Below are 144,179 nucleotides of genomic sequence, written 5' to 3'. Positions count from 1 at the left end.
GATTGATGATTGGTCTCCTAACTCCAGGCTTGACTTTCCTGAACTAAGAGGGACACTAACCAAGTTCTCACCTCTGGGAAGAAGTTCCAGAAGACCCAGATAGGAAAGCTGAGGTATCTGGAGAGCCCCACACCTGGGCCTGAGGCTTGGATGGCCAGGGAGGCCTATATATGCAGACTTGTCTTGCCTCCCGCTGTGGAAAGCCTGGGCAGGGTCATGGCTCCAGCCCATGTTCCAAATTTCTCTCATGACCATACCCCTGCTTGCCAGCCTGAAACCACTGTTGCCCTGGAATTACCTCCCTGGCTTCCTTCTTCACAAGCCTCATCTTTGGCTCACAGAACCCAGCCCTCTCCCTTCACCTGCTCTGTTTTTGATTTGCTCCCCTGATCGCAGGGAAGACACACGCCCATCTGCCCCAAGCAGGGGGACCCTGAGGGCAAAAGGATGGGCCTGGGATGGGCGAGGCGAGGAGCAGTATCTCTGATAAGAGATGTGGTGATGTTATTCACAAATAGCTCTAGACTCCTGGCAAAGTCCTTGGAACTCACCCAAGTTCTTCATGAGAGGGGGTGTTAAATTTCATTTTGGAAACCTAGTAAGAGTTGTATGTAGCATCAGTGAGAGAACAAGAACTCCCATCCAAGGTGAGTGCCAAGGGCAGTAAACATTGAATGGACACAGGCTGTCCAGCCAAGTCACATTCATCTCTCCTTCTCCCACCTCTTAAAAAGTGGTTGGAGTGGGTGCTCTTGGGCTCAGGGAATTCTTCCCAGCTGTGCTGCTTTGCCCCCAGATGGATCCTCTGTCTCTCCTGAGCTCTTTCACATAGATGGCTAGATTGGATGGTACCAGCTTTGCATTTCCATCTGTCCTCTGAACGCTGCCCTCCTCAAATCGGCAACCAGAATTGGCAAAGTCCGTCTCTTGCCTTTGGGTGGATGCTAACCCCTGCCCTGTGCTGGCACCTGGTACCTCGAGGCCCCTTGGGGGAGGGGGGGAGATTCCGGGTGATGGCTGTGCAACCTTGGTGCCTGGCGTTTCAACTCTGGCTTCTGGGGTCTTGGGTTGTGGGTAGGAAGCTGCAGAGTGGAGCCACCCTGTGGCAGAGAGGAGCACAACAACAGGGAGACTACCCAGGGATGATCCGTGGAAGGGAAGGAACATCTGGGGACCCTGCTGGTCCAAGGAGTTGGCATTCTCTCCCACAAACTGATGGCGCCTGGGGAGACTTAGCTAAAGTCACCACGTGGCTTTCCACTAGGACAGCTTCCAAGACTGGAATTGGGCTCTAGTGGGGCTTGAGGGGTGGGCCACCCACATTGTGCATTCGAGTCTGCATTCAGTGGTCCCTGATCCAATTTTGCATAACAGTAACACGTTCTTTTTCCACGAATGTTCTGTTTTGTTCTACAGATCCTACAGGAGATAGCATGATGATGAAACCTCTGTGCTTCCCACTGCTGCCACAAAAAGACCAGATTAAAATTTTATGACACTTTTGTTTTTGTTTTTTATGTATGGTGTCTGTGAAAATATCTATTACGCAAATCAAGTAGTCTGCTTCCCATTGCCAAGCATCTCTGGCACAGGAGCTGTAAGAAGAAGTGTAATGAACATAAAACAGTTTTTAGAATCCCTAATTTAGTGGCGGTATATGAAGCTGGCAAGCCCCTCTCTGCCAAAGCCGCCAAACACTGCCTGGGTTGGGCACATCCTTCCTCAGCTCACGATGCTGCGGAGGATGGGCGGAGGCGTCTCTCCTTGGCCTTCATCCCCAGGCAGCCCCCACCTTTCTGACACTCCCATTCCTGCCCTTGGGCACTGCCTTGCCCTGCTTGCTGCCCTCCTGGGATTGGTGGGCTACTCAGTCGTCACTGGCCTCCTTACTTAATCCAATGCCCACAGATGGCGTTCTAGTCCTCTCGGGAGAAAAGCATCTTACTCTTCTCTTGTGGTCACTGTCATCTCCCTGACGCCTCTCCTCCTTTAGCACGTTTCTTCTTTTAGCTGGGAAGAGAGTCTTTTCTGACCTTCCATCTGGAGGCCTTTCTCCTCAGTAAATCCACTCTTCCCCGCCCCTCCCCCCCGCCCCACCTCAGCCTCTGCTCTCAGGTCCTTCCCAGGATGCCATTCATAATGCCACTGACGTATCTGGGCTGCCTGGGACGTTTCTGTTGACATTGCCTTACCATATGGATTTGAGCTAAGCCTGTCCATGAAGGTGTGAACTTCTTTTATTTTTGTTTACAAGGATTTTAAAGGGCAGGAAGGAAAAAAAAAAAAGAATACTGAGAGAAAGAAAAGGGAACTAGCATTTATTGAGCCCTGAAAGAGCTTGAGATCGATTCCAAACACACGCCAATTTATTCTTCCTTTCAATGGTCTTGAAAGGTGTTATTTATCCCATTTTACAGAGGAGGACTTGGAAAGTAAATAACTTGCACAAAGTACCAGAGCTAGTAAACAGAGAAGCCAGTTGCTAATTTGCTTTTCGTTTAGTGTAAAAATTAATGAAAATTTTCTGACTGATTCAGTCCTTTAAAAAAAAGACTTCTACAAAAAATCATAAGAGCATATTATGAAAATCTATTTACCAACAAATTGGACAACCTGGAAGAAATGGATTAACTCCTAGAAACATATAAACTACCCAAAACTGAAACAGGGAGAAGTAGAAAATTTTTAGAGACCAATAACCAGCAAAGAAATTGAGTCAGTAGTCAAAAAACTCCCAAAAGCCAAAAATCCAGGACCAGATGGATTTTCAGGCAAATTCTACCAAATACTTAAAGAAAAATTAATACTTACTCTTCTTAAACTATTCTAAAAAAGAGAAAAGGAAGGAAAACTTCAAAATTCATTCTCTAAGGCCAGCATTACCCTGATACCAAAGCCAGATAAAGACTCCACTAAAAAGGAGAACTACAGGCCAATATCCCTGATGAACAAAAATTCTCAAGAAAATATTTGCAAACCGAATTCAACAATATATTTTAAAAAATCATTCAACATGATCAAGTGGGATTTATTCCTGGTTTGCAAGGGTGGTTCAATATTTGCACATCAATCAATGTCATACATCACGAAAATAAGAGAAAGGATGAGAACCACATGACCATTTCAATAGATGAAGAAAAAGCATTTGACAAAGTACAACATCGATTCATGATAAAAACCCTCAACAAAGTAGGTTTAGAGGGAACACACCTCAACATATAAAGGCCACTTATGAAAAACTCACAGCTAACATCATCCTTTATGGGGAAATACTGAGAGCTTTTCCCCTAAGGTCAGGAACAAGACCAGGATGTCCACTCTCACCACTTTTATTCAGTGCTGGAAGTCCTAACCACAGCAATCAGACAATAAAAAGAAATAAAAGGAATCCATATCAGTAAGGAAGAAGAAAAATTTTGCTATTTGCAGACAAAATGCTATTCTACGTAGAAAACCCAAAAGACCACCAAAAAACTAAAACTGATAAACGAGTTCAGTAAAGTCACAGGATATAGGGGGCCTGGGTGGCTCAGTTGGTTAAGCGGCCAACTCTTGGTTTTAGCTCAGGTCATGATCACATGCTCTTGAGATCAGGCCCTGTGTCCAGTTCCACACTCAGCAGGAAGTCTGCTTGAAGATTCTCTCCCTCTGACCCTCCCCCCCAAACACACACTCTCTCTCCTTCTCTTTCTCTCTCTCTCTCTCAAATAAACAAATCTTTAAAAAAAAAAAAAAGTCACAGGATACAAAATCAATGTACAGAAATCTCTTGCATTTCTATCCAATAATGAAGCAGCAGGAAGAGAAATTAAGAAAATAATGCCATTTACAATTGCACCAAAAATAAAAAGATACCTAGGAAAAAACCTAACCAAAAGAGCCTGTACTCTGAAAACTATACAACACTGATTAAAGAAATTGAAGACAACACAAAGAAATGGAAAGGCATTCCATGCTCATGGATTGGAAGAACAAATATTGTTAAAATGTCTATACTACCCAAAGCAATCCACACATTTAATTCAACCGCTATCAAAATACCACCAGCATTTTTCACAGAACTAGACAGAACAATCTTAAAACTTGTATGGAACCACAAAAGACCCCAAATAGTCAAAGCAATCTTGAAAAAGAAAAGCAAAGCTGCAGGCATCACAATTCTGGGCTTCAAGTATATTACAAAGCTATCATCATCAAGACAGTATGATACTGGCATAAAAATAAACACATAGATCAATAGAACAGAATAGAAAAATCCAGAAATAAACCCACAATTATATGGTCAATTAATCAACAAGGCAGGAAAGGATATCCAATGGGAAAAAGACAGTCTCTTCAACAAATGGTGTTGGGAAAACTGGACGGCTACATGCAAAAGAATGAAACTGGACCACTTTCTTACACCATATACAAAAATCAATTCAAAATGGATTTAAGACCTAAATGTGAGACAGGAAACCATAAAAATCCTAGAAGAGAGCACAGGCAGTAATTTCTTTGACATCAGCTGTAGCAACTTCTTTCTAGATATGTCTCTTGAGGCAAGGGAAACAAAAGCAAAAATGAACTGTTGGGACTTCATCAAAATAAAAAGCTTCTGCACAGCAAAGGAAACATTCAACAAAAGGAGAGGGCAACCTACAGAATGGGAGAAAATATTTGCAAATGATACATCTGATAAAGGGTTAGTGTCCAACATCTATAAAGAACTTATAAAACTCAACACCCAAAAAACAAATAATCCAGTTAAGAAATGGGCAGAAGACACGAATAGAAATTTTTCCAAAGAAAACTTCCAGATGGCCAAGAGACACATGAAAAAATGCTCACCATCACTTATCATCAGGGAAATGCAAATCAAAACCACAATGAGATATCACCTCACACCTGTCAGAATAGCTAATATAACACAAGAAACAACAAGTGCTGGTGAGTATGTGGAGAAGAAGGAATCCTCTTGCACTGTCGGTGGGAATGCAAACTGGTGCAACCACTGTGGAAAACGTATGGACGTCCCTCAAAAAGTTAAAAATAGAACTACCTTATGACTCAGCAATTGTACTACTAGGTATTTACCCAAAGAATACAAAAACACTAATTCAAAGGGATACATGCACCCTGATGTTTACAGCAGCATTACCTACAATATCCAATTTATGGAAGCAGCCCAAGTGCCCATTGATTGATGGATGGATAAAGAAGATGTGAGATATATATAATGGAATATTATTCAGCCATAAAAAGAATGAAATTTTGCCATTTGAAACAACATGGATGGAGCTAGAGAGTATAATGCTTAGTGAGATAAGTCAGTCAGAGAAAGACAAATACCATATGCTTGCACTCATATGTGGAATTTAAGAAACAACAAAGGGAAAAAAATAAGAGAGAAAGAAAGCAAGAAACAGACTCTTAATCATAGAGAACAAATTGATGGTTCTCAGAGGGGATGGGAGTGAGGGGAGGGGTTAAGTAGGTGATAGGGATTAAGGAGGGCACTTGTCATAATGAGCACAAGGTGATGTATGAAAGTGTTGAATACTGTATTGTACACCTGAAACTAATATAACACTGTGAGTTAATTAACTGGATTTAAAATAAAAGCTTTTTTAAAAAGTCTTCATGATATGTACCATCAGATGAGCTGTGTGACCTGGAGCAAATTAGCAAACCTCTCTGGGCTACCGTTTGAACATCTATAAAATTGGGAGGCTGTTCTAGAGGGATCTGAGCTTCTTCTTCTTCTTTTTTTTTTTTTAAGATTTTACTTATTTATTTGACAGAGATAGAGACAGCCAGCGAGAGAGGGAACACAAGCAGGGGGAGTGGGAGAGGAAGAAGCAGGCTCATAGAGGAGGAGCCTGATGTGGGGCTCGATCCCATAACGCGGGGATCACGCCCTGAGCCGAAGGCATACGCCCAACCGCTGTGCCACCCAGGGGCCCCGGGATCTGAGCTTCTGACCCAGGCTTTAATTTTCCTTGTTCTCAAAGAAGGTCTTCCTCTTGCCCAGCCCAAATCTCTCAAGAACCTAAATTATACTAACAGGAAATAAATTAGTACTCATGGAGTATTAATCAGGAGTACTTCAGGAATTTCCATCCTTTTTCCTGTCAGGCAGCAGTTGTACAGCCATGCTCCAGCTCTCCTAAACCAGGATCTCTGAGTGGGCAGGAGGATGAGAAAACACAGCGCTAAAGGGTTTCTACCTCACCACTCCCCCTCCCTCCCACTCCAGCTGCTGCAGTTGCCGTGCCTGGACCCTGCCATCTCTCCCCGTGCAGTTGCATGTTCCCCCACAGCTGGCTGCCAGCACCCCGGGAAGGGCCAGGGAAGGGCCAGTACCGGCCCTGCTTTATCCCTCAGCAGGCTCGGCCAAAACAAACAGGCCGGACTTGCATGGCCTCCCCTGCAAACCCTGGGAGAGCACTGCCCATGTGCGGGAAACAAGATAATATTTATGAGAAACAATAAAATCGACAGCAGCATGTGCACCTTGAAATTCTAGGAGCCATGAACTGGAAGGGCACTTCCTGACGCCCCGTGCAATCTGTACTTCCCTGGCCTAGGTCAGGGAAAGATCACGTACGAGGGCACACACAAACACACACACACATATACACATGCATGTACACACACATATGCACACACACATACACATGTATATTGACTGTCTCCTTGGCACTTGCTAAGCTCTCACACGAAGCATCCACAGCCCTAGGAAACTGTACTTATGAACTCTAATTCCTCTGGAGCTTGCCAGTATTCCAGGGTCAAGTGCAGACTTTTAAATAGCTGTAAACTAGATTCTGACCTCAGAGCACAGACTGGACAGAGAAGGGCCCAGAGATGCTGGGGAAGCTGAGCTGAGGAGGGAAGCCAAAGTCTGCTCCTCACTATCCGTGTCCTCCTCAACTCCCCAGCCTCCCCAATCCACCCGCCAACACACACACACCAGAAGAGTGTTCAGTTCCAGAGCGAGCCGTCAGGTAAAAGAGACAGACACTGTGTGAAGCTTTGTGTGTGTGCATGTAGCTGTGCCCAGTACTTGATCTGGGGATGACCACAAGAGGCAGTGTGAGAATTTAAGTCAAGTTTTCTTTGGCACCCGCCTGCATCGTACAGCTTATCCTCTTTGTTCCCATCCCAACCCTCGTCGGGCATCCTTCCAAGTAGCTCTGTGCAGTTCAACTGAATTTATAGGACACTCCTCCGCTCAGCACTGTGCTGAGAAACACAAAGTCATTCTGGTACCAGGTCTGCTGCAAGGCTTGTGACCTTGGGCTTCTCAAGTGACTGTGTTCTTGCTCCACTTTGGAGAAACTGGAACGATGCAAGAAAGATGATGAGGAACTCAGGCCCAAATGGAAAGCCTAGCCTCCCCATCAAAAGACTGGCAAATGAACCCATATTTGTATGTTTTAAGTTAAAATAAGATGTTTAAGGCTGGAGTATTTCATTGTCTTATTTGCTCTAACCCATTTTTTCAAGTAATTGATCAATAATAGTCCCAACTGAATTTGATGAAAGCTTCTGTGTGTAAGGGACTAGGGAGACACTGTACTGGGGTCAAAGGGAGGATGTCCTAGAGGGGCGGGTGGGACTTCAGCCAGGCACACTGACCCCTGTGAGATCCATCCATACTCGTGTGTAGCTATTGTTCATTTTCACCGCTGTATAGTAGTATGCTGAATGAACATAATGAAACTTACATGTTCACTTAATGTTGGTGGGTATTTGGGTTGGTTATTCTGAATGTGTGGCATGAAACATTCTTGTATAATGTCTCCAGGTATAGAGACATCAATGTGGATATGACACAGATATGGGGAAAGAGAGAAGGAGAGAGAGAGGGAGACTGACCGACTCTAGCGTATATACCTGGGTGTAGAATTGCTGGGTTTTCGGATGTGCTTGCTTTGCCCCTTACCAGGAAATGCCCAATTGTTTTGCTATACTAGGACCAATTTATACTCACCCTGATAAGATATGAATTCTGGTTGTTCCACATTCTTTCCAGCATTTGTTATTGTTGGACTTTGTAACTTTTGCCTATCTGGTGGATATGAATCAGGTAGATTTGATTTGCATTTTGTAAATCGAAGGTTGAGCATCTTTTCACCTGCTCATTGCCCATTTGTGAATGCCTGTTTATGCCTTTTGTCTCTTTTACTATTGAGGTGTTTCTCTTTCTTCTTGATCTATTTGTGTCCTTCATTTATTCTAGACACTAATCCTCTGCTAGTTAACATATGTTGCAAATATTTTTTCCCAGACTATGGCTTGCCTTCTCACTCTTGTTAAGGTGAATTCTGATGAACAGAAGTTTAAAATTTTTAATGTAGAAATTTGCATTAAAATTTCCTGTATGGTTTCTGCCTATTGTGGCTTATATGAGATACTCTTTCTTATTCTGAGTTCATAAACTTACCCCGTAGTTTCCTCTAAAAGATTTTTTAGATTGTGCCTCCTACATTTAAATTTTTATTCTATCAGAAATTCATCCTTGGGGTGCCTGGGTGGCTCAGTCGGTTAAGCGTCCATCTTTGGCTCCAGTCGTGTTCTCAAGGTCCTGGGAACGCAGGCAATCAGGCTCCCTGCTCAGCGGGGAGTCTGCTTCTTCCTCTCCTTCTGCTCCTCCCCCACCTCGTGCACACACATGCACATTCTTTCTCTCTCTCAAATAAATAATCTTACAAAATTCATCTTTGTTTGTAGTCCATTTTCTTTTTTTTCCCCCATATTAATGGACACCAATTTTTCAGTACCATTTACGGAAGGGACCACCATCACCCTTGCCTATCTGTCGTATCTTCTCTGTCACATTTGTATATGCATGCGGGTCTGTTTCTAGAGTCTTTCTTCTGTTCTACTGGTATATTTTTATATCCTTGCACCAATCACACAGTTCTAATTTCTATCACTTAATAATAAGTCTTGATCTCTGGTAGGGTATCTTTGCTTTCTTAGAAATGTCTTATCTATTCTTTGCTCTTGTCTCTTCCCTCTAGAAAATTTTCAGTGGTTTGTCAAGTTCCAGAAAGAACCCTAGTAGGCAGTGTCATGGATAAATGGAAGGAGCAGGGAGGAATGTCTGCATGCAGAGCACTGAGGGCCACTTGGGGTAGAGCAGGGTCTAAACCACACAAGCTGGTGCCAGTGATCACACCGTACCTGAAATCCAGGGGCCAATGCCTCCAGGGCCCCAAGCCAGACCACCTCGTATGGGGAAACTCGCCAATGTCAAAAAATGATGTGAGGCTGTCCGTACTTAGTTTTTTTTTCTTTAAGATTTTATTTCTTTATTTGAGAGAGAAAGCATGAGCAAGGGGAAAGGGCAGAGGGAGAGGGAGAAGCAGACTCCCCGTTGAGCTGGAAGCTCAGATCCCAGGACCTTGAGATCATGACCTGAGCCGAAGGCAGATGCTTAACCAGCTGAGCCACCCAGGCGACCTTGTCCCTACTTGTTTTTATCAGTCCAGTGGCCCAGGGACATTGTATACACAGTAAATCTCTCTTGTAAATCTCCTTTGAGGGTTTTTTTTAAGGAACTGGAATTATTTATTATGAAAAAACAAAACAAAACAAAACTAGGAGTGACTCAGGTGTTGAGTACTATTCCAGGCTAAGGAGATAAGGGAAAGTGGAAAAAGAGGCCAGAATTGGGAACTCAGAATCACAGGGATCAATTAGTGCCACAAAGAAATAAACCTAGTTGCAACCATAGCCCTGGCCCGTTTTCTCCCAAAGAGGATGTAGATGGATGGTTCCAGTACAAATCTGTATCAATTACTGGGTTGACTGGTTGGTTTTTAAAGTAACACTTACTGAGTATTTACCATGCGCCTGGCTCTCTTCTAGGCCATTTATCAGGTGTTAGCTGACTTAAATCCTCCCCCCTGCCCTGACCCAAATCAACTCAGAGTAAGTAGCTAACCGATGATCGATCAGTTGGCACATTCCTACAAAGAACAGACCCCTGAGGGAAGCTGAAGGGTTCCCTGCGTGTTCAGAATTTTGAGAACCACTCCTCAAACTGATTTTTTGAACATTTCCTAGTGGATCTTGTTTACTGGACCTAACTGGGAAAATGCAAAGCCGGGAGTCAGGTTATGCAGTTTAAAAAACAAAAAGGAACAGGATCATGGTGAGGCAGATGGAAGGACAGGATGAGCAGGAAGAGGGTATTCTAGAACACACTGCTTAGAGTAGCCATTATACCCTCCACAGAGGCTGTGTGAACAAGACTTGGCCCCCTGCGTGAGCTCAGAAAAGTCCACAGCATCAGACGCCAAGAATTGGCATCAAGGGTTTTCCAACAAGAAGGCAGTGCCTCAAATCCTTTGTGGAGCAAGAAAGGTTATAAATAGATCTATAAATTTTTTTTTAACTAGAAGGCAACAGGCTTAGCACAGCTATTCTTCCCTTTTGGTTCTCCTCCCTGCACCGCTTTGCCTATTAAATCCCTGCTACCAGGCAGAGCCACCTGCCTCCTAGCCAATCCGCTGCAGCAGCCTCAGGAGAGCCAGGATGGAAACTGGCTTCTATTTCCACTTCAGGTTGTGACCTTGCTTGTGGAAAAGAGTAAATCTTCCTATCTTATCTCCAGCTAATTGGGCAGGAGGTAGAGGAGACAAGAATTTATTGTACAATTTGCCACCTGCTGACTAGAACTGTAATGTATCCATTGTAGAGGCAGGCTCCGATTTTAGTGACAGTCTAATGAGAGAGAGGATGTGGGCTGGGTTTCTGGAACATGGAGTGCAGACCTGCTCACAGAGCTTTTAACTACCACATCAGAAGACTGGTATTTTACTGGCCAAGTTATATGTGGCTTGTACTGTGTGTGTGTGTGTGTGTGTGTGTGTGTGTGTGTGTGTGTGTGTAAGAGAGAGAGAGAGAGGAGGGGAGAGGGAGAGAGACAGAGACAGAGACATTGATTTCATCTATCCTAACAGATCCGAAGGCATATGAGCATGCAGGGACTTAGAAATTATTTAGCCTAGTGCGTCTCAAACTTTATGGTACATCAGAATCATCTGGAGGCTGGGATGCCTGGGTGGCTCACCCATTAAGCGTCTGCCTTCGGCTCAGGTCATGATCCCGGGGTCCTGGGATCGAGCCCCGCGTCGAGCTCCCTGCTCAGCGGGAAGCCTGCTTCTCCTTCTCCCACTCCCCCTGCTTGTGTTCCCTCTCTCGCTGTCTCTGTCAAATAAATAAATAAATCTTTAAAAAAAAATCATCTGGAGGCTTGCTAAAGCTCAGATTGCTAGGTTCCCCTGGCAGAGTTTCTGACTCAATCGTTCCGGGGTGGGGCCTGAGAATTTGCATTTCGTATAAGCTACTAGGTGATGCTCATGCCGCCAGTCAGAGGACTAGGCTCTAAGAATCTGATTTAACCCCATCTCCTGATGTCACAGACGAGGAAACTGAAGCCCAATAGTTACTGAAAATAAATGTCCAAGGCCCCACAACTGGTTATTGACTAGAACCAGCCCAGAACAGACTCCTGACTCCCAATCTGGTGCTTTCCCCACCTCGTCAAGCTGGTACATGGCCAGAGTGTCAGGGAGGTGATGTTCTAATAATAAGCATGTTCTCCTTTATGGTTGAGGATGACCAGTCTCCTCGTTGCTTCCTTTCCTCTGCCTTCCCCAGCCCAACCTCCCTGGCCCTGCTGGCTCAGCACATAAATAACCACTTACCCTATCATTCCCACAGCCAGGTGCCCATCCTACAGCCATGGTGCCTATTTTACTCCCCTTGTATCTTTGCTGGTCAATATGCCACAGATCTGAGGCCTCTGTGGCAGCCACTGGTCATGCATATTGGCTCTGAGTTATAGCTCTTCCTATATCCTCCATGCTCACCAGAGCTTTGACTGTGGTGTCCAATATGTAACCCCCTTTATCCTGCTTAGTGCTTAAGTCCCCTTCTGAGGCTGGAGCTCCACTCTGACTGACCATCCAATGGTGGGGGACTATGCGTCCATTGATCCCCTTCCTGGACTGGAGTGTTGGCCTATACCCAAACCTGGTTGCTGGAGATTCTTCAGATCTCCTCCATGGTATCTGCCCCTCCAGAGGTCTTCTGAATACTGACTGCCTCTTCAATTCCCTGAGGCTGTGCTCTGTCTGCCAAATTGGAAATCCCAGGCTTGAGTTGGTATGAAATCAAAGCTGAGATTTTCATGGCCTTGGGATGCTTGCCTACCTATCACTGGCATTCCCAGGGCCAGCTTCGGCACTGAGTTAGTTCCCCAGCCCCATCTCACCCAAGCCACATTTCTTCATCTGTCCTATGAGATTCAGCACAAAGATGTCCTAAAGAGGGAAAGTGCTTCAAGTGGCTTTCCCTCAGCATGGGGAAGGGATACAGTGACCCATCCACCATAGTACCTTGAAGCCTCTTTTCATTTGGAAGTGATGCTCCAAAGGCATTGTCTGTAAGGAGACAAGACTTGGCTAAATGATTCTGCATAAAAAATTGGTAGCTACTGGAGGAGAGGGAGCAAATACAAAAGAAGACGCTGGAGAAGGCTGGTGTAGATTGAGTGACCCAGCAGAAAGCTAGAACCTAGGGGAAAGTAGCCAATTAGAGGTTCTCTATGTGGAGTGGCCAGAGGACTTCTGCTATTCAACTCTAATTTGCTGTGGGTCAGTAAGACCTCCTCTTTGCTCCAAATGTTGATACGGCTATGCAGCCTTTGTGGGGATGACCCAGGGAGAGTGGGAAAATAATATCCAGAAGTGTGGCCTGCTCCACCCACTTCTGCTGAGACTCCTGTGTCGATGGCAGCATTCCATCTTGATTCCAGGTTGAAATCTGCTGGTTCCAGGTGGCCAACACCAGAGGGGTGAGCAGAGACTAAAAGCAGGGCTGGAAGAAGCAGGGATGAGTCCTAGACACCGAAACAACTGCCAGGTGGACAACTCAGGCAGGAATGTGAAATATACCCCGTTGCCAAACATACTGGAGGCTTCAAAGGCAACTCTTGGGTGGGGTTGCTGGGTTATTCTGGGATTCGCTGCCACTACACTCTAACCATTTGGGAGAACTAGCTTGATTTGAGACATACTAGATTCTGTTAAATTTGGATCCAATTAACTTGGAATATGTGCTCCCATGGTCAGGGATGTGGGGGGAATTCTCTTTTTCTTGTCTATGAAGAAACAAATCAGAAGTAGAGAAAAAAATGGTAAGAAGGATGTTTAGCCTTTGTAAAGGAACAATTTAGTCTTGCATTCTAACAAAATATTTATTGCTCTAGGAAAAAATAATTAGCAATGAATGCATTGATAGCTTGTAGGGGTTTATGGTTTCAGAGAAAAAAAAAATTTAAACCCTCAATCCTTTTCCTACAGTTTGGTTTGAGGATAGTTCCAAAGCTCTTTCTAACCACTCCCTCCCCTGTAGAGTTTACCCCTTCCTTTCTCTCAGACTTTACATGGTGAAGAGATGCCAGGTTGTCCTTTTTAAAGGCTCCCCAAAGCATCCAGGAATGGACAAATTTTCTTTCTCCTCTGCAAATAAGTGTCAATCATCAGGGCTGGAGTGGATGGTCAGGATATGGCAGTGGGAACAGAAGAGGTGGAAAGGGAAAGGCTCTTGCTGAAAACATTCCTTTTCCTTTATTTGTTCTTGGTCCAAGAGCTGCTGGAAAGTGTCTCTCAGAGCACACCTTGGTCCTTTTCCTGAGTCAGCCGAACTTGGAAGTGGCTAGAGCGCCTAATTGTGCCTCTGTGGGATCCAAATTCTGGAAGGAGACAGAGAGGTCTGGAGGCCTCAGACTGGAGAGCCTGATGGATTAAATCCAAGCCTCGAGCAGTCCCAAAAAGCTGTCAGGGTGCCTGGGCAGTGTGGAGCCGATCTGGACAATGCATTCCAGATGGTTTGCCTTCCTTCCTTGGGTTTGGGGCCAGTTGGAGCTGCCGGGCGGTCTCCCAAGGTAGACCCCCTGGGAGCTCAGGGCAACTGTCCAGCTGGGAGGGACCAGGCTCAGGATGACTGTGGCAGGCTCACAATTAGAGGGAAGGGCCCCTCTTTTGTGTGGAGCATCTGGATATCATTTTTCAGGCCATTAAAAACACTAACTCTACTCTGCTAAATGCAGCCAATTCACGAAATAAGAAGGAAGGAAGGAAGGAAGGAAGGAAGGAAGGAAGAAAGAAAGAAAGAAAGAAAGAAAGAAAGAAAGAAAGAAAGAAAAGGAAAGGAAGAACGGACTTGGAGGACAATTCCAGGCCAAGCAGTTGCCCCAAAATGGATCCAAATAATTTGGGGCTATATGATGTGGTGAAGCTCAGAGAAGGGGTTCCAAAACTCTGTAATAGCCATCTAACAACCACCCTCACTCCACTTCCCAACTTCACCAGCTCACAAGCAATGACACCACCACTGCAAAGACTCAAGGGCAATGCCAGGGCTTTGCAGGATATTTTACCTTTCGGGTTTGTTTTTTATTTTAGCTTGTGCAAAAATATAGGCAGATGCAGAAGATTTTCTTGCATGTACAAGGCTTTCAGACTGGGGTACAGAAAATTAGCGTGAGACAAAGAGAAGGGAAGGAATTGGAAAGGGAGAGCACATGAGAATGGAAAGAAGGAGCAGACTCTGCCAGCCACCTGAGAATTCTCAGAAATTCCCAGACTCCGCGGTCTGGGAATCAGCTGTGGCCATGATTGCAAGTTTTACTGTGAAGAGGAGGCCTCTTTGCCCGTGGTCCTGTTGCAGCCACGTGGTTGGACAGCAACCTGAGGTCAAGGGCCAATGCAAAGGCCCTGGGGAGGAGACAGGAGGTGAGGCACATGCTTCTGCCCCATGAGTATGCAAGACTGGATGGGAGAGAACCAGGCCCTGCTCTGGGGAAATCCTGGCTAACGGCAGAGCAGGTCCCAGAGCTAGGGAGCTTCTGGCTTACTAGACAAGAATTATCACAGAGCAGCACGCAGTAAACAATTCCAAGGGAAGGAGTCCATAAATATTGAGGGGACACAGTGAAGGAGTGAGCACGTATTGCATAGTGCACTGGGTGTTGTACGCAAGTAATGAATCATGGAACTTTACATCAAAAACTAGGGATGTACTGTATGGTGACTAACATAATATAATAAAAAATATTATTATGAAAAAAAAAGGAGTGAGCAGAACAGGTTGGGGTTACTCTACTTCTTGAGGAAAGATGCTTAAAGAGAATACCCTTCAACTGTACTCGAATAAAAAAATTTAAAGACAAAAGAAAGCAAACCCTTTCCAGTGCCATAGTCACACACAGAGGAAGCCCAGGTGCAGATCTCCAGCCATTCCAATGTCCACTCTGCTGCTTTTGGAACTGTGCTTTAGTGAAACTATTTTGGACACACTTCCAGAAGGTGGGTATCAGAGAATGAAAATCTTACACACCCAATGAATCTCCCAAAGCCGCCTTGTTTGAGGAGTGGAAACATCTTCTACATGTATGTCCCAACTCTGTGAACTACCTATGATGGTAAAGATAGGTTTCCTAAAATTTTTAGCAGAGTCCAAGTTGGGAGAGACTAATGACATTCAGTGCATCAATGTCTATTGTAAATATATGTCATGAATAATCAGAAACACAAATCTAGACGCTGCAGACTTGCAGCGACACACCCCTACCCGGCATATCCACATGTTCCTAATGGCTCACTCTTGCCATGTCCTCAGGACTCAGGCGAGAGGATGGTTAACCCCATGAATCAGAGACCTCATCTGACCCTGGTCCTCCTGGATGGCTCAGCATGCAAATCGAAAACCTTGAGGCTCAGACCCTCGCCTGTCTTGACAGGGCTTTTCTGGGCTGCCAAGCAAGTCCCCGATGTATGCCAAGGTGTAATTAGTTAATGCCGATCTTGCTCACGGCAGCTCTGCTGTGAAATGCCAGTCTTGTTCATAGCTCGCCACCGGGCTCTGTGCTTGTCTTCCTGGAGTCGTACCTCAGGTCTAACCTTCGTCTTCCTTTACGGTACTAGGACGCTGACAGACTCTCAAATGCCATAAACAGTACTTTTCTGACACCCATCCACCTCATGGTAGTGGAGACATGTCACATGCACCAGCCAATCCTTCTGAAATAATATTGGTGTAAGGGCAGGCACACAAAGAAATGACAGGCATTTTTATCTCCAGATTCAAATGGAAGTGTTTCGGTATCATTTCCCAGACCAGGAGATTTACATGGTGGAGAACTTCCCCAGACTGAATGTGTCTTGCTCATTTGAATTTGAAGAGGAACTTTCTCAAAGGATCCAGACAAGTGTTGCTCTAATTCTCTACATGGGGCGATGTTAGTTTTTCTTGTCTTGTCCCTATCTGGTGATTGGTGACATTGCTCTTTGGCACACATACGTTCTTTTCCCCTATGCTTGCACCTCTCCTCTGGGACCCCTGCTTCCCTGTGGCATGGCTCCAGCTGAATGAGGGAGCCTAGCATTCTCCCAATCAGAGACACCTGATACTGGCCCCAAATCAGCTTGCCTAGAGAACAGACTATATAGGTGCAGTGCATCTCAGCACAGCCCCGGACTCATGCTCCCCAGGCCTCACTTCCCTTCCTGGAACTGCCCATGAGCGCTCCTTGAGATGGCGGCTCCAGTGTTTGCTTAGGAAGAAGATGCCTGTGGAAATACACCATGATGAAAACTGGAGCCCTTGAGGCTCTGCTTCATAGGGGTTTGGTCTAGATTTTCTAGGATAACTCACCGCACTGGGGGAAATGAGCTCATCTGGTCACTGACCTGACAGATGGCAATGACTCTGGTCAAGGGAGCCAAGGAAAACTCCCCAGAAGACAGCCACTCCTTTGCGGCTTTGGTGGCAGTGCCACATGGAGGGTCTGTCCGCCAGTAACCTTCTCATATCCACAGAGTGTAAACATCAAAAAAAGCCCCACTCCCTGGGATCTGCATAGGGGATGTCTCCATGGGCGTCTTGACCTGCTGTGAGTCAAGAATCTGTTAAACCAAATCCCATTTGAGAAATGGGTGGCTGTTCTTAGAGTCTGACCTGGTAGAGAATCCATCCTGGAACCTCAGAGCTAAGGAAAGCGCGCTGAAAACAGCAAAACTCATCCGAGAAGCTGTGATGGAGGCACACCCATCCTGGCCTGGTGGCTGCCTGCCAAAGTAGACTGGCTCCAGGTGAGTCACTGGCAAAGAGCACTTCTTCCTGTTCTGCATCAGCAACCTGTGCATGGGTCATGAGCGGCTGGAGCAAGGTCATGGTGTAGAATTGGAAGGACACCAGGAGGCTTTTGCAATCTGATGATATTCCTGGGCTCAATGAATTCTTCCATCCAGTCTCCTACTTCCAGGAGGTTTGCTCCCCTGGCTTCTCTCCAGGTGCCACGATGGGCCTCTCGTTTGATGCCGAGCAGCTATCTCCACACTGCCTCTGTCCACGCCTCTGTCCAGGAGCCTTTGCTGTATGTATTGCTAGCTGACCCAAATGATCACAGTCTGAGCTCCCCCTCCCCCCACTCACACAGTTTCTTTCACTTGCAAATAAGCAGTGAGATTATCCTGAAAAGTACTCTAGCAAGAAAGTACACATATTTGTTGTTACCAGGAGTATCTAAATTTACCTTATCTGTAACAATTCATGTTAAGGGGAAAAGTAGTTTTCCTTTTCCAAGAGTTTTCTTTCCGATTTTTCATTTCACCCTGGTAACCCTTAGGACCACGTAGGGACTAGCCTAATTACCTCCATTTGATAGCTGAGGACAACACAGCCCCAAAGTGATTCGTTTGAAGGACTCTAGAAAACTGGTGACAAAGCTGACGTCTGCTCTCCTGCCTTTCATTCTGGGGTTTTTTTCTACCAACCTTCCTTAATTTATTTATTCAGTGTAGCAACTAAAATGAAAAAGCTCCTAGCACATGCCATGGAAGAAACAGGTTTCTAGTCTTCTCTCCCACGGCCCACCCACACAAACCATCTGTCTAGCCACACCAAAACAGCGTCGTGCTTTCTGCCTCGGCACCTTTGCTCCTGCCCTGTCACTTGCTTGAACGGCCCTCCCCCAATTCTGTGTTTAGTGAAACGTAAGCATCCTTTCAGTCCAAGCTCAACTGTCCTCTATTCTATATTGTCCTCCTGATTATTGCAGCAGGAAATAATTGCTCTTGCTGGGGATGCTGTTAATTTTAAAAAATGCAACTTCGAGGCTATCATATACTGCTTTGGATTATAATTTTTTGCAAGTGAATTTTATCTCCCCAAGTAAACTATGGGCCCAGAAGAGGCAGAAACTGTGTTCCCCACAGTGTCTTGCGTATAATAGCAGCTCAGTATTTACTGAATGAGTAAGCGAGACATGGGGAGGTTAAATGGCTTCTCCAAGGTTTCACAGTATTGGGACTTGAATTCAGAACTCCAGAATCTGGTCCTCATGTTCTTTCTACCACGTCACGCTGAAAGCAACACAGTTGTCACCGTGATGAGTTATTCTACAGGTCAAAAATGGTTGAAAACCAGCTATTGATACAATTCAATCTAGCACAAAGCATACTGAGCTGCTCAGAAATCACAGAATAGTTTAAGTGGTTGGGCTTGAAAAACTGAACTTCCTGTGCTATTTCTAGCATGAAATGAGTAGCCCTCTCCCGAAGATGCCTCCTCCTTTCATGAACTTGAATTCATTCTCACCTGCAGTCAATGTGAGAATAAAGTAAGGTGGTCCTTAAGGAGCACCCATGGACCACAGGAAGCAGAGGGTGAGAGGGTGACCCAGCATTGTCATCTTTCTGTCATCCATGTGCCATTCTCCATCAGCATTGACTAAGCACACTCTGTCTGCCCACGCTGTGCTGGATGACATGGGTACAGAAATAACACAAACTCTCTACCCTCATAGGATGCCAACCTAGTAACCGTCTATGGCTACTGTAAATAATTTAAGTAAAAATCTTAAATTTACTAGACAATGTTTCTCACTCTTCCTTTTGTTTTATCTGAAGAGTTGAATTAAGGGTAGAATTCCAGGCATCATTCTGTAAATGACATGTAAACTCAATCTGTATGCCAAAATGTAATGAAATAGAGACAATTATGCTTACTCAGAACATCTCAGGAAGCTGCTTGGGGTGGGAGATTTCCAAGGCACTGCTGAGGCTCCCAAGGGGGCTTCTCAAAGAACAACAGAAGTTCACTCACCTGCCATCAAAGAGGATTGGGGTGGAGTTAATGGCGGAGCTCTTCTGTTGAGTACAGGGTACAAGTTTGGGTCAGAACTAAATTATTCAAGCCAATAGAAAAGAGACTAATCCTATCCTCTTTCACCTGTGGTTGTCAGGCTGCCTTCAAGTAAACATGACGCACATCTGTAAAGAATCTGGGTTTGAAGTAATACCGGATTGGCCCACTAAGGCAGCTATCTGCCTCAGTCTAGTCTTGTTTATCTGTGTCATTTTACTTATCCGGGGGAATGGACCACTCCTTGGACAGTAGCAGAAACCACAATGGAACCCGGTCTTTCATCCTATGCATTAACATCCCATTGCTAATAGCAATTCATACCATTTGTTTATTTATTAATGACAATTATCTGCATTGCTCAAATGACTTCCACATCCAAATTAAATATTAGGATATTAGATAAACAAGATCAGTTCAGTTTTCTGAAGGCCATACATCTTTGAAGTACAAAAGAGATTCAGCAAGTCAAGCAAAGACCAACAGCCTACTTTGTATCAGGCACTGTGCTAGGTACTGGATGTCCCTGTTGGTAAGGCCAAGCATCGTTCACTCAGAAGACTACTCTGATAGACGAGATGAGAGATGTTTTTGTGGAAAGATAAAACTGATCTTCAGGACATTATCTTTACAAAATTAGAGACATATCGTAAATAGCTCTACCTCCCTTTAAAGAACTCACGATGAGTTGTTTCTCCGTGCAGTTGCCTAAATTCCTATTGCATTCATTTTGTTCATGTCTGTATCACTTATTGGTATGACCGATTTATAACTCAAAGGGTAAAGTACAATTTCCTCTTACATGTTCTAAAATTACATCTTTCAAAGTTCAAGGGCTCCTTCTCCCCCTAGTTTTAGTGTTGGATAATCTGGTGAATCATTCTTGATTACACAGTATATGAACTTCATATTTTCATAAAATTTAATCATGTTCCCATTCAGTCTTCTTTCCAAAGTGCTTTACCCCAGGCAGTAGGTCGCTAGTCCTCAAGTCATTTCTGAGGCCTTTCTGGAACTTTTCTAGTTCTTCGTATTTGTATTGATGTGGATGGTTTCCAGGAGTAGGCAATAAGCAGGTGAGGTGTAGGCTACTGTGGTTCTATATATATCCAGGTTGATGCCTACATAATTCTTTAATAATAAACAAGCCAGTATCTCACACAACCATTTGTCATCAATCCATGTTTCCTATCCAGATATTGCCTCGCTGTCTGAACTTCCTTACTGCAAAAACAAATAAACAAAACCACCCTACTGCAGCAAACACCTGTCTAGAATGTTCCTTTAAAACTCCTTGTCTGCTGCTGCATTCTCTTCTCTGATTTTGGTTTTCTACCTACACTTAAGTACTCATCTGTGTACTCAAAGCAAACAAACAAGCAAGACAAAACAAAAACCAACATATCCCTCCTGCCCTCCTGCAAAATAGCAAACAACAAACCCTCTCTTTATTCCCCATGCATCTCCATATTCTCTTTAACATATTTCTACTCCCTCACTAAACTTCATTTTCTCTTCTGTTCTGTTGTGGTTCTTTCTCACCTTTTTTTCACAGCATATATGTTAAAAACACAACAAAGAGAAAAGACTTCTCATTCTCCGGCTAATGTGTAGCCAGTGCAGTGAGGACAAAATAGGTCTCTCAAGCCAAATAAATTTTAGCAATTAACAGTGTCTTCTGCGCATGGAACTTAAAAATATAGCTTTTGACATTTAATACTTCACAAATGTCAGTTGTGAAAGTTGCATTTAGGTAATTAACTGCTTTAAAACTAGACTCTACAATGTTGGGTATGATTTAGCATGGCGCCTTGCGTGTAGGAAATGTATGATAAATAATTGATGAGGCTTTACTCTAATAACTACATGAGAAATATTGCACTATCTTGCAGGTTATACTTCTTAATGCAGTGGTCTGGTGGAAGTTTAGTTAACGCTGTGAATGTTTTTGATGGATGAATGGAAATCATGTGGTGGACTGATGAGAAATAGATAGACTGTATGGGTTTCAAGTTTTTAGGAGGTAATATTCCCTTTGGGACCATCTAGATAGCCTGTGGTCTAGTATTCTGTAGAATGAATACAAATATGACAGCAGCATACATTTAAAAAAATTAATTAGTTCTGGAAACTAATGTTTTTAAGTGTTTCTTTAGTGGATCTTCAAAAAAGGCAGCATTGTACCCATGCACTCAGGAAAAGCTTTAATAAAAAAGCAGATGAAAATCAGTAGTACAGGTGCTCCAGGGTTTCTTCAATCTTTCACTGAACTCTTGTCAACTCTAAATACTTTCTGTCTAGTTTAGAGAACCATAACTGGCCTTGAAAATCACCAGAGAAAGCCTCTACTGGGTTTTCATCTTGAGTTTTCTAGTGACAGGTTCAATGCCAGTTGGGCTGCATGGAGATATAGGTGGGATCTTTGCCCTTACATGATCAGGCCACTAAGCAGGTGGTCTCATATTTCACTAAATTGGGAGTGAACACAAAATTCACAGGCACAAATGTTGACTCAAGCACAAGGAAGAAGATTGCCAAGTCTAATATTCTAAAATATGGAATTAGTCAATGGCTAGGAACTCATCCACACATCAGTCTGGAAAGATAAGTCAAATGCAGAATGTTTTCTTTTTCTACCTTAAATATCTGCACTAGCTGACTAGACAGTACCATGCCAGCTGCTAATTTTAGAGGCCTTGGACTCATTTTTACAGTATAGACATAAACTAAATATGAGGTCCAAAAAAGCTAGTTTTTTTAGAACATAACTAAAAGTCCCTGTCAGAAGCTGCCTGTTGTTAATGAGAAGACTGTTGGAATAGAAGAATATAATAAAAACCAACTGTCCTTCCCAGCTGACTTAATTTTTGAAGAGTCCTGAAAAAACACAGACATGTGACCTGTGGCTTGAGAGAAGCCCAAATGAATTCCTCCAACATATTTATATTCAGCTTGACCCTGCAAAGATCTTCATTTTCCACTCTGAGGATGCTACGGCATATGAACCCCCCTCCTGACTGGGCCTCTGAAGGGCAGTACGTCCTCCAGGGGCACTGATCAACTCAGAGCAGTCCATACAGGTTCTGTAAATTTACAGAATTTAAGATCCCTCCAGCTCTTATTTACAAAGCTCTTTGATACCTATTTGCAGACATATGGTTCAGAATGAAGATGCTTAGGATGTATAGCCTCCCAGAATGTTCATTGTTTTCTTTTTTGCTGCTTAGAAATAGGAAGCTTATTAATTTTTTTAAAGATTTTATTTATTTAATTAATTATTTGAGAGAGAGAAAGAGAGAGCACAAGCAGGGGGAGCAGCAGAAGGAGGGGGAGTAGCAGACCCCCACTGAGCAGGGAGCCTGATGTGGGGCTTGATCCCAGGACCCTAGGGTCATGACCTGAGCCGAAGGCAGATGCTTAACCAACTGAGCCACCCGGGGGCCCTGGAAGCTTATCAATTTAAAGCAAATGTTCACAGAACGTACATCATCCTTCAAGTAATTTGGTAATACCTACCAAATTTTAGAGTGGGGTGAGAATTTGGGGAAGATTAAACAGGTAGCAGCATAGCTTTGAATGTCCCCAGGTCCCTTCACAAAAACAGAATAACTAGACAGCAAAAACAAAACCCTTTGAAAATATTCATAGGAAAGCTAGGTGACAAAGTATCCCCATGAATTTCAAAACATAAGCAGAAGGGGATAGTCACAAGACCTGCAAATTATCAGCACCTATGTAAGAAGAAGCAAAGGGAAGGCACTGTGTATCCAGAAGCTCTGAGAGCAGGGAAGCTCAAGAATAACCAACAGGTATCACTGGAAAACATGGTAGGTCAATCTGATAAAAACCGCTAAATCTAGAATTTTGTGCTTCATAGTGGGTGACTGCATGGAGCTCGCAGTAAGAAGGACTGAAGGGGTTGAAGTTGTGTCAACCCTATGAACCCTTTAGACTGACCAGCCAGGGCATCTTTCCAAGAGGGCCCGTACTGAGGAGGAACTTGTGGGAGCAGAACCACATTGAGCTGGATTAGGACAAGAGAGACAAAGGAAGAGAAATTTCAGATAAAAATGGGGAGAAGAACACAGCCAGCCACCTTCTTTTTGAACACTTCACAAAAACTAGAAGGACCTCCATGAAGTCAGTTTTCCTGATTCTCAGTCATGCCTTTAACAAAACCATGCCTCTTTCTAAAAGTTCAGGAAATCTAATTTTACATAGAAATGAACAACAGAAAAGGATGAGGTTCAAATTTCATAAAAACATTATTAGAAAAAATAAATGAAGGGGCAAAATGATATTCCTACAGACAATAAAATCACTTCAGAAAGGCAAGTTCTTAAACAGGATCCAAACAGTAACCTACCATTTCAAAATGAAGTTAAAGACATTGGGAAAGTTATATAGGAAGGGATAACATAAATCAAAATTAGGAAAAAAATCAGAAGTGAGGAAACAGAACTCAGAAGAGAATTAGAAATAAAAGAAAAATTTATTTCAGAAGTAAAAATGAGTTCAATCCTCTCTCCCATTTACAATTGCACCAAAAGCCATAAGATACCTAGGAATAAACTTAGCCAAAGAGGTAAAAGATCTATACTCTGAAAACTATAAAACACTTGTGAAAGAAATTGAAGAGGACACAAAGTAATGGAAAAACATTCCATGCTCATGGAAGAACAAATATTGTTAAAATATCTGTACTACCCAAAGCAATCCACACATTTAATTCAACCCCTATCAAAAAAACACCAGTACTTTTCACAGAACTAGAACAAACAATCCTAAAATCGGTGTGGAACCACAAGAGACACCAAATAGCCAAAGCAATCTTGAAAAAGAAAAGAAAAGCTGGAGGCATCATGATTTCAGACTTCAAGTATTATTATAAAGCCATAGTCATCAAGACGGGATGGTACTGGCACAAAAACAGACACATAGATCAATGGAACAGAAGAGAAAATCCAGAGATGGACGCACAACTATATGGTCAACTAATCTTTGACAAAACAGGAAAGAATATCCAATGGAAAAAAGACAGTCTCTTCAACAAACGCTGTTGGGAAAACTGGACAGCAACATGCAGAAGAATGAAACTGGACCACTTTCTTACACCATACACAAAAATAAATTCAAAATGGATGAAAGACTTAAATGTAAGACAGGAAACCATCAAAATTCTAGAGGAGAACACAGGCAGCAACCTCTTTGACATTGGCCATAGAAACTTCTTACTAGACAAGTCTCTGGAGGCAAGGGAAACAAAAGCAAAAGTGAACTATTGGGACTTAATCAAGATAAAAAACACAGTGAAGGAAACAATCAACAAAATGAAAAGGCAACCTATGGAATGGGAGAAGACATTTGCAAATGACATATCTGATAAAGGGGTAGTATCCAAAATCAATAAAGAACTTAGGAAACTCAACACCCAAAAAACCAAATAATCCAGTTAAGAAATGGGCAGAAGATATGAATAGGCATTTTTCCAAAGAAGACATATAGATGACTAACATACATGAAAAGATGTTCAACGTCACTCATCATCAGCGAAATACAAATCAAAACTACAATGAAGATACCACCTCACACCTGTCGGAATGGCTAAAATTAACAATACAAGAAACAAGAAATGCTGGTAAGGATGCAGAGAAAGGGGAACCCTCTTACACTGTTGGTGGGAATGCAAACTGGTGCAGCCACTCTGGGAAACAGTATGGAGGTTCCTCAGAAAGTTAAAAATAGAACTACCTTACAACCCAGCAATTGCACTACTAGGTATTTATCCAAAAAATACTGATTGGAAGGGGCACATGTACCCCAATGTTTACAACAGCATTATCAACAATTGCTGAATTATGGAAAGAAACCAAATGTTCATTGACTGATGAGTGGATAAAGAACTGGTGTGTATATATATATATATATATATATATATATATAGTGGAATATTTCTCAGCCATCAAAAATAATGAAATCTTGCCGTTTGCAAAGACATAGATGGAGCTAGAATATATAATGCTTAGCAAAAAAGGTCAGAAAAAGACAAATACCATATGATGTCACTTACATGTGGAATTTAGGAAACAAAACAGATGAATATAGGTGAAAGGAAAAAAAAAGAGTGAGGCAAACCATAAGAGACTCTTAACTACAGAGAACAAACTGAGGGTTGCTGGAGGGGAAGTGGGTAGGGGATCAGCTAGATGGGTGATGGGCATTAAGGATGGCACTTATGATGAGCACTGGGTGTTATATGTAAGTGATGAATCACTAAATTCTATTCTGGAAACTAATATTACACTATATGTTAACTAACTAGAATTTAAATAAAAACTTGAAATTAAAAAAAAGAAGTAAAAATGAAATTACAATGAACACAATAGCAAATAAATACAACAAATATTACCTTAAAATGAGTTTAAGCTAAAAATGAGGGGAAAATCTTTAAAATCCGTATGAAATGAAGAAAGAAAGAAAAAGGTTCAAGAGAAAGTGACCAATATTGACAGTAGGCAAAGAAGACCCAACATACAATAATGGGAGTCTCTGCAGAAGAGACCCAAAGAACAAATATTTCTTTTGAAATATTCAAGAAACTTGCCTGAAATGAAAAAAGAAAAAAAATATGTAGACCTACATATAGAAAAGGTATACAGTGTACGTGAGCATATTGATTCAGAATGATGAACCAAGACATATTCTAATAAAGTTACTGAATTTTAAAGAGAAAAAGCTCTTTGGACATATAGTTTTTCAAAGACAATGACTTACAAGGGAAAAAAATTAGGTTAAAATCAGATGTTCCAACAATACTATGTCCAAAGAAAATGGAGTAATATATTTAAGATTCAAAATTAAATGTGAGCTGATGATTTTATATCTAGAAAAACTGACTTTCAGGTACAAAGGACATAAAGTGTTATGGCCATGTAAGAACCCAGGAGATCTTGCTCCTGTGAACACTTCCTGTGTATCTACTAGAAAACAAGCCCCAGACTGACTGGAGATGCATCAATACCAAGAGTAGTAGTGAGTGTTAAATACATAGCTACTTGAAGAATCACTATTAAGTGAGGGGTAAAGGGGAGTGAGTATTGTATGCAATGACTATATACTCTGACAAGGTAGATATACAATAGAGGCAAAAGCGAAGAGCGAATGAAAAAATGTAACTTTGGGGACTCCTGGCTGGCTCAGCCAGTGGAGCAGCTCTTGATCTCAGGGTCCAGAGTTTAAGCCCCACGTTGGGAGTAGAGCTTACTTAAAATAAATAAATAAATAAACAAACAAACAAACAAACAAACAAACAAAAAGACTGGCATATTTTTTTAATGTAACTTTTAGCAATCATATTGGTGTTGGTAGTACTAGTACTATTGTTCTGAGCCTCTTATATTCATAAAAACCTATGGTACTAAATTCAAATTGGAATTATCTAAATGAGCTCATGAAGTATTTTATCTTTAAAAACATACAGCTATTTGGGTGCGTAGGTGGCTCAGTAGGTTGAGTGTCTTGACTCTTAATTTTGGCTCAGGCCATTATCTCAGGATTGTGGGATCAAGCCCCACGTTGGGCTCTGCACTGAGCAGGGAGTCTGCTTGAGAGTCTCTCTCCCTCTGCACCTCCCCCAACTCTGAAATAAATAAATCTTAAACAACAACAACTAAGAACCATACAGCTATTTCCTAGCTCTGTCCACTGAAAAATCTTAGAAACTGGGACCAACACAGTAATGATGAACACAATTTGTGCCTAGACCATGCTTTTGAAAAACCATTTCCTGCTTTAAAAACAAAAACAAAAAACAAAAAACCAGGGCTTGTTGGAGAAACTGCAGATTCCAAATCTGGAGCAATAAACATACAGAATGAGGCTAGAGTATCTTATCATATCAGACAGCAAGGAAGCTATCAAAGACCACTAGGGCCATGTCAAAAGGATTCAGGTACCAATGGAAGAGGCTCTCACTGGCCAAAGATGGAAAAAATTGAGCTGCAGTAAAGATAATGATTGCAATGACTTGAAACCCATAAGATGAGCTGAATATATGTATGAATACATGAATTCATGACAACTAAAATAAAGTCACCTTTGTAGGGTAATGGTAGAGAACATTCACTATCTTGGAAACTGGTAAGTAAAGGGAAAGAACTAAGCATTTACTTTGCTTTTCCTATCTGAATTGTACCACTAGGTTTAAGCAAATAATAGAAGAGAGGAAATGTCTTCCATAAATACTCCAACTAATGAGGGGAAAAGAACATAATTAGAATATTCTGTAGCCCACAATAAATGAATGGATCTAAGCACTGAACATCAGTAACTGCTAAAGTCACAAAGAGAGACAACTAGCCATTATATAGCTCCTGATGTACCACTCGTCATCTTGCCAAAGGAATCAAACCTGAGTCTCATCAAGCCTCCAAATCCAGCCATCAGTTTGCAGGAAATTGGAGGACAGGGGAACATGCTAAACTCCATCAAGAGTACATAGTTGGCAACATTCAGACTGTAGGAAACTCCACTGGTCAAATGCTTTGTTCAATACAGAAATTGTATGGAAAAGAAAAGTTTGGAGGGGAAAACTGTAAATTTAAAGAGGTATAAAAGACAGATCAGGATTTTTTTTTTAAGTAGGCAAAACTAAAGTATCGTGTTTATGGATGCCACTTGGTAGTAAAGCCATAAAAAAAAAAAATAGAAGAAAGTGATTTCTATAGAAGTCAGTACTAAGATTAGTTTCAGAGAAAAAGGCAGTTGTGATCACAGACCACTTGGAGGGCTCCTGACTGGGTGACAGTCTGTTTCTTGACCTGGGTGATGGTTAAAAGGGTACTTGTCTTATAACAATCCATTAAGCTCTGTAACTGGTTTGGTTTTCTGTATTTGTGTTTTCTTTTATAATAAAAAGAGGCTTTTTTAAAATCTCTAAAATCTTTTAAAAATATTTTAAATGCACATATCCTTTGGCTTAGCAATTCCACTGTTAGGAGTTTGTCTTTAAGATAAACTCACCAAACTATGCAAAGATATATGTATAGATGTGTCCATTGCAGCGCTGATTCTAGTAGGTAAAAAGTTTGGGTGGTGGTGGAAATGAGTATCTATTAGGTAGGGACTCATTGAATAAATTATGGCACATCTCTACAGTGGAATATTATGCAGCCAAGAAAAAAATTAAAATAGGTCTATATAGGCTCCCAGACATATCACTAAGTGAAAAAAAGGCAAGGTGTAGAATGATCATGATGATCTCATATTTATATGCACACACATACACACAGTGTATATGTGTTGAAAATACTTGTAATAACATTTAAGAAATAGTTAAACTCCTTACCTTTGAAGTTGAGGTGGGGCTAGGGATGGAATCAAAGGGTAAGAATTTGTCATTTTATATGCTTTTATATATTTTTAAAGTATGTGCATATTTTATTTTCATGATTTTTTTAAAACCTAGTTTAAGTTTTTTTAATATTGGTACTTTATAGTCATCTCAAATAATGAGTGATAGGTCACAAGTAAGATGTGTTAATGGAGAAAATGCCACATCCTCCCTTTATGAGAAAATGGAGTGGGCCTTTCTTTCAGTAGACTCTCTGAATTGTGAACAAAGATGGTCACTGACTGGGGCTGCTTTTGGAAATCCAAAGTGATAAAAATCTCTTCTTTCTACTCTTGAGTACAAATGCAAGTATTTCTGATGCTCAGTTTCTAAAGAAGTAAAGTCAAGTGCCTGACATATCATAACAGATCCGCAGTAAATATAGTTGAAGCCGTTCATTCAGCAACTATTTGTTGAAAACTATATGGTAAGCCCTATGATATGCGCTGGAGATACAATAGAGAACAAGACAGATAAAATCCCTGCCCTCATAGAGCTTACATCCCAATGTAAATGAATATTTCCTTCACTTATTCAAATAGTTTGCCTATTGGCTAAGATGATTTGGGCTACTCATTGCCATATAGATGATATAAACAAATAAAGCCACTCACTGATGAATAAAAGAGACCATGGACATATAGATTTCTGGAGCACTTTTCTCCAAAGAATGTATTTTTGGTCTTATTTCCACACTATAAAATGACAGCCTCTTATTTCCACGCTATAAAATTAAGGGAAGAATAAAATAAGTTGAAGTGGTTGACAGCTCTTAAGCTGGCTCCCAATGATACTGCTTCCTGGTATTCCTCTCCCCTTGAGTGTGAGCTGGGCTTAGTGACTTGATTCTAATAAATAAGATACTCCAAAAGTCAGTTCTGAGACTAGATTACAAAAGACTGACTACCATCTTCCTTGCACATTCTCTTGGCGTTCTCTCGCACACTGGCTGTGAGAGAAGCCAGCTGCATTGGGAGCCATAGAGAGGGTCACGTAGCACAGGGCACTAAACTGAGAGTCTCTGGCCAACACACAGTGAGGAACTGATGTCCTCGACTAACAGCGCTGAGTGAGCTGGGAGATGGATCCTCAGCCCCTCTGGCAGAGACCTTGATTGCAGTCTTGTAAGAGACAGAGGCCCTTAGCAGGAGAACCCAGCTAAGCTACTCCTGGATTCCTGACAGAAAGAAACTGCGAGATAACAATTGTCGTTCTGAGCTCTAAGTTTTGGGATATTTGTTACACAGCAATAAGTAACTAATACAGTTGACTAAACCCCATCTCCCTTTGGAAGTAGACCACATAAAGCCAAGACATTTGCCTTTGAGAACACTGTCTGTCACACAGGGTGGACAGAGGAAAGCCATGATAGTTTTTAGTAAATGCACTTCTCTGTGCTGCTTTGCTTTGTTTCAACTCTTCTCCGGTGAGCTGACCTTGTCTCTGAAGGCTCTTAGCTCAAAATAGGCTTTTTTTACACATCAATTTTGTCACCTTTTCTGGAAATGAATTTTTTCAATATCATATTTTATTTGAAAACTGCAATTTGCAAGTATTTTAGTAAAGAATCATCCCAGACTCCGATTTATTCCTTTATACACTTATTAATTATTTTCTGCACTTCTCTGCTTTTCTCCACTGTCTGCATTCCTCTACCCTTCTTTAGAGCTTTTGTTAATTCTTCCAGCTTTTGGTTGAAACATAAGAATCTACTTAAGTAAGACCTCATTTTGCTCCCATATTTCAACATCCTTTTCTTTTCTGTTTTGGCTGGAACTACATTTCTTATATTATAGTCATTGTTCTGAAAGCTCGCGCATGACTTCCTTTTATTTCTCATTCAATTAAGATGGAAGGAAAAAAATTCAACTGTAAGAGATAGACCATATGACTACTTTTAGTAGTTTCTATTGGGAGAAGAATGTTTGCATTATTGTTTCTAGAATTTTCAAAATACTTAGTTCTTAGAATGGCATAGGTAATCTGGATTTAAGAGGCTTTAAATTAGAGGGAGGCTTCCTCCCTCAGCCCCTAGAATGGTAATTCTTTGGTTATATCAGAGGATTTATAAAGATAAAAGGGAAGGGAACATTTGGGGTACCAGTTTACTTTGTTTTCCAAGTTCTGAGAAAGACTATTTGGAGTGAAATATGAAGTGACTCAAAGACCATTTTGACTGAATCAAGAATATAGACTCTCTAGACTATGGACTATGAGAAACAAACTGAGGACTTCAGAGGGGAGGGGGGTGGGGGAATGGGATAGACCGGTGATGGGTAGTAAGGAGGGCACGTATTGCATGGTGCACTGGGTGTTATACACAACTAATGAATCATCGAGCCTTACATCGGAAACCGGGGATGTACTGTATGGTGACTAACATAATATAATAAAAAATCATTAAAAAAAAAAAGAATATAGACTCTCTAAACTACAAATCATCATCATCATCATCACCACCACCACCACAAAACAAACAGAAAATACATTACTTTTCCTCCAAAAATATTTAAAGAGAAAAGCAAGCCATAGCAGAAAAATGGCCTTAGAAGAACATGGCAATTTACATCTGCTACCAAGACAAACACACATGAGATTATGTCCAATAAGTGCTTTCAGAGATCCCAAAAGCTGGCAGCCTTTCCTGGAAGGTTTTCACTTGCACTGATATTTTGCCCCCTTCTAAATATGGCACAGCCCTGAAGCAATAAACGTACTCTTCACCCAACAGCAGCAGTAACAACAAAGACAATTGCATAAAAGATCTTTACATTTTTACTTGTTTTGTTTGTTTTATTAACAACTTCAAGAAGGCACATGTCCCCCAGAGAAGCTGACCAAAGACTTGGTCCTCTAGCTATGTGGTATTACTTGGAGTTGCTTCTCAGGGCAACACAGACAACAGATATGTGTACTTAGGGATGAAAGACACTCCTTTCCAACTTTAAAGAAAATATGCAGGGATTTGGGAGAAGGCACATGATGTTTTTCAAGGTGCCACCAGCCTTTCTCAGTCAAACATCCTAAATGAGAAAACACGGAGGCCAGCAAGGGCAGGTGCAGGAAAGGCAATAAGGAGGGCTGGCAAAAGTGAACCCTCAGGGAATTCAGCCCCAAGAAAGTGCATTTCCTACGGTGTGTAAGACTTGTTTAGGCTTCGTTTTAATAAATGATAAAGAGACACAAATTAAACTAATGGCCATCTTACCACTGATGATTCCTTAAAGTCTTTAGAGTATGTAATTCTATTTAAACTTGGAGCCCCTGTGCTGTAGGGCGGACAGGAAATCCACCTCGGGTAGGTGTGAAGTATCTGTTACACACTCGCTGAGGGCTCTGGCAGAGACCAAGCATCTCAAGAGGCACCAGGACCTCTGGAGGCCCTTGCCGACATTACTCCACATGAGTAAGTCCCAAAGTGCATTTCTAGAAATGCTCTTAGCAAAGATGCACCTTCCCAAGTCAAACATAGCAAGGGTACTGCCAAGAAGCAGAATGACATCCTTACTGCTTCTGGGAGAACAGATCTCTTTAGTCTGGAAAATACAAGTTACCTCAAACTCTCCTCTCCTCGTGGGTTTATCTGGAACGAAAGCTTGGAAGTCCAACCCCCAAGTCTCTCCTGAAGTAAAGACACATAAGCCAGACATAATGGGAGAGGGAAAGGGAAAAATACAGAGAGAGAACATAAATTGACATTTCTCAAAAGTTTCTCTCACCAAATTCCTTTCATCTTAGTGTCTATTTTGGAGTTGAGGAACCTGACACATGGGCATAATGACTGAGGGCGTAGGACCAGTTACCGCCAGAGCTGGCTTCTTCTGCTATGTCCCGTGCCTCTTTGTTTTTCTAATTTCCAACCTCTCTTCTATTCGAAATTGCCCTTGTTAATTGGCACTTGTGTTTCTGCACCTAGAGTTTTAGACATATTTGGAAACTTCTTTTAAACATGTTGATCCACTCAGGGCTGAATTATTTGTGACAGCAAGAATAACTCACCCTGGGGCACATCCAGCAGGATGAGGGATTCGGGGATAAATCATGTAGTGTTCCATTTTTCCTGGCTCTCGATATTTTCACACAGGAGAAATCAGCTTCCCAGGAGCACAAAGGCCTCAAAAGGCCATTCTAAGGGTGTTTGTGGAGGGAGGAAGTCAAAGTCCACAGACACTCTTAGGGTGACCTTGGGGAACCCGATTTCTCCTGTGGCGATGATTTACGTGGAGTGGGTGATTTGGGAGGGGCTGGTTAACGAGTTATTTTTATGTAATTAAGTCTTGGATCCTCAGCATCAGCTGGCAAGGCCATGTCCTCCCACCTCCTCTGAGAGTCACTGTTCAGCTGCATCTAGGCAAGGAGGGGATGAGACAGTGGTATTGCATCTAATTTTGAGAGTAATCATGACTATATCAGTGTGCAAAGGACCTGTTCCAATGGGCAGTGCAGGAGTGTTCACGACTGTCCAGCTATCTCGGATGATACAAGCATGGTCTAATACTTTCTCATATTCTTTCTTCTAAGAATGAGCTGCAGAGAACGAGATGTACTGTTGTGCTTTATAATTCAGATAGACAATACAGGTATTGGCTAACGTGGTTTGACATGAACAATTGCCTTTTTTTTTTTTTTAAAGCCAATCTGGCAGAAAAGCACTAGACTATTGTGGGAGTTGTACTGACCCTTCCAACAGTCCATTAATCAGCAGCAAGATAGCCAAGGGACCATGTTACTTCGCTGTAGCACAAAAAGGTTGTGGTTGTGAGTGGGCTTGAGTGGGAACAAAGTTAGATCATTCCAGTACTGATTGATTCATGCTGAAGTCACTGCTAAGTAATGATTACCAGCCCCAGGCTCCACAAATCATTCACTGGGTGAAGAAGGACTCAGTGAAACAAACTTGGGCCAGTCAACACAGACTTTTCTTGCAGCAGGGGTGGGGTGGCCAGGGGTGGGCAGAGGTGTGGAGATGGGAAGGGGGAAGAAAACTGGATCTGATTGAATAAGCAAAAAGAACTGCAGCTGGGGTTCTCATGGTCCCTTGGGCACCTCGCTTCCTCACGCTGTGGCCTTCTCCAAGCCTCTGCACTGCTGTCTCTCCATTGTCAGATTAACTCTGAATGCTACCATCATGAGTACAGTCTTCTAGCACCCTTGGCCCCCTCCCTTCAGATTCCCACAGCTCGCCAGATGGAGTTATTACCAACTCCAATGACTTAACCCGCCCTTCTCTAAGGCTTTCCTACCCAAATTCCCCAACTCCCCCTAATTCCTCCCCATTACTTGTTTCCAGCAAAATACATTCCATAGTGTTCCTCTTGTCCTTTTCTCCCCGTATCTCTTTGTCATGGCTCGCATGTCCAAGTATGCTCATGCATGGAAAGATAACATTCTTCTACTTCGGTTAGATGACCTTTTCAAGAATGTTTGGTGTATTTCCACTAATCCTGGACATCGAGTAGGTAGGAGATTAGAGTCACAAGAATGTTTTGGCTAATATCAAGTTTAAATCTTGCTTTTCTGTGTGTAGTTCTTTGAGACATATCCAAGCAACTAATGGGGAAACAACATTTTAAGTTTTGAGTGAGCTCTGGTTGCTTTGGTGTCAGCAACCTCTAATGCTCCATCTTGCCAGCTTTCCGCTTGGTAGAAGGTGCTTCCTCAAGATGCACTTTCGTGAAGTCAGAACTAGCATAGACTGAGCCAAATCCTGATTAAAATTCTTGCTGGCTGCTCCTTATGCCAGTACAGTCCTGTGTCTCCACTTGTTGGAAATATATCTGCCTGTCAATGTAAGAGAACGCCAGTACCTTTTCGATATTACAAACTCACAGTGTTCCTCTTCAAGAATGCCAGCATTCATCATTTTTAAGCCTCAAACTTTCAAGAAATGGAAGCAATCGAATTTCTCTGCATTTTAAAGTAGAAATGGTAATATTACATAGCTAGAAATTTCTATAAAGTATAGATTGGCAATAACATTATTTATGCTTTCAAAAATGGGTTCCTTCTAAATTTATGCCTGTATCTCAGTCACAAGCTATGTTTCTAATACATTCTTTAACGTCAACCTACTTTTTTTTCTTATCCCAGAAATCCTAAATGATTGCTGTGCTGCAGAAATTCACAGAAGTTTGAATTGAAATGAAATGCTTCAAAACTCAGGTAGACTTAAATGATAATGTATCACTGTGAAGAAAACACTCTCAGTTGTAACATCTCTTATAGGAACAGTTTTTAGACTTTCTAGATATGACAAAGATTTATGAGGTATAATTTCACAAGGAGAAAAAGCATTTTAGTGGGAATTCTTTTTTTTTTTTTTGTAGGTAAAATAGGAAATCACAAGAGTTAAATAGAGAAACTTCTGTGGAAATCATCTGTTAACTTAATTGAACAAATGAAATCCATTAAACTCTAGAAAACCAAACGCACGTTTGTTATTTAGTTTCTAGTAATTTTTATATTTTTTTCCTACAGAGTTGTTGTGAGATCTATTATTTTGAAAACATGCTGTTTTAACAATGGGTTGTCAACAACTTGATCCTAGTAATATGGTAGAAAGGGCGATCAGATACCAGATGGCTTGAGTTTCCTTCTCATGCTGCTACTCACCAGGTTTGTGACAATGGCCATTTCTCTTCAATACTTTGGGCCTCCATCTTCTCATCTGTTCAACAAGAATAAGAAATACCTGAACCTCTTACCTCTTAACACTGTTGTGAGGATCAAACAAGGTCCTAGTTGTTAAATCATTTTGCAACTATGAAGTGCTATGCAATATGAGGCATTCTACTCATTATCACCTCAGAACTCCTCTCAGATTATATTGCCTCAAATGCATTATTTAGGAAAAGTACAAACTTGAATGCCATATGGAGTCCTTGTTGACACTGCAGATGTTGGTTAATTTTAGATTCTAAAAGAACAAAAGAACAGAAGCACTACCAAGCAAATTAGCCTCTCTTTAGCTTTTTCTTCGAAATCTCCTATTATACAAACACCAAACTAAAAATGGCAGGCTAAATATTATAGAAAATTACATCATTTGAGGCATTGAAATTCTGTATATCCAAGCCCTTTTGCAGAACACAAATTTATTCCCTCCAAAGCACATTGCCAATGAATTTAATGTTATAAGATAAATTACGGTTATTTCTTCAAGGACCAAGTAGGAGAATTTTAATCTTTAACTTTAAATAACACAATGCCAGGGAAAATGTAAAAGTCTTAGAAGAGTCATAAAAAGGTATGGAATCCATTTTGGTGGTCATAGTCTCTGTCAAACTAATGGAAAACTAAGCTAAGCTCAGCCAGCCTTGGGCTCTGATTTTGAAGACCATATTTACAAGTGGGAATTTCTCTGTAGAACAGGTGTGACAGACGTGCACATGACAACTGCTTTTACAGCTCCATTAGTTCGGGAAGACCTATCCTGATGGGCCTCATGTATACCATCTGTAAGACATCTCTTTGCACCTTGTCAAATCCAACGTCCTCCTTAAACATGCATAAGCAAGCGGTGTTTTCATAAAGTATATGGATGGCATCTGTCATTCTTTCTGTTTGCATACAACCCACCAACAAAAAATAGTTTGGAACAAGCTGAGCATTTTGTGTCTTGAAATTTTACTTATTAATTTGTATTTATTACCTATAAATATATATGTATTTATAATGGAAGCAATGAAACAAACAATGCTTCCTATCAGAATATATGCGTTAGATGACCTGAAGCAATGTAAAAATGGTCCTGTGAATGTTCTGAGCCTACATTTTTTTAAATTGAAGTATAGTTGACACACAATGTTACATTAGTTTCAGGGGTGCAACACAGTGATTTAACAAGTCTATACATTATGCTATGCTCCCCACAAGTGTAGCTATCACCTGTCACCACACAATGCTATTACAATACCACTGACAACATTCCCTATGCTGAGCCTAGATCCTCAATACATTTTTCCAGAAAACTGCTAAGTTTTAGCACCTTAAGATACTGACATAATGTCACACTAATTAGAAATAATTTTCAAACAGAGACCATAAATGTTTCACCTATAAAATATGTGTTCCTCTAAAGGAAGCAAAGTTTTCAAAAAATGTTTCAACCTGTATTTTAATAATTTGGTCAATACTATGTGATATGATATTTCAAAGTGTGCTCTGATGTGGGCTGTGCCACCAAAATTAAAAGCCCAGTGCCAACCAAAATTAAAAGCAAATCCAAGGAGTAGATTTTATAACACTGCTTATTATGGAGGCCATCTAGGCTGATTATTTTAGTATTAAGTATACTATTAATCGCCTCCCTGTCCTGCCCATATGCTACCTCTTTTAGCACAGAAGGCCTAATAAGACAGGTGCAACTTGATTCCACGTTACATAGTTTTTTCAAACTGGAACAAACATTAACCCCCCCCCCAAATAATTTTCCCTTGTGAAGACCTTTGGATTACTGCAGATGATTACAGACCTGAACCAGAAATGGATTCAAACAACTTTCATTCACTGCTGAAACTGAACGGGAACTGACCCCCAAAATAAATTAGCTTAATTCCCCGTAAGAGCAACATGAATCAGGTTGCCATCTGTTCCCTTCCTTCTTTAACTTCACCAGTGGGCTGGGTTTAAGCACAGAACTGGAGGAGTCCTTGGGGGAAGGGGAGGAGGACTCTGGCTTGGTATTTAGACGGGTGTGCTGCAACGGTAGAGTCACTCCAAGTGCAAGAAGAGAGGAGTCTGGGAATTAGCTGGGGAAATCATGTAATTTGTCAAACCATGGGAACAACATGAGTTTAATTTGCCTAATTTTGTTAGAGGATATTGCATCAACTAAAAGTCTTTTGCATGCCAAAGATGAAAAATGTAATCCAAACTAACTTAATTAAAAAGGTAAATTTATTGGTTCATGTAACTGAATTATTTAGACGATCTGGTTCAGGTGAAGTTTGATCTAGGGCTTAAACAGGGTGACCTAGGACTTGATCTCTGTCTCTTCATTTCTAAATTCAGCATCTTCAATATTGGCTCCATTCTTAGGCAACGTCTGTCTTCACGTACCCAATATGGATGCGAGACACTCCACTGAGTACTTGCCTCTAGGTTCAAATTCAGAACCAACTTTCTAGTAGGTCTAGAATGGATTACTGTGGCCAGAGGAATAGGATATACTAGATGACCTAGACTAAGGTCATACATTTCACCCCTGAAGCAGGGGGGTGTAGACATCAGTCTTTTCCCCAAGTCCAGGGACTGACAGTAAGGGAAGACCATAGTTCCCAGAACGAAATGAGAGTATGGTCAGCAAAATGGATGTTCTCCACAGATACTCAGGGATTGGATGAACAAATAATTTCAGCAAGTATTATTTTTCACTTAAAAAGGAATTCTGCTGATACAAAAAGAACAAAAATATGAATAAGATTTACAATTACTTACAGATGATACAATTGTCTACCTAGAAAGCCCAGTGCCAACCAAAATCCAAAGAGAAGTTTTTAAAAATTGACAATTGTTCTAACTCTCTTATGGAAGAATAAATGTGCGAAGAAGGAGGAGGGGAAGGGAGAGAGGGAGGGGAAGGAGGGGAAGGAAGGGGAGGGAGGAATAATTCTGGCTATATCCTAAAGAGAGAGTCCAAGTCTTACCAGCTTAGGGGAAGAAAAAAAAAAAAGTAATGGCCAAAGAAAGACTGTAGAATCTTTATGTGAGACAATTAAAAAAATGTAGGCTAGGGGCACCTGGGTGGCTCAATCGGTTAAGCATCTGCCTTTGGCTTTGGCTCTGGTCATGATCTTGGGGTTCTGGGATCGAGCCCTGCATTGGGCTCCTTCTCCCTCTCCCTCTACCTGCTGCCCCCTCTGCTTGTGTTCTCCGTCTCTCTGTCAAATAAATAAATAATTTTTTTAATTTTAAAAAATTAATAAAAAATGTAAGATAATTTCAGCTAGAGCTGGGACTAGACACTCTTTACAGAGATTAGACAGTTCTACAATTTGTAGTTTTTGTCGTTCCCGAGGAAGAGAGCTTTAGAGCTAAGAAAAGCTTTCTGAATGGCTATTTGCTGTACCTTGTCAACTTCATGGTTTATTTTTAACACTTTCTCTCATGCTATAATTATAAAAAACCAAAATAAAACAAAACAAAACACCTCTCCTACATGGAGCCAAACTAAAGAGAAGTACTATGTGGAAAGATAATTTTATTTTCTGATAATGACAGTAATATGGCTGGGCTAGCTTCTTCAGATATAGATAGATATAGATATAGATACAGATGTGTGTTTTTTTAAATGGCAGGTCTCACTGCCACATCACTTGTGCATATTTCTGCATCTGTAAATGTTTTCCCAACAATCTCATGTAAATTAAATACCCTAGAATTTTTCCATCCTGGTCTTATATACCTGGAATCTAATAAAAAAGAAAAAGTCTTTGGAGGGGGGTAGTATAAAAATAGCATACTTACTTTACATGGCCTAGTTCTAAAGCACATTTACCAAAGCCTACCTGTTTCACCAAAACTATAAACCTGCTTTCCAGAAGCAACTATGGGAAAATGAAGACTTACTGAGAGAAATGAAAAGAGATGCTAAGGAAAATGGCCAAGGAGTATTTGGCCCTGAGGCTGGGGTAGCACTAAGAGCTGGCTGTACACCCTGTAGGGTACACCCTACAGTCCTCACCTTCTAACCCATCATCCCTATCTGAGACTTCACTCTAGAGATGCTTGTATATGTTGAGTGAAGAAAAACCGAGTATTTTCTAGAGCTTGCAATTCACTAACTGGAACATGCTTCCACTGCATTTTAGTCTATTTTTTCTTCTTTTTTAAAACAGCATGCCAACTATGGTTGGTTGCAGGACAGGCAGATTAAATATTTTTTAAATTCCTTATTGGAAAAAATATAAAGGCATAATGGACAGGCTGAAAAATGAAGAACTACTCTTGATGCAATGTGAAAGTTAATGCCTGGAAAGCCGAGGTTCTAATTTGGAAACTTAGTCACACTATCTCAGAACATTCTCTTAGAAGATTTTATTAAAGTATTTGTAAGACTCCTGAGGATTTATCCTAAGGCTATACCTGCAGACATATGTGTTGGGTTATACACTATAGGATTGTTTGTAATAAGCAGCAAAGACTGGACACAGCCCAAGGATTCATCAATAGAGGAATAGTTAAATGAACTATGGCAGATCCTGCAGTGTAACGCTATCAGCTGTTTAAAAGAATAAGGAAGCTTTCCTAGGACTGATAGGAAAGATCTACATTGTTAGAGGGAAAAACAAGATCCAGATCAGGGGATAAAGTAGGCCACCTCTTGTGTAAGAAGTGGGAAGAGAAGAAATATAAGAACTGCTCGTATCTGTGTGAAGAAACGCTAGAAGGATACATAGAAAAAAATCAGTATAATTATCTCTACTTATCCGGGTGGGTGGGGTAGAGAACTGGGTGAAGGAGCAGGAAAAGATAAGACTTTTTATTATATCCTTTCTTATTTGGATTTTTGAAATGTGAATATATCAGCTGATCAAACAGAAGTTATTAAATAAATATCAAAAAGAAACAAAGCTTGAGAGAAGTCATTCAGGAGTCATATGGTAATTTCATAAAAGTTGCAGCTGCAGTTAAAGTGAATCAAAACAAAACACCCTGAATCCATCCTCAACCAAGGGCACACTGTTGGTAGGTTTTGAGCAGAGGGCTGCAGCGGAAGCCCAGACCTTACTGACTTCCATTTGTATTAGCTGAGCACCTCGCCTCTGTGTCCATCCTGACTCTTTCTCCATAGCTTTCTTTCCTCTCCTCTTATTTTTTTTGAAAGATTTTTTTTATTTGACAGACAGAGAGTGCACAAGCAAGGGGAGTGGTGGCAGAGGGAAAGGGATGTGGGAATCGATCCCAGGACCCTGGGATCATGACCTGAGAAGAAGGCAGACGCTTATCCGACTGAGCTACCCAGGTGACCCTTTCCTCTCAAAAGAAGTAACAAATCAGAGACCCTGGAAGATGCTGCTGGCAGCTATTATACTTTATTTATAAAGAGTTAAGTTAAACTAGAGTGTGGATTACTGCACCCATTTCACAGGTGTTGAGAAAGTCTCCTAGTTATCTTCCTAAGAAGGCAGGACTCCTGGTTTGTTTGGCTAGACTGGGCTAGGGAATCCTTCTTGATGCTCTCATAACCCATACGTAGCTCTGTAATTGTGCTTAAAACCTCCTACAGCAGGGGCGCCTGGCTGGCTCAGTTGGTTAAGTGTCCAACTCTTGATTTCTGCTCAGGTCATGATCTCAGGGTCCGGAGATGGAGCCCCGCATTGGGCTTTGCGCTCAGCGTGGGGTCTGCTTGAGATTTTCCCTCTCCCTTCCCACCACCACCCCCTCACTCTCTAAATAAATAAATTAATTAATTTTTTAAAAAACCCAAAAAACAAAAACCTCCTACAGAAGTCACCAGGGTAGGAGGCAGTCCTGCCCACTTGACTGTGAGCTTTTGAGGCCAAGGACTCAAAGACTCAGTCATATTCAATGACCTTTGTATTCTCAGAGCCTAGCACAAAGCCTTCACAGGTACTGGGTGAACTCAGTAAACTGAACTTTTATCCACGTAATGGCTTAGACCATAATCCTGAGCCCTCTTTAATGTCTTTCCCTCACTGTCATTAAATCTATCAGTCAGTCCCTGTTAGTCCTACTGCCAAACACATTCCAAACCTACTACTCTTTACCGTCCTTGGCACCACCCTAATTCAGACCACCAACATCTCTGGTCTTGCCCAAAACAACCAGTCTTACCTTCTAATCTGCTCTCCTACTGCCCCCAGAATATATTCTCCGTATGCAGTTAGAATGATCTTTTAAAAACCAAATCAGGGACACCTGGGTGGCTCAGTCGGTTAAGTGTCTGCTTTCAGCTCAGGTCATGATCCCAGGGTCCTGGGACTGAGTCCCACATGGGGCTCCTTGCTAGGCAGGGTGCCTGCTTCTCCCTCTGCCCGCTACTCCCTCTGCTTGGGTACTTTCTCCCTCTCTCTCTCTCTCTCTCTCTCACAGATAAATAAAATCTTAAAAAAAAAAAAAGAACCCAAATCAAATTATATCACACTCCTGCTTAAAACCCTTCAGTGGTTTCCTATTACAATTAGAATAAACATTGAACTTTTTACCTGACCTTCCAAGCCCTACAAGATCTGCCCAGTCTGCTTCTTTGACTTAGCCTCATACCACTGCCCTTCACTTCCTCCACTCCACACAGACCACCTTTCAGTTCTTTGTATCCACTCGGTCTGCTCCTGTCTCGGGGTCTCCGTCTGTGATCTTCCTTCCGCCCACAAGGCTACCCCGCCTTCTTGTGTGCTTGCCTCGTGTCATCACTGACGCTCTACAGCGCTTTCTGAGAGGCTGCCCCTGACCACTCCAGTTACATCCGCCCCGCCCTCCATGTTGCTCTATTTGTAGCACCTTTAGCTGTATAGATGAACATTTTTACTTGCTGCTTTGTGCTTACTGCCCCCACAATAACGTAAGTTCTGTGAAGTTTCTTGTTTGCCACTGTATGGCCAGGGCTTAGAACAGGGCTGGGCACATAATGGCTCTAAAAAGGTTTTGTCAAATAAATGAAGGTGCTTAAAATTAATCATGGATAGAGTATTTATTTCCTTATATATAGTATTTCCTTAGAGACATTTTAATGTAGCTATTTAATTGAAAAGGCAATAAGCAATTATAAAAAGAAGTGAGGATGTCATGATTGGCTTTTGAAGAAACATAATAGAAAATAGTATTAAGAGAGTTAATTGAGAGAAGATGATCCTACCAAAAATGATAACTTCTGTCATAAACCAATCTAGGCAAGGAGTAGGCCCAGGCACTGTGTCCGGCGGATGGCCAGATGTTGGTTTTGCACTCAAGAAGCTCAAAATCTATCAGAAGATACAGCTTTGTAATGATAACATCTAATATCTGTATACTGCAGACTGTGTTCACATTTATAATTACTTGTTCGATCACCACAAGAGTCCTATGAGGTAGGGTAGTATTATAGCTATTGTTAGTACCATCTCATAGATTAAAGAACTGAGGCTCAGAGAAGTTATGTCATTTGCTTTGGCTAACACAGCAAGCGATGAATGAGATTTTTAAGTTAGACTCAGATCTTCTGACTCAGCTCTCCTGTTCCATTTCACCACTATGTCTATTCAGTGTGATAACTGTATGTGCAACATGGTATGGGCAGAGAGAGCAGAGCGTAGCGGAGAGAGACTGTGTATCTGGAGAGGGCTGGGAAGGCTTCAAGAAGAAAAGTCTTACAAATAGGGCTGTGAAACGGCAGGAAGAGTTTTCAGGTGGAGTAGGAGGCACATTTCAGATCGATATCTGATGAAAAGCACAGAGGGATGAAAATGGATAGTCTGCTCTACATGGCAGGGAGCAGAGGAGTCCAGATGGGGAGGTTGGGCCATACCATGAAAGATTTTCAGTGCCATTTTTAAGCAGTTGGGCAGTCTCTGAAAGCAAAGGATTGAAAGAGTCAGATCTGGGTTTTCAAAAGAAAATTAAAGTGGCAGATTGGTGGATGAATTGGAGCATGAAGAAACAAGTTAGGAGCTTTTTTTTTGGTTTTGTTTTTTTGGTGATCGTGCAAGCAAGGTAAGTGTCTGAATGAGGATACTGGAAATGCAAAGGGCTGATTTAAAAATGTTTGTGTGAAGAAGACTCACTTCTGGGGAGGTGTAAGAGAGGGAGAAGCAAAGATTATTTTTAAAAATTTCTAGCTTATATGACTTGGTAGATGATGATTATCTCAACCAAATTGAAGAATACAGAAACGTGATTTCAGAAGGGAATTGGAGGCAGGGGTTTTCTTGTAGCAAAGATAAAGCACCGTCTGCTTCACCTTTCAGTCATGCTTGGTTTGAGGTGTCTGTTTGCAGCACCCAGGTGGGTATGTCAAGCAGGTAGCTGAAAATATGGGCCCAGACTTTGAAAGCAAGGTTGACTGGAGATCTAAATTTTGGAGTCATTAAAATAAATTTGTATTAAAATTCCTATGCAAAAGGGGCACAAAGGAACTTTTTTCGGGGTGACGGAAATTTCTATTTCACAATTATGTTAGTGGTTACGAGGGCATACATGTCTCAAAACAGATCAGACTGTACACTTAAAATGAGTGCATTTTGTTGAATCTTAAATCCCTTAAAAAAACCACTAAAAATAAAAGTGAACTGCCTTGTACAACGTAGTAAGTTCTAAACAAATTGTCTTTAAAATTGTTCATCAGAGGCGCCTGGGTGGCTCAGCCAGTTAAGCATCTGCCTTCGGCTCAGGTCATGATCTTAGGGTCCTGTGACTGAGCCCAGCATTGGGCTCCCTACTAAGTGGGGAGTCTGCTTTGTCTGCTTCTCCCTCTCCTTCTGCCTCTGTCCCCACCTCATGCTCTCTCTCTCTCAAATAAATAAATATTTTTAAAAAATTGTTAATCAATTGTTTTAGAAAAAAAGAAGAGAATGGAAAATTGTTCTACACATATCAGTTAAAAACAAGTGACTGGCAGCAGGGAAAGCTGCCATGGTTTTGGCTGTTTCAGAAGCCAGTGCTAGATGTGCCAGTTTACGGGCCATTTGGGAGTTCTCCATTCAAAACCATATTCCCTCCCTAAATCACCCTCCTCCATCATCAGCCCACCCTGTACCACCTGGGGTGACTTCTGCATTGGAGTAGCTGAGACAATAAAGGTACTTGAAGAATATAATATGACATTGCTGAACAAGAAATCTGTCCTTATTGATTGGTTTTAGGCTTATAGCCAATTTGGCTTCCTCATTTGGCACCATTCTCTCAGCATCACTTCTGAATTGTCCTTTCAGTGCTCAGCTTAAAATCTACTTTGTACAAAATACCCATTTTTAATTCAGTAGAAAGAGGTGAAGTCTGACACCTACATTCATCTGCCAGTGTGGACACATCCATCATGAGCATACAACCACCAAATCTGTATATTTATGTTGGAATCTCAGTTCTGTTATCTACCAAGTCTTGAGACCTTGAAGAAAATGAGGATAATAAAATCCACTTTGTGGGGCGCCTGGGTGGCACAGCGGTTAAGCGTCTGCCTTCGGCTCAGGGCGTGATCCTGGCGTTATGGGATCGAGCCCCACATCAGGCTCCTCTGCTATGAGCCTGCTTCTTCCTCTCCCACTCCCCCTGCTTGTGTTCCCTCTCTCGCTGGCTGTCTCTATCTCTGTCAAATAAATAAATAAAAATCTTTAAAAAATAAAAAATAAAAAAAAAATAAAATCCACTTTGTGAGGTGGTAGGAATTAAGTCAGATAGCATATGTGAAAGTACTGAGTATGGTGTTGAATAGGTGCTCAATAAAAGGCAGATGTCTTGTCAGGTCTGACTATACTTTCTGAATTAGTTAGTCCATATCATAAATTTCTTGACAGTAAAAGTTTTCTGCTCTCTATATCCCACCCTAACTAATACATCCTCAGTAGACCTTGGGGAATGATGTTTAGGAAGCTGACAGGTCAAAGATAAAGTTGAAAAAGATTTACACAATAAATCATAGATGAGACCATTCTGGTGAGATGGGAAGAAAGGAATTTGATTCAGAGGTGGTGGCAAAGGTCCTTCTTCACATTTCCTCTTTCCATTCATTTAAATTTTTATCTTGCCAAAAAGAGGGGACAGAAGGTCTCATCTTGATGAGTGGAGCTGCAAGACTATGTGCCAATACACCTGGTCTTGATTCTTGCCAGCTGGGAGAGGAGCTTGGCTTCTCAGTGTTTTACTACTGTGGTTTCCTGGGCTGGGCAGCTGGGTGCCTAATAATGATAAAAACCATAATAATACTTCATAATTACGCACTGCCCTTTGCCAGAACTTGGATTTAATTACAATGACTATGACAGAACTGGCAATATCTCGCTCCCTGTTGGGGTGCAATACCCAAGGGCCTGGAAATACAAAGTGAAGTGGCAACTGCAACCTTCTCCTGCAGGGCCTATCCTGGCAATTTACCCAGAATGCTCTGGGTTTAAAGCTCGTCATCAGAAACAAAGAGTACTTTTAAACTGCCTACATGCACTTGGCACTGTCAAATAAAATAGTGTTTATGAAGCAAATACTGCCACTCACCGGGCACAGCATCGTGGAAGCCCAGGCCTGAAAGGGACCTAAGGGAGTGACCTCATTCATAACCCCAGCCCTGCCGTGAGGTACTACTATCACTACACTCTAGTAGCTAAGTTCACTGACCTTCCCATTCTGATTGCGCTGGAGATGCTTTTGTGGCAGCCTGATTCAGGTGTCAGGGAAGTCACCATTTAACACTCATTTTGTGAGTACCTATTATGAGCCAAGGCACTGTGGAGGCACAAAGACGTGTAAGGCACGATCCCTGCCCTCAAAGTAGCTTATCTTCTAGTTGAGGGATGCATATTCAGGCAGCTGTAATATAGAGGGAAGTCATGGCAGATGAACGGGAATGAAATTAAGAGTCCAGGTGAAAGGCTCAGGGCATTCCCTCTTCAAGAATAAAAAGAAGAATGAGAAGATATGGGGTGAGAGTGGGGAGGACTTGAGGTGAAGAGATAGGCAACAATTTAGAAGGTTTTTACAGGTTTCCCTGTTTTGTTTTTGTTTTTTGTTTTGGCTTCAGAGCACTTATTACCTCCTAAATTATCTTGTTCATTTATTAGTTTGCCCATACACTGTTTATCTCACTGCATTCAGGAACCTTGTCACTTTGGTTCACCAGTATATTCTGAGCTCTCAAACAATGCCTGGAACATAATATAGTGTTCAATGACTTAATGAATAAGTGACCCAGGTGAGGCAGTGGATGTAGAAATGGAGAGGAAAGGGCACCTAGTAAATATAACCAACATGACAAAGTTAGAAAGGGTAAGGGTGGTATTTACAGCAGTGAAGGAGAAGCATGGAGGATTAGACCCAGGTTCCTGGTTCTGGATTTGGGTGAGTGGATGGTGATATTATCAAAGAAGATAAGGAGCAGAGGAGAAAGAGCAAGTTTTGCAGCCTTTTGAGCTATTTGAGTTCTGATTTGGATAGGTTATAATGAGGTTCAAATGGAGATGTCCAAAACCACTTACATATGCAGATCTGAACCTCATTAAAGGTACCCTAAGCCACCAAAGTGGTTAGATCACCTAGTGTGCAGAATGACTATGTACCTACTGAGGAGAAGACTGGGTATCAGTCCTTGGAACTCTCTTTATGAGCCAATAGATAACAGATTTATTAAGATTAACAATCTCAGCGTTTCTAGTCTCAGGGAAACTGGGGTGAGGAGTGCCCTGGGGAGGAGAAAAAGCTTAAAGAGGGATGTAGTCCATAGAGTTTACTGCACTAAGATCAAATAAGAATTAAAAAGTGACCCTTGAACTTGGTCACATGGATGTCACCGGTAGCCTTAAGAGGAGCACTTTCAGTTAAAAGGGAATATAATTTAGCCTGAATTGAAATAAAGATGAGCACTAGGCAGGGGCTTACGGGCAAGTTGTTTTTGTTTTGTTTTGTTTTTGTTTAGTTTGGAGGCGTTGGAACACGATAATGGTATGTCCAACACAGAAGTGGCCAGGAAATTTGTGAATGACGACACAGTTTCTAAAACGCCAGATGTAAAGAGTCCTGCTGGCGTCACAATGCCTCAACTATGCTTCTACCCTTTCAGCCATTTCTAGGGCGGGGGCCCTTCCACATAAAGTGCAGGCAGAAAGTGGAGGACAATCACCCCTCCAACAGATCTGTGAGTCATGTTTGTGACAGCAGGGAGTAGGAATGGGACTACTTGAATTAAAAGAAGTGCCCAGTTTCCCGTGCATCTTGGAATTTAGTGACTGGGTGGCTCCATGCTGGAAGGAGCTAGGGAGACTCATTCACATTTTCCGACCCGGCACTCACACCCTCCATTCATCATTTTTCCTTTCCTTTTCCCTGGAAGAGTTGAAACCAGGGACAAAGCTATCTTCCTTCTCCCACCTCAAGTTGACCTTCCGCCCCCAAGCCCACTGCTGGCCCTTCTCCCACCACGTGACCCCCCTCAGCCCCCGTGACTAGCCGCCTCCGACCCCTCCCCTCCGGCTACAGCCCGTTTTACCCCGCCCCTCCATCCCACGTGACAGCCTCTTTCCTACCTGACTGGCTCCTCCCTTTCCCCCGGGCCGGACCCGGCCGCCGTCTCAGCTGCCCGACTCCAAAATGGCAGCCGCGCACAGCGCGCACCCGAGCGGCCGGACCTCCCTGACTCCCCGGCCACCCCCCTCTCGCTCCCTGCCTCCCTACTTCGGCCTTCACCTACACGCCTCCGGATTGGCCGCTAAGAATCCCGCCCCTCCAGAGCCCCGCCTGCTATTGGTCACGGTAGGCTGCCCTTCAGAGAGGCGTGCCCCCGCCGCCCCCCGCCCCGGGAGGTATTTTCCATTCCGGTGGGGGTTGGGGGGAGGGGGGAGGGGAAAGGGTGAAGGGGGGAGGCGGCCGGGGAAGGGGGTGGGGGCCTGGCGGGGGCATCCGGCAGAGCTGGGGTCCCCGGGCTCCGTCCAGAGGAAACGAGACTGCGCTCGATCGGGCAGTCGGAGGGGACGGGACGGGACCGGCGGGCGAGCGGGCGGACTCGCCCTCTCGGTGACTGCGCCGTCCGGGCCCGTCCGCCTGGCCGCAGGTGCCCCTGGATGAGGCCGCCCCGCGCGCCCCGACCGGTGAGTGTCCCCGCGGCCCGCGCCCGGCCCAGCCAGCGCCCGTTCCCGGGCCCCCGCACAGCCGTTAGCGGCCGCCTGCCGGTCCTCCGGTGCCCGCGCCCGGCGCACTCCGCCTCCGGCCGTCGCCTCCACACCCCGGGCAGAGGCAGCGCCGGCCCTCCGGCCGGGAGGAGACGGCGGGCGGGGGTCGGCGAGTCCGGGCCGCGAGCCCTGTGCAGACTGCTCTGCGCGTAGTGGGGGCTTGCGCTTAGTAGGCTGTCAGTGCATTTCTGAGGAATTATTTTTCTGGTTGGAGGGACGTGGGGCTCCTAAAGGGAAGGGGGTCGTTCAGAGCCAGTAGGAGGGCGTTCGTGATAGGGGTCGGAGGGAGGCCACCGGAGACCGTGGGGACAGTTAACGCGCGCTGCGGGGAAGGGGCCAACCGGCTAAGTCACTTGGGCTCTGAAGCTTGATCCGGGGGTCTTCAAGGTCGACAAGAAGCGGTCTACAGGGAGATGTGAGAACCGGGGAGCTTGGATGGGGAAGTGACCGGGGCACCTCCGGAGGTTTAACCCGAGGTGGAAAGGGATGCGCAGGCGTCCGCTGGAAGACCCTTCTGTAACTACTTGGACTCCTAGAATTCTTTGGTGCTGGGATTTGGGCATTCAAGTAGCCAAACGAACTGACTTTCTGGAGAGGGAGTTGCATTCAAAGAAGGATGCTAAGAAGCAGTTTAAGTACTCATGTCGGTTTGGTTCCGAACTTTGAAAGACTGGGGGATTGGATTCTCGATGTGATTTTTGACATTTTATTTTGGCATTCCAACCAAGACGAGGCTTGCTGCTGGAACTTGTCAGTTATCCTTTATTTTAAAATGTATGTACATGTTTGATGGTGTTTTACCAGTTACTAGTTTTGCTGGAAATGCTCCTAACTGTACCTTGAAATTCTTGTAGCCGCCTCTACATCTGCTAAATAGCCAGCCTTTCTTCAGTTCTCTCAATCTATAGCTGCGGCTGTCTTACTTCTTCCTGATTTAACATTTAGAGTGGACTGACTGGTATTAGAATTTGCTACTTACTTTTGTTTTACAAGATTATTAGGTAATTCGCATGCTTTCTTTCCCTTGCTTTTAATTGTTTCTTTACAAGATCAACTTTAAGTCTCGTATTGGGAAGATGCTGGTAAGGTAGCAGCTCTAGAAAGTAGTTGAGCTTTCTAACAGTTGAATGTTAATGTCAGATGCTTAGTTTAATTTTAATAATCTTGTATTTGCATAACTTTTGAGAATGGGTTAGGAACTCAGAAATGCATACCGGGGTCAGGCTGTTGCAGTCCACAAATTCTACCTCTGGCACCCCTTTAAGGTTCTTCATGTGACTGAGAAGAGGAAGCTAAGAATTGCACAGCAAGATCTTTTCATCTTTTAAATATTTTCTTAATCATATATCTGTTACCTTACTAATTCCTCACAATTTAAAAAAGGGAAGCCTTTTTTTTTTTTTTAAGGGCGTACTTAACCATATTTGAGAAAATTTGTAGAGGATATGTTGCCCTGTAATGTAATTCATCAGAGAAAAATGTTCTGCAAAAAAGTACTAATATTTTCATTTGGCACCTTTCTAGTTTTTCAGTAACTGATGGATAATTACATTTTTTTCCTCCCTATTGTCCTTGAATTTTACTATTTGTCCTTAGGGAGAATGTACTGGCACACAAAACAGTAGCCTAAAATATTGAAACCTAACACCTTTTAGCATTATAATAGCTTCTACATTATTCGCCTTGAGACTCATCTATGGTAAACTAGTGGTCCTGAAGGCTTTCCCTTATCACCTTAGTTAAGAATGGGCTGTTTTCTCCTTTTGTAGAACCGAGGAAAAATAATGTTTAATGCCTGCAAAGTAATGATAATAACTAAATAGAATGAGAATGGAAAGCTTGGAAAAAAGATGTATGTCCAAGAGTCACATTTGTGTTAGAGCTGGGAGAGTAGGCCATGGAGATGATTATTTTGCATCAGGAAACCGAGCACCAGAGCAGTGGAAGGGACTAAATTGCTAGTTAGTGACAGAGCCAGGATCGGTGGGCAGGTCTCTGGACTCTAGTCCAGGGTTTTTCTACATTATCACGTTCACGTTGTTTATTTCTAAAGGGTTGCAGTGCCAATTATAAATGGTTTTTGGAGTATTTGTGGTGATGTTCTCTTCTAAGGATTGGGAAGTTTGAGTTGACTACGTTTATACATGAAATGATGCAAAACTGGATGAGCTTTTATTGAAAAGTTTTAAACAATATACTTCATTGTTAGTGGAAGTGCTGATATTTCTCTGTCATTGGAAAGAGACAAACTGTCATGCCATCTAGATTAAAATATTAGATGAGCTTAAAGCAGGCTAGTGTTCTGTCATTTTTATGCTAAAAATTAATTGCTTACAAGACCTTCAGAATCCAAAGGCTTCTGTATTTTCAAAGTAAATTATATGAAAATTATTATTCTCAGTAAGTGTGTGAGTTTTGTTATGTTAAAATGGGTTTGGAACCTTTAAAAATAAGCAGTAGTAGAATTACATGATAATTATGAAAACATAATTTCTATCATAGTTGTAACAGAACGACTGACTTCATATCTCAGCCACTTAATAACATTATGATGTCTGGCAAGTGATTTAACTACTGTGTACTTAGGTTTCCTCATCTGTAGAGTGAGGGTGATAAAAGTACCTATCTCATAGGAGAGTGGTGAGGATTCAAAGTGTTTCTTTCCTTAGCACACAGTAAATGTGCAACAGATATTGGACCCTATTCTCTATGGCTCATTAGTTGTGTACAGACACTTGTGTGCCCATTTGTTTCTTTGCTATTAATGAAGTCACTTTGAGGCTACAACAAATTCCTACATAAATACATGATCACATAGTAGCCTGTCTTATTACAAGGCTCTTAGTGCAGATGATGCCCTCATGTTTGTTTTCTGCTTTCTCTGTTCATCTTGGGCCTTCAATTAGGTGTGCATATCAAGTTAGAGTGAGTGCATCTGTTTTTATGAATGTCATCTGGAGACCCTTGTTGCAATGACATTATTCTAGAATCAAAATGTCAGTAATTGATTTGCAGGTATTCGAGTGAAAATGCAGTGAGTTCCAAAGGCTTACTGGGTAAGCTTAGGTGAGGAAATCAGGAATTTGTAAGATGTTATTCATTACAATCCCTTTCTGTTGGTGAAGCCATGAGAATATCCTTGAACCTTGTTTTTTATTAAGTGATTGTTTTGATGACTGCATTCATTATACTGTTAGGGTTTATTGATAAAATTTGTGTAATTCCAATTTTGTAACATTTTGTTCTTTTTACTTTGCTGTAACCCAGGTCTAATTAGTGTATGAACATGTGGTTTAGCAGATGTTTTTTAAATGACAGTGGTGGACTTTTCCTACGTGTTCTTTGGTTCTGCCTTATCAGTTTCTTCTGTTGCTTTTATAATAGCTCTTCTGCCTTAACTTTGGTTCTCATGCACCTTTACCTACTGTCACAACATGTAACTTCTTACTGTCATACAACTGTAATTTTTTATGCTCTTTTTAAACATTAATTTCAATGATTTAAAAAATGTGTATCACATATTTTTAATTACCCTTATTTTTAGAGTTTCATTGAATTGAGTCTGTTTTACAGGTTAGAAAGTAAAATCAGAAACAAGTGTAGCTCAAAAGCATTTTTATGTTAGTTATAGATTCGTGCTATTTTGTTTTAGATCTCAGGCAGGCATTCTCTTTGTAGGTACTTCAGGTGATAAATACATGGATCATCCCTTTAATCTGAAGTAAGCATTACACGGAGCTATCAGAAGCTTTCAGGATCATATTTTTCTTTCACTGATACAGAATTTTAATGTTTGAGAGTGACCAACTCTTATTCTTCTTTTGATTAACTATTATAACAAAGATTACGAAACTATTACAATTTAAAATTGGTCATTTTTGGAATCATGAAATGCTTATAAGAATTTTGTAGAACTTAGACATGCAGATCTTTTCTTTCAATCATTACATAATCTAATTATGCGAATAAAATATTTAAGTATGGTTTCAAGAGTCTTTAGAAATACCATGTTATAATAAAATATAACCAATTATTGCTCAATTTTTCATTAAGTTGCAGTTTTTTAATAGGTTTAAAAATAATTATGGCATTGTGAATTGCCAGTTATTCATATTGAAAATTAATGGCTACAAGGACTGAGTAGGTATGGACCATGAAAACTACTTTCTTAGCTTCAATGTAGATGTTAGAGAATGCCCAAAGGAAAATACGAATCATTTTCCTTACTCAATAAATTCTTTTTCTGAGTTAGCCAACTGTCTTACTTTTTAGGGGGTAATAGAGAGAGGGCTTTTGAATCTGGTTAGAGCAGAAGTAATCTTGAAGGGTAACGGGTTGGACTGTTGATTCATGTTAATGTTGGGTAAATTTACATCTGAGTAGTTTAATTGAGAATTAGTTACCTGCCTTTAGGTGAAAAATCCTAAGGAATAACTTGAGAGAGACCATAATCGTAATGACACTTATTGCCAAGTACAGTAGAGTAAGAATATATTTCCACAGTTTCTCTAAGCCTTTTGCTTATGTGATGTTTAACACCAAAATTAGATTTACCTTTGCTTTGATGAGATGTCATACAATAATCTATCGAAGCTAATAATAAACAGTGAGGGAGATAATTTTGAAAAAAAATATTTTTGAAATAGGCTTATTGTTCTGGGATTGTCTGCAAATACGACTTCTTTATTTTATTTGACGACTCCTATACCAGGAATAATATCCAGTCTTTCTCTTCCGGGCAAGATTCTACAGTTCGAGGTGGTAATCAAGTATTGATATACTGTATTTCAAGCAATTAAAAAGGATAGAAGCTTACTTAAATAATGTATATGTACTTAAAATGGAACATGAAAGGTAGAATGATGGCACAGGAATGATTTGGGAACTGAACTTCAAGCCTTCATATATAGTGGGTAGTCAGAGGAAGGGGAGTTAAGAATTTGAGGTCGGAAAGAGAGAAATTTGGAGGAAAACCAGGATTTTGTAGGAGTTTAGCCCTAATGTAGACCCTGGGTTCTCCAGATTAGTGTGTCTTTGTATAAGGAAAACAGGTGAAATATTCCAAAGCTGAAGAATAAACTTACTAAAACATTAAATAAAATCTATTGGGGGGAAGGGGTTAAAATATTCAGATAGCCAAAGGGGAGCTTATTTATCTAATTACTTAGTCTTTGACTTTGGTTATTAACATGAGGAAATAGTCCAGCCTAATTACCCTTCAGGTGATCAGTGCTGGGACCAATTTTACTTAACCTTTTTTTTTTCTTTTTTTATAAATGATTTAAAAGACAGACTGGCAGTGAAAGTTGCCAGATTTGCAGCTGACTCTGTGTGCTGTTCCAGGTAGTTGACAGCCAGGCCAACAAGGAGAAGCTACAGGAGCATCCTTTGATGAGTTTCCGTGTGGCAGAGAACAAGATAATGCATTTAGGAGAAGACACTCCAAATTATATTTACAGGACCTGAGTTGTGACCCAGGAAGGGGATCCAGAAGTCATGGAGATAGCTTCTTCGAGGGCATTTATTGTAGTCGTTGCTGGGCCACAGAGTCCTGGAATGTGTTGAGGGTTCTTGGGCATAGTTCTGAAGACAAAAATGATGTACATGGAAATAATTATAAAAGAGATTACCTTTTTCTTTCTTTTTTTTTTTTTTTTTTTACTTTATTGTGTTCTAGGCTAAGTGATTTGCAGTCATTTTTTTTTTTTCATTGAATTCTCTGAACAATTCTGAAAGGTAAGTGGCATTGTCCAACTTTCTCAAAAATGGAAATTTGACTCAGGGAGGTTAAGCGACTTTCCCAAGTTACCCAATATGTGATGGAGTAGGGACTAAGGCCCCCATCTTTTGATTGTTAATCCTAAATGTTTCCCAAGACATTAACAGGCATCTTTTAAAACTTATAATGATTTAATTTAGGGTTTATGAAATGCCGTTTTTCTTCTTTGTTGTGGCAGCTTTGGATGCCATTACCAGGAGAGATCATATCTATATATTTGGAGAGGATTTGGAGCTATTCCTTAAATTCCTGATTTTTAAGGAAAGGTAAGGGATCTTTTGGTGTACAGTTTTACCCTAGAGATTGGAAAATAGCACAGGCCATCCATATAATGTTTCTCCTCTTCACTATAAAATGTTGGATCATTAATGGGCATTAATAAGGTAACAGTCAATAAGAAAAATCTTGTTTGGTAAAAACAACACTAGAGTTAAGAGTCCAGATACTGGGGGCGTCTGGATGGCACAGCGGTTAAGCGTCTGCCTTCGGCTCAGGGCATGATCCCTGCGTTATGGGATCGAGCCCCACATCAGGCTCCTCCGCCATGAGCCTCCTTCTTCCTCTCCCACTCCCCCTGCTTGTGTTCCCTCTCTTGCTGGCTGTCTCTATCTCTGTCAAATAAATAAATATAATCTTTAAAAAAAAAAAAAGAGTCCAGATACTGGATTCTTCCAGTGGTATGAAATAAGTGGTGTGAAAAACATTAGGATAGCATTGAAATAGGTGTAATACACTTGCTCTGGGAGTAGGGGAAGGCTTGAGATGTCTCTTGAGAGATGAGCAGGTGAAGAGGGATTGTGGAGTTCTAGGCAGAGGTAATAGCAGTATGTTAGATGAATAATAACTTTTTTGAACTGCAGTTTCCTCAAACAAGTTAAAATATAAGAAAGTATCTTAAATTTTACTTAGATGAGCAGCATCTGCTGTATATTGTTAACCTTAGAAATGAAACTGCTAGCTATTTTACCAGCAAAAAATGGGTTTACCTGGAAATAGAGAATTGCAATTCCAAACAAGCAAGCTGTGGCAAAACCACAAGCAAGTCTAGAGAACAAAGGAGAGGACCTCTCTCTCACAGAGGAAAGGGGGAAAATGGGAGGGCTGTTATAAACAAAAAGTTCATTGGGTTAAACTAGCAGTTGGAAGTATAGTGGCTTTCATTGGCTGAGTTGTGACAGTCGCATTGGCTGGGCTGTTGCCCTTCCTGCTGGGATAGTAAAGTAGTAGCTAAAGGAGTAGTGACTTGCAAGGTACCTTTCTTCGTGTTGGGTCTGCAATTGACAAAAGTGATAGAGTGTGAGAGCTCCCCCTGCTGGCCTCCTGGCTCCATTCTAAATGAGGTTTCTTTGTTTCCTTTTAACACCACACACACACACACACACACACACACCCTTGATATTTGTTGATGAGGTTGCAAGAATCAAGTGAGTAAGTATATGTGAAAGTACTTCATAAGATTTTAGGTGCTCTCCCAAGAATTATAGAGGAATACTGATGTTCTTGTAAAGGATGGACAAAGAGGGTACTAGGAAGACTTAAGTAGCAGGGGGAGGAAAGTACAAGAGGAGAAACAACAGAAATGGGAAAGGGAGGTGTAAAAGATGAAGGAAAAGGGTAGATGTGAAGAAATTTGAATTATAGTTCTCTTTGTGTCTGTCAATCAAAAGGAGGATAATAAATCTGCAACTGAAGACTTTTAACATTAATTTACGGTAAGGAAGAAGCTCAGCAAGCAGTTGAAATATTTTACTCACTTTTCCATTTAGTCTACGCTGACCAGGTTAATAAGAATATGACAATAAGCTAATTGAGAGTTGACTGTATCTTCTGATGGTTCGTTTGCTCATTACTTCTGTACAGGTTTAGCTAATGGCTTTAAATAGTATAAGGGTGATCATAAAAATAAAGCAGGCTGGACTGAGTTTCTATTTATTCTAGATTATTAAAAATGAAAGGGTATAGTGTGTTTAAGGAGAAGGATGAAATTTGATCTGTCAAAAGAGTACAAAAGAAAATTAGGAAATCAGACTAGAATCAAGGTAGAATGGGAACAAGTTGTTAATGGTCTCATATGCCATACAAGGAGTTTGGGTTTTTATTTTGTTTTGTAGATGTGGAAGTGACACAGTTTGCTGTTGTAGAAAGCTGGTTATAGCAGTAGTAAAGAGAATAGTCTGGAGGAATAGAGTTTGGAGATATTTATTCACCAAGTAATACATATGGCAGGGTAAGTGAATGAGGCATTTTCTCTGGCCTCCAATATATTGGTAGATCACATGCAGGGATGCATTTAAGGCTCTGTGTAGTTAGTGTTTGGAGGTGATAGAAGCTGAGGATGAATCTAAGGTTTCTGATTTGGCAGTTGAATAATATGTGCAAGTTTGAGAGAGGGGGAATAATGGGTTTTCAGGTAAGTAGTATGCTTTTTAGATAAATAATAACGTGACCAAAACATCAGCTGGAAATATGGGTCTAGCTCAGAAGTGTGGCCAGGTTTATAGATAGGATTTGGAAGGCAAAAGGTTTAGAGTTGAAACTTGTGAAATTAAGTGAGTAATGACCATAATTCCTAAATAATAATGTATGCAGAACAAAACGTAACCGCCAGTACTGGTACTTAGTCCAAGAGTGTAGACATTTTTTAATATTTACCTTTTGCCCATCTCAACTCAACCTCCCCCCACCATCTAACCCTACAAAGCATATGTAGAAACATTTACTGCCAGAAATATTTAAGAGTCCTTGGAACAGTGTACCATGGTACACTGGTCTTCCAGTACAACAGTGGGAATTTGTAACAAATGCACTTTCTTATTCCTCACTGAAACTCTCTTTGGAATCCCGTTTGCTTCCTGGGCTGGTGAGGTAGTCTGAACAGATAATGAAGCCTGAAGGCTTTTTTCGCCTTCTTTAAAACCTAGTCCAGAGCCATCCTAATCAACCATCTCTTTGCCTCTCTTTCTCTCCTACCCTTTAGCATTATAGAGCTTAAGGCTCCGGCAAATAGAATGCATTCCAAGAGGGAAAAGTAAAAACATCGCAAGAGAAAGAACCTCGAAGAGAACTGTAATCTTTTCAATTCTCTTCCAAAGATTCTACTCTCTAAACCAGGGGACGGAGTTGGTGAGTCATTAAGAGGAGGTGTCCAAACTTAGTAAAAATAAATAGTCCATCTATTAGGAGCAAGATCTTCAAGTGCTGAAAGAATTTGGAAAAAATCTGAGGTGGTTTAGCACTTAGTGGAAAAGATGAGTTTTTGGTTCAGTTTTAAAGGAGGTAGAACGTCAAGGCTGTGCAGGAAACAGTAAGAATACCACTATTAAGGAGTTGAGAAAACTGTACGAAAAAAAAGCAAAGGAACTGATCGACAGAATTCCTTATCTAAAATGCATAGTTTAAGTTGGAATTAATGAGAAATTAGGGTAGTTAGAGGATCAAAGACTATAATTTGGAACTGGAAGTCCCTAAAGGGCCTAAGTAGAAATGTGAACACACAGGACTATTGTAACCATAATTGAAATAGCAATTAAGCATCTATGGAAAATGACAGCTGATCAATTTATGATGTATGTTGCACTGATTAATTTATAGACTACCTAAATCTTTTATATTTTCCCTTTTGTTATTATGTGTGTGCTTCTGTAACAGTGGTTCTCAAACTTGCCTGGGCATAAAATTTGTATGAAGCTCTTGTTTAAAATATAGATTCATCCATGTTACATGTAACAATAGTTAGTTCCTTTTAGTTGCTGAGTAGCATTCGGTTGTATGGATATACTATAATTTATCGGTTTTTACTGTGGAAAAGGGTTGTTTCCGGTCTTTAACTGCTAGGACTAATGCTCCTATGAACATTCTTATACGAGGCTTTCGTGACATGAATATTCCTTACATGTGGGTGACTACCTAGAAGTCGACTTGCTGGGTTATAGGATGTGTGTACGTTTAACATTATGAGAAACTGGCAGAACAATTTCTAAGGTGGGTTTACCATTTTATACTCCCGCTAACAATGTCCCTTCTTCATTTGTTTTACAGAAGAGTTTGGGTACAGTTGATTTTCTTCCTTAAATGTTTGATAGAATTCACCAATGAAGCTATCTGGGCCTGGAGGGTTGTGTTTGTTTGTTTGTTTGTTTGTTTGTTTGTTTGTTTGTTGTGGAAGGGTTCTTAATTAAGGATTCAATTTTTAAATGAAGAGATGTAAGTCTATTCTATTCTTTTTATTCCTGTTTCAGTAATTTGTGCTTGAGGCATTTGTCCATTTTACCTTTCCTCTCATGATTAGTCTAGCTAGGGCTTATCAATTTTCTCTGTCCTTTAAAAAATCAGCTTTTGGTTTTGTTGGTTTTCTCTGTGGTTTATTTTATAGTTCGAGTTGAGCTCTTTCATTAATTCCTTACCTCCTCCTTACTTTGAGTTAATTTGTTATACTTTTTCTGGCTTTTAAGGTAAAAGTTTAGATCATTGAATTAAGAATTTATTTTAAAAAATTATCAACTTTTAAAGCCATAAATTTTCATTATCATTTCAATTCAAAATCTTTTTTTTTTTTTTTACTTGTAATTTTTTCTTTGACCTATGGATTGTTCTGAAGTGTTGTCAAATAATTTCCAAATATTTGGGATTTTCCAGGTATTTTGTTACTGTGTTTTCATTTAATGCCATTTTGGTCAGAGAACATAGTCTTAATAATTTCAATCCATTTAAGCTTTTTGATTGGTTTATGTCCCAACATATGGTGTATCTTGGTTAATGTTCAGTGTGTACTTGAGAAGACTGTATCTTCTCCTATCGGGTGCTGTGTTCCATAGAGTCAGTGAAGTTAGGTTGGTCTTTGTATATCTTCTTATATTTTTACCAATTTGCTACTTACTTGTTCTATCAAGAAAGGAGTTGAAGTTTTCACCTACGGGTTTAGATTTGTCTGTTTCTCCTTTCTGTTCCTTCAGATTTGTTTCATGTGCTGAGCACTATTACATGTGTTGCAGCACATTTGGGATTAAGTCTTGTTGATGAATTGACCCCTCTGTCGTCATGAAATACCCTTTATATTGCTGGTAATTTCTCTTGTTCTGAAATCTCTGCGTCTGAAACTAAAAATTCTTTTGATTAATGTTTGCATGATATATCTTTTTCCATCCACTTACTTTTAACTTATTTATGTCATTTATATTTAAAGTGTTTTTTTGGTACACAGCATATAGTTGGGTCTTGCTTTTTTATCCAATCTGACATCGTTATAAGCTTGGTATGTTTAGACTGTGAGTTGGCAGAACTATGGCTGGCAGACTGTTTATGTGAGTGTTTTATTGGGACACAGTCATGCCCATTCACTTACATATTATCTATGGCTGCTTTTATGCTATGATGTCAAGCTTTAATAGTTGGGATAGAGACCATATAGTCCTTAAAGCCTAAAATATTTTCTGGTTCTTTACAGAAAAAGTTTGCCAACCATTAGTTTAGACCATTTACATTTAATGTATTTCTTGATAGGGTTGGATTAAAATGTACTATCTTATTGTATACTGTTTTTTCTTTTTTCCTTGATTTTCTGTCTGCTTTTGGTGGTTATTTTTAATAACAGTCTGCCCTCAAATAATATGCCACTTCATATATAATGCAAAAATCTTACATCATAATGCTATACTCCCATTTCTTCCCATCTTTTGGGCTTTTTTTTTTTTTTTTTCTGTCATACATCTTGATTTTATGTGGGTTTAAACCCCATTGCTGGTTTTGCTTTTGTTAGGCACTTACCTTTTAGAGCAATTAAAAATGGGAAAAATGGGGACACGTGCATGGCTCAGTTGTTTAAGCGTCTGCCAGGGTCCTGGGATAGAGCCCCAAGTTGGCGGAGTCCCTCCTCAGCAGGGAGCCTGCTTCTCTGGCTCTCTCTGTCTCTCCCCCCCACCGCTTGTACATGTACACCCTCTCTCTCTCTATCTCTCTTTCTCAAATAAATAAAATCTTCTTAAAAATGAGAAAAATGTCTTTAATATTTCCTTCATTTTAACCATTTCTTTAGATGTTTATTTGTATAGATCCAAGCTTGTGTCAGGTATCCTATTCCTTTTGTTTAAAAACTTCCCTTTACATTTCTTATAGTGCAGCCTCCCCCCACCCCCTTATTTTGCCTTCAATTTTGAAAGCTATTGTTAATGGATATAGAATTCTAGGTTTTCGGGGCTTTTTTCCTCTCCTTTTAGCACTTTAAAGATTTTTTTTTTTTTAACTATTTTAGTTGCATAGTTTCTGACAAGAATTCTATGGTGATTCTTATATTTGTTTTCCTATATGTAATATGCCTTTGGTTGCTCCTAAGATTTTTCTCTCTTTGACTGGGTTTCAACAACTTTAATATGATACTCCTTGGTGTGGTTTCATTTGTGTTTATCCTTGGGGCTTATTGACCTTCTTAGATCTGTGGGTGTATTGTTTTCATCATATTTGTGAAATTTTTAGCCATCTCTCTTCAAAATTTTAAATTCCCAAGTGTTTCTTTTCAGACTTCAGTCCTACATGTGTTTTTTTGGCAGGTCACTGAATCTCTGTCCATTTTTCTTCGAATCTTTTTTTCTTTTCCTTCAGTTTGAAAAGTCTTTTTCCCTGTCTTCAAGTACACAGATTTTGTTTTAAGTCTCCTTTGTCTAATGTGCTGTTATTTCCATCCAGTTAATTTTTTTATGTCAGATATGCTTTTTTATAGTTCTAGAATTACCACTGTTTTTCTAAAAAATAATTTCCATTTCTCTGTTGAAATCTTTTCTTCATTATGTTCATGTTTTTGTTTAAGCCTCTAAATACTGTTTTAAAGTCCTTCATAGTTCTCGGGGCACCTGGGTGGCTCAGTTGGTTAGACGTCCGACTCTTGATTTTGGCTCAGGTCATGGTCTCTGGGTCATGGGATTGAGCCCTGCATTAGGCTCCACACTCAATAAAGAGTCTGCCTGAGATTCTCTCTCTTTCCTTCCCCCTACTCATGCACACACATTCTCTTCCCCCCATATATAAATCTTTAAAAAAATAAAAAGTAAAGCCTTTATATCAAAAGTTCTCCTAATCCCTGCCACTTCTAGATCCTGATTATAAGTTACCATTTCTTATTTTTTCCTATGTCTGGTAATTTTTTATGAAGTTATGTTGAGTGTCTTGATTTTTTTTTTCTTTCTTGACTATTAAGTTTCGCTCTGGCAGCCAGTTAATTTATTTGTGGATCAGCTTGATCTTTTGAGTTTTGTTTTCAGGGTTTTGGGGTTTGGGTTTTGGCAATTCTAGAATAGCTTTTAGCGTAGGCCTAGTTTGGGCCCACTACTGAATCTTGCCCCTTCTTGTGTCTCCCTTGATTGCCTAATGTCTTCATCAGGGTTTATTCACCTTGGGTTGATGGAAACTGAATGGGCCTGCCCCCATGTGAACTACGGGAGTTGTTTGGATTAGGGATCCGCAGCATTTATTATTTTTTTAGAAGTTGTTTTTTGTTTAGCCTCATAGATTTTCATACAACACATATGCAGATTGGTATTTAGCCAGAAATTTAAGGACACCCTTTTTGCAGGTTTTTGGAGCATTTATATTTAGCTTCTTCCTTTGTGGTAATATGCCCTACAAATTCTAGTTTTCTCAGACTTCACAAATTCCAAGCTCTGTCACCTCAACTCAGTGAGACTATTGCCTCTACTTGAGTTCCCTTTGCATGTGCTGTAGTTCCACACAGAAAGCTGGGACAGTCTTTGGGCTCACCTCATTTGTTTCCCTTCTTTCAAGCATTGTGTGTCCATATGGCCTGTTGTCTGCTATCTGGACAGTTGTTTCATATTTTGACTAGTTTTCTACTTATTTATGGTAGAAGGATAATTCTGGATCTTGTTTTATTCTCTTTTGCATTCATTTTTGAAGGATATTTATGTTGGATATAGAATTTTAAGTCGATAGCATTTTTTCCCCTTGTAGCACTTTAAAGTCATCATTTAAATATCTTCTAGCTTAACTTTTTCTGATAAGAATTTAGTGATTATTTTTACCATTGTTCTTTTGGTGTAATATGTCTTTTTTTGCTCTTCTGGCTGCTTTAAAGATTCTTTTTATCTTTGGTTTCAACATTTTATTTATTCCAGGACTAGCTTAGCCCTGATACAGAGGTATAGCCTTTCTGGGGTATCTATCAAATGCATATGATGTTCGGTGAGGTCTCTCCACTCTAACTGCCCGAATTTGAATGTCTCCCAGACCTTTGCAAGCTCAAATAGTTGTTCACCTCACACTCTGTAGTTGTTTTTCCTGCAGATTTTATTCTTTGGTCTCATTGGAGTCTTGCCTTGTGCTTATGCAGGTTGGTTTCCAGGCAAAGAATTAGGAGATCTCTCTGCAGATTTCTGAAACTTTTTCTCTCCACAACTCCCTTCTTTCTTGTATTCTGACGCTTAAATTCCAGTGACTTCTATTAGCTTCATACTTCAAGTTCTTTTTCCTCAACTCAATGAGATCTCTGTGCTCTTTTTGGGTTTCCCTTTCCTGTGGCACAAGCAGAAAGTCAGGGCATTCAAGAATTTTTGTTTCCCTTCACTCAGGAATGACAGACCTGCACTGCCCAATATCTGCAAATAATATTTTATGTTATTGCTCAGTTTTATGGTCATTTACAGCAGGAGGTCTAGACCAGTACCAGTTACTCCATCATAACTGTAATAGATATGTAGGATTTTAATTTTTCTTTTTTTGAAAAACTTTATAATTTTTGATATATCATACTTTTTAGAGTATGGCTTCATTATAAAGAATGTTAGCTCGTATTTTAATTTTTAAGCCATACCAGAGAGAGAGAAAGAAGAAGGATTTTTAAAAAAAGAAAATATTTTTGAAAATTTTTTAATTTTGAAAACTAAAAATAAAAAATTTAAAATCACATAGAAAGAAAGAAAGAGAACTCAGTATCTCAAAACCCAGAGTTTACCATGGTCATCTTCATTATTTTAGACATCTTTTATTGCAAATATACACATAGAAGAATAACCTTAATTTTTAAATGAATTTATGCAATTCATACCATTTCAGTTAACTAATTTAATTAACAGAGATAAATTTGTTTGAAAAACAACGCTGGAAAAATTGCTTACCCGCAGGTAAAAAAATTTTACTACAAAATATTTTCCTCTAAGCTATGAAATAAACTTATGGAAAAAGTCTCAGAGGTTAGAATCAGTATGTCATAGGTTGTGTGCTTTAATAGGTCTGTCATATTAAAAGAATCAAGTGTTGGCAAATTCCTGCTTTTGGTAGGAGCATAAATTGATACAACTTTCTAAATGGCTACCTTAGCTCAGGCTGCTAGAACAAAATACCATAAACTTATGGTATTATAAACAACAGGGGGCTTATAAACAGAATTTATTTCTCACAGTTCGGAGGCTAGAAGTCCTAGGTAGAGTGCAGCTGTGCTGCACTCTAGTGAACCCTTTTTTAGGGTTGTAGACTGCAGATTTCTTGTTTCCTTACATGGTACAAAGAGAGCTAGATAGCTCTCTGCCTTCTTTTTTTTTTTTTTTTTTTAAAGATTTTATTTATTTATTTGACAGAGATAGAAACAGCCAGCGAGAGAGGGAACACAAGCAGGGGGAGTGGGAGAGGAAGAAGCAGGCTTCCAGCACAGGAGCCCGATGTGGGACTCGATCCCAGAACGCCAGGATCACGCCCTGAGCCGAAGGCAGATGCCTAACAACTGAGCCACCCAGGCGCCCCTCTGGCTTCTTTTAAAGTGCACTAATCCCATACATGAGGGCTCCACCCTCATGATCTAATTACCTCCCAAAGGTCCCATTTTCAAATACTGTCACATCAGGGATTAATTAGATTTCAACATGTGGATTTGGGGGTACACAAACATTCAGTCTATTACAGTAGTAATTTGGTAATATTCAGAATCCTTAAAATTGTTCAGACCCTTTGCCCCGAAATTCCATCTTTAGGAATTTATTATAAGGAAATAAGAGATTCATATAAATGTATGTGTAGGTGTATATTTCTTATTCATTACAATGCCATTTATAATGTTAAAAAATGGGAAGCCTCTGAAATGGTTAGATTATGCTACTATATGACCAAGTACTATAAAACCATTATCAATCATGTTCTTTAAAATTTTCAGTATACTAAGAATGATTGACAAGTGATAAAAATCATGAGCTTTAGGATGTTTAAGGGTGTAAGGTATAAGAAAATGTTCAAATGCAGTAAACAAAAAAGTAGAGTGATACTTCTGAGTTTTTTAAAAAGGAAATCTTTATTTAAAAGTTAGGATATAAAATATGCTAACTGTGAGTAGTTAGATTATGGGTTATTTTTCAGTCATCTCATACACTATTTAATGTTTTCCGCATTTTCTACAATAAGCATGTACTGTGATGTTAATAATCATCCTAAAAACAACTTGCTTTCGTTTTAAAATTGTGTGAGAATTAATGATTGGGAGGATGAGGGAACAAGGATTTAAGTGATTTTTTTTTTTTTTTGTAAAGATTTTATTTATTTATCTGACAGAGAGAGAGACAGCCAGCGAGAGAGGGAACACAAGCAGGGGGAGTGGGAGAGGAAGAAGCAGGCTCCCAGCGAAGGAGCCTGATATGGGGCTCGATCCCAGAACACCGGGATCACGCCGTGAGCCGAAGGCAGACGCTTAACGACTGAGCCACCCAGGTGCCCCTAAGTGATTTTTAGTTCTTCTCTTGATCATGCCTCTATTCCATTTTTGCAGATTCTGTAGCTTGAGCTTTATCAGTATAAATCTAGTGAAAGAGACATTTATTCTCACATTAGATGAGTATTATGTATTCTAAACTTTTTTCTAAACTTAGACAATCTCCCATGTTTTATAGTTTAAAATTATGGGTTTCTATCAAGCACTTCTTTGTGCACTTGAAGAGATTGAATATTGCTTTCTTTCCTTTTTTCTGTTTCCCAGAACTTTTTGTTTTTTAAAGAAGTTTTGTCTTACTGTTACTGCCTACCTCCTTGTGGATGTAGATGTCCTTATGTTAAGAGAGAAGTCACAGGGGTGCCTGGGTGGCTCAGTCGTTAAGCGTCTGCCTTCGGCTCACGGCATGATCCCGGCGTTCTGGGATCGAGCCCCACATCAGGCTCCTCCGCTAGGAGCCTGCTTCTTCCTCTCCCACTCCCCCTGCTTTTGTTCCCTCTCTCGCTGGCTGTCTCTCTCTGTCAAATAAATAAATAAAATATTAAAAAAAAAAAAGAGAGAAGTCACAGTCTTAAGTTTTCTCAATAAAATATTATATTTGCTGTTTCTCTTCCTGGCGTCGTGAGCATATGGACCTAGTGCTCTTCAGGAACTCACTGTAGTGACTCAGCTTCACATTTTTTGCTATATATAGAACATGTTAGAAATCCAGCAGAGAAAGTTAATATTCAGAAGAAGAGACAAAGGAATGTTGTGGTTAATGAAAAAAAGAAATAGACACGTCCTCCGGGGAGGTGCCATTCATACCAGACCTCAGAGAATGACCTTAACTTGAGTAGTCTGATGTCTGTTCCTCAGCAGTTGTAGGTCCAGAAACTCATTTTGGTCAGGGAGGTGATTTCATGCTAAGCAAATTTACTGAAGACTCATTTGGAAAACAACATTAATTTCTTAATTTACATTAAATAATATCAAGCCATGATTGTTTGATGGCCCACATCACCCACATCATCATAGTAGGGCCACGTCTACTAAAGAGATGTGAACAGTTGGGTCTGCTGCTCTGAGTGTTTCCCTGAACACACTTGGGACAGTGGTACATTCTTCTTTGATCACTGCACTTAAGCTTTGTCAAGGGCTCTGTAGCTCTAGGCAAATTTCTTAACCTCCTGAATCTCAATTTTCTCATCATTAGAATGATAATAACTAGCTACCTCATAGGATTATTGCAGGAACTAAATAAGGTAATCTACATAAAGTGACCAGCACAATGCCTAGCTCCTAGTTGCCATTCAGTAATTGTTAAGACTTGCCTTTTTTTTTTTTTTTTTAAGATTTTATTTATTTATTCGACAGAGATAGAGACAGCCAGCGAGAGAAGGAACACAAGCAGGGGGAGCGGGAGAGGAAGAAGCAGGCTCATAGCGGAGGAGCCTGATGTGGGGCTCGATCCCATAACGCCGGGATCACGCCCTGAGCTGAAGGCAGACGCTTAACCGCTGTGCCACCCGGGCACCCCTAGACTTGCTGTCTTCTACTTCTGAATTTGAGTCCTGGCAGTTAAGAAAGGTAATCTTTTCTTGTTCCCTGCAGACATTGTTGGGAACTCTGATGTGCTTGGTGTTATAAAGGTACAAACATTACTTGATTTATAAGAATATTGTTTTGAGTGGTAGAATTTAATTCAATCTAGTGAAGAACTGTAATGAGTTTGCACGTAGCAGAGGTTATGTTCTACTGTGAGATCTAACCGTTTTGGTATCTTGAGACTACGGTAAGAATCATTCTTTTAAGGACTTCCGTAGTGTTTGCTTTTCTGATTTGGCATTTCTAAAACAGCTTGATATTTCTCGTAAAACAAAGTCCAGATAACAGATTTAATAAGCTGTTTTTACTCATAGCTGACAACTTAGTAAGCTTTATGCTCTATGATTCATATTTCTAATTTATTATATTCATAGATCGTGATGTTATAAAGGACTTGATCCAATTCCTTCTCTTTGAGATGAGCCGACTGAGACCCAGGGAACCAGACTGAAACTAAGCCAGACAGCTGATGTATCATAGGGGGTTCCTGGGACTGTGAGGTGCCAGTGCAGCTGGGCCCAGGACAGTAAGACCCTTGGTATAAGAGTTTCTGCTCTGGAGGAGACCAGGAGAGCAGCCAGCCCCTTCTTTTGGTGTCAACATCCTTTCTTCACATGGTTGTGAAAAGGCAGTATTGAATTCATGCAGTGAGTTTGCCGTAGCCCTGAATTGCAGATATCCTGAGTGAGTTTCTTCTAGAAGAAGCCCCTGGCCTGCGTTTCCTTCCATGCTTAGCCATATCCAAATCAGAGGCGAATGAGCAAATGTCCTTTGTGTGTGTGTCAAGTACCATGTTTGCTCACTAGGCACCATGGAGCAGTTGGGACTTAGCCAGGAGTTTTTCATGGCAGAGCTGAGGCAGGCCTCTGGCCCCAGCAAACTCTTCTCTTCACTGGATTCCAGGGCCTCCCTACATCAGCCAAATTTGTTTTCTCTTCTGAATTACCACTTGACTTGTATGGGAGACTTACTAAAGAATGTTTTGACATCTATTTAGATGTTATCTCTAATTGTTCTATATAGTACTTTCTTATTTACAGTTGTGGTGTCTAATTATCTCATGGGTCTGTATTGTCTGCTCGGCTAAGTCCTTGAGGACCTATACCATTGTGATCTCTTTTTGTATTACTCCGAGGAATTGAAATATTTTAAGCATTCTGTAATTAACTTGTCAATCAAAGGGTAAATATTTGTTGTCAGTTTTTTAATTGCACCAAACTGCATTTTAACATCCTTTCAGCTCTTGTAAGAACAAATTCATTTAAGTTGCCATTCCCCTATAAGCAATGCATCCCTTTATTTTTCTGGCTACTTTCAAATTTTTTCACTGTTTTTAGTTTTTATCACTTTGACTATGATGTGTCTAAGCATGGATTTCTCAGGGGTTTATTCTCTTTAGGTTCTCTGAGCTTCTCAAATGTGTACATACATTGTGTCTTTTACCAAGTTTGTAAAGTTTTCAGCCTTTATTTTCTCAAATATTTTTCTGTACTACACTGTCACTCTCCTTTTAGGATGCCAGTGATGCTAATGTTAGGCCTTTTGGTATCCTAAAGGTCCTTGGTGCTCTGTTCATTTTTTTGGTTTGTTTTGTTGTGCAGACTAAATATTTTTTATCAGTCTGTCTTCAAGTTCACTGGCTTTCTTTTGTCATCTCTGTTTTACTTATTAAGCCCATCCAGTGAATTATTTCAGTTATTCTATTTTTCAGTTCTAAAATTTCTATTTGATTCAGTTTTTTTGCTGAGAACTTCTATTCATTTCAAGAGTGTTCTCCCTTCTTGGAGCATTTTTATATTAATGTTTTAAAGTCTTTGTCAGATAATTCCAACATTTGGTGTCATCTCAATATCAGTGTCTGTTTATTGTCCCATGCAAGTTGAGATGTTCCTACGTAATTTTGGATTGCATTCTTCAGTATTATAAGGCAGTGGGTCTCGTTTAAATTCTATGTTCATTTTGTTTTTTAGTATGCAGTCACCCTTCTTGGGTTCGGCATACAAGTTGCAGCCAGCTTTCTGTGGGTTGTGATTTCAGTGTTAGTTCCGTTTTCAAAGCCTACAGTGATTTGCTGTTTGGATCTGTTCTGTGCATACTGCCCATTGGCCAGTTGGAGATAGGTGACTTTCTATCTCTGTTCAGTTCTCAAAGGTTCTGGTTTGTGTTTAGGATGAGATCCATGCCATGTTCTGCTCTGGAGTGAGCCCGGGAGGTCATAATCAACCTTATGGAGTTGGTTTTCTGAGTTCCACGCATTAAGCAATTTCCCTTATGCTTCCTACTTCCCTGGGGGCTCCCCTCTTTGGTCCTCTAGCCAGAAAGCTTTGTCCACTCTGCTAACTTCTTGCATTTGCACCCACATCCAGGGACAAGTGGTGGGAGCACAGATGGGGGGGGTGGGAGGGAGGTTTGCAACACCCTCTTGAAACCACAGCTTCTGGGATAGGAGACTTTCCTCAGACTTTTAGGGTACGAATGGGCCCCCTGCTGTTACTGCCAGGAGATCCCTTTCCCTGCTCAGCCAGAAATAGAGGGTTTTTCCTGGAACACTGCCTATGTTGATGCCACTTCCAGGTTTCCCCCAGTCTAGGCAACAGGAGTGGGGGGGGCGGTGCGGGGGCAGTAAACCCACACTGCTTCTATGATGCTTTGGATTCTGGTCTTCTTCCTCAGTCTGGCTGCTATGATTTATTTTTCACATTCTTTATATAGCTGCTCCATTCATTGTATTTTGATTTTATAGCTGTATTCTTAGGAGAGACAGGGTGTGATGTGTTTTTTCTCCATCTTAGCCAGCACTTGCAAGTGTGTACTATTAAGTATGGCATTCATTTATTCAGCCAACATAGGTAGTTATCATTTGAGTCCTCACCATATGCTGGGCACTTTAAATATATTATTTGCTTAATTTTCTGGTAATTCTCTGCCTTTTAGACATGGGAAAATTGAGGGGTAAAACTTTTAAACTATGTCCAGAGAACAAAGATACTAAGTGACAGGCTGGGATTTGAACACAGGCACTCTGACCCCAAGGTGTGGTCCCAGTACCAACAGCATCAGGATCGCTTGAGAAGTTTTTAGAAATGCAAAATCTCTAACCCCACCTCAGACCTACTGAATCAGAATTCTAAGAGTGGAGCCCAGTAGCTTGTTTTGATACGCCTGGGTTGTCCTGGTGCATGCTAAATGTGAGCACTAGTTCTCTGTGCTGTCGGACTCACAGGCACTGAGTATGTTCCAGTTTCATAGCCAAACTTGAGTATACGAAGCTGATGTAACTTTTCACCATTGTTTGAGACATACAGTAGTATGCTGAAAAAGAACAAATTTTAGTTTTTTACTAAAATCACCAATATATAGCTTCGAGATTATACTTTTCTATATTATCAAGGAAGCAGTAGTTAAAAAGTAAGTACTATGAATTTTAAGATTTTAAACGTATGTGTGTACATGTGTGTGCATGTGTATGTAAAGAAATCAGCTTAGATGGGGTTTTGGCCAATAAATCACTGGTAATTACTATGCTATATAGTATTCTATATTTTAAATTTTAGTATATAGTACTGCTGTTTGTCCTAAATTTCAAGGTAACTTTTGATATGGGCTTAGATTAAGATTGGATTAGATAAAATGGCCCGTATTTGGAGGATAGGCCCTATTTTGTGTAATTTTATCTTTTTCACAAGAGAGATTAAATATGTAACTAAGTTAAATTTACATACTCTTGTAAGACATCTTTTTTTTAAAGATTTTATTTATTTATTTGACAGAGAAGGAGCACACAAGCAGGGGGAGCGGCAGGGAGAGGGAGAGAGAAAAGCAGACTCCCCGCTTGCAGGGAGCCCTGCGGGGCTGGATCCCAGGGCCCTGGGATCATGACCTGAGCTGAAGGCAGATGCTTAACTGACTGAACCACCCAGGCGCCCCTCTTGTAAATCTTATATAAATTTATCAGTCACCAAAAAAATCCATAAGACCACATCTCCAGAATCTGTTTTTTAAATTAATCGATAATCTACATGTAGATTAGTTGGTTGGTTATGAAGCATTGTCTTTGCAATAAACTTTTGAGTTAGAAACACTGTTTGAATCCCATCTCTCCACTTACTAATAGGGTGGCTGGGGTTTGGAGCAGAGCAGATATTACTTTTCCATCGCAGAAAGTTAGCATTATTTATATTAGATCTTAAGTCTTGTTACCCTATGGTGTCTACATTAGGAGGACACCTAGTAACAGCTGGGTACTATTTAGGGAATGTTGGTATTAAGGTGAAGAGGGCCCTATTGAAAGCTTACTGTCTTTAAACAGGAAAACATTTGTTATGCGAAACAATGATTGCTATGATAAAGACTTGTACAGACTCTGGGTGTGTTGTGTTGGAGCCAAACTGGACATGAGAGCCCAGCTGTTAGTATTTGGAATCATCTGTGGTGGTGCTCCATATGCAGTCAGTCCTGCTAGCATGGGACACGTGCATTCCTAAAAATCACCAAGCTTAGGGGAAAATGGAGCATAACACTCAAAAACTTCTCAGTAACACATTTCTTTTAAAACAAAGTAGGAACTGAATAAAAAGGACAGCAGAGTTTTACATGTTAAAATGATTGAGAAAAACATAATAATAAATATTGTGCTTTACCGTGAAAAAGACTTGAAGTCTGCCTTTGAAAGTGGGCATAGGAAAGTTTGCCTCTTGTGAGTTATTGTGAATTGGTAGAAATAGGTGTCTGAAGTCTGAGGGCAGGTTACCACCAGATGTGGACAGGGACGGCCCGGGCACAGGAGGCCGCCTGAGGCAGCTGGGAGATGTGGGAGGTGCGTGGGCAGGGCTGGGTGCAGCTGGGTGCAGTGCTCTGCATTCATCTAGCATTTCGTGGCACACAAGCAAATGGGATTCATATTGTGCTTATGTTGTTCCCTAATGTAACAAGCACACAGACACGAATTTGAGTTTTCAAAGCAAATGTTATAGCAGAAGTGACTGTATCAGGGCTTTTTTCCCCTTCTGAGAGCTAGTTTATCAGTACCAGGGAGAAGGAGCTCTTCGGGTCACCTGGAGGAGTCTTGGAGGACTTGATGGGAAGATGGCCGTTGAACTGAGACCTGAGGAATGAGTGTAGTGGTTTACCAGGTGTAGTAAAAGTAGGGAGAGGGCATTCCAGGCAAGGGGAATAGCAACATGAAAAAGCGTGCAAATGGAAGCCTGATGTGTTCAGGAAACTCAAACATAGTTCAGTATTAAAAGTGGGTTAGAACTTGGAATGGAGAGGAAAAGGAAACACTATCATTGAAATGTAGTATCTAAAAGGTAGGGGCCAGATTCTCAGTGGCCCCATACTTCCCTTGAAAGAATTTGCATTTTATCCCTCAGTAGGGTAGAGAACACTGAAACATTTTGGACAGAGAATTGTATTTTCTGAGACTGCTTTATATGGCGTTCCCTGGTGAGTGTGGAGGGCAGATTGAAGGACACCCAGCTGGAGTCCGGGACTCTAGTGAGGTGAGGAGGAGCCAGAGTGGATCTTTCATGGAGCTTGACTCATTTAAGAATATTACAAAAGCTGTAGGTGCTTAATAACAACTGTGCCCTTTGTGTGTTCCTGGAAGTCACTATTACTATACTCCCATTTCTTGAGTTTAAGGACTAGGGCCATAGAGTCTTCTCTGTGGTAATGAATCAGGTGACTGTATAACCAGCTTTCACAATAACTAGTTTCACTATTAGCCTTATTTTTCCAATGTTTAAAAATGGTGTGGTGTCTCATCATTGGAGAAGCTTTTTTATTGTAATGTGCTTTCATTGAGAAATAATTACTTGGGTCAAAGATCTCTCTTTGCCCACTGGATTCCTATTTTTGCCCCAATTATTTTATTATATAGAATAATCATTTTAAGGGATGAATAAATATCACGAGAAATTCAGGGGTTAATAAGTGCTATAACTGCATTCTTTCAAACAAAAGTTAGACATAAATGATACGAATTATAAGTCTTAATTGAGAAAGCCATCTCCCCCACCTTTAAAAAATTAAATCCTTTTTCTTAATGTTCCTTAGCAAGTGTTTTGATGCCTGTTATCAGAGTAGGATTTTGATAAAACTCATAATCTGATTGAAGGTAGCAAAGACCCTTTGTATAACAAATTGAAAACAAGAATATCAGGATAAGACATTAAAAAAAAAAACATGCCCTACGCTTGTCTAGTTAATAAACTCTGGTATCCCACACAGTCTTGTATGATCCGCATACAGTAAATATTTGTTAAAAGGCTAAAATGCAGTACATAAATATAGGGAGAGCTAAAGACAAAAATAATGGAAACATTGTAAGACCTTTTTTTTTTTTTTTGAATTTTCTGATCTTTGAAACTTTGGAGAATATAACTAATATAATTAATGGATTTTGGATTCACCTGATACTTCTATGAGGTAATAGTTGCTGTATTTAATTTTTTTTGATGAAGCATTGGTGGTTGTTTTTTAAATTATAAAACTAAAAATTTAGAACAATAATACATGATTTTTGCAGAAATGTAGAATACTACTTGGTTGAATAAAAATTCAAATTCTTAATAACCTTAAGGAGCGCTGATTTTTTTTTCTCCCTCATATTTATAACTCTTCTTTGATAGGAAAAGGTATGTGATCATCAAATAACCAAATTCCTTCCATAGACTAGTGCTCTTTGGCTGTTACTAATTATGATAGCCACTTGTGAAAGGAAACCATGGGTATATGATATAACAAAAATAAAATATTATTATCAGATGCTCAGAGTAACAGTATAATTCATTGACCTCAGTTCACTGAGGTGGAGGTGGGTATTCTTATCTTTACGTGGTCCACGCATTGCCAAATTATATATTTGTTCCCTCTTTTCTATATTGTCCATAAATTCTTCTCCCTACACTCTCTCAGGAGTCCTAATCTTTTCCTTGTGCCAGGTATTACTTTTTTCTAGTCCTCAACATTTACAGAAATACCGGTGTGCCTTTCTCTTACAGAAATAAGATTTTCTTTTCCTGCCTAACCCCTGTCCTCACCATACTGTTATCCATACAGTTGTGATTGTTTTTTGACTGAGCCGTTTGGCTCTTCCAGAATATGCAGAGAATCGTCTATGAAGTCATAGTCATTTAATGTGGCCAAGTACAGGAATAAAAGTACTTTTTTTAGCATGGCATGTAATACCCTTTAAATTCTATTTTTTCCCAGCTTTTCAGGTTGCTTGTTCTTTTCCTTCATTCCACCTGCCTTATACTTTAGCGTCTGAACCACTCCTCTTCCTCTGGAAGGCTAGACCTTTTCCTGCGTCTGTGCCTTTGCATGATCTGTGCTTGGAATGTCTTTCTCCACTTGGGTAGGTGACGTCATTCTTCAAAACCTACTCAAAGTCACCTCCTCTGCCAGGCCTTCCCTGATCCCCTGCATTAGCTGGGATTAGGCACAGTGGCGAGTAACAGAACCTCCAAAATAACAGGCCTAAAAACAGGAGAGAATTTCTTTCCTATAACAGTTTAGAATTTGCAGGGTAGGGCTGAAATGACTGCTCTTCTCCACAAAGTCATTAAGGAAGCAATTTCCAGCTCAGGGCTTCAGTCTTTCAGGTTTGACCCTTGTCCTCATGGTCCAAAATTGAGGGATCTGTTTTAAGCAGCCTGACGTAGGGAGGAACAAAAAGGGACTAAGGGTGTATGTGAGCTATCTCTTAAAAGTTTCCATGGGTCTCACACACTGTGTATCTGCTTGTACTTCTTTGACACAAAGGAAGGCTGACAAATATAGTCTTTATTCTTGGTGGCTTTTATTCTGGAAGAAGGGGAGAACCAGTATGGGGTACAACTAGCAGTGTGCCACACTTCCCCAGCTAGCAGTGGTTGCTTTGTGTTCCCAGCGGCACTGATGAGAATTAATTAGAATTTAGGTTGTGTTGTAATTTGTTTGTCTTCTCCACCAGATTGTGGACTTCTCAGATTGAGTGTGTTTATCCTTCTCTTTCTGTCTCTCTCTCTCTCTCTCTCTCAATCTCAATCGCCAGCACTTTACATAAAGTTTAGCACATAGCCCACCTTCATAAAGTGTTGAATGAATGGGTAGGCATTCGGGAAGATTACAGCAGAATTATCAGAGATGTAGCAGCCAGTGATATTTAAATACCCATGTGAACAGGGAAATTGCCTATGTAGACCTTAATTTCTTAGACTTAATTTTTTTTTTCCATTTTCTCCATTACATGGAGAGAAGGACACTGCCAATAGTAGAGGGCATGGCTTCTCTTTTTCAGTAATGCCTCTGAACTGACTGACCACACAGAACACAAAGTGACTTAAAAGGGTATATATCCTTCTCTGTGTTATACAGGTTTTTTAAACTGTGGTAAAATACACAATGAAAGCTAACCGTTTAAACCATTTTTAGATACACAATTCTGTAGCACTAAGTACATCCACATTGTCGTGCAGCCATCATCATCTGTCACCCAAACTTCTCTATCTTCCCCAACTGAAACTGTCCCCATGAAACACTGACTCCATGTTTTCCTCTCTGTCCAGCCCTGGCAGCCACCCTTCTGCTTGCTGTCTCTGTGAAGTTGACTCCTCTGGGAACCTCAGATATGTGGGGTCATGTAACATTCATCCATCGTGACTGGCTTCTTTCACTTAGCAGAATGTCTTCAAGGTTCATCTATGTTGAAACCTGTGTCAGAATTTCTTTATAAGGCTGAATATATTTCATCTATATGTACCACCTTTTATTTATCTTTTCATTTGTTGATGGATGCTTGGGTTGCTGTCTTACACTTTTTTTGTGAGAGTATAACTTGTGAGTCCCTATCATTTTTAAATATGGAGACTTTAGGGGTACCTGGCTGGCTCAGTCAGAGAAGCATGCAACTCTTGATCTCAGGGTCATGAGTTTGAGCCCAACATTGAGTGTAGAGATTATTTAAAATAAATTAATTAATTTTAAAAATAAAATATGGGGGGCGCACCTGAGTGGCTCAGTTGGTTAAGTGTCCGACTCTGATTGCAGCTCTGGTCTGATCTCAGGATTGTGAGATGGAGTCCCACACTGGACTCTGCGTTGGGCGTGAAGCCTGCCTAAGATTCTCTTTCCCTTTCCCTCTTCCTCCCGCAAATTAAAATAAAATATGGAGATTTTACTGTCATTGGACAATGAGAAAGAAATTATAAATTATGCTGTAGCTTCGTGGTTTTGCTTTTATGAAATTCTCTAGCATTGAGGAGGAAAGGGTAATGAGTGGGTAGACTAAGGAAAATTAGCTCCATTCCTATCACCTGACCCCCTTTGTTAGTAGGTGGAAATTTAGTTTAGTGACAATAATGATTGGATATTTGATTGCCAATAGTATGACTGATGTCTAGAAAATTCTGGGTTTTGGCCTCTATTCCACTGGGCACATAGTCCAAATTAGCAATCTAGTTCTTTTACTAAAATTCTCAGATCAAGCTTTCAAATAATGTAAGTAGAGTACATGTCCAGTGGTTTAAACAGAATCTCACACACTTTCCTGTTGCTGCTGATTATTGGGTCAGTTTGGCAAAATGGTGAGTCAGACTTGACTAGCCAACTCACAGGCCAGCGGTTGATTTTCCTCAATTACTTGAGCCAAGACCCAAGCACCAAAATAGAACAGAGCACCTTGGTTCTGATACCTTTCTGTCTTTTCCAAAAACATCTGGCTGTTACTTCCCATGCCTCCCGTAAGTGTTTTGAGTGACAAGAAGCAGCACAAGATGTCCTTGTTTTTAAATCTTATGGTACCATTGTAGAGACGAGATTAACCTGCCTGCAATCATCTGAGCAGGAAAGAACACATTGTGATGGTAGCAGTAAACCCTTTTTGAGAAATTAGAGCTTGGTTTAGACATTAAACATGGGATTGAATGGTGAAGGACAGGGTAGTGAAGCGGTTTCAGAGGAAGGAGACTTCAGTGGGGGTAAAACGGGGCCTAATGATGGATGGCAGTGAGTGAAAATCAGGTATGAGGTGCTGCATGTGACTGCTGATTATTCCTGAAAGGAAAGGAGTCTGGCAGTGTTCTGAATCTAGGAAGAGAAGAGAGACTGAGGTGTTGTCAAACTCTAAAGTATAGTAGAAATCTGGACAGGGATCCTGGCAGTGAAAGAGGAGAGGGAAATCTGAGAGCCGTTCTGGAAAAAGAAACTGTTGAGTTGGGTAATGTTAAATATAAGGGTCAATATAAACCCCCATTAAATATAAGGATGTTTTCTGTAGAAAACAGGTACTGATATCCCAATTTGGGGAGAAATCTTAAGGTCAATTTAGATACAGTAAATCTGAGGTATGATTGGGAATAGCCAAATTGAGACAGACTTCTTAAGCTATTAGGATTGAAAAGTGGGTGGAGTGTGTGGCCTGAAGTATGCTCCCCACACAGCCAGCTATGCTTGAGGAGGAAAGAATCAGTCCTAGAAATACCTATCACTGTAAAGGCAAGAGCATATGTTCTCATAGCTTCTACATAGATGTAAAAACTCTTAAAATCAAATACAGTTTTTTCCCATTAGCTTAATTTCAACCAAAGGGACTAAGTTAAGTTAGTTCAGTAGATGACATTCATAAATTACATCCGGGAAACTGAAGTTCTCCCACACTGTTAAATAAGAAAGCGGAATCCAGATTGCTTACACGGCTAGTGAAATGCAGAATAGGGGCAAGAACTTCGATTCTTTCATAAAGAACAACATCTTAGAATAAATAGATATACCAAGGAGAGTTATGTTCTAAATATTTTGAGTTATTGAATTAACATTTAACATGTAGTTTAACTTCATAACATTGGAAGTAATCTGCCAGTATGGAATTGAATGTTTCATGTTTTTCTTTAGTGGAACATTTTGTTGGATCTGCTGTGCCAAATGTTTATGGCTTTCTCTCTCAGAATGGCTCTTTGTGTATATAGCAAAACATATATAACCATATGGAGTCAAGTCAGAAAAAACTTGGCAAAGGAGTGTTTCTCTTATAATTAGATTAGAAATTGTCTTAAAATGTATGTTACAGTACCGATAAAGGTAATCCAATCAGGGAAGTGATCAGTATAGAGGAGGACTATTATTTGGGTTTCACAATAAATTCCTGAGGTGATTGTTGGTAACACTTTGCTAGTTGCCTGCAACAAATATTGCTTTCTGCTTTCTTTGTTTTCTCTTGTGTATGCTTCCTTTTTGCTCTTTATTTTCCCTTTTTATGGTGAAATGTAACATACACATATATTGAACAATGAATGAAATATAAAGGTGCAGTTTAATGAGTAATTATAAAGCACACCACCCAGATTAAGAAACCGAACACTGCCAGTATACCAGAAGCCTGCTGTGTGCCCCAATCAAACCCCAGCTGTCTCTACCCCATCCCATCCCCACAAGTTACCAGATTCTTACTTTGGTGATAATCCTTTTTTCTTTCTCTTTAAAGTTTACCGCCTATGTGTACATCTCTAAATGATGTCGTTTACTTTTGCCTTTTTCTACACATATATGCAGACATATGTATATATGTCAATATGTAGTCTTTTTTTGTCTGACTTAATTCTTGTGCCATTCGTCCATGTGTTATATATATGACATTTTTATTTCTCTAATCCGTTGTACCCATTCTGTTCCACCACATGAATATGCCATGCAAACCCCTGTCTGGGGTGGACAGACTTGTTAGGAACCTATATCCTGGATATCCTACCCACCGGGCCTTTTTTCTCTTGCTTCTCTCTGGGCTAAAACCTTCCCTACGGTCCCCTGGGGGGTGGAATTAGAGCTTAGGTTTTGTTACAGTTTACCTTTACCTGAGGTGGTCTTTGTGGTCCCAGTTGAATGTGGGAAAGAGTTCCTTGTACTCTCCATCTTTTGAGGAATTTTTGCATTGACATTTGTTCCCCTCAGTGAGGCCATTGAAACCAAAGACCTAATTTGCATGTTTGTTGTTGTTGTTGTTTCTTTTTTTGGATTTTACTTATTTATTTGAGAGAGAGAGTGAGTGAGCACAAGGGGGGGGGAGGGGCCGAGGGAAAAGCAGATTCCCTGATGATCAGGGAGCCCGATGAGGTACTCGATCCCAGGACCCCAGTATCATAACCTGAGCTGAAGGCAGAAACTTAACTGACTGAGCCATCCATGTGCCCTAATTTGCTGTGTTCTATCTGCAAGTGACCTCAGGGCCAATGTCTTCGGGAGTGGGGGGCTCCTGTTACCTCTCTGGGGTCCCAGTTGACCATAGAATTTGTCTGGCAGTTTCCCACCATGTTGTCTACTTTCTGTTTTAAGATGTTTTTGTTTTTTTGTGTTTTGTGTGTGTGTGTGTGTGTGTGTGTGTGTGTGTGTGTGTGTGTATCTAGGAATTTTTAATTGTTTTCAGCAGGAGGGTTTGTCAGAAAAATCTTAGTCTGTCATTACTAGTTATGGTATCCTCTTGATTTTTTTTTTTCCTACTTAGCCTCCTATTTCCTCTTTTTTCTTCAGCCTCCATGTTAATGACTTTCACAAAGATTCATATATTAAGTATCTAATACATACCAAGCATGACACAAAGGAAAGTCCCTGCTTTCTTGAAACTAATGTTGTAGTGGATCCTGGATTGTGAGCAAAGTTGCAGCGCTATAGGACAGCATTTTCCAAACTGATCCACAGATTACTAGTGTCTGTGAAATCTTAATGAGGTTGCCTTTGTCAAGTAAGTCTGGGTAGTAATGCCCATGAGGGTCTCTTCTCTCAGAGGGCTTAGGCATTACCTTATTTAACTGCAAACTTTATCTGTAGAATACCTCTAAGTATTTTGTAGCATATAAATATTCCAGGGAACATGATGTATGAAACTCTGGAGTAGGATTCTGGAGTAGTAGTAAACATCTCCATATTATTATGTGTTGTCATAGAGCAATTTCAGCTCCTGCTATTCCCCCAGTCATGTCTAAAGGGAACATATGCAGAGGGAGTAAACCGAGGCAGCTATGCTTTACATTATAAACGACCTTCGCTTACTCGGCTGTAGGTGCTTGGACCGGTGCAGGTGTCAAATCAAAGGCGCCAGTCATAGGTCATAGGTCAGCCACTGGCCAACCAGGTGCACTAGCACAGAGTACTGGCCAGATAGGAACAAGCAGAACCAGCCGGGTTCCCACAGGTCTCGTTGGCCGGTTAAAGAGATCTAGCTCTTGCTGCTTTTGATTTTCTGTCTGGATATACTCAGGATAGACAAGTAGCGGGAGTGGTGGTTACGTAAGGATACACATGATGATGTGGATCACAGAACTTACAAAAAGTCACAGATTTTGCAGTTAAGCAGTGAAAGGGAGCAGAGTTTGAAAAATCAAGAGGAGGAGATAGGAGGGACCTGTGATGCACCAAGAATTAGCCAAAGGTATGACCAAGTGACAGCTTTGGGGTTAAAAAAAATTAGAGTATAGGAGCACAGAGACCAGCTGGTGGCTGGAGGCAAAGCAAATACCAGAAGCCTGGTACCCGGGGACTTGCTGAATCATAGCAATGGCAGGAGTGCTAGAACAAGGACCCACAAACTCCCGGTGCATGGTCCCCTAGGGCAACCTTGGGACGAGGCCACAGTCTCCGTTCCAGTGTCTTTGAGGCCTACTCAACTTGTGTTACTGATTTTGTTCTTGGATTTCTTTGAGAAGTCCGATTTCCCTTATCCTCAGATTCATGCTTAGAACCAGTCATTGTCCCCACCCTTGCCCAACTTCTTTTGCCAGCCTGAGTGAATGTCAGTACTCTGCAACCAGAAGAGACTGATACATAAGGAAAGAGGTGAATTCATAGCAGAATGCTACTTTTTTGATTAACAACTAGAAAATGTTTTTATGGCAACAGAATATGCAGCCTTCCTACCACTGCTTATTCCCATCTTTTGATTACATTTTGGAAACTCAGCTTCTAAGCTCAGCTGTGCTAAAAGTGGTACTTTACATGGCATCACATAATCTATTTCTGTTGGTTATCCAAAAATAGTATCTTCATATAAAAAAAAATGCACATTACTTATTATCAGTACTCCTTTGGAAAGGGTATTTTATATTTCCCAATCCAGTGTTACTTACTACTGATCCCTACTACTGTTTGAGAAAATCAGGCTGCCTTTGTGGAGATCTCTGTATTATATTCCTTTCTTCATTGATTTGGTTCACCCACCCCTCTCACCCCACTGTGTCTTTGTGTGCCTTTTTCCTTCCTCACTCTTACCCTACCTTTTCTTTAAAAGTGAGTTTTTAATACTTCGTTATTTATTTCTTCTACATTTTACACATAATTTTGGGTTTATAATATGAAATCAGATTGGTCTTTTTCAAGATCTATTTCCTTTTTGAATAGCACTTTTTTCCAACTAGGGAATTAATACATTTGAATGTAATGTTTTAGAAAATGTAGAAAAAGGAAAAAAATGAAATTATAATAATCAAAAACCACCCATGATAACCACAGTAGTATCTCCTATCCATAATCTTTTTATTAAATATGTTTATATGTGTATGTGTATGTTGAGGTCAATTTAGATGTAGTTTTATATCCATATTCTATTTAATATCATGAACATTTACAGAATATTAAATATTCCAGAGACATCGTCTTTAATGTCTGTTATTTCAGCATATGAAAGTATCACAATTCTGTTAACTAAAAAATACAGTTATTGCCAGTTTTTTACTAAGATAATACTATGAGGACTATCTCATATATAAATCTCTGTCCTTATCTGACTATTTTCTTGGAATATATTTCTTTTTTTTTTTTTTTTTTTTTAAAGATTTTATTTATTTATTTATTTGACAGAGATAGAGACAGCCAGCGAGAGAGGGAACACAAGCAGGGGGAGTGGGAGAGGAAGAAGCAGGCTCATAGCAGAGGAGCCTGATGTGGGACTCGATCCCATAACGCCAGGATCACGCCCTGAGCCAAAGGCAGACGCTTAACCGCCGTGCCACCCAGGCGCCCCGGAATATATTTCTAATTGTGAAAACTTTGGTCTAAAGGTACAGTATATCATTTGTCCTTTAATTTTGTTTATGGCATATTTTTTGACATCCAGAGTTTAAAGTTTTATGTCATTAATTTTTTTTTTTTTTATTTCCTTTTGGTTTCTTTCTTCAGCGTTTTGTTTAAATAGGCTTTCCCGTCTCCTCTTTGAGAGGTCATATGGTTCCTTTTATTTACTACTTTTTTTTTATGGTGGGCTTATCTATTTTTACAATCCATTGAAATTCTTACCCATTTCTCTTACAGGAACATTTGAGATTACTAAATTTTAGACCCAGAGGTATAGTTTTCAAGTTTTAGAAAATTTGTTAACTGTATTTTTATTCCTATCTACTTCCAAACAGAAAAAAAAAAAGATGTTTAGCATGGGTGCCTGGTTGGCTCAGTTGGTTAAGCGTCTGCCTTCACCTTGGGTCATGGTCCTGAGTCCTGGGATCAAGCCCCACATCGGGCTCACTGCTCAGTAGGGAGTCTGCTTCTCCTTCTCCCTCTCTCTCTCCCTCTGCTGCTCCCCCTGCTTGTGCTCTCTCTCTGTCTCTCTCTGTGTCAAATAAATAAATAAAATCTTTTTTAAAAAGATGATTAGCAATAAACCTATACTTGGACATTTAGTATAATGATACTTGATCTAGACTTACATAAGGGAGTGGGAGAGGGATCTCCAAGTCTATCACAGATTTATAAACAAAGGTCTTCCATTTGGGTTTCCTGTTGGTAATAGCAGAAAACACGAGGAGCACTATGACTTATGTTTTTCAATGTCTGCTTAAAGGAAGCATATTGATTTTTTTAAAGAGAGAAATCTTGGCAGTAAATCCAAAAAGGAGTTTTTTGTGTGGGTCTTTATGTAAGAGATGATATCTATGATACCATTTTTTAGAACATGAAATAATACAGGCCATTTATTTATAAATTCTTTTTTTTTTAAGTTTATGTTTTTTAGTAATCTCTACACCCATCGTGGGGCTCAAACTCACAACCCCAAGATCAAGAATCACACGCTCTTCTGACTGAGTCAGTCAGGCGCTCCATTTTATAAATTCTTAATAAAAGTTGAGGGCATAATATTAAGCTGTCATTCCAGTAAAGTATATCTGTAGGGAGTCAGAGTAATGCAGACCACGTACCTGAAGTAATTTGATCAGGTACAGAGCATAGAAAATCTTTGTGGATGGTTAGATATTCCTTAAACTAGCTCTCTTAACATAATAATCAAGATTTCTAAAAATCAGATTTTGATTTACGTGTATTTACAATTAGCAGTTGGAAATAGCAGTTGTGGAATGGTTCATCTACTATAGATCCAAGTATTTAACTGGCAAGTTTGACGTTTTATTGGGGAAATTAGAGTCTATTATTATTTGACAAGGTGGAGAATTCTCTCATATAAGTGGGTTTTCAGGATTACTTGCAAGCAGTAACAGACTATTTTTACCTGCCATACCTCAAACAATTACAATGTGAACTATTTAAGTAAATAGTAAATCTTAATCCATTTCAAATCTGACAGTGTCTAAGAAAGTTTTGAGTTTTCATGAAGTAGTTTTTCCTTCGTTATCAAAGAATATGAGAATTACCTATTTTAAACTGCTCAGTTCATCTTTGAAACTATTTAAGCTTACTTTTCTCTATTTGTAAAAAGAACCCCCATTTTAAGCTATGTTTGTGGGAAGTAACCGTTCCTTAAGCTGTGTAGGAAGGTTTTTATAGGCGGAGACCAGGCTTGTGTGTGGGGAGGGGGGTGTTGTATTGACAGAACAGTATGCCTTTTATTAGGTATTTTTGCAGCTGGCACTGACTCGTATTTAAACTGAGTATTAAATCAGCACCTGACTGGAGCACGACTTAGCTGTAGAGTATGAGACTATTTAGATAACCCAGTATGTTGGATGTTAGGGTTCTACTTTAACTGGACAGTAGTGTGACCAGGAGTCAGAACTGTAACTGCTGTACTACTGCTAGGTCTTAAATAACGTGACTCTGTTTGTGGAATGCTATGCTTATTTTTTTTACATTCTAACACTAAAAAAAAGAAAAAAAAATCACAGCGCCTTGAGGTTAGTTCAATTGCTTGTAGAGGAAAGACTACCTGGGCTGGCCAGAGACAGAGGGTTGCTTATCCTCCTTAACATCGCCCATGAAAGACTCCTCACAAATCTCTTCTGGTGGTTTATTTACATTTTTAACTATTTGCAATATTAATTTTTTTCCCTAAGAGTTTCTAAGGAATTCTCCTTTTTTAGAGAAAGATTCTTTATACACATAAAAGCAACCATTTGGTCACCTTTTTTCTCCAAGTGATATAATTTCAGGTATGTAAGTTACCGTTATATTCCTAAGTTATGATACTGAGAACCATTGTTTTGTTGCTCCTTTTGTGCATAGTTTTTAAAGCGTGGAGGAAGTAGCCAGGCATCGAGTCCCTTGACTTTTTTCTTAGCTGCTTGCAATCATGGGTTCAATATTATGGAAGATGTTCCAGAGGGCAGTGAGTGGAGGAAGGTAGGCTATGCTCGGCAGCTGTTACAACTCAGACATGCAAATGATGCTGAAGCCTGAACATGGGAGGGGAGTGGAGATAGAAGGCATGGACCTGGTGCGGCTATGGGCTGGACTGTAGACCTCATTCTTCTAGTTCACCGCTCCCTAGGGGAAATACACAGGCAGGACGTCCAGCATAATTTCCTCCTTCCATTTTTCATCTCATCCTTTTGAAGCATATAGAAGTTAGAACTTTGGCTAAAGGAATTATTTCACAGAAATATCAATCAGTCTGTTTTCTTGACCTTTAAGGTCATTTTCTTTGTCGCAAGACATTTAATTTCAGTTTCCAGTGTTTGTGGTTAGTATATAGATCTGTGATTTGATTTGTGTATTGATCTTGTGTCCTGTGACCCTGCTGAGAACGTGTGTTAGTTCTAGGGTGTTCCATTTTTCCTTCCTTCCTTCCTTCCTTCCTTCCTTCCTTCCTTCCTTCCTTCCTCTTTTAAGATTCCTTAGTGTTTTCTATATGGGCAATCATGGTCCTTTGAGAATGGACAGTTTTACTTCTTCCTTTCCAATTAGTATGCATTTATTTCTTCTTCTTGCTTTATTATGCTGGCCGTTGCTTCTCCTTTGACCCTGAGCTCTCGCTCTGGCCACCAGTGATTAGAAATCACAGTTGCTAGACAGGCTGACTTCTGCCTGGAATCCTTGCCTGGGTTGGTGCTTTCCTGTGCAAAGATTTTTAATTACAGATTCCAAGTTTTTAAGAGTTATGGGCTATTAATTTTTTAATTTCTCTTTGAGTCAGTTTAGGAAATTTATATTTTTCAAAAAATCTAGCCATTTCTTTTAAGTTTTTTAATTTATTGGCTTAAAGTTGTTCATATCTTTTAAATCTTTATTTTATATCTCTATTTTTTCCCTTTTTTGTGTCTTACAATATATATCCCTGTAGTTTGTGACCCTAGAGTATTGTGCTTTCTCAGGGTTTTGGTCTTCTCTTGGTCTGGTCAGTATGCAGGCACACAGGACCTCTCTTCTCTCGAACCCCAGCCCCATTTCTAACTTGCAGTTTCTATGCTGCCGTGCATTTGGTGTCCAGAGACTATATTGTTTGTTTAAACTGTGGGTTGGCTTAGAGTAAATATGGGTAGAGCAAGGGCTTTAAGTATTCTTATCTGAGAACTTGAACTTTATTATGATGTCTTCCACATGTGGTATCAGTAAATGTTAAAATGAGTATTTTTTTTTATCATTTTTCAGCTTACTCATTTCTGAGCTCTTGATAGGTGAGGTTTTATTTCAATTCTGTTAATGAGCTAAAGGTTTTTTAATTGTCCTATTTTTTAAGATAAAATTGTATGTCACGTGGTAAAACGTAGCACAAAACTGGGGTATATTACTTGGAGTTCCTAGTCTATAATTTTGGTCAAAATGTTCCTTTTGACGTTAGTTTTCTTACATGATTAAAAGGTATCCTCATTTGCCTTTACTTATCCCAAGACCCCTCCCAAATACCTTTCTAAAAAATAGACTAATTTCAAAATGTTTAAATTTTCTTTTTTTTTTTTTTAAGCTGGTAGAGAATCTAGATCAAAAACACTGAGGCTATCCTCATTATGTTTGTTTTCTCTCTTTCTTTCTTGGATTCATTACGAGCTCTCAAATTATTTGAAGACCCTTCGTTTTCTACAGGCCTAAAATTTGGCATAGAAGAGAATAGTGCCCTTTAAGTTTATACAAGGAGGATAAATGTATTCTGAGTGGTTTTAGATTAAAAAAAAATGAAAGGATAAAAGTAAAGTGTGTTTTCCAAAAAATCATATTTTAGTCCTTAGAGTCTTTTAATTTCTGATGAGACTAAACTGCAGGGTTTGTAAAAACGGTTGCCCCTCCTAGAGAAGGAAGTGGCCCAGATTACAATTGCTCACTTACCATTAGTAACTAATATTCTTTGTAAATTATTAGCGGGATCACACTGAGCTCATTGTTAAGCACTTCCGCAGATCAGAGATACTTTTCAGGGTTAGGGCTAGCTGGTGTAGTCTCTTGCTCCACTCAGTTCCTCAGCTGAGAGTTGTTTTGCTTTGTCGGTTTTTGTCTGTAGCTACCTTTTGACGTTAAGGGCGTTGCGGAGCAGCGGCGTTGATGCCCTTCTGTAGAGCTAATCACACACGGTTATAGTGCTTAGGGAAGGTGCCCGGTTTGCCTTGAAAGGAGAGAGATAAAGGCAAGACTAACTCACCAATCATCTCTCCCTAGACATAAAAAACAGCTTTGCTTTTTGCTACTATCACCAACATGTACCTTCTCCTGCCTTGGATTAGTTGTAAAACAGAAGCTACCATTTTTGAGCCCCTATGATATACTCGGCTGTACTTACCTTATATCATGTTATCCTCTTAGAAACCCTTGTAAGAGAAGGTAATTGTTCCTATTTTTAGCTGGAAATGCTGAGACTTAGATTTCACACAGCTAGCAGAGTGCTTGAATTTGATTTTCAGGCTCTCTGAAGCTAAAGCATATGTTCCTTGTGTTCCACCACAGTCTGCCAATAATGCTAGCCAGATATGAAACGTTTCAGTGAATGGTATATTTGTTAGTTTATTACATAAGATACTTTCTCCATAGAAAATAAAGTATAACTTATTAGGATTTTATGCTTCTCTAGTGTACAGTATCTATATGGTAAAATTTAAATTGTGGCATTCTTTGTAGACTAAAAAGGAATTTTGGAGCAAAAAAAAAAAAGAATGAGGCCTGTGTTCCTGGGCCTTGCCCAGCACTATACAGATTAACTATGCTTCGTTGAGGCTGTAGATGAACTTCAGCTTCAGCTGCTACGGAACATTGAAATCCCTGTAGTGTTTCCGAGGAAATCATACAGAAGTTTAAATGGTTAATAGAATTTGCATTCTGACAGATATTACACATCAGAAGATACTGACATTTTGTCATGACCCAGAACTGAATGGGATAATTATTTTTTAAAAGAAAGAACAGCTAAAGCTTTTGCTAGATACTACTGGTAACATTTTTGAAGCCTCCTGTCTTTTGAGTGTGTCCTATGCCAAAGGCTTTAATAGATGCAGTTTCGAATCCTCATGCCCAACCCAAGAGGTGGGTGTTGTTATCCTCGTCTTACCAAGAGGGAAATTTGGTTCAGAAATTCATCCAAATATGAATACGTCCAAGTTCACAGCGTTGTGAAGTGGTAAAGGTGGAAAGGAACCTCCTGTCCTCCCCCATTCCCCCTTAGACTATCTCATGCCTGTGCCCTTGCCAGTGGAAGCAAAAGGCAGGCAGTGTCTCTGCAAGTGGTTTGGTTTAAGAATCGATTTTGACAGCCTGGAGCGCCCTCCTACCCTGGAAGTTAGAATTGTGTGAGTAAAATTTGAGAAACAGAGATGCAAATTTTATTTACTAGTTTCTTGTTAGTAGAAATAGCCCTTAAATTATCTTTTGGGGGAAGGTATTGATGCAGTCTAACGCTGTGACTGGGTTCTTAATTTGATGTCCCCTTTTTCTTTTTTTAAATGAACTATTGTATTTCTCTTAATATGCAGGAAAAAGTATAAGAACTTCTTAAGCTTCATCCCTTGAAATTAGACATGTGGTTTCAAACACATTCTTTTTTTTTTTTTTAAGATTTTGTTTATCCATTTATTTGAGATAGAGAGAACCCGAGGTGGGGGGAGGGGCAGAGGGAGAGGAAGGAGCAGGCTCCCTGCTGAGCAGGGAGCCCCACGTGGGACTCAATCCCAGAGCCCCTGGGATCATGACCAAAGCTGAAGGCAGATGCTTCACCGACTAAGCCACCCAGGTGCCCCCAAACACATTAACTGACCTTTACTAATATTCTCATTAAGAACTAGAACTTATTTACCTAGATCCATTAGTTTTAATAATGTCAGAACATTTCGGAGTAGCATACAAGCCTACACAAAGGGTTAGGACTCTCATAGTAGATAGGCATAGGATAGACAGCAGAACATTTCACAGCAAGCAGGTGAATATGGCTTTTACTGTACATTCTTTTGGTCAGAGTATTGTTTCACTCATTACAACTGAAATGGAGCAGCTAGTAATTTTCTTTTGAGTATGTATGTGCTAGCTTTGTCAACTTTTAGTATCAGTTCCATCCTTTTCTTGCTCTATAATAGTTATAAAAATATAGAAATGATGTATTCCTTGAGGTTTTAAAAGAGCTTTGTAATGACACTTCTTGGACTTAAAGCTATTAGTACACAGTTGTAAGCTGTATTCCACAAGAGAGAGAAAACCTGAACAGTCTGATAATAATGGAAGGAACTCCACCTCCAGGATATTACTAATCTGTCAGTTGTATTAATTTCTACATCTATAAAATTGAGAGCATATTTACTCACGGGGTTGTCGGGAGAAGTAAAATTTTTGTATCAGTGCCCAGCACGTGGTTAGCATTCAATAATGGAAATCATATCCTCAGCCGTCAGTGTCATCATCATTATTATTATTTTCAGCTTTCCAGATGTTTGCCTGTTGTTGGTTTTGGTGTGTATGGGTGTTTTTTTAATGTTTGTTTTATTGCTTACTTCAAAGACTCTTGGATTTGTCAGTTTAAAAAACGTAGCTGCCAGACATTTTTCTCTTTTACTTGTCTGATCCTATCTCTGACATAGCTAATTTAAAAAAAATACATTTTTGAAGAAATGAGAAGAGATATAGCCACAAACACGGAGAAGATTTTTTTAATTGTAAAATAATCTTATGTACAGCTTCTTGCATAAAAGAAAACACATACTAGGGCACCTGGGTGGCTCAGTCCGTTAAGTGTCTTCTGCATTTGGCTCAGGTCATGATCCCAGGGCCCTGGGATCAAGTCCCACATCGGACTCTTACTCAGTGGGGAGTCTGATTCTCCCTCTCCCTCTGCCCTTCCCCACTGTTCGTGCGCTCTTGCTCTGTCTCTCAGATAAATAAAATCTTAAAAAAACAAGAGAGAGAGAACACATACTAACAGAGGTAACAGTGGTTATCTCTGGGGGGTGGAACTTCAGGTGAGGTTAGACTTTTTTCAGTAGTTTATGTAGTGTTTTAATTCTTCTGTATGTATGTGTTTCATTTTTACAAGAAATAGTTTGTACTTTTTTCACTGTTATTCTCTAGGAACCATCCATATACCTTTATCATTACATACTTAAGATGATCTTCTTAGATTGTTGTTTCCCTAAATTGTTCCATAGAATGAATGACTATTAGTTTTAGTAAATATAATATCAAAAGTGTTACAATGTATTGTATCAGAAGTTGGCAAACAATGACCTAGGGGCCAGATCTGGCTTGCCACTTGTTTTTGTACAGCACATGAGGTAAGGATGAATTTTACATTTTTAAATGATTGAAAAAAAAATCAGAAGAAAGAAATTTTGTAACAAGTGAAAATTGCATGAAATTTGAATTTCACTAACCACAAATAAAGTTTTATTGACAAGTAGTCATACTTACTCGTGTACTTATTTTCTGTGGCTGTGTGTTCAGGCCATAATGGCAGAGTTCAGTAGTTGCCATAGAGAACAAATGGCCTGGAAAGCCTAAAACACTTAACTTGTTATATGTCCCTTCTCCGAAAAAGATTGCTGACCCCTGTACTACATTGGAGAAATCTGTTTAAAATTTTGTTCTGTTGTTGGGTTTTCGTGTTGTTGTTATTGTTGTTGTTTTAACTTTGCCTGCTTTGGGGTAGCCATCTAGTCTAGAATATGTAATTGCCAAATTAAGAGCATTTTGATAAATATCACCAAATTGACATGCAGAAAAAAATCCCCAATATATGAATGTGCTGTTTTCTAAATGGCCTATACTTTTTAATTTTGGATCCCTCTTTTACTTAAGAGTTACAAGCTTTATATTTTCCTAGTGGTTGTTTTGTTTACTTTTGGTTATTAATTCCCATTGTGGTCAAAATGTGGCCAGCATAATTTAGATTTTTCTTATTATGCAATGTATCATGCACAGGAAAGAATGAATAAAATGGAAGTGTAGTCTAAAGAACAGTTAATAAGTAAAGCCACGTACCCATCACCCAGGCTAGAAATAGAAAATTACTAGTGTTTTATTTTTTTATTTTTATTTATTCTTTTATTTTTTTTTTAAGTAGGCTCCATGCCCAACACAGGATTTTGAACTCACGACCCTGAGATCAAGAGTTGCATACTCTACCTACTGAGGCAGCCAGGTGCACTACCCCCTCAGTGTTTTAGAAGCTTCCCGAGTGCCTCTTCCTAATTCTGTATCCTTCCCCTCAATAGGAAGCCATTTCCTTGGTTTTTACATTTTTTTGTCTTTTTTTAAATTATGTTATCTTGGTTACCATGCAGTACTTCATTAGTTTTTGATACAGTGTTCCATGCTTCATTATTTGCATATAACACCCAGATTTTAATTATATATCCATGTATGCCTAAATACAGGGGTTTGCCTGATTAAAAGGTAAATTGATTCAGGGGTGCCTGGGTGGCTCAGTCAGTTAAGCATCTGACTCCATTCAGGTCATGATCTCAGGGTCATGGAATCGAGCCCCGCATGGGGCTTCCTGCTCAGTGAGGGGGTCTGCTTCTCTCTCTCTCTCTCTCCTCCTCTGCCTCTCCCCCTGCTCGTGCTCTCTTTCTCGAAAATAAATAAAATCCTTATTTTTAAAGGTAAATTGATTCATAATGTAGGTATCGTCTGTATCGTTTCTTTCTCTAAGCATTTAGTTTTTGAGATTCACATATAGATGCAAACAGCTGTAGTTGATCATATCTACTATATAGTAATCCATTATATGAATCTACACTGATGGACCAATGAGGCTTCACTTAGATATCTCAATGATAGTCTCAACTGCAGCGTTTCCTAAGCTGAAATAATTACTCTCTCCAGTCCCTCACTTTGCAGACTGCTCTGTCTGTTGTGTTTCCTGTTTCTGAAATAGCATTTCCCCAAGCCAGACACTTGGGAGGGTTTTTTGGTTTTTTTTTTTTTTTTTTGACACCTGTCTCTTCTTCATTCCCCATTTCCAGTCAATCATTAATCCTGTTGATTTGACTTCTTAACATTCCATATCCATCTTTACTTTCACTATCCAGTTGAGCTCTTACATATATGCTGCAATAGTCCTCAGTGCAGCGTTAACATTCTGTCCTGTTCTCTGATCATGGATTCCAAAGCTTACCTCTTTAGCCTCCCCTATGCACTGTTCCATTCACTTGCTAGTCTCTGCGCATTTAGCCATTATTCAGGCCATGCGCACTCCTGCTTTGGGACGTTTGCAAATGCTGTTTCCTCTGCCTGTAGAACACAGTCCTAATTCATCCTTCAGGACAGAATTCTGAAATATCACCTCCTCAGAGAGAGGTCGTCTTTGCTCACCATCCCTTAAACTAGGTCATATCTCCGTACTTTTAGGACTTTGTACTACACCCTGCTGGCACTACTATAAATTTTAATTAAATGGTTAATGAAGAAGACCTCTTATCTGATTCAGTCAAGACCAGTAGTCTGCAAAGTCTAGTAAAGCAAGAAGACATAAAAAGGGATATAAACCTTAAATATTTTACGCTAATTTCAAGAAAAAGACTGCTTGTTCGTTTGTCAGATTTTTTTATGAAGAAGGCAAGATCTTTTCTTTAAGAGTAGGTTCACTAGTTGCAGTTCCATATTGCTTTCCTTGTAGAAACCATACCCACAATATATCATCTAAGATTTCCATTTTGGGTTCTTTCAGTAGAACAAAAATTCAGACTCTTATGATGCATTCTGACTTTAGAATTCCTTGTACTATTCCTTGCAATATTCTAATTTTTTTTTTTTTACTATTTTCTTGCTTATACCTAATTCAACAATGGTATCTCCCCTTTTTTTTCTCATATTTTACTTTAGTTTTTATTAACGTATGCTGTTTCAGAGTCATTCAACTCAGTCTTCATACTCCTCCACGTTTCATTAGGTTGATTAACAAATCACATAATTATGATAATATAAATAACATGAACTGTTTTGGCAGCTAACATAACTAACTCAGTAGAAGTATAACTCAACCGTGGGAACAGGAATGTCTGGGTTTAGTAGATCATAGGGCCTCACATTTTTTGAGTTCACATGTACATGGTCTACTGTATTAATATGTTATGTGTGTTGTAAAAATATAAACCAGATGAGGTTGGATTATATGACCATTTATTACCCACAAGACAGTGATTTTATACAGTTGAACATAATATTAAATAGCAGTATAAAGGGTAAATAGGCATCCAGTTAGATAATATAGACCATGTCACAATAGAGTGTATAAGTACAGTTAAAAAATAACATTTTGGGGGCACCTGGGTGGCTCAGTCAATTAAGTGTTCAACTCTTGATTTCAGCTCAGGTCATGTTCTCAGGGTTGTGAGATCAAGCTCCGTGTCGGGCTCTGAGCTACATGTGGAGCCTTCTTGAGATTCTCTCTGTCCCTCTGCCCCTCCCCTCCCTTCTGTCTCCCTCCCCCCCCACCCCAAGTTAATTAATTGATTTAATTAACATTTTAAAAAGCCCACATGATTCTCAGATTCTTTAAGGGACTATAGCTATGACAGCCATGCATGCCTGGATTTCTGGTTCACTCTTAATATTAAACATTGTATTATCTCTTTCGAAAAATTATTGAAAGTGCCACCAAAATATCAATCAAAACTTGTATCTCCTAAACTGCCTGTCATACCTGAAGTTGGCACAGAAATACTTTAATCAGTGCATGTGTCTCTGTGACTGAAAGACTTTTCACTGGGCAGGTATTACCATGACTAAGTAGTCTAGATGGACTCGGCGGGAGAGGAGGGGTGTGGGTTGGGTTATACTCCTTTTCACCACTGTGGCAGGCCATATAGTCTTAAAACTTGTTGAATTTAATTTATTTCTAATAAAGTATGGATTAAGTCCCATTGAAATGAACCCCAGGAACCATTTCAATTATTTTGTTTTGTGGAAATTTTGTAACAGATACTACTTGGCATGAAGAGGGCCATTGCCTATAGTCCGTATTTTTTTACATATGTAAATTTTTGTAGTAATGGAATTTGACCTCTGATTTTCCATAATTTTGATTTATAGCTTATCCTGTTAGGTATCATTTTTCAACAAAAACTCTTCAACTTACAACAGTTATAAAACCAATTTTAAATTATGATAGTCTTTGGAGGAAGGAATGACTTTTTAGAAATTTGCTTTGGATAGTTTTAAGGATAGCTCTGCAGGTGTAGAAATGTGAAAGCTTGTAATGGATGATGCTCTCATATTCTAGAATCAGTACATTTGAAATTTAGCACTTTTTTTGCCCTGCGTGACTTCATATAAAATCCTAAAGTAATAGACTTGTAAGTTAGGTCTCAAAAGGTTTCAGCTAAATACATTTCCAAAAATTTAATAACAAACCAAACCAAAGAACCTCAAAACTGACACTGTAAATATTAAGATAGTCGAAGTGCCTTCCTGATTCTTCTCACATGGACTCTTTTATGAATCACTATCAGTGTTTTCTTCTTTGCGGTATTACAGCCACCCACACAGCATTCCCCATGTCAAGAAAAGTCCACTTTCTATCCCCAAGGGATATGGAAGCCTAATAGTCTTTCTTTAAAATTAGAATATTTTGTCATGATGCAGTCTGGCAACAGTTGCCAGATGAGGACTGGAGAATACACAAAATTTCATGCTCTGTGAAACTGGTCCACAGGTTCAGAGTTAGAAACTGCCTTCTGTAACCTGGCACGTACACGTGTTTTCTGCAGGTCCCACTTGTTTATACAACTTCTACAGAACTGTATAAGGAAGATAAGTGGTTTAATTTGGGTTGCTCTCTAAAATGGGCAGTCATCTTTCAGGTATAATTTGCTTGTCAAAGAAATATCTGTAGATCGCTGTAGAATTTATCTTATAAACATGAAGAGAGACTTTGGGACTTCTTGAATGTTGCTCTTCTGGTATCTACAGTGGTATTGTTTGTAATCTTATGTACCCTAGACCAGGGTCAGCAAACTTTCTGTGAAGAGACCAGATAGAAAATATTTTAGGCTTTGCAGACTACACATGGTCTCTGTCGAATGTTCTTTGTGAGTTGCTTGGTTTTGTTTTTTTATCCCTTTAAAAATGTGAAAATCATTCTTAGCTAGGGCCCATACAGAAACAGGCCATAAGACAGATTTGTCCACTTGGGCTGTGGTTTGCTGACCCCTGCTCTACATCAGTACTGTCCAGTAGAAATACAATTTGAACCATACATGTAATTTTTAATCTTTCAGTAGCCACATTTAAAAAGTAAAAAGCAGATGAAATTAATTTTAATAATATATTTAGCCAATTATATGCAAACTCTTAGTCATTTCAGTATGTGGCACAAGCCATATTTCAGGGGCTCAATGACCACATGTATTGGACAGAATGCTCCAGATGGGAGCTACTCAGAATAAGGGGCATGAACTTGTACAGTTTGTTACCAGTCTCTGACAAATGAAGTATAGGAATTAAAAGTAAGCATTTAAAATATTTATAGCTATTTGGTAGCTCTTTTATGTCTATTCAATCTAATAAGAAAATTGGCACTTGTATTTCATATGTCTTTTTTTACATTTCATTTTTCCTAATAATTTGTTCTTGTCTTACAAAAGAATCAATCTGCAAAATTGAACAACCTGCCTCTCTTCATTCTGGATGGTTGAAGAGGCACTGCTGTAGACAGTTTCCTAAGACTCCACAGGCCTCTGTGTACGTGGCATAAATAAAGCCAAGAGAAATAGTGTTGAGATTTGGTAGGTAGTTTATTTAGAACTACTCACATCCTGCCAGCCGCCCCAGAGCAGTGTCCTTTTTACTTATCTCTTTCAGAGCTACCATTGGAGCTCATGGCTGGAGTACCCTTGGTCAGTGGTTTTCCTTCTCTACTGTAGAATCACCCAGAGAGCTTATTTAAAAAACCCAGCAGTGTCGAGGCCCATCTCCAGACCAATGAAATGATAATCTCTTGGGAGGGGGCCTGTGTATCATGTAGTTTCAAAAGCTTTCCAGGTGATTATATTATGTAGCCAGTGTTTATTGTGTGGATCTCTCACCCCGGGGTGGGGGGTGGGGAATTGCTATTTCTCCATTTGGAAAGAATCACTCATCTGGGCAGGGGGTTCTCTGTATGGTATACCATTCGCTCTCTTTAACAGTGAAAAGGGGACTTTCCAGTTAAATATGTCAGATTGAACATTGGCATTTTAACTGTACTCATTCCTGGAACCCCACTAAAAGGAATAAAAAAAGTATGAGGCATAAACCCACAAGAAAAGTCCACAAGAAGTAAGCCTGATTGGTTAACTAGTTTTTGGTAGAAGCAAGTAGCTAGAAATGAACAGAATGGAGAAGATGATATAAATGCCTGCGAATGTGGATGTTAAGAAGAAGCAAAGCAGTTTATACTGCTGGCTCGAAATTAGAGGAGCCAGTTCAGAAGGTAAGGGTGAAGTATAAAGGTAAACACTGGAATGGTTGAAAGTCTGTATTGCTCAGGAGACTGTTGCTCTTTGACCTTGGATAAAACTAACTAGAGGTTTGGGGCGCCTGGGTAGCGCAGTCGTTAAGCATCTGCCTTCGGCTCAGGGCGTGATCCCGGCGTTCCGGGATCGAGTCCCACATCGGGCTCCTCTGCTGGGAGCCTGCTGCTTCCTCTCCCACTCCCCCTGCTTGTGTTCCCTCTCTCGCTGGCTGTCTCTCTGTCAAATAAATAAAATCTTAAAAAAAAAAAACAACTAGAGGTTAGAGCTTGGAGAAATTTATCTAAGAGGGTCAATCAGAGCTTGAAGTGGGGTATCTTTTGAAAATAAGGACACCTTTTGAAAAGTAGAAACTAAGCAAAAGTCTGAAATGTTGTGTTTAAAACCCTGCCATTCCCCTTGCCCTGTTCTCAGAACATGGCAGTCATGGAAATGGGAATATTTCTCTCTGGGATAAACAGCCAGGAGAGGGGCACCTGGGTGGCTCAGTCAGTTAAGAGTCTGCCTTGGGCTCAAGTCATGATCCCAGGGTTCTCCCTGCACAGTGGGGAGCCTGCTTCTCCCTTTGCCTCTGCCTCTCTCTCTCTGTCTCTCATGAATAAATAAATAAAATTAAAAAAAAAAAAAAAACACCGAGGAGTCAAGACTTACAGATCCTGACTTTCATGGATTTCCTAATAAAAAAGCACCTCACTGCCTCTCATCACCTTGTGGGAAAGCCAGCCAGTTGACAAGTACCTTACCAACCGCCTGCACCACCATGCACACAGAGCTTCTGATCAGCATGGTAGTGGCCACATCAGCTGTGATGGACAGCTGGGGCTCATCAGACCCTTGTGGAAAGCCTTTAAAATAAAAAAACAAGAGACCTACTAAAGATTTAAGGAGAAAAAAAGGAAGAAACATAAAAAATATTTAAAATTAAAAAAAAAAAGAAAACGTGAAAAATTTGTATCCTCTGAGAAATGTGATATTCATCCAAGAAACCAGAATAGGATGTTATTAAAAAGAACATTCAAAGAATAAGAAAACAGTGTTAGGAATTACAGCTGTGATAGGAAACACTCTAACTGCAGTTGAAGTGTTGCGAAGTGATACCAAGAAATCTTCCAGACAGTAGAAAAGGAAAAGAAATGCAATATTGAAAAGAAAATCTATACAATCAGAGGATGAATCTGAGAGGTCTACTGTCTAACAAAAGGACTCTCAGGAGGGAGGGATGGGGGCAGTTGGAAGGACATGGAAAGGACACATGAATGTAAAAAAGGCCCAGGCTAAGGATAAAGAGAAGCAGCTACAACTTCTCACAAAATAAAAACAAGTCACATGACAGGAGACTGGGAATTGCTGGGATACTGGACTTATTTTCCTTGATTCCCTGGGAGTAGAATCAAAGATGGAGAGGAGTGGCAGGCAGTGCTACTGTTGTTACAAGCCTTGTACTTGGAGACGACAGCCATGCTTCGTTTTACTGCACTTCCCTTTATCGCGCCTCACAGATACAGCGTATTTTCGTTTGGAAGTCTGAGGCAGCCCTTCGTCAAGCATGTCTGTCGGTGCTGTCTTTCCAACAGCGTTTGCCCACTTCATGTCGCTGTGCCCTATTTTTGTAATTCTTATAATATTTCAAGCTTTTTCATTATTATATTTGTTATGGTGATCGGTGATTATAACTTACTGAAAACTGGTTAGCATTTTTTAGCAATAAAGCATTTTTTAATAAGGTATGTGCGTTGTGTTTTTTAGACCTTCTGCTGTTGCACACTTAATAGACTACTGTGTGGTGTAAACAGAACTATTCTGTGCACTGGGAAGCCAGAAAAGTCATTTGACTTGCTTTATTTCAATACTCACCTTATTGCACAGTTTGGAACCGAACCTATAATGTATCTCCAAGGTGGGTCTGTACACATGTATGAGTTAGGTAAAGATAATCATTTTATGATTTCATAGACATAATATGTTGGCATTATCATTAGTCCAAGAGCCCTTTCCGTAAGAAACTAAAACAAAGATACATAAGGTTTATTTTTTATTGTTGTCTTAACCCTAGTCGGTGTCTTGAAAATCCAAGTATTTATCACAAAGAGCATTAGTCACAGTGATGGGAAGATCACCTCTAATGCTTCTCATCGCTGTAAGATAAAAGACTCAGTTTTCCATTACTGACTCTAAACTCTGAGAAGTAGTACTTGATCAAATAATAAACATGAACAAAAAATTCCGGGGAAAAAGTGCCATACTCATTAAATGGCAAAATAGAAAGACCTTTTTTAAAAAGTTTCTGCTGTCCTGTTGTGACAAAAAACCAGCTGAATTTTAAGTTTACATTTTTCCATTTCTTCTAATGTTGACTTTTAGGTTATTGAATGAGGTCTGTGTTAGAGTCATAAAATAATTTATTTGCAAAGTGCAATAATCCGCTTTCGAATTTTTTTTTTAAGGAGCAAAAATAAAGATGCCAAATTGCTTATTTTTCGTTTTTATTTTGTTAATTACTTCAGTATCATAGCTTCTTCTGTTACTCTATTATTTCCAGGCTCTTCCAGGGTGAAGAATTGGGAAGCTGAAAGACACCTTTCCATTTAAATTTAAATCTAAATATTTTCTTTCTTTTCTCCTAATTTGCCTTTCTACTCAAACTGCTTCTTTAAAATCACAGAAAAAATTCGATATATTACAGAGTAGGGAGGGAAGATACTGAATTTTCACAAGTGATTGATCTGTAAGCTTTAGATTGCCGGATGAGTGGAATATCACAGTTGGTAAATGAAATTGGAAAGATCACTACTTAAAGATTTTTGAACTAAATTTTAATGTGTTAAACAAATGTCCTGATTTCAACTTTGGAGCAGTTGAATACAGATATGTTTCAGCAATACAGAACATATTTTCCCTTGGTAATACTTGAGGTGGTGCCTAAGGAGACAGAAATCAGTGTCATGAAATTAGGTTGATGCGTGGGAAAAAGAACCCAGAGTTTAATTGAGAGGGTTTGTTTCCTTTCCCATGAGATCTGAGTATTCCATCTGAAAGGAAATGGGGAGTGAGGACTGACCTGACTAATGGTGCCCCGAGTGCTGAGAGGCCAGAGGGCCGGTGACCTTAGGACTACCAGCAGCTACCAGGAGTGTCTGCCTCCTGGCTTCAGCAGGGCAGTGGGGGGTGGGTTCCTGATCAGCATCACCCTAATTTCCAGTGGGGCGGGTGGGGGGTACTGCCCGTTTCGTTTTGCACACACCACCTTAACTTCAGTTTCTCCTCTTCCTATTTTGTCTTTAGATCTTATAATCAATGGATAAAGTGGGGAAGATGTGGAATAACTTCAAATACAGGTGTCAGAATCTCTTCGGTCACGAGGGAGGGAGCCGTAGTGACAATGTGGACATGAACTCCAACAGATGTTTGTCTGTGAAAGAGAGAAACATCAGTATAGGAGACTCAGCTCCTCAGCAACAAAGCAGTCCCTTAAGAGAAAACGTTGCCTTACAACTGGGATTAAGCCCTTCCAAGAATTCTTCAAGGAGAAACCAAAACTGTGCCACTGAAATTCCTCAGATTGTTGAAATAAGCATTGAAAAGGATCACGATTCGTGTGTCACCCCAGGAGCGAGACTTGCAAGAAGAGATTCCTACTCTCGGCATGCTCCGTGGGGTGGGAAGAAAAAACATTCCTGTTCTACAAAGACACAGAGTTCACTGGATACTGATAAGAAGTTTGGTAGAACGCGGAGCGGACCTCAAAGGAGAGAGAGGCGGTATGGCGTTAGCTCCGCGCACGATATGGACAGTGTGTCCAGCAGAACTGTGGGGAGCCGCTCTCTCAGACAGAGGCTGCAGGACACTGTGGGCTTGTGCTTTCCCATGAGAACTTACAGCAAGCAGTCAAAACCCCTCTTTTCTAATAAAAGGAAAATACACCTTTCTGAATTAATGCTTGAGAAATGCCCTTTCCCTGCTGGCTCAGATTTAGCCCAAAAATGGCATTTGATTAAACAGCATACAGCCCCTGTGAGCCCACACTCGACATTTTTTGATACGTTTGATCCATCCTTGGTTTCTACAGAAGATGAAGAAGATAGGCTTCGAGAGAGAAGGCGGCTCAGTATTGAAGAGGGGGTTGACCCTCCTCCCAATGCACAAATACATACATTTGAAGCCACCGCACAGGTTAATCCGTTATATAAACTGGGACCAAAGTTAGCTCCTGGAATGACTGAAGTAAGTGGGGACAATACTGCAATTCCGCAAGCTAATTGTGACTCCGAAGAGGACACTACCACCCTGTGTCTGCAGTCACGTAGGCAGAAGCAGCGTCAGGCATCTGGAGACAGCCATGCCCACGTTAGCAGACAGGGAGCTTGGAAAGTCCATACGCAGATTGATTACATACACTGCCTCGTGCCCGACTTGCTTCAGATCACAGGGAATCCCTGTTACTGGGGAGTAATGGACCGTTACGAAGCAGAAGCCCTCCTTGAAGGGAAACCTGAAGGCACATTCTTGCTCAGGGACTCTGCGCAAGAGGACTACCTCTTCTCTGTGAGCTTCCGTCGCTACAACAGATCCCTGCATGCCCGAATTGAGCAGTGGAATCACAACTTTAGTTTTGACGCCCACGACCCATGTGTATTTCACTCCTCCACTGTCACGGGACTTCTGGAACATTATAAAGATCCCAGTTCTTGCATGTTTTTTGAACCATTGCTTACTATATCACTAAACAGGACTTTCCCTTTTAGCCTGCAGTATATCTGCCGTGCAGTGATCTGTAGATGCACTACATATGATGGAATCGATGGGCTCCCTTTACCGTCAATGTTGCAGGATTTTTTGAAAGAGTATCACTATAAACAAAAAGTTAGAGTTCGCTGGTTAGAACGAGAACCAGTCAAGGCAAAGTAAACTCTCCTGCCCCCAGCGGGCATTAACTAGATCTGCTTTTATGTGCATCAGACAGTACACCTATAGCAAGCACACGTATCAGTGTTCGGTTTATTTCAGTGCAGTATGTAGGCTTAGTGTTAGTATCTGTCAGATGCGATCTGCTGTTACTTACTCAGATAAACGTGGTGCCTATTGAGACAACAGAGGACAGAGCTACAGGTGGTCAGTAAGGCTGCAAAAGCATTTTGTCGATTGAGTGAACGGTTGGTTTTTAATGACTGTTGTAATTGAGTGAAACAACTCTGGGGCATTTGCTATGAAGAATTCTATTTCTTACTGAAGAACAAATTATTAATATTGGATGAGTATTTCAACAGTGTGACTAATGTTTGAAATTGTTATTTTTTCTAAGAATTTTTCTATAACCTTCCAAAAGTAGCGATGTTTGTAGTTACTATAAATCAAGCTTTGGAAGTCCAAAAAATAAAGACTGCCTTCCTTGGAGAAAAAAGAAAAATGCAATTTTCTGGCCACAAGGGCAGAGTGCAGTTCACTTAAGTGTTGATATAGTTTATAGTCAGTCTCCTGTCTCTTCTGCAAAAGGTACTGTTAAGCCAACCAGGTTTTCTAAATAGTTGCTCTTAAAAGTTCAGGCTTATAAAGTTGGTAGTAGAATTTTATTTCAAGGCCTTAGGTATTAATTTTTTTGAATGAGTGCTTTAACTTAAAACACATTGGGAAGAGCTGCAATGTAGTCTGTGTGTGATTTTTTAAGTTAGTACGTGCAGTCTACTCGTCGATTAGTTAACGTTGGATCTTTTCCTGTGCCCGTGATCTGTTTGTGAACCAAGAAGAAAGTGAGACTAGAAGATGCCCAAACAAGTCTGATGATAGCAGCAGTGGTTGCTGATGTTGAGATTGTTGTTAAACTGCAGTGAACAATTTGAATGGCAGTATTTAGCTCTTCGTTGTAAACGCTCATAGCTGAATTGCTTAAGTACAGTTTATAGAATTTCAGTGCAGTTAATTTCTAATGGAAAATCTGAAACCCTAATTGCAGATTTAAAAGGTACTGTACAACCGTTGTATCTGTAAATAACTTTACTTAGCACCTTTTTGTCACTTAGTATAGTATGCAATACTACTTGAGTGAGCTATTTTGGAAGTAATACCAAGTCCTAGTGTTTGCTTCTTAGTATTGAACTGAATTTACAGTTCCGTCCTAGACATTTTGCACTAGTCAAATCCATTCTTGTGTCTTTTTGTTAATGTGCTCTGTACCACTGGTGAGTGCTCCTTGGTTTCCTTACCTGCTGCTACAGAAAGTTCTTTTACATCCTGATGGCTTTTGCCAAGGCTACAAAAAAAGAAAAGCTATATTTGTATGCAACACTAACCCTTTGACTGCTAATGTACGTTTCTGCTTGCTGTGCCTTGTTATGGCTGCTTTTTTGTGCTAATAAAGTATGTTTGGTGTTCTCCTTGTATATCTGCTGTTTTATACATTTGCAACAATTTCTCTTATAAATGGAATGGTATGGGGTTTTTAAGCATTACCTGACAACCTTACTATAGTTAATGCAGAATTACTGTACAGTCTAATATTGACTTATTCTCAGTAAGCTAACTCTAAATTTAATGCTACTAATCTTTCCAATCGTAATCACGTATACTGTGGAACAGTATCTCTAGTTACTGCAAATTACTGTACAGTTGAGATTATAACACAGAACGAACAGAGAAATATTGACTAACCTATTGATTTCTCTGCTTGTAAATGGAAGATTGAAACTATCAATGATGTGTTATAATAAATGAATATCTTTAGCCTTCCACTTCATCAGAAACAAGTTAAATGAAGTCTTGTGAACTGATAATACATCAGCGCCATTTATTGGTTTGGGGACCATTTTTATTAATCATGAATGCCCAAAATGTAGAACTTCAACCAAAGACTTGTCCATTTTTAAAGCAAAATGGGGATTGAAGGGACTTAAAATTCCTGTTATTTCTAATAGAAGTCCCTGAAGAACATATACCAAAGTGTTCGAGAACGTCATCCAAACCTACTTTAAAGCATTATGTGCAATTAAGTTGTTATGACATAATTATATTGCGTAATTGTTGGGTCCGTTTTCTTGAGCTTATAATGTATCTGGAAAATAATCTCTTGGGGAAAAAAAGTCCTTAATGATTATTGGAGAAAGATTATATATGCAAGCAAGATCTTGTTTTAAAGAGGAAACTTGAAACTCCAAGAAAGCACTTGATGTTTTATATGCTTGTAGCAAGTTGATGTTCTAATTGTAGTTTTATAGAAAATATTAATGCTTTTATGTATTTCAGAACTTTCATATGTTAAATGGAAATTGTTTTAAATGTGTAAATATTTGAGTTTTATGTAAGCATGTATACACTGTGCTAAAAGTCACATGTTTCAGTTTGTGTGTAATATTAATATGCAACCTTTGGTTCAAAATTTTTTTCTTAAAAGATTAGTGGCTTACATTTTAAAAAGGAAAAATCACCAGCATGAAATTGCACCTTAGTCTATATTCACTGTGTCTTTTTCTGAATCCCATTGTAGCCTGTCAACTAAATATTTGTTTTCATGGTCTTTTTGAAGTGCATTTTAATACAAACCAGGAAATTCTTTAGAAGTTTCTACACATCTTCATAGTAAAGTAATTAACCCAAGGAAAGGTTGGTCTGATTCCTATCCATTCTCATTCTTTCTTGCATTCATTCATTCATCATTCATTCATTCTTCCTCTCTCTTTGTGTATATCTGTATACACGTGCACACACGTATATATACATGTATATACATTTATCATGTTACTATTACTTTAAACAATATTGCCATCTGATTTAAAATCATTTAAGAGGCCTTTTATATATATACATGTATATATGTATATATATACATGTATATATATATACTAGTACCATTCAAGTTTGATTATCCACACCTAAAGTTTAGTTTCGCTGATATAGTCTCATTTGTAATATAGTCACCTTGTAACAGGAAAGCATGCATTGGTATTTTCTGGCTAAACAGTAAAAAATTTTTGAGGAAGAAACAGCTTGGTTTAAATAGTTATTAAGAGTCATTGTTAAATGTCTATTTCTTTGACAAAAATTGAGCCCAAATAATCATACTCCACAAACTGCTCTCTGTTCTTATGGTCCATTGTAAGGTTTAGATAAGATTTATAATGGCTTGAGCCGTAAAAATTGAAACTTGAATCCCGTGCTTCACTTTGACAAAATTCAGAGTTTATGAGCTTGACGTTTTGATTTTTTTTTTTTTATGTTTTGATCTGGTTGCTATTCATTTTTATCTCAAGTTTCTTTTGCTACCTGGCACTAGACACTAGTTTGGTCAGTTTTATTGAGATTGGTCTTAGTAGGCTAATCCTTTATTTTTGTAGCAAAGAAAGCTATAAAGCTGCTTTTTGGTAGAGGCACAGAAGCTATGAGTGAGTCAGCACTCTCATAGGAGAGATGGCAGAGCCGTCTCTGGGAGTGTGAACCCAGGGAAACTCACACCAGTTCCTGCACTTACTCTGTAGCCCAGCACACGCACACAAAGGGTTGACTTCAAGGTGAAAAGTCTCCAAAGGGGACAGTACTGCTTGGTGTGTATATACATAAACACTACATATCTATGAGGCTCAGGCTTTGTTTCATATTTTTGCAACAGCTGATACAGAACGTAGACTTTAAAAATGTGGTATGTTCTAAGAAGATTTGGGGTTGGAGTTTTTGTAGGAGGTACTTGGTTGTTGGGGGGTTTTTGAGGAGGGTGGAGTGGAGGAGTTGCCATTGCAAAAAGTATGGATCATTCGGAACAACTGTTTTCATGCCCAGGAAGCTTGACTGACTATTTAGATTCTTTTCAACCACTCATTCACAAATATTTATTGAAGATCCACGTGCCGGTCACCATTTTAGGTGATGGTTATACATTGGGGTACAAGACAAAGTTATAGGGTCATTGGGGAATAATGACCTTGAATGATGAGAAGAAAATCACCAAGATCAAAGAAAAGACCATTTGGATGAAAGGAAAAAGAAAACGAAAAGTCTCAAAGCAGGAATGAGCTTATATGACGAGAGAGAATGCTGTAAGACTGGAGTCCCGTGAGTGGTGGGGAACGGCAGGTGGTAAGGTAGAGTGGCAAGGGCTGTGAGCCCCTAGGAAGGAGTTTAGATTTTATTCTGAATGTGATGGGAAACCATTGGAGGATTTTAAGCAGCCTTGTAGATGGAGAACAGGCTATAGTGGGATAAAAGAAGGGAGACTATTGCAGTCATCTAGGTGAGAGATGGTGAGAGCCTGGACTGGGGCGGTAGTTGTAGGGAGAAGTCAGATTCAGGATACCTGTTTTGGTGGTGACACTGACAATTTGGTGATGGATTAGATGGGAAGAAAGAAAGAAACAATGACTCTGATTTTGAGCAAAGGTGGTGAAGCCATTGAGATTTAAGAAAACCAGTGGAGGAGCAAATTGGAGGGTGTAAATTGAATTCTGCCTTGGATATGTTGAGTTTTGAGATTCCCGTTAATTACTCCAACAGAGACATTGAGCAGGCAGTTGGATATATGAATGTAGAATTAGGGGGGAAAGGGGAGTCACTATATGGATAGTATTTCAAACCAGAGGACAGGATGGCAACAGCTAGGAATTTTGCATGGGTTTAAGTATTTCTTTGGGGAGAGAATTATGGCAACATTTATCTTAGTTTGTCAATTCAAGATTCTGTATCATTAGGTTATTTTTGACAGTCTAAAGGATTTGGTAGAGGTAGAGGATTTTGCCTTTCAGAAAGTTTTTAAATACTGAAATCATAAACCTTGCCCTCAGTTTTAAAATTTTATCCATGCCAAATTTGATTGTCATGCTTCTCATGTCAAAGTAGCTTGTGTATCTTTCTTAGTGTAGCTTTTTATATGAGAAATGCAAGTTCGTGATGGAATATTTAGGAAGTACTGAAGATTATAAAGAATCCGTGCCAAAACAATGTAAGAAAGAGCCCATTTTCTCTATCATTTCCCATCCCCAACCCTGCTGTTCCTAACTTGCATTTTTGTGATCTTCCAAGAGGTAACTGCCATTAACATCTATTATGTTCCTTTCCACTGTTTTTTCATGAGTTTTTACAGCCAAAGGTTTGAAAGTTTATAAGATATAAAGATAGATGATAACATGAAGAAAAAGGAAGAGAGTTGTAGGCCTCAGATTACTTTGAGGGGCTATACAGAGGTGCTCCCGATTCTACTCCTTAGCTGATTCAGCAGGGACCTAGGCTGCTTACGTGCGTTCAACTCTTGAGGCAGATCGGTCAGTGGTTAGAGTAACTGACAGTGCAAAGGTCCAATCACTGATGGTTTCTTGAAATAAAATTTCAGTAGGCGATCCCTTGCCTCATGGATCTTGTAAACTAGGGGGGACACAGACAAATACAGAAATGTGTAATGATGAGAATATATTGGAAATAGACCAAGCAAAAAGTAGACAAAACCAGCTTCCATGCTTGATAAGGAAAAACAGAGAAATGACCCAAGTGGAGGCAGGGTGATTTGGTGTCAGGTCTGTTTGATCACAAGAATGTCTAATAATTGGACTTAGCAGAGGGTGGTGGAGAAGACAGGTGTGGAAGTGTAGTGGTCACTAGAAACCGATGAGGGGCAGGATTGAGGTAGAGGAATCTGGCATTTGAATGTGCCAGACTGAAGAGTCTGAACTTAGGTTCTTAAGCAAGGTAGTATTAGAAATTATGCCAGCAGCTGTAAAATGCATTATAACCGGGAGAGATTGGAGGCAGGAAGCCCTGTGAAATTCGCCTCGATCAGATTGCTAGCACTGGAATTAAACTGAGGAGTACATCTGAAAGCAGTTGCAAGAGGAAAAAAGAATAGCACAGTTTGGGGTAAAGAAAGGCAAGCAATTTGCTTGCCTAGGAGATTTTGAGTTAAATTTGTCATAGTTTCTCCAAATTCAAGAGAATCATAAGCTAAGCTAGTATCTCCCATTTAATATAATCTGCATCCTGTTTTTAAATAAAGCAAAATATGGAGAGTGTATTTTTGAAAGGCACATTTTTAATGCAAAAAAATGAATAAATATTTGATCAAATAAGGAAAACGTCATCACTCCTAGATGCACTTTCACAGAGAAAATGGGAAAATTAAGTAAAATCTAAAGGAATATTTAAAAATTTTTTCGTATCTGACAAAAACGCTGAAAGGATAGCTAGGTAAGATTAAAGAGGGAGCTAGTGAATCTAACCCCCCACATGCTACTGTGACCGATGTAGGTTTTCGTCATGAATTTTAGTAGTGAAAGCTGCATTGGATGTTTATTTAGTAGTCAAGATTTCATTTAGAAATGTATATTACCACCAGACATTTCTTTCTCTGGGTGTTTACTCAGCATCCCTTTTTAACTGGAAAACCAAGATTTTAGAGTATTTTTTAACCTCAAGTAAATTTATCATTACACTAAATGGTTTAATCTTTTCTCATCTGTTTTAAAATACATACAATTAGGCACTTAATCCTACCTTTTGTTGCTCCTATTTTTAGGATGAATTATTTGAAATTTATAGGGCCTCTCTTAAACCCCTTAAGATACTTTTAAAATTGAACTGTAATAATTACTGAAAACTTCGTCATCTAATTCTATAAATATTTTGTAGGTGCCCTTCGGTACAGTTGAGACAGTATTGAATTTTACCTTCATTACAGGAATAGAGAAATATCTTGGTATAGTAGTTCCAACATTGTGGATGATATAAATTTGCAAATCCTGTCTTTAAAACATTGTCGTAACTCACAGCAATTTCTAACTGAATGATGATGATAATAAGATTAGAAGGCCAGAATTAATTTCTAAAATTTGGCTATGCTAAATTTCTTATCCTTCCAACAGCCAGATAGTCTGAGAGGCAGTATAGTTTATTGGTGACATGAACAAAACAAATGTAAGGGTCCACGTTTGACCCATGAACACTTATGTCAAAGGCTGGGTGATGTACCTAATACTAGAGGGAAAGCTGCCAGAATAGCTTCGGGACCCGGCAAACCATTTATAACTTGGTGCAGCAGATGGATTATTCTGTAGTACGTAAGATTGACCCGAGCTGCCTGTGTCTAATGCTCTACGTGTCTTTGATACCTGACCTAGAGGGGTTAAGTAACTTGTCCGGGGTCACAGAGTGAATGTCAGAGCTGTATTTAAACACAGGTCTGAGGCCAGAGCCTAAGCCCTTAGCTGCTATACTTTTTGGATGCTAATTTGGTCAGCCAAATTGATGTTTCTTCAAACACTCATTTTTTATTGACATCTCAAGAGGACAGATTTCCACCTGATAAAAATAGATTTTAAACCATTGTAAAGGTGTTGAAAGAACAGGCCGCTAGAATCTCCTTATTCCTATTCTCCAGTTCATCATCTGGGGAGTGCCGTGCCTGTTTCTCCACCTTTTTCTAGCGCTACTTTGCCACTTGCTCACTGCTCTCCTGGCACACTGGCCTTTCAATGGCTCAAACACTCCTCCTCGGGCCTTCGCGCAGGTTGCTCCCTCCTGAAATTCTCATCTCCCCGTTCTTCCACGTAGCAAGATAGCTTAATGTCACCTCCTCAGAGGGACCTGATGATGCCATTTAAAGGAGATTGCCCTCATACTCTTCTCTAGCTCTGCCCTGCTTTTGTTTCCTTCGTAGTCTTTATTACAAGAACTTGCATAGATTTTGAGGTTTTGGGTTCTGACTCTCCCTCTTGAGAAACTCTGAACACAGAGACCATGTCTATTTTGTTTGCTCTTTTATCCTCAGTGCCTAGCAGAGTGCTTAACACAGAGTAGATACTTAATATTTAAGTGAGTGAATGAATTAACAGTGCACTTGTATTTCTCCACTTTACTGACAGAAATATCATGAAAACCTTATTGCATGTCCTTCTAAAATCTAGATTGCTCTACCTGTTTACACAGTCTATTATTTTGTAATATGAGAGAAGGTCAGGGTGATCTGACATGAATTGTTCTTGGTGAGCCCATGCAGGTTCCTGGAGATTACCCCTTTCCTTTCTAAATTCTCACGGGCCCTACGTTTAATAATCCATCCCCGAATGTTGCCCAGGATTATGTCACATGCGTTGGTCTGCAGTTTGTGGGACCACCTGTGCGCCTTCCGTTTTCCTCTACACCTGTGATGACTCAGCCTTCAGAGACCGTATTTGGAGACTCTTAGTTCTCTGGGAAAGAAAATTAACCTAGGCCAGGCTATTTGAACATATTTATAGCAGCTGCGTTTTTTCTAGAATCTCTTCACCCATTTGGACCATGGATGCCTTCTTGCCAGCATTTGTTCTGCCTTTTTCAGAAGAGGCAAAGCGTTACTAGGAGTCGGATAACTGAGCTTTCACATCATCCGTTAACATTATACTAATGACTCTTCATTTATCATCTACTTCTCTCATATGTAACTAAAACTGTGTGTGTGTGTGTTTAAATCAAAATACTTTCCTTGTAGTAGGTTGGATATCTTTTCCAGTGCATTTGGATCGTCTTTAAGTATGCCATAGCTGTGTAGCAAAAACAGGCTCCCCTAAAACGGTTCCTCTTGAAAAGCTTGCCTTTAAGATGAAGTCCAGCACTGTAGTAATGCTAAAAGTACGACTAGATATTTAAAGGAAGGTGGAGTAAGATCTTTCATTAAAAGGAGAAAATTGGAAATACACCAAATCTGAAACTATAAAAAGTTGTTTCCGAGCAGAATACAAATAGTATAGATACAAAAAAATGTAGATTGTGTTTTCTGCCTGAATATTCAGAATATAGGACCCTGTGAGTAATAAAACCAAATAGACGCATCTCTACTTCCCCCCCTTCATTCGATTCCCTAACCTTGTTTTCATACTTAGTGTTCAAATCATCTTCCTCCTGCATGTTGAGATTTTTTTAAGCATGCATGGTTTGTTTGTTTTTTCCCGTTTTGGGGGTAGCTTCTAGTGTATAGTAATACAAAGAAGGTGTATACATAAAGTAAGTACCAAAAAAAAGTGTTTTTATACTAACACCTTAAAGCTATTTAGAACTTCAGTAAAGCCACAAAAGAATGCTGCTTTGGAAATGGAGAAACATTCCAAGTATAGTGTGATGTTTTCAAGTGGATTGTGGTTATAGTCCCAGTTCACTGAACCAAACCTCTAATGGACTGATGCAGGATCACTAGTCCTTCAGTCCTTATGAACTGAGTGAAGAGATTCAAGGGGACTCAGAAGTTCATGTTTGAATGGAAGAAATGCAGAGACTGTTCTCTTGTGGTTTGAGCACAAAGCTGTCCATCCAGGCAGCTGTAAAAAAGAGACAAGAAAATAAGTAACCTGATGGCCTTGCTGTGGTGAATGGGGAAAGCCATGAATAAGACCCAGGACAGATGGAAACACGAAGGCAGCAATTGTGGAATCGGAGGTAACTCTGGTGAGAATACAGACCCTGGTTACGTGGTGCTGAAAGTCATTTAAAAAAGAAAAAGGTAGGGACACCTGGGTGGCTCCGTCGGTTAAGCGTCTGCCTTCAGCTCAGGTCATGATCCCAGGGTCCTGGGATCCAGTCCCACATTGGGCTCCCGGCTCAGTGGGGAGCCTGCTCCCTCTGCCCCTCCCCCCTCCCTGCTTGTGCGCACTCTCTCTTTCTCTTTCTCTCGCTCTCTCTCAAATTGAAGAAGAAGGGAAACAATGCCCTTGCAACATTGCATGAGATTTGATGAGATTGTAGGGAGCTGGCGTTGGTGGGATTGGAAAGACGGGAGTTCAGGTCCAGGAGCCGCCACTCGCGTCATCTCGGCCAAGCCAGTTTCTCTTGGCCTTGGCTGCTGCTTGTCATGAACAAAACACTGTGGCCTTCTCGAAAGAAGTCCTTTAGATAGTGTTTTTCTTCTCAAGAATTCACATTTATTTCATAGCTCCGTAGCTGTTGTCGGATCACTGGGAGTGCGCCTCCGCTCAGCTATGGACTACTACACAGGTAAGCGTCTTGACCTCTCCAGCGTGGCTTCTTCATCTGCCTTCTCCACCTACCTTATTGTCCTGGGCAAATACCATGTTGAACGGTCCCTGAGAGGTGCACAGCATAGTGCCTGGTATGTAGTAAGTGCTCAATAAATGTGATTGTTTTCTTTATCCTTACATCCATCATTGTTATTCCATTAGTAGAAATACAGAACTGAAATCTAGAGCGCCTTAGCAAAATTGGTCTGCCTTTTTCCTGCTGAAGGCTTGGCTAAAGTGTAAATTCAGCCAGTAGTTCTCCTATATGCTGTTGGTTTAATGTGGGGTTTTATTGAAGGACATAGTCAAATGTTGAAACATGATCTCTAAATCTTCATGGAGAAGAAAATCTATAAAACTTCTTGCATGGAAAATTACTGGGAAGCCAATAGAATAAAGCCAACCATAATTCTATTCAGATTTTATTTCGATGCTCATAAGATGTTCCAGTCTCCCATAAAGGAAAAGAATTTATCCTTGGGTTTAATAGAAGTATAGTTATTATAAATTTAGTTCATGTTTTTACATCCTGGTAGAAATGTGGCGGTATACATAGTAAAGTTTCATTAAATCTTTTTCTCCAAATGCGCCATTCCGTGTTATAATCTTGGCTGTGACTGTAGGACCCGGACACACACACACACACGCACACACACACATGTCATGGGGCGTGACTGCAGTATGCCCTAAGACATGTTGTAACCATCTTGTACCACCAATAGAAATGATCACAACTGTGTCAGCCTGTGGGAAATCCACATTGTTATCAATTGCTGCCTGGGACTTTGAAAACGAATGAGGCTCCTTTCGTGATTGAGATTTCTGGAAAAATTCCCTAGCGTCCCCTTTCATCTAATTAGTTTGGCACCTCCCCATTTTACACATGGAATCATTGCTAGCTGTTACTGTGGCCTTCTTGAGGGCAAAGACCTTACCATTATGTTTCCCAGCTGTATGCCCAGTGCCCGGTTCACTACTTGGCTCGTGGTAGACACTCAGTAAATATTTGTTGAAAGAATGAATTAATTTTCAAAAATAATTAAGTATCTATTGTGCAGATATTTTAAAAGTATAAAACATGGTCTTTTGCCCTGAAATTTTATTCTCTTCAATTTGAAAGAATTGAAGAACAAGATGGCACTGTGTAACTCCTAGTTTTACCTTGCCTTGTGTCAAAAACATTAATAAAGAGCCAATGTGCTTTATTCTAACCTTATGACTTAATTAGCTGACTGCCTTATAGTAAAAAGTCTCTGATTTTGTTAACTTTGAAATTGAGACTCAACCTTTTTAGGCCTTATTGCATCATTCTGTTGATTATATGCTGCCCCCTTTAAAACATAAAGAGACTAAGGCACCCAGGTGGCCCAGTCAGTTAAGCATCTGACTCTTGGTTTCAGCTCAAGTCATGATTTCAGGATCTTAAGATTGAGCCCCGTGTTGGGCTCTGCACTCAGCACGGAATCTGCTTGAGACTCTCTCTCTCCCTCTGCCCCTCCTCTGCCCCCCCAAATGAACAAGTAAATCGTAAACAAAAAAGCATAAAGAGACTGCATTCACATCTTCTGATTCTCAAAATGCTAGAAGTTTAGAAGCTGCCGCTTTTGCTTTGAAGTTGAAGTGCCCACCATTGGTTGAGAGGTGGGGCTCATATGACCCGTAGTGTATCCTTAAAAGGAAGGAAGTGCTTCTACCTCATTACCAAAGTTTCCTAAAAAAGAGACTGGAGACAGTGGGACATGTTTCTAGGTATACCTGATAGCCATCCAGAGTGGTGCTTTCATTCTCTTAAGGCAAGATGCTTAGCATCTTGTCCTTGGGCCCCACACTGGAGCAGTTTCTAATGGAATGTTCTGCAAACTATATTACACTTTTGAGGAATGTCTCTGAGCATGAAAGAAAGTAGTATTTTGACTTGGTCTGTGACTTCCAGTGTCCGTCTTGTCCTTGCATCCTGGCCTGGGAAGCAGCGTGTGTGCTCTTCAGAGCAGGGGCATGGGAAGGAAGGTCAAGGTGAATGGAGGGTATTCCAAAACAAATTACTTGGACCGTAATTCTTAGAATCAAAGCTCAAATCTACCTTAAATCATTGGATACTTCTTTGAGTGCAAGAAGACTAATACCACATTTTTTTTTTATAAAATCAAACCAGAAAAATTCTGAAGACAGAATAGTCCCCATCTCTTGGGTGATTCCAGTTCTTTTAGTTTAAAAAACTTTATACTATTTGATCCTAATAATTTTATTTTGTGATTGAATGAAAGGATAACATTGAGTGACCCAAGATATACTTAATTTGAATTTTTTGGTTAAATATATTAAGTGACTAAAAACAGAAAACTTGGGAAAAGAATATCTGTCTACTTAGGAGGTCTCTCTGTCCAAAAAAATGACTCCTTCAAGAAAGGATATGGCCCAACCCTTACAAGAGCTCTGCTCTAGTCCCCATCAGACATTCAGGCATGGCAATTCTGCGGCTTTTATCTGTGCTACATTTCTTTACTTTCTGGAATTAATTAGAACCACCTCCCTCCTCTAACTATGTCTGTCTCAGGTCACTTGAGCTCATTTGCCTAAGATCCTAGGTTCCTGTCAGTTTAGGGCAGTAGCTCCCAAACTTTTTGGTCTCGAGATTCCATTACACTCTATAAAAGTATTGATGACTGCCCCAAACCTTCTATTTGTCGATTTATCAATACTTACTATTTTAGAAATTAAAGCAAATTAAAATACATTTGTTATTTAAAAAAATAATAAATCCATCATATATCAACACAAATAACATTTTTTGGAAAAATAAATCTGTTTTGTAGAAATTTAGTGAGAAGAGCAGCATTGTTGTAAGTTTTTAAAGTCTCTTCAATATCTGGCTTAATAGAAGACAGCCGGCTACTCTTCTCTGCCTCTGCATTCAATCTGTTGCAATGTTTTGCTTTGGTTAAAACATATGAAGAAAATCTGGCCTCACGTAGATATGTAGTTAGAGAAGGAGAGGAGGGATTTAATAGCCTTCTCAAATAATTGTGGATATTCTTCAGTTTCATTTTCTTCTGTATCTCTGGACATAGATGCTGCAGAGCTGGCTTGAAAGAGTGAGTCTTCTGGTCTGTGTTCAAGCCACTGATCCATCCTTAAAGATAATAAAAATAACCTCTGAATTTTTTTTATCTTTGCATAAAATAAGGAAGTCTAAAGAAACTTTTTAGATACAATTTTTAAAATTTGAGAAGTTTCTGAAAAAAATTTAAATTATTGCAAAAATAACAATAAAGTGTACTCATTTCTTGCTGAGTTTCCAGAGAGATGCAAGGAAGACTTTAGGATTTCAGAACAATGCACTGGACAATAATGAGGTTATAGAAATTATAGCAGCTATAAGGGAAGATGGTAAGAGCGTAGTCCAAGTATTGCAAACAAGCTGGATTAATGTCTGAAAATATTTGTACCCTCAACCTACCACCTTAGAAGTTCTAGAAAACGCAAAACACGCATTCCATTAGTGCCAGAGCAATGTCATTATACACCACGTGTCCGCTGGAAAACTCCACTCTATACTGATGAGAGAAAGAACGTGAAAAGAGCAAATAACATCCTAATATTATTATGAAATAGCTTTGACCCCACAGACCCCCTGAAAAGGTCTTCGAGCCCCTAGGAACCCCCACACTACACTCTAACGAGCCAACAGTTTTGAGTGAGTTTAAATTATCTTAAATATGCCAAGTGGGGTGGGGGGTGGGGAGTATGCTACTTTTCCCTCGTTTGGTGCACCTGTAGAGCCTAAAATGGGATCACAGAAGTTGCCGATGCTTTGATTGAAATGACTGGTGGCTCCCCAGGTGGGAGCGGTGGATTCTAACTTGGATCCAGTAACTCCTTCCACCTGCATTGTGACTCCGGGAGCCCATTCAGTAGCTAGAAATCGCTGTTCTGCTGGTTGGTACGCGAATGAACTTAAATTCTTACATGTCACTCCTCCAGATCCCTCCACAAGCACTAATTTTCCTTCAGATACTTTCCTTCAGAAGTGTCTGTATGTGGCTGGAATTTAACCGCTTTACATTTTGAAAAAACACACCTTTTAAAGGAAGTTTCCTTTGGTTCAATACAAAATACAGGAGTACATACCAAGCACCCAATACTATCTAGGCACTTCAGGGAATAAAAAAGGTACATATCCGTACTCCTCAAATATTAATTTTTGCAAAGGCTTGTGTATGCAACAAAGGATTTAAGAAAATGTTTAGTTAAATGTTGCCTCAAATGTAGGTTATGAGCAGTGAGAATAGGGATTTGGGGGTTTGCAAAAAAGGTGATAAATAGAGGCAGTGTGGAGGGCCTATTTCAGGGGATTCGTGATTTGGACAAAGACACAGAAGCTGGAAGCTAAAGCCAAGCCTGAGGGACTGGAGGTCAGTGGGACTATAAATATTTGCACACAGCCACATCCAGCCCTGGAGAGGCGAAGGGAAAGGGCTGGAATTTCTTCTTCACCTTCCTACCCTCAAACTGCCTTTAGTTGAGCAAGGAGGATAGAAAGGGAATTGAGAGAAACGGGGGAGGCTGTACAGGGAGGTGGGAAGGAAACTCCAGAGTGTGTTACAGTGAGCCAAAAAAGATAGTCGAAATGAAATGACCGAGAACACAAGGGTACCGTGGTCTGTGGTAGACGAGATGCACCAGCTACATTCCAGAAGGAACCTGCTGCCCAGCTAGGGGCAGCACCGGCAGTAGCCGGCTTCCCGGGGCCAGCACCTTCGGGTCGGCCTCAGCTGCAAGGAGCCGCCATTCTCGAGGCCACGTCCTTCCAATTAGTAACTGAGAAGCAGGAATGTAAAGTCACAGGCAGCTATTTTATTTTTCTTTAAGTATTTCTTTAAGTAAACCAAAAAAATTGGGGGCATCTGGCCGGCTCAGTCGGTGGAGCCTGCAACTTTTGATCTCAGGGTCATGAGTTCAAGCCCCACGTTGGGTGTAGAGTTTACTTAAAAAAAAAAGGCAGAGCTATTTTAGACAACTCTGTGGGAGGGTACTTGCTTCAGAGCTCCCTGCTGATTGGCCAAGGCCTCACTGCCCTGCATCTTCTCCCTTCGTCCCATACTTTCTCTGTCTTCCTGTCACAGGTATGGATCCCTGAGAATATCTTGCACCCCAAGTCCTCCCTCAGTATCTGATTCTAGGAAGTCCAACCTGTGACATTCTCTCATCCAGAGCTGAATACCTGTAGGTGCGTGTGTGTATGTGTGTTTATGGATATGGAGATATGCTTGTGGATACATATAATATGTATTAATCACTTTCCCCCAGTAGTACACCGTCCACCAATTATCAGCAAATTGTATTTTCAACCTGCTGGCTTATTTATTCTAAATATAGCTATTATTTTCCTGTAACAAAAATCTTTGTTACCAAAAAAAATTTATAATGGTAAAGTTTTTTTTCCCCCCATTCGTCCCATAGTCATTTTTGCCCATTTTTGAGGTATTAAGATCCTTAATACACATCATTTGTTCAGATCACCAGGGCAATCAACTAACTCACTGATCACTGTGGACATTAGCCACCCCTTGCGCATGACACAACCGGGAACGCTGGCTCCAGGCTCTCCAAACCTGATAGGGAGGTGGGATGCTGCTTGCTTAAAACAGGACCCACAGGACGTACTCGGCTTCAGATCCCTGCTCCCAGCAGCATTGTTTTGGCCTCAGTAGCGTTAATCATAAATATGAGTAGTTCTTGGTAAGAATGGAAAACATTCCCTTCGAAACTTCAAAACTATAGCATGTGGAAGGTCGAAAGCCCCTTTCTCAATAGACAGGCTCTGTGCTTCCACGTCGTGCGCAGATGACCGGTTGGATTGCGCTGGATCTGTTTGTAGGGAACTCGGGCCAGGTCAGGCCTTTTCTGAAAGCCATTAAATCAGAAGTTGGATGAGAGGGTCCCTAAGCCTATGCTGTGTTGCCACATAGGTTATTTTGGGTCCTGAAAAGTAGAACAAAATGGTGATTTTTGTGCTTTATTTTAGACAAGGCTTTTTGTATAAAACAACAAGCAAAAGTAACACCCCTAAAATTCATCCTGAGAAACAAGCATTACCTTTCATGGAGCCTCAGGTTGGGGGACAGCCCTGGGCTTGATTGTGAGGTGGGCAGAGGCCACGGCCAATGCCCTTCCCGCCTCTCCTGTCCTTGCCCTGGCCTGGATACTCGGGCCTGCCTTTTCCCCAGCCTGCCCTCTCACCTCAGCTCCCAGGTATCACTGCCACAGACCACTGCTTCCCTGACTCCCCAGGGCCACGAAATGCAGTCCAGATCCTTTAAGCTGACACACCACGGCCTCTGTGGTCTGACCACTGACCACCTTCCCACACCACCAGCCCTGGCCACTCTTCCCCACAACGTGCTCGGCCACTCTGGGATTCTCACAGCCCTGAACAGCCACTCACTCCCTCAGCCCTGCCTCCTCGCCTACTGTTCTTTGTCCTTAACCTGCCCTGCCCTCTGTCCGCTCAGCCCCATCTGCCTGGCAAAGCACTGCTCAGCCCCAGGCCCCATTACCCCCTCTGTTGTTTTCTCTGACGCCTCCCACCCCCTCTGAGTTCCCTTTGTATTCTGGTTATTCCTCCGTTGTAACAGATTTTTGCATTAGAGCCCATTGATTTTTCATTCCGGACACTTCCGAGGGTTGTGAATGCCTGAAGAACAAGAACAGTATCGAGTTCTCCTTTGTGTCACCAGTGCCGTCTCAGGGCCTCAGTGCGTGCTGCTTTTAGAAAGTGGAATAAATGGCTTCCCTGCCTCACCCCCCCAACACAGGCTCCAACCCTACTGAAAGAACTTGGTTGTGTCCTGTTTTGTGTACTTATTTTGATGTCTTTCCTTCTGGCCAAAGCATCTCCAACAAATGGGAGAATTCCAAAGAGTGATTTCCAGGCAAATCATATGCCAGCCACAACGCTCAGCATCTGTAAGCGAGTAGTACGACTTCACTGAAACAAGGAATAGAGCCCCTACTAACAGGCAATACTCGGCCTTTCCTTTCTGGCCCGTTAGCAGCAATTTCAGGAGAGCCAGAAGAGATATGGGGGAGGGAGAAGGGGGTCTCTCAATGCCCTCAGATCACAGCATGTGGGGAGGGGGCAGTCTAAATGTTGGTACCCCCCCTCCCCCCCGCTCCTGTGTTGAAATCGAATGGGCAAAGGGTGATGGTATTCCGAGGTGGGGCCTTTAGGAGGAGCTCAAGTCATGAGGCTGGAGTCCTCATACATGGGATTGGTGCCTTGTAAAAGAGGCTCCAGAGAGCCTCCTAGCATCTTCCGTCATGTGGGGATACACCACATGCGACCCAGAGGAGGGCCCTCACCCAGCCGTGCTGGCACCCTGATCTGACCTCCAGCCTCAGACAGTGAGCAATAATGTCTGCTGTTTGTAAGTCACCCAGTCTGTGCTATGTTGTTACATCAGCCTGAATGGACCAAGTCAGGGGGCCACCTGCTCATAGACCTGGCTAAGTATGACTTCCAGAGGGTAAAAAAGGGATGACTTCAGCTCTTCGCCCAGCTAAAGCTATTTGAGGGTATCCATATAGGACACTGAAGGATAGTAGGAAACCCTGGGAAGGCAGGGTCGAGTGCTGGTACAAGCTGAAGTTGGTAGTTTCCCTCACCTGCAGGTTTCACAGCTATGACTGGTGTCTGACTACTGTCCAGAGGGGCTGCAGGGTGGGCCCAAGAGGAGGCCTTCCACTAGGACTAGGAAACACGAGAGGTGCGAGAAAATGTGTCTGAGAAGCTCGTCTGGCGCAAATGTATTTGCTGCCAGCCAGTGAAATTGTTAAATTCATACTGCACGCGCCCGTTATTGAAAACCTCATGGTGGAATTGCCTGCCGGAGCAGAAAAAGGAGCCCTTTGATTTTTGCACAGCTCGCGAGGAAGACCATGTACTCATGTGTGAGTCCCTGCCACCCCCTCTCCTTAGCACGTAGCATCTGTTTCCTGAGGCCCAGCGCCACTATGCTCTGCCCCCTGGGTTTCAACTAGGGCGTGATCTCCTTGACAGCAAGGTCTTCACTCTCACCTCCATCTCTTGTGCTGGGCACATAGTCGTTGCTCATCAGACGAGCATCTAGGTGGATGGGGAGACTGAAGCTGACTCCCCCCCCCCGCCATGCGGCAGCATGGAGAATCCAGCAAGAGCTGCCCTTTATCGCTCTGCACCAGACATACACGTTCTCTTTTCTTATCCTCAACACAACCCTCTAGGGTGAGTGCTGTTATTATTCCAGTTTACAGATATGCAAACTGAGGCTTGGGGGAAATTAAGCAGCTAGTCTGAGGTCACAAAGCTAGAAATCGGTGACCCTGAGCTGAACTGGATGTAGAATTTAGCAGACGAGGACTTTAAAGCAGTTATCATCATAACTATCCTCAATGAAGTAAAAGAAAATATGTTCACAATGAATCAGGACTGGAAATTTCAGCAAGTAAATAGAAACAAAAATAGATACTCCTCAATCTACTACACTTAGAAAATCTACTGGATAAATTTAACAGCAGAGCGGAGACAGAGGGAGAAGTAAGAGAACCTGAAGATAGATCAGTAGAAATTATCCAATAGGAAACACAGAGATTTTTTATTTTTTTAAGTTTGGCAACATAAACAGAGCCTCAGAGATCTCTCAGATAATATCAGCCTAAATACGTGTCGTTGAAATTCCAAAAGGAGGGGAGAGAGAAAATAGGGCAGAAAAAAAAAAAAACTTGAAGAAATGATGACTGGAAATTTCCCAAATCTGATGAAACTATAAATTTATAGCTTCCAAGTATTCAGAGAACACCAAGCAGGCCGTGCTAAAGCATATTATGGTCAAACTATTGGAAGCCAAGCATAAAGGACAACCCTTGCAGAGGTAGCAAGAAAAGAACAACATCTTACATACAGGGAGTAACGCTTCAATAAAGAGCTCACTTCCCGTTAGAAACTATGAAGGCCTGGAGAGAGGAAAACAAGAGTTTTGAAGAATTAAAAGGAAATCTGTCTGCCCAAAACTTTATAGCGGGCAAAAATAACCCTCATGAATGAAGGCAACATAAGGACATTTTTGATGAAAGAAAACTCAGAGATTTTGACACCAGCACAAAGAAATGCTAAAGGCAGTTTTTTTTCAGACAGAAGGAAATGATATCAGAATGAAACTCAAATCACCAGAAAGGAATGAAGCAGAAAGAGTAGCTAGGCGGCCCGAGAGCCTGTTTCCTCTGGGGGCCCAAACTGGCCTCAGAAGTCAGCGACAAGACTGCCAGCTTTCCAAACGGCCAACGTCTATCTGTTAAAACGAAATGCCACTTACAATAGAATAAAAAAACCATCAGGTACCTAGGAATAAATCTAACCAAAACTGCTCAAGGAAAACTGACACCACTGCTAAGGAGAAGAAACGAGAGGAGCGGATGAGGCCATTGGAGCGAGTCTGGAGGACCCCCTGGGCAGACCCTGCATGGGCTCTGTGCCCCAGGGTCGGGTCGAGGACGGAGTAGAAAATGTTGGCCCCTCCTTCCACTCTCCAGTTTAAGTTACCCATCCAGCCACCTAGAGGCCATCCAACTGCTCTCTTGCTACGTTCATATTCTAAATTTCTAGCTGGTCAGGGGTGCCTGGGTGTCTCAGTCAGTTAAGCGTCTGCCTTCCCCTCAGGTCATGATCCCAGGGTCCGGGGATCAAGTCCCATGCCAGTCTCTCCGCTCAGTGGGGAGCTTGCTTCTCCCTGTCCCTCTGCCCCTCACCCTGCTTGTGTTCTCTCTGTCTCTCTCTCTCACTCACTCATACTATCTCTGTCTCTAATAAATAAATAAAATCCTTTAAAAATTTTTAAAATAAAAAATAAATAAATTTGTAGACGCTTAGTCCACCCCTGAAACAAGGTGACCCAACTATAGGTGGCAGAACTCTACTAGAGTGGGTGGGGGGCTCCCCCAGAGCCCGGCATCTGGCTTCACTCCCTCCTATGGCATGCTGGAACCAGGGAGGTCTGCAGGACCCCGAGGGTGTGGCCCCTCAGCTGGGGCCAGTCTGAACTATTACAACAGTGGACAGTGCTCTCCCACCAGGGGCAGAGATCAAGCACCAAGATGCGACCATCTGAGGCCCGAGGCTGTCCTGCCCACCCTGATTCCACAGCCCCCACCCTCCCAGCCCCTCACTGCAGCTGGCTGGATTTCTACTGTCAAGCTCTCTTTACCAAGCCGATTTCCAAATCCAAGTTCTTACAAGTGGTTCTGGAGACGGTGACGTTTGGATAGAACATTGGGACTTGGCTGGTAGGACAACCACAGTGTCTGGCCTTGCTGTGGCAGGACAACCTGGTGATGTGGGGCTGAGTTCAGGATCAAGTGCGACAAGTCTCAAGGCAATTTGAACCTCTTAAAGCTAGGACCAAGTGGCCAGCTCTGTAGGTTTTGTGTTTTTCTAGCCTTCTACAGCTTCCAAATATGTGATTTAGGATGTTGAAAACACTTGTTATTCCTGTGTTGATATGATGAAAGCAGCAGTAAGAAAGTGTGGTCACTTGGAGGCTGTGTTGAGCAGGGCTGGGTTTCCTGCTTTCCCGACCCCGGGTTCGGTGGGCTGCTCTAGGGCCATGTCAGCTTCGACTCTGGCAGAGTTCTGTGACCCTTCCAGCAGTTCTGATGCCCTGGCTCAGAGCTGGTAGCCTGTTGCTTCCCAGGAGTGGTCCCAGGCCAGGGAGCAGCTCCAAGCCATCCTGGCAGGGCTGTCTGTGGAGCTGGAAGCAGGGGCCCTGCCCCAACTCTGCGACTCCAGATCCCTCCGGGCCCAGCCCTGCTGCTCAGCCCCCACGTGGAGCAGGGCTGGCCTTATGGATGGGAGAACTCAGTCCCAGAGGTGGCCTGGGGTCTCCTAATTGGAGTGGAGAGGTTGATCAATGTTCTTTCTACTCGAAAACCTGCCAGTTTGTGATGTCCAACACCTGCAGGGAATTGCAACCTGTCTTGACCAGCATTTCACTCTAACCTTCTGTTCCCTTGTAGGAAAGTGAGGACTTAGCCGAGGAAATTATGAAACTCTTCTGCTGGAATCAGACGTAAAGGAGGATTTTTAATGAGAGCGTCTATTATGGATGCTATGACCTTATGCCCAGTTCTCCAAAAGGGCAAGGAGGACAATGAGAACTAATGTTCTTTTAGCTCCTTTTCAGGCCTTCAAGGTCTGAGTCTGGCTATTGCCACATAGAAACTTTTTTTCTGTGAATTCTATAATATAAGGCCAATCTTGTTCACTCTCCAATAACCCACTCCCATGAGAATCTGCCCTTCCTCCCACTTCAGGTACAACTACCTACCAGCATGGGCCTCTGACCTGAGGTTACCTCTCCTGAGCTGTGGCCTGATAAAAAAGATGATCCAGGCCACTCTAACATTTCAGGACATAAGTATGGGACACTGAGAGGCTACTGACATTTGGAAATGGGAGCCAAAGCAGAAGTTGTGGTGCAGAAAGGGGATAGAAGCTCATGCTTACCATGATGGTCACATATGGGCTGAGGGCCTGAAAGAGCCAGGGGAGCAGACACTCGGGCAACAACCGCTAGAGGCCCCAGTTTCCAGAAGAATGGGGAGTATGGCCTTAGCTCAGGTTAGTTTGCCCATCTCAGGTCCCAGCTCCCATGAGAGCCAGTTGAGTCAAGGCTCCCATTCTAGTGGTTACCATCCCTTCCACATAGATGCTTGCACTAAACACCCTTTCCTGAGGCACCTCGAGGGGGAGGGAGTATGTTTCTGAAACCTATCTGCTCAAGGGAAAGAGTTTAGATCATTTACATTTAATGTAATTATTGATGAAGTCAGGTTTATCTCTACTGTCTTGCTACTTATTTTCTATTTGTCCCATCTGTTCTTTGTTCCCTTTGTCTTCTTTTTGTCTTCTTTTACATTAATTGTGCATTTCTTAGTATTCCATTTTATCTCCACTATTGACTTGCTAACTATATCACTTTGTTTTATTTTTTTCGTGGTTTCTCTAGGGCTTAAAATAAATATATCACAACCTACCTTCAAATAATATTATACTACTTCACATATAATATCAGAACCTCCCATACTTCCATTTTCCCTCTACTTTGTGCTATTGTCATCATACATTTGCTGCTGCATGTGTTATTAACACCACAATACATTCTTTTGCTTTAAATCATTATTTTTTTGCAAGAATTTTAAATGAGGGGGGAAAAGGTCTTTTATTTTTATCCACATATTTACCATTTCCTGGTCATTCCAGTCCTTTGTATTGATCCAAGTTTCCATCTGGCACCATTTTCTTACTGCCTGAAGAACTGCAATATTTTTTAAGTTCAGGCCTCCTGGCAACAAATGCCCTCATCTTTTCATCTGTCTGAAAAAGTCATCATTTCACCTTCATTTTTGAATTATATTTTTGCTAGATTTAAAATTCTGGGTTGACATTTTTTTTCTTTCAACACTTTAAGATGCATTCCACTGTCTTCTGGAGCGCATAGTTTCTAATAATAAGTCTGTGATTAATTTTCTCTGTTCCTTTGTACAAAATGTGGCTTTTTTCTCTGGATGCTTTAAAGATGTTCTCTTTGTCATTATTTTTCAGAAACTCAATCATATTGTGTAACACATTTGGATTTGTATGTTTATATTCTCATCAAATTTGGAGGAAAAATATGGCCATAATTTCTTCATTTTTTTTTTCTGTTTCTTCCTCTCTTCTATCTTTCTGGAATTCCAATTTCATGGACGCAAAACTGCTTGATATTATTACACAGGTCACTGAGGCTATGCTGTACTCTTAAAATGCGTGCATTTTTCTTACATGTAAATTAAAACTAAATATAATTGACTTAAGTAAGTGAGCTAATACATACAAACCCCCCAGCACAGTTGGTGGCGCACAATCAGTGCTTAATACTTATTATTCCCTATCTCCCCAGTCCTGCCTCTTTAATCCCATTCTGTGCTGCTGCCCTTTTACACACTCTCAGCTTCTTACACTTTTCACAACCTTCTCCCTCTCCAAATTCCTCCTGCCCTTCAAGCTGCAGCTTAAATCCCTGCACCCAGAATTTTTCCCATGTTACTCCAGGTCACAGTTCAGAACTCCGAAAGCACTCACTTTAAGTGCTTCCCCAAAAGCAGAGTGAAGCATGGTTGTGTATTGAATGCGCCATTCCCAACTTACCGATGTGTCTTGTGTCTTGCCTCACTGTTGGCTTTGAATTCCTCAGGGCTGACTACTACATTTTGCCCCCTGTGTCCTTATCACTGCCTGCCCCAACACTGCCAGGTGGTATTTCCCATTGTCTGTTTCCTGGAATGGAGCCTCCCCAGCTTGCTGGAGCCCTGCAGGTCTCCCGCCCCTTGCCAGTGCACTCCTGGGAGCGAGAGACTGGTCTAGAGAGATGATGTGATAGTCTAAGGAAAATGGACTTTGGAGTCCACTTGTCCTGCTGTGAATCTTAGCCCTGCCTGCTGCCTACCTGTGTGACTCTGGCCAAGTTACTGAGCCAGACTGACCTGCATTTTCCTCATCAGTTTTGTGGTTGTGTGTGTTGGATTGAGATGAGAGAAAACTGTGTCAGGCACCTGGCTATTATCCACCGTCACTGAGACCTGGGTGGATGGATGCAGGACCAGGCCCCTGCCTGGCCAGGGGTACATGAAGCTGGTACTCATTTGGAGAGCACCTAGACCTGTGTATTTTTTGCCAGTCATGAACTCATTTCCCCAGACATGAGACGAGAGAAACAGGCCACGTCTAAGGACTCTGCATACCTCACAAAAGTTTGCTCTGTTTCTTCAGCCCCATCCACACATCTGGTTGTACTTACTGATCTAAAAATGTATCCATCCTGCTTGCCATGTTCACATTTCAGAGCATGGTGTGGCCCCAGGGGGAAAAAAAACTCATAAATACCATGCATTAAAAAAAATTAATGCCATGCCTTTATGTCCTTCCAAAAGATGAAGGTCTAGGACAAGGAGCATAGCCACTGCAAGCAGCAGGCACCCAGACAGCTCTGCACACCAGGGGCTGACCCACGAGGGTCCCCAGGCCTTAAGCCTAGAGGTCCTGTGCAAGGAAAAGCCCTCCAAAGCATGGAGGAGGACTTCCCAGGCAAGGAATGCAAGAAATCAAAGGCCTATGACTGTCTGGTAAAAGTTCACTTCCAAAGATGGGGGAAATAGCAAGGAGAGGCCAAGAGTCAGGACACCTGGTTCTTCCTTTAGACATCCTAAGTGACCAAGAGCATGCCTCTCAGTGTCTTTGGGCCTCTCTCACTCATCTGTACTGATTACTTACATCTCCATTGCAGCTGTGATTGTGTGAATGTCTTTGAAATGGATGAGGCAGGGATCTTTGTCTGTGTTTGTATTTGCCCATGTTCTCAATGCCTACAACAGTGCCTGGCATGTAGTAGATACTCCACAAATGTTTTTTTTAATACATGAATATTATAAGGTTGAAATCATAAGCCTTTATGTAGAGCTGAGCTTTGCCCTTGACTACTGTGACATCAGGCAAGTGACTTCATCTCTGAGGCTCTAGTTTCCTTATTTGTAGGATAGCTAATGAGGCCTCCATGTGGTACTCAAATGGGATGGTTGTAAAGTCCATGAAAGGTGCTTATTACAGAGGGAATGCTCAGTAAACAGTAGTGACCAGTTATTGCAGCATCTACCAGTCCTCTTGTTTTGAAATGGCTGTAGGAATTTCCCCTCTTCTTTTGTTTCTTTTCCACAGCCATCCCACTCCCAGTATAATGGTGCAGAGCCTGGAGTTTCTCCCTCAATGGGCAGTCTCTGAAGATCAGACCAAAAGAACTGGCTTATAAAAGTAGTAGGAGAATTCAGGTTAGAGCTGAATAAGGGATAATCAAACCTTGAGAAAAGTTATGAAAAGAAACAAGGAACATTTCCCCCAAGAAATCTGTTGGAATACAATAGATGTTTTCATCAGTGACTGTCTCCTGTGTTGGCCCATGAGGAGCAATGTGGGACTATATGACTTTTCATGTTTTGGCCTCTATAGGGCGTGAACAACAGCTCAAAGACATTTTGATAAGGCCAGTGGGCTCAGCCAGAGATGCCTGTGATCTGCTCCACAGCAAACCTAAGGTCTTTGAGGTTAAAGAGTTGCTAAAATGCATTAGTGTTGCTCGAAGACAGAATGAAAGAATGTAGGGCCCTGCCTAAATCCCAACCAGACCTGATGCCTGGCTCTGAACAAAGGAATAGAGAAGGGTCCCACCAAACCTGCTTTCCCATGCAATTCACATGTACTGGGTCTTTCAGGAGCCTTCTTATAACCTTTAAAGCCAACCTAGGGACACTCTGGAGCCTCACTAGGGTTCCAGCACCCCTCAGTGTCAGGTTAGGTGAGGTCATTGGTGGCGTCATTGTAAGCCAATGACCTTCTGTCCTCCTGCCCATTTCACCATGGGCTCCATTTGCACGGGGAGAAAAGGAGTCACACTCTCAGCTGGACTGTGTCCTCCAGGAGCTTTCCCATAATGCCAGCCATCCCCCAGGTCCCACATTCATGAAAGGAGCTGGCTCTTGCTTCTTATTAGGAGAGCCTGGGAGGGGAGAAGGGAGGGATAAAGGGGCATGATGTGTCATGATTGAAGTTGGGACAGAAAAGAGAAAGAAATTTTCTCTGTTTGTGTGTCTTACGTGACCAGTGTTGTCTGTGGCAGTTGAAGATAGGAAGTGCTGACCTATGACTGGCAGGTAATGTGAAGAGAGAGGTGAAACTGAGCTGGGCTGAGTTGAGCTGAGCTGAGTTGAGTGGAGTTGAGTTGAATTGTGTGTAGCTGAGTTGAGTGGAGTTGAGCTGAGCTAAGCTGAGCTGAGTTGACCTGAGTTGAGCTGAATTGAGCTGGGTGGAGCTGGGTTGAGCTGAGTGGAGCTGAGCTGAGCTGAGTTGAGTTGAGCTGAGTAGAATTAGAAGATAGAATCTACCCTCTTAGAATCCCCTAAGACAAGACATCTATTTTGTGCAGAGATTGAGTTAGTTTTCCTTAAAACTGCTTCTGGCAACTGAAGCAGAGAAATGCTTGTGGGAAGGACATCCAGGAAGACCATCTCAAGGTGCTCTCCTGGTTCCCAGAAGCAACACTCCCACAGGTGTCCCCATGAAGCTGCTCACTCCAGCCAGTCTCTGGGCTGCCCCCTTTTCCACTGTGCCTTTCTGTCCCTGCTCTTCATTTCCACTCTTCCTCTCCACTCTCACTCCCCACATCCCGTGGGAATGACCTCCTAGAGCATTCTCCAAGGGCCTTTCTGGAGTAACCTGGTGCCATCCAGAGCTTCTCTACCTACCTGTGTGTCGCCTTATACTGACTCCCATCCTCCATTTGTTGTGTCACTCTGGGTCCTTTCCCCTGAATAATCGTAAATGCTGTGAAGGAGAGACTTGTAATTCCTCGGTGTCTCCCAGAGTACAGAGCCCAGTATATAATAGGTGCTCAATAAATGCTTCTTGCATGAATGCCTGAGAGGCTGTATTAGCTCATATCTTAAGATGCACTTTTAAAAAGTTTGTCTCATAACTGGTCTGAGCTGTGTACATTCAACCAATATTTCGATGTTTATTATGAGAAATTTTCGGTTTCTCTGGCTCCAGGCTTTGGGTGCTCTGAGGCTGCTGAAGAGCTCTGACTAGGGGTTAGGACTTTAGGCCTGGGTCCCAGCCCTGCCACCAATTTGTGTGTGATCTGGAGTAAGTTAGATAACTTCTCTCTGCCCCACCTGTGCTGTGAGTCATCACCTGCTCTTACAGAGTGTTGTGAGCAGAAAACGGGACGGAGTTTTGGAAGAGCTCTGGTAAATGCAGCATAAATGAAGGAGGCCATGATTCTCAGGGGCTCATGGGGGATTCATTCAACAAGCCTTTATTGATAATTTCCTCTGCATCAGGTACTAGGAAAGAAAATATAAAAGTTGTTGCTTCAGGGGCGCCTGGGTGGCACAGCGGTTAAGCGTCTGCCTTCAGCTCAGGGCGTGATCCCGGCGTTATGGGATCGAGCCCCACATCAGGCTCTTCCGCTATGAGCCTGCTTCTTCCTCTCCCACTCCCCCTGCTTGTGTTCCCTCTCTCACTGGTTGTCTCTATCTCTGTCAAATAAATAAATAAAATCTTTAAAAAAAAAAGTTGTTGCTTCAGACCTTGTCCTTGGGAAGCTGAGGAGAGAGACTCAAACATTAGCAATGGGTGTTATAGTGAAGTGCCAAGAACATAGGGGGAGGAGGGAGGAAGGCATCTGGGGGTGTGGAAGGGAGTGGCATTTGAAGAGACCTTGAAGAAATGATCAGATGTCTCTGGGGGGAAAGGCCCATAGGCAGTAGCGCCCTCCTGGCAGCGCGCTGAAGGCCGAAGGTTTGGACAGGAGCAGCGAGTGGTGCTCTGTGGCTACAGCAAAAGCGAAGCAGGGTGATGAGGCTGTAGGGGAGGGATTGGAGACTCAGGAAGGCAGCAGGGCTGGTGAGCTGGCTGCCGCGGTGGGCCAGGCCGGGACACAAGCTGTGTTGGGGAGGGGAGGTTTCACATCTCCTCTGGGCCTCTGGCCAGGTGCAAGCAAGACAATGCCTGGACCCACAGGGTGAGCAGGGAGGCCGGCTCCGTCTCCCCCGCCCCCGTGCTCTGCGGGAATGACAAAAGCACAGGGTCTGGTCCTTCCCACTCTTGAGGAGCTCAGAGGACAGAGATGAGGAGACCCAGTGTCTTAAGGGTAGGGCACGGGAAGGAGCCCCTGACATATTCGAATATGTCAGGCTCTGATTCTGCGCCTGCTTTCCTCTGTGAGCAACATTGTTCCTGCCTCTTCATCCTCCGGGTCCCAGCTTCCACATCACTCCCCAGGGGCTCTCCTTGCCCAGAGATCCTTCTCACTATTCTTTCTCTATATGGTCCCATTTATTTCTTTTACAGCACTGACCCCAGTTGCCCTTATTGGATTTTCTGCTCTGTCTCTCCCCACTGAAGTGTCAGTCCCATGAGAATAGGGACTTCGTCTCTCACGCCGAGGAAGCGCTGATGCCGGGCATCCAGTGTCTGGTACGCAGTAGGTGCTGACTAACTGAATCATGGTCTGGCTGTGCCGCGTGACTTGAAGAGCATTGAATTGCAACATGCGGTGTCATCCTGGGTTAAAGTAGGGATCGACAACCCCCATAGTGGGAATCAAGAAACCCAGGGCTCTTTGTTAGTCTTAAGGTTGTTCCATTAAATTTCACAGTAAGGGACCAGGAGAGTCAGCAACAAAGCCCTAAGGCCGAAATTCTGGCTCTGCATGCCCCTCCCCCAACTCAAGTACAGAGCATCATGTCCTAGATCGTGAATCTTAAATCCAGCCTGGTCAGACGCAGGCTTGCACAAGAGGGTCTCCCATGGGGCCACAGCCGGCCACGGAGAATGGAAAGAACAGGCTTCAATGGGCAAAAGCTGCCATCACCTTACTTAGCAATACATGTGTTTTTTTAAATAACGGATTTAAATAAGTAATGCAAACTGTGAAAATCCGTGGTTAAGAATGAAAGGGGAGGGGTGGGAATAAAGAATCTAACAGATGGTTGCCAGGCCTCCCTCGTTGACAGGTGGGATAGAATCATCTGCAGGACCACATCTCTGAAGGGCTTCTTTTTATTGGCTCGTTTATTGGTCATACTGCAGCGGGAGCCCACCCAGAGCAGCCCTGGGAAGGAGGCCCTCTGGCTTGGCTGTGCCTCACCTATGGCCTTACAAAAAGGAGGAAAAGGAGAAAGAAAATTTTACACTCCTTGCAAAAGCATGGAGATCAGCCAAAGCCCTTGGGGTAGCCAAGTCAGATCTCTCTCTCTCACACACACACAAACACACACACACACACACACACACACACACACTTCTTGCAGCCCCTTGACCTTCTCCCTCTCTGCTCTGGTCACACCCGCTCTCTGACTCCAGGACTTGTGGGGTGCTGGGGAAATCCTGCCTGGTCCACCAATTGGTTTGTGTGGGAGAGCCATGTGCCTGCAGCCAGACCATGCCCCCTTGGAGGTAGGAACCAGCCAGTGTCCTCCAGCACCCCCGTGGCCCGTCACAGGCCACCCATGTCTGAGGTGTTCCCACCGGTCTGGCGTAGTCATCCCCATTTCCCAATATGGCCATAGGTTTGGGGCCAGTCTCCACGGGCAGGGCCACTCATCGTCAATCTTTTGCCTCTCTGTGGTCCCACTTCGAGTTGTAGGCTGGGCTGTGCGAGCGTGGCCCGCTGGTCTCTGGACACTGGTGCTGAGTGAGCCGGAGTCCGCAGGGGGTCCACAAAGCCCGATGGGTTGGTGGGAGCTCTCCTAGGAAGCGAATCGCAGTCTCGGGGATGCCTGCCATTCACCGAGCACTTGGGCCAGGCACTGTGCTAACCCCCTTTTGTGTGGAATTACACGGAACTGTCTCAGCCACGCTATGAGCTGTGCCGCCACCACCATCATTGATCTTCGTTTAATGTACAAGGAACCGGAGACACAAAAAGGTCGAGGAACTTGCCCAAGGCCACAGGGTCAGCAGGGTGAGCCAGGATGTGGTCCCCCTCCGCACTTTCTGCTCTAAACCCTCTGGGCCCCAGGCGGTAGCACACAGCCCACCTGGACCTCACCTGTCCCACAGTCCCGCAGGCACCTGTGCAGAGGCCCCGGATGCATGTAGGCTCAGGCGGGAGGCCGCGTCTTGGTGGCCTGACTCTGGCTCAAGTCACTGGTCCTCTCTGGCTTCTCATCAGTAATGTGGGGTTTGCAATAGAAGCTACCTCACAAAGTGATTGGGAAGACGACGTGTGCTAATATGTGTAAAAGGCTTAGAAGGGTGCCTGGCAGTGGATGCATTCAGGAAATGGAGACTTGGTCACTATTATTAAGAACATGACGGTTCCAACTGGAACGTTCTAGGTACCTGTCTAACCCCCAGTCTCTTCTCCGGGAGATTTGTGTATTGACTTCCAATATCCACTCTCTTTTTAACTTGTCCCTCCGCATCTCATTCTTCCACCTTCTTTTCTCTCCTCCCAGCCCCGATATGCCACTGAATCCATTTAATTCATTCTAATGCTCGGAGCCCCAGATCCCCGAATGTGACAGATTGGGGGTGGGGGTGGAGGTGGTGGCGGAGAATGGAGGAGCTTGTGTAATAAGACATAAATAAACTTTCACATGCCTCGCTTTTTTTTTTAATTGCAGATTTTATCCCATCACGGGGCAAATTTTGCCTTGTCTTCTCTTGAATCAGTGGGAAGACATTGTATTTGCGTCTCTCCCAGCATGCAGTCGGTGCTCGGTGTGTGGTGGTGCGTTGGGGTCTGTTGGGCCCACACTTATGCCGGTGCTGCTTGTGAAGGCCGCATGCGCGCTCACTCCTTGCATGTGCGGAGACCATCTGACAGGCTGCGCGTAGGGAGAGGGAAAGCACTCAAATGTCTAGCTTGTGAAGGAAATGTGTTCAGTCCTCTTGGTGGACACAACACTTGAACCCCCCAGCTTGATCTCCGTGGCTCAGTCCTGTTCGCCCTTCCTTCTGGCATCACCGGCCTCTAACATTCAGGAAGGGGGTTTCAACACAAACTTTCAACTTGGTGAACGGCCGGGCACAGGTGACAGTGATGAAGCTTAGCACACACCTAGGGGGACTAAGATGTTTGATTTGAGCAGCATGAAGACATCCTCGTGAAGCATCTACAAACATCTCCCCCACCACCGGAAGGGTGTTCTTCGGGTTACCTCCCCTAGTAGTCCCCTGTAAAAACTGCAGATCATGGAGGCTTAACCCATCACGCCATGTCATGGTCAGAGAGGCCAGGGTTCAAATCCCTGTCCCAGCATTTGTTGAGTGAATTCCTTACATTCTGAGCCGCGGCTTCCTCGCTGACAGAGCAGGGCTAGAATGCCACCCCAGCGGGCTGTGAGAGACCACCCGGCTCAATGGTGTGTCATCCAGTGCGTGCCTTCCTCACTCTCACGGCCTGCTGAGCTCAGGCCACTAAGGAAAGAAGAATTTGGGGGGAGGGAGAAGAGGAAAAAGAAAGGGAGGAAGGTTGCTTTTGGATTATGTCAAGGCCTGAGTGGGACAGGGTTGTGGGTGGAGGCCGGGAAGGGAGAGAGCCATTTACCGGCACAGTCAACAAACAAGGATTGAGGATATAAAGCAAGGCATTGTGCTAAGTGCTGAGGAAGTAAAAAGGAATTTTTATTTATAAGTTATGCCCCCCTACTTCCAAAGAGAATTTGAAGGTGACTCACAATGAAAACCACATATGCAGCAAGATCACTAACATAGAAAATCAAGTCCGTGGAAATGAAGAAAAGAAACCAATGTTATCACTATGCACCAAGGTCTTGCGTGCATTCCTTCATGTAATCCAGCAACCCCATTTTACAGATGAGAAAGACAAGAACAAAGAGGCATGCCCAGGGCAAGTGCGGGCACAACGGGCGCAGCGGCGGGAGCCCATGATACTTTTAGGAGCCCATGAAAAATATTTTAAAGTTTCTTATAAAATCAGAAGAAGAAGAAAGCTTAGATTGAAGAAAATGTTTTAATATGTAATATTAATATGTTCTTTATACCAACATCAGTTTTTACTTTTTTAATGGAGGAAGGGGCCCACAAATGTAAAAGTGCCAAGGACCCCCAAAAGTAATGCAGCCCTGGGCCACTCCAGCCTGCCCGACTGCAAACCTGTGCTCTTTCCAAGCTTAATTGAGAATATTTGCTGTCTTTGCGTATAACATGCAACTCAGCTCTAAAACCAGAAAGAGACCATGAGGAGATAAATAATTCTCAGTTTCATAAAAAAGATATGTAGTGAGACACATGCACTCACTTTACAATGTGATCGTAGGGGGTAAAATGTAGTTTTCTTATTTTCTTTAGAACTAATCCGTGCTTTCTTATCAGTTCCACTAGGGATCTGGCCCAGGCATGGGGGTGGGGAGGTAGAAACTAAACTTTGTCTAAATTGGTAAACTTCCAATCTGACTCAGTAACTAAAACGGTCTTTTTTAAGTAACTTGGATGACTCGGGTGAATCTCAACCTTTGGGAGATGGCTCATTCTGCTCCCTGAACCCAGTGTGGCAAATATTTCTGACCAGACCCTCGTGGCAGCCTGGAGAGGGTCCTGGAGTCCCTGCGGCATACCCCAGATCCTCCCTGCTCTCCTCCACGAGAGGCTGGACTAGCCTGCTCCCTGCACTGATGACCACCGCAGTGGGACGGACCCCATCTGGCTCTCTGGGGTGCTATGCCGGGAGGCAACCCTGGAACCCATGGTCCCAGTGGGCAGCCCAGCCGGTTGCCCGAGTGACCACTTGGTCCTGTCGCCAGACCTGTCCCGTGCCACTCTGCTGGCTCTCTTGGCACCTGCTCTGGCGCCATCTCAGGCTTCCCTACCTACCACTTCCTGCCATCACATGGCTGCTTCTCCTGGACTTGTGCTCTTCCGCCACATGCATGGACAAGGGCACCCCTGGCCCAGACACTAACTGTCTCCTTCATACTTTTCTGGATGCTTCGGAAACTCCCAGAGTGCCAGGTTGTGTATGGGGAAGGTGGTGGAGGCAAGAATGGTAGCAACAGAGAAAAGCCTTGGTTCCTGATATGCTTGTTCTCTCTCTACCCCTTGTCCTTCCCACAGTCTCTCATAGTAGGAGGAGCAGGTGTCCCCTCTTCATTTCCTCGGAACTAGTCAGGCAGACCCAACTCTTAAATGAGAGTTAAAGGAATTTAGAAAGCCCTTTCTCTTAATGATGACCGCATTCCATCTAAGAATCTTGCTATAGATGCAGACAGAAGTCTCATCTGAACGAGTCGAGATGGTATTTTATAGGCCTCCCTCTCACCTCGTGCCCCAAACATTGCTTCAGTGGACAAGAAACCCCAGAACAACAAGATTTACAGGATATGAAAATTCATCTAAAAGTGTTTACCCCATTGCAGAAACATAACAGTTCAGCAGGAGAAACCAACTATGCTGATATTAAATTTCAAAAGAAATGCAGAGTTGACCCTCAAACAACAGGGGTTTGAACTGCATGGGTCCACTTATGTGTGGACTTTTTACAATACAGTACTGTAAATGTATTTTCTCTTATGATTCTTTTAAAAATCTTATTTATTCATTTGAGAGAGAGAACAAGCACGAGCAAGGGGAGAGGCAGAGGGAGCAGCAGACTCCCCGCTGAGCAGGGAGCCCCATGCAGGGCTCGATCCCAGGACCCCAGGATCCTGACCCTAGCCAACGGCAGACACCTAACCAACTGAGCCACCCACGTGCCCCATCTTATGATTTTCTTAATAACATTTTCTTTTCTCTAGCTTACTTTATTGTAAGAATTCAGTGCAGATTACATATAACATACAAAATATGTGTTAAGTGGCTGTTTATGTTACCAGAAAGGCTGACATTCCGTGGTAGGCTATTGGTAGTTAAGTTTTGGGTCGTCAAAAGTTGTTTGTGAATTTTTGACTACATGGGGGTTGGCCCTCCTAACCCCTACATTGTGCAAAGGTCCACTGTATTCTGTGTCTCCTTCCTGTACAAGGGAGATTGAACAGCATGGTGAACACAAGCCTCAATGCTTTTGCAAGCCTTCTTCCAATAGCTGTTTTATCACCTTCATAAAAGTAGAATATTAGGCATTTCTGGTGAAAGAGGGCTAATAGGTGAGTCCATTGTGCTGTACCTGCTGTTCTTACCACTGGATGCAGCTTAGACACCCAGAGAAGATAGCACAGCATAGCATGACTGGTCTTTCAGGCAGGGTTTAGACTGGGGAACAAAGTCACTATCCTCCTCTCCCCCCTTGAAGGAGAACAGAGAGAGTTTTAAAAAAGGAAGAACGCACAGCCAACCTCTCATCCATAACGGTTTTTTTTTTTTAAATATTAGTCATGATTCAAAATGTGAACCAGAAATGGTTTGAGACTTTGGGGAGGAACTGACTTTTGGGAGGAAATGATTTCAATAAGCATGACATGTTGAAGAATAAGAGATGAAACTCTAGGATCTTCTGGATTCAGGCTGGACATACGCAACTATTAAAGGTATGGATACAAATCATGACTCTTACTCTGGACAAGGAGAAAAACTCCAGAAGGCGGAGCAGCTGCCTTAACCAGGAAGAAGGTGAGGAAAATCGTCTTTATGAGGAAGTCTTCTTTATGAGTAAGATCAAGATCTTTGGGTTGAAAGGTATTCAAGAGATCATCTTGTCCAACCACTGCCTTTGAGATGGAAGACAAGACAAGGATAGTCACTGTCACCACTTCTACCAACATTGTACTGGAAGTCCTACCCATCTCAATAAAGGAAAAAAAAGGGCTAAGATTGAGAAAAGAGAAACAGAACTTTAAATTTTACAAAAAACAGTACGTGAATATAAATCCAAAGGTCTACTAATATTATTAGACTAGTAAGAGAGTTTTGCAAGATTGCTGGGTATAAAATTAACATACCTACAATGAGGTTTTTTTAATACATGGACAATAAGCAAGAGAAAATGAAATTGTAAAAAAGTGATTATTTACATTTGCAAAAATGAGGTATTTATGAATGAGTCTAACAAAATGTTAAGACTTTTTTTTTTTCAGAAAATGATGAATTAAGCAGAAATTTTATTTCCAAACTCATCAAAGATTATTACAAACACAGGGGCGCCTGGGTGGCACGGCAGTTGAGCGTGTGCCTTCGGCTCAGGGCATGATCCCGGCGTTCTGGGATCAAGCCCCACATCAGGCTCCTCCGCTTTGAGCCTGCTTCTTCCTCTCCCACTCCCCCTGCTTGTGTTCCCTCTCTCGCTGGCTGTCTCTCTCTGTCCAATAAATAAATAAAACCTTTAAAAAAAAAAGATTATTACAAACACAAATAAAGTATCCTTTAAAAGTGTCCCGAATTAAATCAAAGGCATATCATCAAAGTAAAACACTTGTGACACTAGGAATTCATTCAGGTTGCAGCATTTTCCATTATTTTGTTTTTAATCGTTTACAATGTTCTGAAGATCACATTTAAACATCTTTTTTAAAGAAGACTTGAAATAAAAACAAAAACCCAAAAAACTACATTGAGTACAACCACAACTATAAAGTAGGGGAACTTAAGAAGACAAAGACCAAAGCTGCTTCATACGCAGGATGGAACAGTCTAATACACAGCACAACATGAATCTTTCCAAACAGGTTTGCTAAGAAACAGCTCCCATGCTTAGTGTTACAAATAAAACAATCTCCTCATTTAGAAGAATCAGGACATCATTTGATTAATAAAGCCTATTCTTCCCCAGTTTTATACTTGCTTGTTTTCATTTAGAAATTGTTAAATTCATAAGAAAAGAACAAGTTTTGTTATGGGATAAAAATCTTAGGAACAACAAATTAATGAAATACTCAATTTTTTAATAAAGATGTGTTTATTTGAGAGAGAAAGAGAGCACAATTGGGGGGAGGAGCAGAGAGAGAGGGACAAGCAGACTCCCCGCTGAGCATAGAGCCTGTCTTGGAGCTGGATCCCAGGACCATGAGATCATGACCTGAGCCAAAATCAAGTCAGACACTTAACCGACTGTGCCACCCAGGTGCCCCCAAATACTCGATTTTTTAACAAACAAAAATGTTTCCCTTCCCAAAATGTAAGCATCCAGTAAATAAAACAAACATAATACTCCAGGTATAGAAACACTAGTAATTTGCTTATGAAAGAGGTGTATGTATTTGGTGGTAACATTTTTGTTGGTCTTAAATATAAAACCAAAGAATCAGGCCATTATTTAAAGTATCCTCCTTCACCCAGTTTCCTTATCCGAATAGAAACTCATCAATTTCTGTAGGATTTTGGCTATTGGACCAGGCCACAGGAAAGGTCTGAAATATCTAAAAGTCATTTGGCTGGAGAAGTGTTTTCTTGAGACTTGGAGGCAGTCATTCATCACTTTACGCTTAAAAGCATTCCTCAGCAAACTTCTTCCCAGCCTTTAGGATAAAGCACAGCATCTGGGCCCCTGGAAGGTGTTGCAGGCATTCTGCATACAGTACTGTTGAAGCTCTGCCTATGCTGGCAAGACCTTGATCCTCTCCGTGCGCCTCCAGCTGGAACGGCTCCATCAGGCGCTGCAGGGCATTCACGTTGGCCCCAGAAGACATGGCAGTGGCATGGGCCTCCAAGAGCCTATGTGCTAGACTTCTATAAAAAATTACTAAACTTTATTGAAAGACATTAAAGGATGCTCTAAGAAATGCAGAGGTGTACTATATTCATGAATGGATGAGTCACATTGTAAAGATGTCATTTTCCACAGATTTATATGTGGATTCAATGCATTCTGATCAAAATCCCAACACATTACTGCATGTAGGATTTGATAAGCTTATTGTAAAACTCATATGAGTGTGCAGTAAGAAGAAAAACAAAGTGAAGGAATTGCCCTGCCAGGGATTATGACTTACTGTAAAGTCATAGTAATTCAGACAGTGTGTCATTATCACAGGCATAGAGAAATAGATCAGTGAAACAGAAGAAAGGCGCATGAACAGATCCACGTGTATAGGGATACTCGATATAGATAGAGGTTGGATTACAGAGCAGTGGGGAAAAAAGAGACTTTAAAAACATGATGTTGGAAAAAAAAGAGTGGTGGGGGGAGTGCCTAGGTGGCTCAGATGGTTAAGCATCTGCCTTCGGCTCAGGTCATGAGTCCAGGGTCCATGGATCAAGTCCCACATCAGGCTCCTTTCTCAGCAGGGACCCTGCTTCTCCCTCTCCCTCTGCCTACCGCTCCCCCACTTGTGCTCTCTGTCAAATAAATAAATAAAATCTTTTAAAAAAGAAAATAAAAAGTTTAACAAGAATGGGTCATTTAAAAAAAACCCAATGAGTTTAAAAAAAAAAAAAAAGAGTGGTGGGGCAATGTGTTATAAAGGAGGAGTAAGGCCGTTGTGGAGTCTTCACGGATCACTCCAACATGGGCATGGACATTGCACCTGGAGAGGCATATGAAATGAAAGGATTTATTATGCTCGCATCCTAGAAGAGGGCAGCACGGCGAACCACACAAAGTCAATTATATCTCAGTTAAAAAAAAAAAAAAGAATGCATACAGTAACTACTTATTTACCAAGCCTAAAGATCAACTAAACAACTAGCTTAAACTGTATGAAATTGCTATTATCCAACCATTTTGTCTCCTACATTTTACCCTAATATTTTCAGGGTGTGTACACAGAGGGGACAACCATTAAGGAAAGCAAGGTAGCGATGACCAGAAAAGTCAGGATCGTGTCACCTCTGTGGAGAAGGGAGGGAGATTCTATCGGGGGAGTTGGGGGCACTTCACAGGTACTGGAGATGTTCTAGTCTATTTCTTGATGTCATGGTGGTTACAGAGATATTTGATTTATAGGAACTCTTTAAACTACGAATAAGTTTTATGCATTTAAAAAACAACATATTCTTGGGGCGTCTGGGTGGCACAGCGGTTAAGCGTCTGCCTTTGGCTCAGGGCGTGATCCCGGCGTTAGGGGATCGAGCCCCACATCAGGCTCTTCTGCTATGAGCCTGCTTCTTCCTCTCCCACTCCCCCTGCTTGTGTTCCCTCTCTCGCCGGCTATCTCTATCTCTGTCAAATAAATAAATAAAGTCTTTAAAAAACATAATAAAAAATAAAAAACAATATATTCTTTAGCTAGCCAAACAACTCATCCATCTCTGAGTGGGGCAGGGGGCAGGGGGCAGGGCGCCTCCTGCTGGAAGCCGGGGGCGGCATTACAGACTGATGACCTGTAACAATTGCCGGGCACCGTTGATTTATCTTGTTTTGTTTTTCCTTGATAACAATTGGTAACATTCTTATTCCATTTATGATGATATATTCTAATATATTATATGTAATATTCTAATATATCCTAATAAATTATTTATGTGTGTTTACCCAACAGAAAGTGTACCCCTTGAGGGCAAGGCCTGAGTTTTTATGGTTGACCCCGTAGAGCAGAGTGCCCGGCACACTGTAGATACTCAATTAAAAGTCCCTTGAAAGGGCAGACTCGAGGTGAATGGACAGATGGATAGATGGACAGGGAGAGCTCTTAATGGTTGCAGTCTTGGAGGGGATTTTATTTTCAGAACGAGTGAAGAGATTTTTAAAGCCACACATGGGGAATAGAGTGGGTTTATCCCTGCAAATGCGCGAGTGTGGCAAAAACAGACGGAAGCGTACTTAGTGATGTCGTGAGTGGGACAGTGCGTGCTGTATTGGAACCCTCAGTTGTGTGCCCATCTAGTGATGCCGCTAGGACTTGCTTCTGGGACTTACCAGCCACACAGGGCCTGCTACTTCTTTGCATGGCTCTGGGCAATTACTCACTTTGTGTTTGGGGTAAATAGGACTCCCAGAGTGGTGCAATGAGGAAGCTCAGAACTGGCCTTTGCTGGGGAGGCCGTGGAGGGACGGGCACAGCAAGGCCCCAAGAAGGGGATGGTGGGAAAGTTGCCCCGCAAGGGGCTGGTTCCTCAGCGTGCCTGCCCTGCCCCCTCAGTCTTAGAGGGTGGGCACTCAGATGACACGGTTTGGGGAATATTTTCCTTTCTCATTCTCTTCCCTTCCTTTTTCCTTCCTTCTTGCCTGCTTCCCTCCCTCCTTCCCTCTCTCTTTTCTTTCTCTTTCCCTTCTTTCTCTCTTGTCCCCTTCCCCTCTCTGGCTGTCCCTCTCCCTCCCAACCCCTTTGCTGGGCAATCTTTCCAGTCCTCTATTTCTATCTCCCTCGGTCAGGCAGATGGACCCAGTGGTGCAGAAACCCAAACACGTTCACTATTCTCCCCTCTTCTGCCCAAGAGACCAGCTCAGACTGCAGCTCTTAGGAGGCTGAATTCCCTTCGGGCCCTTTGCCCTGTGTACTCTCCGCCCCACTCCCCTGCAGGCCACGGACCCCTCTGGGTGGCCTGGAATCTGCTCCACCAGGCAACCACGAAGCCCCCTGGGGCTGGCCCAGGACCCCTTCCCAAAGCCACAGCCAGAGCAGAGGCCATCTCTTAAATTCTAAGTGTATCCACCCTTAGCTCCAAGAGCGAATGCCCCCCCTTTCTGGACCCCATAATAGAAACACAGATTTTGGCTGCCCTTCTTTTCACCCCAAAGAAGGGCCGCTTTTGCAATAAGGGCATTAGAAGATTGTCGTCTGCCAGGAATGCATAGATGTTTTTTCTCCAGTGCCTGCTCTGGGCTGATCTGGTCTGATTGACAGGAGAGGTAGACATGACGGGGCAAGGGGAGGAGGAGAGCAGGAAGGGGCTGGAGAGGTGGAGTCTGGGAGGGTAGAGGGAAGCAGAGGGAGAAGGAAAGATCAAGTTCCAGCATGTTAGAACTGGAGGAAGAGATAGAAGACCCTCCAGCAGGCTGCCCCAACACACACACCACCCATTTTTCAGAGGAGGAAACTGAGGCCTCAGAGACAAGAAGCGATTTGCTCCTGTCCTGCGTTGATCATTGGCAGGGGCCAGACCAACAGGCAGTCTCTTGACTCGCATCCCAGCCCAGCACCACCCCTCCGCCTGACTCAAGGCAGAGAAAATTGACTGTCTTGGCAGCAAAATGAAACCTTTTGATTTACGAGGCATTCTGAGATATCCTGCAGTTGGCAGTCTTTGGAGAATTGCACAAGCCCACACTTTTGTGGGGGCAGCATTTAATGAAATGAACACATGACTTATTCGTTTTTCATTAAGGATGACATGCAGAGAGGCCATATCTAAGGAGGAAAAACAGGTTCTGTCCTGGGGCCCCACAGTCCCAGGTCCCAGGGAGCACTTGTCTCAAGACACAGGGAAGAGCAGGAGGTGGTGGGGTAAACCCCCTTCCAGGCACTGTCATGTTCGTTGTCTTGTGTAATTCTCACGGGGACCCAGCACTACGCACCGCTGCGCCAGCCTTGCGGATGAGAAAACTGCAGCTCAGAGGGAGCGAGTAACAAGCCCAGCGTCACCCAGCTGGTGAGCACCGGAGCCAAAATTAAAATCCCAGCCTGCTTTGGCTCAGCTTCAGCAAGCTGTCCATGCAGGAATGGGAAGCCAGCTGTGCAGCCTAGGGTCCAATTGTGCAGACACTCGCTTTGAATGGATGCTGCAAGGACAGAGGCGCCCTGAGGCCTGGCAAGGGCAACCCTGGGCTTTGGTGGTCAGCCAGGCCCAGCTGAATGGTGGCCGAGCCTATGAGGTCTAGGGAGCGGTTGGGCCATGACAGTGATGCCCGGCAGGCTTTGGTCTTGTTGCTTTCCAGCTTCCAAGCCTCAGAGCAACCTCATCAGGAAACCCAGTCGGCCCCCAGCTTAGACGCGGGCGTGACAGGTGTGGGCCTTGGAGCCAGGCAGACCTGAGCTTGACTCCTGCGCTTGCCCGCATTAACCGTCAGGACCCGAAATAGGGCCTCGATCCCTCTTAAGCTTCAGTTTCCATGCTTAGAATAGTTAAGTACAGCACTTACCTCTCGGCATTGTCATGTAGTTTGAAAATAGTGTTAATAATGCTATTATGATTACTCACAGCAACTATTTAATAGTAATGACAACTAACATATTGAGGGCATTTTATGAGCCATGCATGGTGCTAACTAAAAGTGAATCTTCAATACAACGCTCTAAAGTGTACCGTTGTGAGCTCCATTTTACCTGTGAAGAAACAAGCTCCGAGAAGTTGTTTCCTTGCCCAAACCACACAGTTAGCAAAATGACAGGGTCAGAATTTGAACCCAGTTCTGTGTGTACCCCTCGCCCATGAACATGACTATCTTTATAAGCAAAATAAGGAGCACATAGGGAACATTCAACAAATGGGAGTTCCAGTCCCTTCTTTTTCCCCTAAAAGCCCAGATTCCCACAGTGCCTACCAGTGTTTGCTTTAGGGCTTGCCTGCATGGAGTTTTCTGGAAGTCAAGAGAAAGCTAGGGAGGTGGGTGGGGAGGGGGCTTCTCTCATTCCAGGCTCCCCTCCCTTCCCTGGCTTCCTTATAGGGTCTGGCAAAAGCTGCTTCACTGAGGCCTCTCGTGTTGCTGGAAACAACGCACGTTTATTTTGGCACTGCGAAGAGGGCCCAAGTCCGCCCCCTGGACGCCTCTGTGGGAAGAGGACCTAGAGAATGTGGCCCAGGCCCTATCAGGGCCTGCTGGCCTCCCAGCACATCCTGGGCACATCCCATCCCGTGTAGCTCAGAGAAGGAAATGAGGTCCAAGCTTTCTTCCCTGCTCCCTGCAGAGCCCCCTCCAGAAGGACGGCAATCCGAGGACCAGGTGCTGTGGTACCTGCCGGCCCTTAGCAGATCCCCTCGCAGCCCTGCGGGCACCTGGCGGCTTCTGCACCTGGGTCGCTGGGCGCCTGTGGCCAGTGTGCGGACTAAAGTCGTAGACACACACAGTTGCAGGGGCTCCTCACTGGCCCGCGGGGCCAGCCGCCACTGGCTTAAGTCCACAGTCAGCCAGCATTTTTTGAAAGCCAGCCCGGGGCCAAGCAAGGAGTGCTTTCGCATCTGTTAGCTTCTATTTCCAAATCTTCACCCCACCCTAAGGAAGGCCTCACTTCCCTGTTTCACAAATGCAGGGCCTGAGGCTCAGGGGGACCGGGAGGCAGTTGCTTCAAGCTCATGAAGCGAGGAGGTCAGGGCGTGTGGCCTTCCAGCTCTGACACCACTGGGTCTGTCCCAGCCCGGGAGGTGTCCCTTCTGCGGCACTCTCAATAGAAGTTTCGTCCAGGCATTGTCTGAGCTCCACTGGTATTCCCTGTGAAAGCCTTGTCGATAGGCTTTCTGGGGTTGAGCTAGAAACTGCTTCCCTGTCACAGGCCCCAGAAGTCCTCAGTCTGACTCCAGGCAAAGGGAGGAAATCCAGATCTCCACCCTGGGCCATACCTGTTCTTCAGAGATGGGAAGATGGCCCCAGATGACCCCTGATCATCCCTATTCTTGCCTAGGACTGGTGTGGCTGTGAGTAGGATATGGGTGCCCTCCCAAGGATCCTGGCAGCCAGAACCTTGGCCCTGTGAGGCTTCTCTTGCCCTCTCTTGTGACTGCTGCGTTCGGCTCCAGGTGGAAATTAGGGGAGACTGAGGGTGAAAGATGCAGCCCCGTGAGCCTGCCAGGCAGGCCCCAGGCAAGGGGGCGGTGGATGGGGACTGCTACATTGGCCCAAAGAACTCGAAAGGCCCAGCAACTATGAGGAAGACACCAAGGCACTGAGCCGGTGGTGCCCTGTGGGTGGGAAGAGCCCTTGGGCCATAGGGGCAAACTGAGGTTCCCTCTCCACACCCAATAGCTACATCCCACACCCCCCACTTGGCAGCCCAGGGCCAGCCGAGGGGCAAGGGCTCTGATTCACCAGCAGTATGGGCCCAGACGACAGTTTTCAGGGCTCCTTCTCCACATGAGCCCCCTGATCCCACAACAACCCCTAGAAGGAGGCGGGGTGTGTGCAATCTTCATCTTAGGTTACAGAGGAGGAAGCAGACTCCGTGAGCTCAGGGGCAGAGGGAGGCCTGAACGCAGGCACCTGGCTCCCAAGCACAGTGGAGCTGTCTGCTCAGCCGTGCCCTCCTCTTCCTGCGACAGTGGGAAGGTGGGTCTGTGGACAGCTGCGAGGCACAGATGGCAGTAAGCAAGCCCAGTCAAAGGGCAGGGAGGAAAGTCACTGATGGGTTGCTTGACCGAATCACCAAGACTTTGTCTCCCAGAGCCCCCATCAGGCTCTTCTTGGATCTCTCTGCTGGAATGGTAAACCCCTCAGCCCAGCTCAGCCCGCCTTCCCCCGTGGCCTCCCCTCCTCCCGGATCCCTCTGAATAGGAGAGCTCACAGTTCCTGCCTGGGGCAAGGCTGAAACACTCACGTTCCTATTTAAAGCCACACCTCGTTCATCACTTCAGCACCAGCCAACAATTAAGCCTGATTCAATCAAGCATCAAAAACAAATTTAAACCAGGCCTCACAAATGGGCTTGTCACTGGCTATTTAAAACCCTCTCCCGGCCTCTGGGGCTCTTCGGAATCAGGCCTGTTCATGCTGCAGAGAGCAGAGATCCGCGTGCTGGGGCGGGGAGTCAGATTCATGTCGTGCACAGGGCCCAGTCTTGGGCTCCTGGGTTGGAACCATCACCACCACCTTGCTCTGGCCTCGGCTGGCTCCCTGGGGGTGCTGAGGGTCGACTTCTGGGAGGGATGCCAGGAGGAGGGAGCAGGAGGAAGCAAAGAAAAAGCAAAAGCTCAATCAAGAGGTCATTTGAGCCCCGAAAGCACACCCTTCTGGTGCTTGGTTTGGCTTTATTCAGGCCCTGAGCAACTGTGGTGCCTAGGGAGTGTAGAAAGCATTAGAACTCAGGTTCTGGAATTCTGGCGTTTGGCTGGAGGGGAAGCCAAAGAGCTAGCAGCAAGCTTCCATAGTGATTTCCCATTTAATCCTCCCAAGCACCCCGATTTTCTAGGATGAGGATGCTGAGAGTTTAAGTGACTGGGCACTGAGAGATTAAGGCAACCAGATCCTAGCTTGGACCTCCTGACACCAGCTGCTCCCACTTTGCCCCACACTGCCCCCTACCTCTCCACAGAGCAGAGGATACTGGGGTGGGAAGGCAGAAAGGCTCCCGGCAGGGCTCTTCCCTCTGGGATTCCTCTGCGTATCCTCCTC

The 144,179-nt window shown here is 41.7% G+C and overlaps 1 protein-coding gene across 6 annotated transcripts; it reads left to right on the top strand.

Moving 5' to 3' along the window:
* Window positions 1-47,870: 47,870 nt before the first annotated feature.
* SOCS5 (suppressor of cytokine signaling 5) lies at window positions 47,871-104,077 on the top strand. Of its 6 annotated transcripts, none has more exons than XM_040623510.1 (2): window positions 47,871-47,992; window positions 98,798-104,077. In XM_040623510.1, exon 2 carries the CDS (start codon window positions 98,810-98,812, stop codon window positions 100,418-100,420), a length of 1,611 nt encoding a protein of 536 aa, XP_040479444.1. In that variant the 5' UTR covers window positions 47,871-47,992; window positions 98,798-98,809; the 3' UTR covers window positions 100,421-104,077. The 6 variants fall into 6 exon arrangements, 5 of the variants coding, with proteins under 5 accessions (XP_040479444.1, XP_040479443.1, XP_008698053.1 ...); XR_005832997.1 differs by lacking the exons at window positions 47,871-47,992; window positions 98,798-104,077 and adding exons at window positions 48,121-48,327; window positions 54,366-54,714; XM_040623509.1 differs by lacking the exon at window positions 47,871-47,992 and adding an exon at window positions 48,156-48,327.
* Window positions 104,078-144,179: the final 40,102 nt, after the last annotated feature.

Source organism: Ursus maritimus, unplaced genomic scaffold, assembly GCF_017311325.1.
Source record: "Ursus maritimus isolate PB19 unplaced genomic scaffold, ASM1731132v1 scaffold_6, whole genome shotgun sequence".
Lineage (NCBI taxonomy): Eukaryota > Metazoa > Chordata > Mammalia > Carnivora > Ursidae > Ursus > Ursus maritimus.
The sequence above is the reverse complement of the archived record's forward strand: the minus strand, read 5'-3'. Positions and strand labels throughout refer to the sequence as shown.

Bases quoted from the DNA above. Each gene is read 5' to 3' on its own strand.
- SOCS5 (XM_040623510.1), top strand. From the start codon at position 98,810: ATGGATAAAGTGGGGAAGATGTGGAATAACTTCAAATACAGGTGTCAG.